Source organism: Saccopteryx bilineata, chromosome 7 (genome assembly GCF_036850765.1).
Source record: "Saccopteryx bilineata isolate mSacBil1 chromosome 7, mSacBil1_pri_phased_curated, whole genome shotgun sequence".
In the NCBI taxonomy this organism is placed as follows: domain Eukaryota; kingdom Metazoa; phylum Chordata; class Mammalia; order Chiroptera; family Emballonuridae; genus Saccopteryx; species Saccopteryx bilineata.
This window is the reverse complement of record NC_089496.1, coordinates 39,057,452-39,201,630: the sequence shown is the minus strand read 5'-3', so window position 1 is coordinate 39,201,630 and position 144,179 is coordinate 39,057,452. Positions and strand designations below refer to the sequence as shown.

General features: G+C 37.7%; 1 protein-coding gene across 4 annotated transcripts; it reads left to right on the top strand.

The window, feature by feature from the left end:
- Positions 1-92,227: 92,227 nt before the first annotated feature.
- TMEM196 (transmembrane protein 196) lies at positions 92,228-140,575 on the top strand. 4 transcript variants are annotated; one of them, XM_066238874.1, is made up of 5 exons: positions 92,228-93,052; positions 128,448-128,504; positions 133,116-133,370; positions 134,531-134,604; positions 137,812-140,575. In XM_066238874.1, the coding sequence occupies exons 1-5, from the start codon at positions 92,906-92,908 to the stop codon at positions 137,816-137,818; spliced, it is 540 nt and encodes a 179-aa protein (XP_066094971.1). In that variant the 5' UTR covers positions 92,228-92,905; the 3' UTR covers positions 137,819-140,575. The 4 variants fall into 4 exon arrangements, with proteins under 4 accessions (XP_066094971.1, XP_066094970.1, XP_066094973.1 ...); XM_066238873.1 differs by having other exon boundaries at positions 92,228-93,070; XM_066238876.1 differs by lacking the exon at positions 134,531-134,604.
- Positions 140,576-144,179: the final 3,604 nt, after the last annotated feature.

Sequence of the window (144,179 nt, the reverse complement as noted above, 5' to 3'; positions counted from 1 at the left end):
GTAGCAAATGGTAGGGTTTTCTTCTTTCTTATGGCTGTGTATTGTATATAAAACACAATTCTTTTTTTAAAAAATGTCTATTGCTTAATCAAGCAGTGGTGCAGTGGATAGAGTGATGGCGTAGGATGCTGAAGACCCAGGTTTGAGACTCAGGGGTCACCACCGTGAGCGTGGGCTCATCCAGCTTGAGCACGGGGTTGCCAGCATGAGCATAGGATTGTAGACATGATCCCATGGTTGCTGGCTTGAGCCCAAAGGTCACTGGCTTGAAGCTCAAGGTTGCTGTCTTGAGCAAGGGGTCACTGGCTCAGCTGGAGCCCCCAGTCAAGGCACATATGAGAAAGCAATCAATTAACAACTAAGGTGTCACAATGAAAAACTGATGATTGATGCTTCTCATCTATCTCCCTTCCTGTCTTTCTGTTCCTATATAAGCTGACCAGGGATCAAACTGGCAACCTCTGTGCTCAAACCAATTAAACATAGTTCTCTATATATGCACAATTCTGTATGTATAACACAATTAACATAATTCTTCTTTATCCATTTATCTGTTCATAGACATTTAATGTTGTTGCTATATCTTGGCTACTGTGAATAATGCTGCAGTGAATGTGGGAATACAGACAGATAGCTTCTTTTTTTTTTTTTTTTTTTTTTGTATTTTTCCAAAGTGAGAAGCCAGGAGGGGAGGCAGACAGACTCCCTTATGAGCCCGACCGGTATCCACGCGGCATGCCCACCAGGGGCCGATGCTCTGCCCATCTGGAGAGTTGCTTTTTTTGCAACTGGAGCCATTCTAGCAAATGAAGCGGAGGCCATGGAGCCATCCTCAGCACCCAGGCCAACTTTGCTCCAATGGAGCCTTGGCTGCAGGAGGGGAAGAGAGAGATTGAGAGGAAGGAGAGGGGGAGGGATGGAGAAGCAGATGGATGCTTCTTCTCCTGTGTGCCCTGACTGGAAATTGAACCCTGGACTTCCACACACTGGGCTAATGTTCTACCGCTGAGCCAACCTGCCAGGGCCAATAGCTTTTCAATATACTTTTTAAAATTTCTTCTGCATGTATACCCAGAGGTGGGATTGCTAGATTTTAATGTAGTTCTATTTTTAATTTTTTGAGTAACAGCAAAGTGTTTTTCCACAGGGGCTGCACCAATTTACATTCCCACTAACTGCGTTTCTTTTCTTCACATCCTTGCCAACCACTTGTTGTATCTTATCTTTTTGATGCTTGTCGTTCTAACAGGTGTGCAATAATATCTCCTTATGGTTTGGATTTGCATTTCTTTGATGAGAGTGGTGTTGGGCACCGTCTCATGTAACCATTTGTCATTTGTATGACTTCTTTGGAGAAAAGTCTATTCAGCAACTCTGTCCATTTTTTAGTTGAATGCTTTGGGTTTTGTCATTGTTTGTGATTGAGTTGTATAAAGTGCTTTATATATTTTGCATATATAATTTGGGAATTATATGATTTGGGAATTTTCTCCTATTCTATATGTTACCTTTTAATTTTGTTGATGATTCTAAGCTTTTTAGTTTGATGTAGTTTCTCTTGTTTATTTTAGCTTTTATGCCTTTGCTTTTGGTGTCAAATCCAAAAATAAAAATAAAAAAAGTCATTGACAAGAGCGATGTCAAGGAGTTTTTCCCTGTATTTCTTCCGAGAGTTCTATGGTGTCAGGTCTTACATTCAAGTCTTTGATCCATGGGAGCTAATTTTTGTATATGGTATAAGATAGGGGTCCAGTTTTATTCTTTTGTACATGTTTGTCCATTTTTCCCAACATCATGTACTAAAAAGGTTATCCTTTCCCCAGTGTATGTTTTTGACTGCTTTGCTATAACCAATTGACTTTTGAGGCTCCAGGTTTTGAACTTGACCCTTTAATATCTCCACATACATTGGTTGTGGGGGGATGACTTAATTTTCAACACGGGCTTTTCCTATCATGTGTATATTTCCTTATTTTTCAGTTATAATTGACACGCAATATTATATTCATTTCCAGTGTGCAATATAGTGATTAGGCATTTATTTGACTTATGAGGTAATCACCCAGATAAACCCAGTACCCAGCTGGCACCATTACAATATTCTTTTTTTTTTTTTTTTTTTTTTTTTTTGTATTTTTCTGAAGCCGGAAATGGGGAGAGACAGTCAGACAGACTCCCGCATGCGCCCGACCGGGATCCACCCGGCACGCCCACCAGGGGCGACGCTCTGCCCACCAGGGGGTGATGCTCTGCCCCTCCGGAGCGTCGCTCTGCCGCGACCAGAGCCACTCTAGCACCTGGGGCAGAGGCCAAGGAGCCATCCCCAGCGCCGGGGCCATCTTTGCTCCAATGGAGCCTTGGCTGTGGGAGGGGAAGAGAGAGACAGAGAGGAAGGAGGGGGGGTCGAGAAGCAAATGGGAGCTTCTCCTATGTGCCCTGGCCGGGAATCGAACCCGGGTCCCCTGCACACCAGGCCGACGCTCTACCGCTGAGCCAACCGGCCAGGGCCCATTACAATATTCTTGATGACAGTCCCCATGTTGTTGTCTATGTTTCAAAGAAGAATTAATAGTTAATATAGCAAATAAATTCCATATCATTTTATTTTTATCAAATGAAATTCTCATTGGCTATCTAAGGATGATTTTCTCACATAAGTCTCTCAGTATTTTTGGCACAAGAGCACATCCAGTGTCTGTTATGTAAATATTGCTCAGGTTTGGCAAGCGCTTCCCTAATTGCCTTTGTCACATATGTTAACTCACTTCCTAACTGGCTGGAGGATTTCAGTGGTAGAAAAACACATTTTAGAGGCAAAACATTACGAATAGGCAGACAGTTTATAGTTCCTAGTTTGTGCTTGGCAAGAACAACAACAAAAAAATTACATGCACATGCAACCCAAACAATTTATTGTGGCACATTTAAATACTGAAACTGTCTTACAAATAGAAGTAGGAAAAGTATAATTTGACTTGTTTCTAGAGACTTACATGTGTTGCTATTTAAATGCCTTTATTCCATAAACTACTTCAAAATAATTTAGAACTGTCTTCACACTTTTTTTTTCCTGGGCTCTACATAATAATATGAACACTAAACAAGAGTTTTATACTATAAACCAGTGGTAGTCAACCTGGTCCCTCCTGCCCACTAGTGGGCGTTCCAGCTTCCATGGGGGGCGGTAGTGGAGCAACCAAAGTATAAATAAAAAGATACATTTAACTATAGTAAGTTGTTTTATAAAGATTTATTCTGCCAAACTTAGCGAAAATCTGACATAAAGTACTTGGTAAGTAATTATTATTATATGCTTTAATTTGCTGTAACTCTGCTTTATAAATTTTATAAAGTAAAGTTACTTCCCTACTTTACAAATCACCATTACTGTGGAACCAGTGAGCAGTTAGAAAATTTTACTACTAACAGAGATACAAAAGTGGGCGGTAGGTATAAAAAGGTTGACCACCCCTGCTATAAATACAAATGAACTTGAACCACCATGTCCGATCATTGTCATTAGCAGACATAAGCTGTTACTGTGTTTTCTGCAGTGCCAAATTCTGCAATTGATATTAATTTCCTTGTGTGGGTTTGAAACCAAAATAATTACTGAAGCTAATTTTGGGAAAACAGAACACTAGAATTCTAGCAAAATGATCAATGTCATGAGCAAAAAGAAAATACACATTCTTGCTTTTCTTAAGGTACCCTTAATAGAGAATTGAATTTGCTAGAACATCTTATAACTAAAATCTTGTTTATCTAGGTAAAGAAATTGAGCTTCCATAGTGTTTCTTTTCTTCTTGAATTCAAAGAGAAAGAAGGGATTGATTTCTGAAATATTCCAGGTCACAAAAGAGTAGTCCTTTATGCTTTTTTCTTTTAAAAATATCACTGAAAAGCTTATCAGCAATAATGAAATTGTTGATAACCAGAATGACAGAGAGAGAGAATGAAGAGGTTATTCAATATTTTCATATAGTGCAAACACACACACACAAACACAAGAAATTATAATATCTGTTTTGTTAAACGGGCCAGCTTCTGAATAGCAATTGTCAGGGAAAATATGTTGGGTGGCATAGTATTTATATAAAAGTTATGAATAATCACATCCAGTAGATCATTAAAGGGAGAGTTAGAAAGCTTTGACTTACTAAGACATTAGCATCCAAGATTATGTATGTACAACATACATTATATGTATTAGAAGATACTGATCATGAGAAATCTGCTCTTTTAACTTACGTAGAACATTCAGTAAGTAGCTATTGGCTGGTAACCAGAAAATACCTCTGTGGTGAGTCTTTAATATTACATCTACAAAAAATGCATGTGAGAATCATATTGCTAATCATATCACTAAAGCCAACTTCCACATATCAATGAGCTTCTATATATTTTTTAATATAACTTACCTGCTGAACTTTAGCTTACATGTGACAAACTGTTGGCCATTTTCCTCTGAGACTTCTGCCAGACTGTCTTCTAAGCTCAGTTCCAAAGGATTACAGTGTGGAATGGCTGTGAGTTTCCATGGTAACCTTTGCAGGTTTCCATCTGAATATGTCAGGCCTGCAGACCCTCAGTCATCTGTCAGCTGATTAAGGAGACCCAGAGCTTCCAAGGAGTTCTATTTCCTTGGGACATAGGTAGTAGATAAAAGTATGCAAACGGCAAGTTCTGGAACAAAAAATATCAAGATAGCCATTATATTTAACTCCCAGGAAAGTGACTTTTCATTTGGTGGTAACTGGTATGGACCATGAGGAACCAGGAACACAGAAGCTATGTCAAGGGATTACCCAGTGTGTGGTCAGCACAGAGTTTGGTATCGGTGGTGTCCAGAGCAGACATATCTCTCCTACGGTCAGTGTAGGTCACCACACCAGTTTTCCTCTAAGGGGCTTGCTGTCAGCTTAGGAAGCCGGATGGGAAGAGCAAAACGCCTAAAACTCATGGAAATACTAGACATCATTTCAAACCTTAGTTGATTATTAGCTGCCTAAGAATATTTTACGTAAAGATTATAGCCTTCTGGAAATCTCTTACATAAAAATATAAGTACTAGTACATATGGCATGTATATATAAGAGCAAATTAGTTTATTGCAGCTTTATTTATAGTTGGAGAAGCTACCCTGAATATCAATCAATAGAGAAATAAGTTTAAAAATATGGAACATTATGGCAGTGTAAGAATAATACCCATCACCATACATAGTTAAAGACCTTTTTCTTATAATGAGAACTTTTAAGATATACTCTCTCAGCAACTTTAAGATATGCAATAGAGAGTATTATTAACGATAAGTCACCATGTTGTACATTACATCCCTGTGACAGCTGGAAGTTTGCACCTTTCGATGAGTGTTAACTAGACTTATTGTGGTGATCATTTTGCAATATATACAAATATCAAATCATTCTTTTGTACACTTGAAGCTAATATAATGTTATATGTCAATTCCTGGTCAATAACATAAAAGCAGTAGTAAATTATACCGGTTTCTGTTGAATTAGGGCACTATCACATATTGCTAAGAAATAAAGGCATCAAGCCCTGGCCGGTTGGCTCAGTGGTAGAGCGTCAGCCTGGCGTGTGGGGGACCCGGGTTCGATTCCCAGCCAGGGCACATAGGAGAAGTGCCTATTTGCTTCTCCACCCCCCCTCCTTCCTCTCTGTCTCTCTCTTCCCCTCCCGCAGCCAAGGCTCCATTGGAGCAAAGATGGCCCGGGCGCTGGGGATGGCTCCTTGGCCTCTGCCCCAGGCGCTAGAGTGGCTCTGGTCATGGCAGAGCGATGCCCCAGAGGGGCAGAGCATCGCCCCCTGGTGGGCAGAGCGTTGCCCCTGGTGGGCGTGCTGGGTGGATCCCGGTCGGGCGCATGTGGGAGTCTGTCTGACTGTCTCTCCCCATTTCCAGCTTCAGAAAAATACAAAAAAAAAAAAAAAAAAAAAAAAAAAAAGGCATCTTCAAACATGCAGAAAGGTGTGAATGATTGCGTAAGGCAATTACTATTTGTTTCCTCAGAGAAGTGGGAGATTAGGAAATGAGAAGTTAGAGTAGTAAAAAATAAGAGCACACTGAAAAATATCCATAGTATGATATTAACTTTAAATGTGGGAATGTATGACATTTACCATTACTTCAACTGTTAAAAGAAAATGTGCATTAGCAAGAATTAAATGTCATATGGACACATAAAAACATTGATTTTAATTAACAATGGACTTTTTGGTTAAATTCTTTTTTTCTTTTCTTTTTTTTTACTTTTTACTTAAATTTCTCTGATGTCAATATAATCTTCAAAGTAAAGAAAATACGCCAATTCCTGGATTCCAGTGCTAGGGTCTAGGAATCTATGCATTTTAAAGCTCCCCAGTTTGAGGAACACTTTCCAATACAGTGGACCTTAATAGTATTAGAATCCAGAAAAGAAATCCAAGTGATTGCAATAGTACTTAAAGATATGGCTTCACTTGAATTGGTATATAGGTACTTTCATGGGATATATATATTTAAAATTAATATTTCTACACTTCCCTCTTTTAATTATTATAAACCCAAAAATGTTAGTTTTAGATTTCTTAGATTTTTCAGCAAACCGTGAATTAAGTTTAGCAGAATATATGGATTCAAAACAAACAACAAGCAAACAAAGCCCTTGGTTCATCAAACCCCTTGATTGCTTTTCTTCAAGTGAAGACTGTCATTGGGAAACTGTGATGGGGAAACCCCACTCTGCTTTCCCTAATTCTTGTGATCTTTAGAGCCTGTCCCCATCCCCCTGAAAAGCTACGGTCTTAATAATCGCTCCATTCTCCTTTCCATAAACCTATTTCCTCCAAAAGATATGGACCTATTACATCAAGAGTAAATGATTGATTAGGTGAGATTTTACTTCTCCCTGAAGTTCAAGAATTTCCAATTCGATGGTCTCTGAAAGGCTAAATTGTTGCCTTCCTCTTGGGTAATTGTGAAATAGTTCAAAGAGCCATACTTTAAGCTTCTACACCTTAATAACTTACAAGGCAAGTGCCTTATCCCTACTTGTAGACAGAGATCTTTTGTTTTGTTTTTTAGCTCAAAGTTGGTTTAGAAGTTACCAACACTTGAAGCAATAAAACTTTATCATTTTGATAAGTGGCAGAAAAAGGAGGAAGCTGAGGATGTACAAGGGACACAAGGTTAGTGATGGAACAACAGCAACAACAATCCCTCCCCAGAAATTCTTTTTCCCCAGTGACTAAAGGAGCAGCAGCAGCAGACCACAGCCTCCGCTGTTTCCTAACATCTCTGCATTGGGGAGAAAGCTACATGACTAGAAAAGAATCATGATATCCTGCAGTTTTTAACAAGGCAAACTTCCCATTGTAGATTGGCACGGGATTGAACCCAAGGGACACCAAGATGGGGAACAAAAGACGTGAAAACTCTGGACTGAGACACATATGAATAGGTCCTTGTTCTACCTGGGTACATTGTTTTTTAAACCAACTCAGACACAAGAAGAATTAAACATTTACCTCAAAGCACTCCTGGATGTCCATTTTTATTGTTGTCGTGTATGTTATAATTATGATGTGATGGCCCTGGCCGGTTGGCTTAGTGGTAGAGCGTCGGTCTGGCATGCAGGAGTCCCAGGTTCGATTCCCGGCCAGGGCACACAGGAGAAGCGCCCATCTGCTTCTCCATCCCTCTCCCTCTCCTTCCTCTCTGTCTCTCTCTTCCCCTCCCGCAGCTGAGGCTCCATTGGAGCAAAAAGATGGCCCGGGCACTGGGGATGGCTCCTTGGCCTCTGCCCCAGGCGCTAGAGTGGCTCTAGTCGTGACAGAGCAATGCCCCGGATGGGCAGAGCATCGCCCCCTGGTGGGCGTGCCAGGTGGATCCTGGTTGGGCGCATGCGGAAGTCTAACTGCCTCCCCGTTTCCAGCTTCAGAAAATTTTTTAAAAAATTATAATTATGATGTGATAAACTGTGCAGTTCTAAATCTATTATGAGGGATAAGAAGGACTAAATGAATCTTATTGTTACAAAAGTCCAAGTTGTTGAAACCTTCAGATACTGCTATCAATGGTTTTGTTTTGTTTTTGTCATTGTTTAACAGTCAAGTATGACCTGTTTTTTACTTATGCCATAAAAAACTCTTGCATCCAAGGTGGGCAACTCAGGTAAACATCCCACCTAGCAAAATGTTCCCTTAAACCATGTAGTTAGAAGTGGTTCGTCATTACAGACATACAGATGAAGGAACCAACTTTCAATTTCAGAATATCAGGGAGCAGTGAGAAAACGAGAAGATATAAAGGTTTCTTGGGGAAATAATTTCTCCTTTGCCACGAAATAATAATCAATTCATATGCCCCAATTTCAATACTCCTAGCTAAATAAATAGAGCGCTGATTTTCCCTTATAAGAAACATAAAGAATACATAATAACAAATGAACAAATCAACTGTAGGCTTACAGAATATACTTCTAGCCAGGGGTCTGGTTGCAATCGACAGAAAGCTAACCTAAGTCAGAGAGATAGGAAAAGTATTGGTTCTAGCAGCCAAACTGCAGGCACTGGAGGAACAGCCAGAGTTGACCTCCAGGTCAATCAGAACCAGGGTCTAGATCAGGGCTGCCCTTATTTCTGCTTTTCTCTGTATGTTGCTTTTACTTCCTTCAACTTTTCCCACATTATGGGAATGGCCACTAACAAATCCAGAGCCATGTATTCTCCACAGAGGACTGAACTCACTCTACATGTTTCCCAAGTTTAAAAACGCCAGAGAAAGGATGTGATAAACCTAAGATCAGACAGGTACCATTCCTGGATCAATCAACTCTGACAGTAGCTGCAGGGTCTGAAAATAGGATAACACACACTTGAACCATATGGTTGGCAGAATTATTTTTCAGAGGAGGGTGGGAAAGCTATCATGTTCATTCCAGGTTATGGGATTCTCTGCATGGCTAAGGTCCCATATATGTGGGGGGGAAAGGTTGTTTTTAAAAGGTAAGCTACAACAACAAATCAACCAAGAATTGAAAACTTGGGAAATTCTGTATGTCTGGATTATAAGTGTCTGTATTTATGTATGTGTGCATGTGTGTGTGCCTTTGCGTGTGTGTGTGTGTGTGTGTGTGTGATGGATGGAATGGAGAGAGGGAGTAGGGGATGGAGAGGAGAGAAGAGGGAAGAGAAGGGGAAGGGAGGGGAGAAGAGAAGAGAAAGAAAAGGAAGGAGAGAGGTAAGGAGAGGAGAGGAGACTGATTCAGTAATGTCCTTGGGAAAAGCTCATATTCATCACATTGTAGTATTATAAATGTTGAGAAATCATATGTGCGAGCTTTACTCATTGAGAGACAAAATAATTAAAGAAAATGCAGTTCAAGCAGATTCCTCTCGTAAATGGAATAAGTTCTATTATGAGGTGATGAAATATCAGAAATGTAGATTGCAGTTCATCTCTTTTAGAATAAGGCACAGTCAAAAAGGAAAATATTTTAACATGAACTGATTCATCTATGGGTGTTTGCCTTTGACTTTTTATCTTTCATGTAGATGTATAAAATGATAGTCCATGGTATAGAGGCATTATAGACTGTAATTTTAATATTGTTTTATAATTATAGAAAACTTAGATTCTGAATCTTGCTATCTCAGTTTTAAAAATAGTACTTTTCAGGTCATACTGCTGCTGCTTCTCTACATCCCGACCCAGCAACAAAAAAATTAACATACAGTTTTTCACCAATTTAATCACTGGCTAATTGGCCTCAGCACCCAGAACATTGTGCTAGGTGCTGTGTACAGTTCCTGCACACTGAAGGCTTATGAACGACCTGCATAAAGAGAACAAACAGGAATTCTCTTTTATTTCCATTGCTGATGTCAAGCCTGGAAATAGCGATTTGAGATCTGTGAGCATACCGATATCAGTGGCAGTAATGGGAGTGGATAAGCTGCCAAGCAGGGAGATTTGCCGAGTGGGAAGAGGGGAGCAAAAAAACCAGAAATCTGGGAATTAACCCATCTAAGGAGTTCTTCACAGAGAGACTAAGAAGGGACAACCAGACAGGTGTGTCAGGAAAATACAGTGAAGAAAGTTTCTTGTAGCCAAGTGTGGTGAATTGTGTGCAATGCTGCAGAGAAGGCTAATGAGGACTAAATTGTGTCCCCTGGCCTTAGCAATTAAGAGGTGTCTTGGAATGGAAGGAAAGTGATAATGGAAGAGAAAAGAGAGACGGGATTGCAGCCCAATTTCAGAGGATGAAACAAAGCCAAGGCAGTGACTGTAAACTGCACTGTCTCCACTGTCTGGGGGAAAGGGAAGGGAGATAGGAAGGCAGACAGTAGAATGGAGTGTAAGCACAAGGCGTGAGCAGCTTACAACATGGCAGGAGGTATGGGAGAAGAGAGAGGAGAATAGCAGTCAGTGCTAAGGACTCTGGGGACTTGGGGGTTGGGGGTGGCGGTTAGGACCTAGGCTTGAAATGAAGAAAGAGATGCCTTCCTAAGAGAAGGAAGAAAAGAAAGTATAGGAATAAGGGCATGCATAAATTTGTGAGTACTGGACAGGAAGTAAAGTGAATTCAGACATAAGCATCTCAAATTTCAGTGAAGAAAAAGTCGGGTCACCTGAGAAGCTAATGGGAGAGGAGAGGAATTGAGTATTGAATTAGAGTTATGTGTGTTTCATATCCATTATGGACAATAAGAAGAGAATCTATTTATCTTCTTTCCTGTATGTCTGTCTATCGATCTATTAATTGCCCTGAGTGCCCAGCTGACATTAGTTGGGAATAAAAGATTAAAAGCATTAGTTGTGATTGAAGTGGTACCCGTACCCCATAGACATGAGGTTTGAAATGGAAATAAGTGAATAATAATGGATAAAGAAAAAGAGAAGAAATGGGAGGCTTTGTTAATGTTGAAAAGCTATTAAGACAGCAAGTTACTATTAGGCATTAAAATATAAAACACTAGAAATAGCTCAAATCATAGAGATATCCAGGGTGAAGTTGTTGGTATTATGAAAGCAGCTAAAGTTCATTTCAGGTAAAAGTAGTTGTAATCCAGAAGGTGAAAAAGCTTCGAGCCTAAGGTCTCAGTTGGGTCAAGCATATGGAGGTTGGGGTTAGCCAGGACAGCCTACAGAAGGATGTGGAGACAGGATGTGAGGCAGATATCCACATCCTCAGGGACTAGGGAGAGAGTGAGCTATTTTTTTTTTCTACAGATACAGAGAGTCAGAGAGAGGGATAGACAAACAGGAATGGAGAGATGAGAAGCATCATTAGTTTTCGTTGTGCATTGCAACATCTTAATTGTTCATTGATTGCCTTCTCATACGTGCCTTGACCTTGGGGCTACAGCAGACCAAGTAACCCCTTGCTCGAGCCAGCGACCTTGGGCTCAAGCTGGTGAGCTTTTGCTCAAACCAGATGAGCCCTTGCTCAAGCTGGCGACCTCGGGGGTCTTCCGCATCCCAGTCCAACGCTCTATCCACTGCGCCACTGCTGGGTCAGGCGAGAGTGAGCTATTGATAGATGGCAATGATGAGGAAGAGCAGAGAGAGACAGCAGTGTTGCTTAGGACAGTAGTCTCTCAAAGTGGGAGGGTTTCTGCATGAGAGAAAACGTATTGAGCTAGAAGTGGCATCAAAAAATAGGGTGGCTGGAAGACTATTGTTGGGGCTTCATTTATTAAACATTGTATTAGGATTCTTTCATAATGTATTGTATTTTGTAGAATTCTAATGTACCATATTCTCCATGTATAAGATGCACCCTTTTTGGAAAAATTTGGAATCTAAAAACTGGGTGCGTCTTATACAGTGGTTGTAGTTTTTTAACTTGCATTTCCCACTTTTTCGTACTTGTTTTGCGCTCATTGTTGAAGACAGTGATTCATCATCAGACACAGATGAGGACAAGCTAATGGATGGGAGCCTTGACAGTGATGGGGACTTGTATGAATTTTATGATGAATAAAACTTGAGTTCAATAACTTCATGTAATACACTTTTTTTTTCAAATTTCAGGCCCCAAAATTAAGGTGTGTCTTATACATGGCAGCATCTTATACATGGGGAAATACAGTAGATGTATGCTCCTTGATGTCAAAACTAGCTTGTTTGTGGCCCTGGCTGATTAGCTCAGTCAGTTAAGAGCATCATCCCGAAATGTCAAGGTTGCAGATTCGATCTCCGGTCAGGGCACACATGGGAAGCAACAAATAAGAGAACAGCTCAGTGGAATGACAAATGAATGCTACTCCTCCCCCTTCCCTTATCTTCCTTCTTCTCTCTGTCTCTCTAAAAATCAATCAATCAAAAAAAATTTTAATCCTGGCCAGATAGCTCTGTTGGTTGGAGCGTCATCCCGGAGTGCAGAAGTTGCTGGTTCCATTCCCTGGTCAGGGCACATACAGGAGCAGCTCGATGATCCTGTCTCTCTTTCCTGCCTCTCTCTTTGAGAAAAAAAAAAAAAAAAAGAAAGAAAACTAGCTTATTTGCTTTTGTATCCCTCATAGCACTTAACAGAGTTCCCTGTGTTGTAATAGTCAATGATCCCTTACAAATTTCACTCAAAAGTACAAATATGCAAATAGTCTTACAATATATGCAAAGTCCATTATTAACAAGTATTAGTTAAAAATAAACCATATGCAGCTGTGAATGCTGATTGTCCCAAATAAGAACTCTTTTCTTCCTTAGGAATAGTCACCTGTGTTTAAAATGGGAACTGGCCACTCGGAATAGAGGCTACTTTTCCCTACCATATATATGGTCATATGATTAAGTTATGCCCAAAAGATATTAAGCTAAGTTTCTTGTGAAAATTCTAGGAAGTCCACTTCAAAGGAATGGGCACAGCCTTCTCTTTCTCTTTGTCCTTCTCCATCCTACTGCTGGAATGTGAACATGATGACTGGAACCCAAGCAGTTGTTATCTGTCATGAGATCAAACATATAAACTGTGGGAGAAGCCAGATGGAAGAAGTAACCCTTTGTGGAACTGCTCCCACAACCCTGCTCTGCCTCTCAGGACTTTCCTTAGATGATAGAATGGATATGTGTCGTTAAGCCACCTTCAATCGATTTGAATTTTATGGTTCTTACAGTCAAATGTCATCCTAATTGACAGCGTGAATAGCTTTGGGTTTATCCAGTTTCAGTGTAATTTAAATTTAATAAATCAATTTTCAGGCTAATCCGTATAACTTTTTATCAAGATTGCTATGTGCAGATGTTTGGGGGGGGGGGTTGCAACAAAAGAAAAACTGCTTTCTGACTTGTTCCATAGTTTTTAGTCATGTGCTTGAGAGAGAAGTTAAAATCTATTAGAAATTACTTTCAGAAAATTTAAAATAATAAACTCAGCTGCAAAGCCCCATTCAAATTTAAGCTCTGGAAAGCTATTTAAAAAGAAGAAAACAATAGAAAAGAGAAAGTTGTTTTTTTTTGTTTGTTTGTTTTTTAAATCCCTGTGAGTATTCTGCCATAGTGATCAAACATATTCCTTTGATGTTGTGTATACTCACCTTAAATATTTACCTTGGTTTTACAAAACCTTCATCTATTTCTATTTAACATTTTATATAGATTTTTATATTCTCAAACACATTACACAAGGAATTTGTTAACTCTTGATATGCCTATGAAGTAGGTAAATATTCTCTTACTTTCGAAAGGTCTGAAGAGATCGGACAACTTTCTTAGAGGAATGGAGTGATCATTAGTCTAACCAGGGCTGGGGCTGTACATCTTGGCCATCTTTTACCACATGACAACTACAACTTAGCACTTAAAATAGCAATCTCATTATTATTTCTCCTAATTTATGGGTCAGGAATCAGACAGAGCACTGCAGGCATAAGTCTCTGGTCCACTTGATGTCTACTGGGGCTCTCACGCCCAAGATGGCTTCCTGGTTCACATGTTTGGTGCCCCCAGCAGATAGCTCAAATCCTTAGTGGCTGACTGATTCAGTTCAACTGGGGTCATATACTTGGAGCCTAAGATCTCGGTGTCAGCTGAGTTAACTAACATGTCTTATCAGTTGGATTTCTTATGTGATGACTTAAGACTCACAAACCACAAAAGCAGAAGCTGCCGGTTCTCATCAAGGTTTAGGCCTGAAAAGGGACAGGGTATTTCTTCTGTCATACCCAGCCCAGGTGCGAGGAATGGGGGCTATTCAAGAGTGTGGATTTGAGGAGGTGTTTCATTGGGGGCCAGCACGAAGTTGCCAGGTGAAACGCAAGACACTCCGTTAACCTGGAATTTCAGATAAACAGTGAATACTGTTGAAACATAAGTATGTTCCAGACAATATGTGGGGCATCCTTATACTGAAACATTATTCCTTGTCAATATGAAAGACAAATTTAACTGGATTCTTTGTTTTTATTGGCTAACTCTCACAATCCTAGAATTTACCAATGTAACAGACTACCGGTGACTCTAGATTAAAGACCTTAGAATCTTTAGGGCCTCATCAGTGGTGTATAGTTAAATGAGATCACTCACAAACCCCATATGATGTCCTAGGTCATGCCCTGTGCATTTATATTCTTAGTTACATGTCTGAGTTCAATAACAGTTATCAGATTAGTCAGATGAATTAATCAATGAAATGGGGCTGAGCTACTGAACAAAAATGGCGTTGCTCATAAAAATATAAAGAAACCGAAAAGATAATTTAATATAGTTTTGATAGCTGAAGTTTCCTGAAAAACTTGTTTATGTCCACGAGTTATTTTTCTGGCAGCTTTGTGTAGGGATGAGGTGTCAGTAAGACACCTCTCTTTGTTGTCGCCTTGCATTTAGTGAGTGATATTGCGTAGAAAGTAGCAGCATCTTAACGGCGTGAGGCTTGTTAGAATCCCTTTGCTACATTTACGTAAAGAATTTAGTGCCTTTGTTGCTAACACTCAGAAAGAACTTCAAATCCTGAGTTTATTTTTAATTATATTTTTAATAAATCCTGACTTAGAAATCCTGCTCTGAGAGGTACCCAGAAAAGCGTAACTAATCTGCCGGTGATTTGATCTATCTAACGCCATCAATCGGCAGCAATCATTAGGAGTCCACCCCCCTCTGCCAGGGGCCTTTTCTGCACGTGATGGCACAGGTGAGATGCCTCAAGATGTATGTGGGAAATCGCATATGATTTTCTGATTATTTGCATAAATTTCATCAGTTACCTGGCATTTTAATTTAAAACACAATTGCTACCCATTTGATTAACACTTATCTAATATTTCTCAGTTGCCCACCAAACTTGACTCTAAGTTAATAACCATGTTTTAAAAAAAATAAAAAAGGGCCCTGGCCGGTTGGCTCAGCGGTAGAGTGTCGGCCTGGCGTGCGGGGGACCCGGGTTCGATTCCCGGCCAGGGCATGCAGGAGAAGCGCCCATTTGCTTCTCCACCCCCCCCTCCTTCCTCTCTGTCTCTCTCTTCCTCTCCCGCAGCCGAGGCTCCATTGGAGCAAAAATGGCCCAGGCGCTGGGGATGGCTCCTTGGCCCCTGCCCCAGGCGCTAGAGTGGCTCTGGTCGCGGCAGAGCAACGCCCCAGAGGGGCAGAGCATCGCCCCCTGGTGGGCAGAGCATCGCCCCTGGTGGGTGTGCCGGGTGGATCCCGGTCGGGCGCATGTGGGAGTCTGTCTGACTGTCTCTCCCCGTTTCCAGCTTCAGAAAAATACAAAAAATAAAATAAAATAAAATAAAAAATAAAAAAGACACAATATTTGTAAAAAGAATAAAGAAAGCAGTAGAGCCAGCCAAAAGTCCTTTCTAGGCTCAAACTATCCTCTTAAATCTTCTGTTCTTTCCACATCTTTTATCCTTCCTGTTATAAGTGGATAGTCGAGGTTTGATGTGTAAGAATACTGAAGATTGGCAACAGGGCGTCTGAGCAGGAATGACCCGCTATTCAGAGTGTGCAGTCGAATCTTTCGAATAAATTTGGAGCCTCCCCATTACTCAGAGGACTTCGGAGTAAAGAACATAATTCTGTATAGTAGTTGATTCCAAAGAAAAAATTTTTACTTCTTCTTAGCTTTTAAAAGACGTGATCTCCCAAAGATAGTAGTTAAAGCAGTTTCAGTGGCAATGATACAAGAGGTTATAGAAGTTTTTATAGCCATGGTTTCTGAGAGATCATTTGATCAGGCGGTTCAATTTTAACAATGAGGATGATGTTGCTCAGAGAAATTCAGGGACTTGTCCAAAGTCATGGAAACACTGAGACCAGAATGCAGAGCTTCTTAAACCGAGTGTTCCTCCAACTAAAGCATGTCCCGTGATCACAGTACCTAATCACTGAAAACAATGGCTTCTAAAAGTCCTTTTGGATTCATGTCCACATACTTTGTTCCTTCAAGGAAAATGTCTGAGGAACGCTTCTGAAATCATTGCATTAACAATTTTCCATTCTTTTTTTTTTTTTTCTTTACAGAGACAGAGAGAGAGAGTTAGAGAGAGGGATAGACAGGGACAGACAGACAGGAACGGAGAGATGAGAAGCATCAATCATTAGTTTTTCGTTGCGCGTTGCAACACCTTAGTTGTTCATTGATTGCTTTCTCATATGTGCCTTGACCGCAAGCCTTCAGCAGACCGAGTAACCCCTTGCTCGAGCCAGTGGCATTGGGTCCAAGCTGGTGAGCTTTGCTCAAACCAGATGAGCCCACGCTCAAGCTGGTGACCTTGGGGTCTCAAACCTGGGTCCTCTGCATCCCAGTTCGACGCTCTATCTACTGCACCACCGCCTGGTCAGGCTGATTTTCTATTCTTAAAGGTACTTGGTCACAGGCTGAGGTTTAAAGCTGGTAACTTTAGTTAACTTTCTAATCAAGGTTGAGTTTAACAATGTGAACATAAAATGATCTGTTTCCATAATATCAATAGTATTTCATGATAAAGACGTGCTAATTTTTATTTAACCAAGTTTACATTGATGATCATTTAGGTTTTTCTAATCTTTTGCTATTAAATATATTGTTTGCTTGATGACGTCAGAGTAATGGCGGAGTAGGAAGCGATACCGATAAATCTCCCCCAAAACTCAACAAGATCTTCAACCAGAAACAGAAAAACCTATACTTGGAGCTTTCAGATTCTTCGCAATACACCCAAAGGTATGATTGAGTGAAAAATTGGCTAAATATATAACCAAACCCCGAAGGAAATAGGGAGTAAGAAATGCTCCACCTTCCTCACTAACCTAAACAGGGCGGCTTTCTCTGGTAACTGTGAATATAGAAACTGAGGCGGGCAAAGGGGGTGAATAGATCCAGGCCGCCGCAGCAAAAACGGCCGAACCAGGCTGTGGCTCAGAGATCCAAGCCGAGGAAAATCTGATCCTGTGGCAACCCGGGCAATACAAGCTAACACTCGCGCCAAACCCAAACAAAGAAAGACAAGCGGAGCGGCCATTTTACCCGGTCTCCTGGTCGGTGCGCAGTTAGTGGAAGAGAGATTTCTTCCTAAGCTGCGGAAGTGGGTGCCCGTGTTGCCCCACGGAGAGGCAGGGTCAGAGGCCTTTCTGTGGGCTGAGGGCAGAGTCTCTGGGCAGCCCCAGCGCCCTGAGAAAGCCACGCACGGGAGGGAGTGAGAACTAGTCCCAACGGTGGAGATTTTCCGTGCTGGAGGCTGTTTCACTCAGAGGGAAGCGCGGCCGGCCTCATATCCTGGTTTGCGCGCGCAGATAAGGAGTGAGCGATTCCTCCGAGTGCCTCGGCAGTGCGCGCCCGTGTTATCGCACAGAGGGGCAGAGTCAGGGGCCTTTGTGTGGGCCAAAGCGGAATCTCGGGCCGCCCCAGCGCCTTGCAAAAGCCGCACACGGGGACGGAGCGAGACTCAATTCCAACGCTGCAACTTTTCCCTGCGGTTGGGGGTTTCACTCAGAGCGTGAGACTGCTGGCCGGATATCCTGGTTGCAGACAGTGAGTGAGAGTTTCCTCCAAGCGCCCCGGAAGTGGGCGCCCGCTTGTGTTACCGGATAGAGTGGCAGAGCCAGAGGTCTTCGAGTGGGCGGAAAGCCCGCCTGATTATGCTAGCAGCTCTGACTGACTGAGCCTTACCCAGAGCCCTGTGCTGAGTGGAAATAGAGTGGGGAGTTGCCAGCAATCTGAGCCTCTTACTATCCAGGCAGAGGCAGCAGCAACCCCATACCTGGACTATCAGGCTACTAATTGAGGAAGGAAAGACTAGGAGAAAGGCTCCAGGAACACGGACTCTCTCACTGTCGGAGCCTATAAATGCTAATGAGCCTCGACTCCCAACGAGAATAAAGCACAATACATGACATTGCCATAGAGACTTATCAACTGCAAACCTCTACCTGAGCGTGCCAAAGGGGCAGAACCCGGGGTACAGAGTCACCGACCAGGAAGAGGGAGAGAAAAGAAAAAGCAAGAAGATAACCTCTCAAAATCAAGAATAATCTGCAGACTTTATAACCTATTTGTTCGTTTGTTTCTCTTATCTTCATTCTTGAGACTTTTTTTTCCTCCTCCAATTTGGCCGATTAACTCTCTACCGGTCTTACTCTCTCCTCTCCTTGAACTACACTACCCATAAGTGTTACATCTCCCATTATCATTTCTCTTCTCTTCCTTTCTCTCTATGAGGGTTGCACTCCAAAACCCTTAACTCTCTCTCTCTCTCTCCTTTCTTTTTTCTTCTTTTAGTGGTTCCCTCTTTTTTTCTCTCTCTCTCTTTCTTTTCTCCCTCTATATTAGTTTCTTCCTTTCTCCTTTACATCTCCTCTCATTCAAACCGCAATAACAAACAAATTATCTTATCTGGGACTCAAACCTATGTTAGTGGCATTTTGGGGGGTTTTTACTTCACCTTTTTAACTCACTAGCAGTGCTCCCATCCCTGGCTCTCCATATTATCTAGTTCTTGTTCCACTAAATACAATAGTAATTTTTTAATTTGTCCCCCCATTTTTCCATTTTCCTCTTATTCCTCTCATCATAACTCTTAGAAAACCAACACCTAAAAGCAAATCATTTTATTCTTGACCCAAATTTTTTCCTTATTTGCTTTTTGTGGGTCCATACGCTCTTTTTTTTTTTTTTTTTTTTTTTTTTCTTTCTCTCTCTCTTTTTTGCCCCTTTATTACTTTTCCCCAATTCAGGCCCTCCATCACAAGCATTGTTTGTTATAACTCACAGTCCACCACAAGATTTTCTCAAGAAAGAGGGGAGAGGAGAGGAGAGGAAAAAAAGAGGGGGGGAATAATTTCCTTTTTTAAAAAATTTTTATTTTATTTTATTTTTCTTTATTTCATTATTAATTTTTTTTTAAAAAAACAACTCTTTTCGATTTGTTATTTTTTTATTTTTTTTAACTTTTTATTCTTTATTAAATCTCATTAATACTATCAACAAAACCACCCTCAGATGCCATTAAGGAAGAGAAAATCGAATATCATGGATACAAAAGAAAGAGAGGTAACACAGCTAGATGAGGAAAAATCTATGGAGAAAAAATTTAATATATTGGAAACCTTGGAGCTAAATGACAGAGAATTCAAGATAGAAATCCTAAAAATCCTCCGAGATATACAAGAAAACACAGAAAGGCAATATAGGGAGATCAGAAAACAACTCCATGAACACAAAGAATATATGTCCAAGGAAATTGAAACTATAAAAACAAATCAAACAGAGATGAAAAACTCAATTCACGAGCTGAAAAACGAAGTAACAAGCTTAGCTAATAGAACAGGTCAGATAGAAGAGAGGATTAGTGAAATAGAAGACAAGCAACTTGAGGCACAACAGAGAGAAGAAGAAAGAGACTCAAAAATTAAAAAAAATGAGATAGCCCTACAAGAATTATCTGACTCCATCAAAAAGAATAACATAAGAATAATAGGTATATCAGAGGGAGAAGGGAGAGAAAATGGAATGGAGAACATACTTAAACAAATAATTGATGAGAACTTCCCAAGCCTGTGGAAAGAACTAAAGCCTCAAGTTCAAGAAGCAAACAGAACTCCAAGTTTTCTTAACCCCAACAAACCTACTCCAAGGCATATCATAATGAAATTGACACAAACCAACAGCAAAGAAAAAATTCTCAAGGCAGCCAGGGAAAAGAAGAATACAACATATAAAGGAAGGCCCATTAGATTATCATCAGATTTCTCAGCAGAAACTCTACAAGCTAGAAGAGAGTGGACCCCAATATTTAAAGTCCTGAAAGAGAGGAACTTTCAGCCACGAATACTATACCCATCAAAGCTATCCTTCAAATACGAAGGAGAAATAAAAACATTCACAGATACAGAAAAGATGAGGGAATTTATCATCAGAAAACCCCCACTCCAGGAATTACTAAAGGGGGTTCTCCAATCAGATACAAAGAACAAAAAAAAAACAGAGCCACAAGTAAAAGCTCCAAGAAGAACACAATAAAACCAAATTTAAACTGTGACAACAACAAAAAGAAAGAGGGGGAGAAGACGGAGATTAACAGTAGCAAAGGACGATGGAGTGCAAAAGTACTCACAAAATAGTTCGCTACAATGAACAGGGTAGGGACCCTTTTCATTACTCAAAGGTAACCACCATTGAAAAAACCACCACAGAAGCACATGAGATAAAAAAGATAGCAACAGAGGAAAGATGTATGGAATACAACCAAATAAAAACAAAAGATAGAAAAACGAAAGAGAAGGATCAAACAAGACACAAAACTAACAGAAAGCAAGATATAAAATGGCAATAGGGAACTCACAAGTATCAATAATTACACTAAATGTAAATGGATTAAACTCACCAATAAAAAGGCACAGAGTAGCAGAATGGATTAAAAAAGAAAATCCAACTGTATGCTGCCTACAGGAAACTCATCTAAGTAACAAGGATAAAAACAAATTCAAAGTGAAAGGCTGGAAAACAATACTCCAAGCAAATAACATCCAAAAAAAAGCAGGTGTAGCAATACTCATATCGGATAATGCTGACTACAAGACAGGAAAAGTACTTAGAGACAAAAATGGCCATTTCATAATGGCTAAGGGGACACTGAATCAAGAAGACATAACAATTCTTAATATATATGCACCAAACCAAGGAGCACCAAAATATATAAGACAGCTACTTATTGATCTTAAAACAAAAACTGACAAAAATACAATCATACTTGGAGACCTCAATACACCGCTGACGGCTCTAGATCGGTCATCCAAACAGAGAATCAACAAAGACATAGTGGCCTTAAACAAAACACTAGAGCACCTGGATATGATAGACATCTACAGGACATTTCATCCCAAAGTGACTGAGTATACATTTTTCTCCAGTGTACATGGATCATTCTCAAGAATTGACCATATGTTGGGCCACAAAAACAATATCAGCAAATTCAGAAAAATTGAAGTTGTACCAAGCATATTTTCTGATCATAAAGCCTTGAAACTAGAATTCAACTGCAAAAAAGAGGAAAAAAATCCCACAAAAATGTGGAAACTAAACAACATACTTTTAAAAAATGAATGGGTCAAAGAAGAAATAAGTGCAGAGATCAAAAGATATATACAGACTAATGAAAATGACAATACGACATATCAGAATCTATGGGATGCAGCAAAAGCAGTGATAAGAGGGAAGTTCATATCGCTTCAGGCATATATGAACAAACAAGAGAGAGCCCAAGTGAACCACTTAACTTCCCACCTTAAGGAACTAGAAAAAGAAGAACAAAGACAACCCAAAACCAGCCGAAGAAAGGAGATAATAAAAATCAAAGCAGAAATAAATGAATTAGAGAACAGAAAAACTATAGAAAAAATTAATAGAACAAGGAGCTGGTTCTTTGAAAAGATCAACAAAATTGACAAACCCTTGGCAAGACTTACCAAGGAAAAAAGAGAAAGAACTCATATAAACAAAATCCAAAATGAAAGAGGAGAAATCACCACGGACACTGTAGATATACAAAGAATTATTGTAGAATACTATGAAAAACTTTATGCCACTAAATTCAACAACCTAGAAGAAATGGATAAATTCCTAGAACAATACAACCTTCCTAGACTGAGTCAAGAAGAAGCAGAAAGCCTAAACAGACCTATCAGTAGAGAAGAAATAGAAAAAACCATTAAAAACCTCCCCAAAAATAAAAGTCCAGGCCCTGACGGCTATACCAGCGAATTTTATCAAACATTCAAAGAAGACTTGGTTCCTATTCTACTCAAAGTCTTCCAAAAAATTGAAGAAGAAGCAATACTTCCAAACACATTTTATGAGGCCAACATAACCCTCATCCCAAAACCAGGCAAGGATGGCACAAAAAAAGAAAACTACAGATCAATATCTCTAATGAATACAGATGCTAAAATACTAAACAAAATACTAGCAAATCGAATACAACAACATATTAAAAAAATAATACATCATGATCAAGTGGGATTCATCCCAGAATCTCAAGGATGGTTCAACATACGTAAAACGGTTAATGTAATACACCATATCAACAAAACAAAGAACAAAAACCACATGATCTTATCAATAGACGCAGAAAAGGCTTTCGATAAAATACAACACAATTTTATGTTTAAGACTCTCAACAAAATGGGTATAGAAGGAAAATATCTCAACATGATAAAGGCCATATATGATAAACCATCAGCTAACATCATATTAAATGGCACTAAACTGAAGGCTTTCCCCCTTAAATCAGGAACAAGACAGGGTTGTCCACTCTCTCCACTCTTATTTAATGTGGTACTAGAGGTTCTAGCCAGAGCAATCAGACAAGACAAAGAAATAAAAGGCATCCATATCGGAAAAGAAGAAGTAAAGGTATCACTTTTTGCAGATGATATGATCCTATACATCGAAAACCCCAAAGAATCCACAAAAAGACTACTAGAAACAATAAGCCAATACAGTAAGGTCGCAGGATACAAAATTAACATACAGAAGTCAATAGCCTTTCTATATGCCAACAATGAAACAACTGAGAAGGAACTCAAAAGAATAATCCCCTTCACGATTGCAACAAAAAAAATAAAATACTTAGGAATAAACATAACAAAGACTGTAAAGGACTTATATAATGAAAACTATAAACCATTGTTAAGAGAAATCGAAAAAGATATAATGAGATGGAAGAATATACCTTGTTCTTGGCTAGGAAGAATAAATATAATCAAGATGGCTATATTACCCAAAGCAATATACAAATTTAATGCAATTCCCATCAAAATTCCAATGACATTTTTTAAAGAAATAGAGCAAAAAATCATCAGATTTATATGGAACTATAAAAAACCCCGAATAGCCAAAGCAATCCTAAAGAAAAAGAATGAAGCTGGGGGCATAACAATACCTGACTTCAAACTCTATTATAGGGCCACGACAATCAAAACAGCATGGTATTGGCAGAAAAATAGACACTCAGACCAATGGAACAGAATAGAAAGTCCAGAAATAAAACCACATATATATAGTCAAATAATTTTTGATAAAGGGGCCAACAACACACAATGGAGAAAAGAAAGCCTCTTCAATAAATGGTGCTGGGAAAACTGGAAAGCCACATGCAAAAGAATGAAACTGGACTACAGTCTCTCCCCCTGTACAAAAATTAACTCAAAATGGATCAAAGATCTAAACATAAGACCTGAAACAATTAAGTACATAGAAGAAGACATAGGTACTCAACTCATGGACCTGGGTTTTAAAGAGCATTTTATGAATTTGACTCCAATGGCAAGAGAAGTGAAGGCAAAAATTAATGAATGGGACTACATCAGACTAAGAAGTTTTTGCTCAGCAAGGGAAACTGATAAAAAAATAAACAGAAAGCCAACTAAATGGGAAATGATATTTTCAAACAACAGCTCAGATAAGGGCCTAATATCCAAAATATACAAAGAACTCATAAAACTCAACAACAAACAAACAAACAATCCAATAAAAAAATGGGAAGAGGATATGAATAGACACTTCTCCCAGGAAGAAATACAAATGGCCAACAGATATATGAAAAGATGCTCATCTTCTTTAGCTATTAGAGAAATGCAAATCAAAACGGCAATGAGATACCACCTCACACCTGTTCGATTAGCTGTTATTAGCAAGTCAGGTAATAGCAAATGTTGGAGAGGCTGTGGAGAAAAAGGAACCCTCATACACTGTTGGTGGGAATGTAAAGTAGTACAACCATTATGGAAGAAAGTATGGTGGTTCCTGAAAAAACTGAAAATAGAACTACCTTATGACCCAGCAATCCCTCTACTGGGTATATATCCCCAAAACTCAGAAACATTGATACGTAAAGACACATGCAGCCCCATGTTTATTGCAGCATTGTTCACAGTGGCCAGGACATGGAAACAACCAAAAAGCCCATCAATAGATGACTGGATAAAGAAGATGTGGCACATATACACTATGGAATACTACTCAGCCATAAGAAATGATGACATCGGAACATTTACAGCAAAATGGTGGGATCTTGATAACATGATACGAAGCGAAATAAGTAAATCAGAAAAAAACAGGAACTGTATTATTCCATACATAGGTGGGACATAATAGTGAAACTAAGAGACATTGATAAGAGTGTGGTGGTTACGGGGGGGAGGGGGGAATGGGAGAGGGATAGGGGGTGGGAGGGGCACAAAGAAAACAAGATAGAAGGTGACAGAGGACAATCTGACTTTGGGTGGTGGGTATGCAACATAATTGAAAGACAAGATAACCTGGACTTGTTATCTTTGAATATATGTATCCTGATTTATTGATGTCACCCCATTAAAAAAATAAAATTATAAAAAAAAAAAATATATATTGTTTAATGCATGGGTAAGTGTATCAATAAATAAATTCAGAGAAAAAGATTTACTCATGAGTTAAGAATTAATTTAACCTACTGAACTTAATTTTTGAAATAGTATAAACAACTAATAACTAAATTATGATTATGATGATTATTAATTGTCAACTTACCAGTTTGAAAAGTGAAATGGGCCCTGGCCAGTTGGCTCAGTGGTAGAGCGTTGGCCTGGCGTGCGGGGGACCCAGGTTCGTTTCGGCCAGGGCACATAGGAGAGGCGCCCATTTGCTTCTCCCCCCTCCCCCCCTCCTTCCTCTCTCTGTCTCTCTCTCCCCCTCCCACAGCCAAGGCTCCATTGGAGCAAAGATGGCCCAGGCGCTGGGGATGGCTCCTTGGCCTCTGCCCCAGGCGCTAGAGTGGCTCTGGTCGCGGCAGAGCGACGCCCCTGAGGGGCAGAGCATCGCCCCCTGGTGGGCAGAGCGTGGCCCCTGGTGGGTGTGCCGGGTGGATCCTGGTCCGGCACATGCGGGAGTCTGACTGTCTCTCCCCATTTCCAGCTTCAGAAAAATACAAAAAAAAGAAAAAAAGAAAAAAAAAGAAAAGTGAAATGATCAATTGTCTTCATTTTTTCCTTCCTGGATAGATGACTAACATTTCAACTCATTTCCCACCTGAGTTGCCAGCTCTATTTGGTTCTACTTGGTTAAGTGGTAAACCAGTTTTACATGGAAGTAGAACTATGAATTTCCATAGCTCATGAAAGATGGGAAAAGGCCATCAGTGACTGTACAAAGACATATTAGTTTCAGAACTAATTTTTGAATAGATACGCATTCAGTTCTCGACTCAAATTAAGTGACTTTGTTGTGACATAGCAGTTAAAATCGATTTATGAGCTTCCTGGAATACCATTTAGAGCAAATACACAGACATTGTCTTATTTAAAACCTGGAACACTGACAAACTCCAGCAGACTGGGTCTCACAGGCATTGAAACTGTGGGAATGTACACAGTAACAGTAGAGCTGCTTTTTTATTTTCTAGATTTTAATGACTTAACCATGAATAAGATGCAACTATATGCTTACTTGATACTGTTGGTTAAAATAAACCTTTAGAATGCGATCCATTCTTTCTTCTTTAATTAAAAATCTAATTTGTCTTGCTTATAGTCATTCTGCCAAGTATTTTACAGACTGAGGACTATGAAAAAAAGGGACAAGTAAGCATATGTTGGCACATTTAAAAGTTTTTTAATTATTTAACCACAAGGTAAAAAAACCCCCTAGATTTCAACATTAGTTACTTCAAAGAATTAATTCATCCATTCACTATACATGCATTTGTTTTTGAAAGAAAGAAAGAGGCCCTGGCCGGTTGGCCCAGTGGTAGAGCGTTGGCCTGGCGTGTGGGAGTCCCGGGTTTGATTCCCGGCCAGGGCACACAGGAGAGGCGCCCCTCTGCTTCTCCACCCCTTCCCCTCTCCTTCCTCTCTGTCTTTCTCTTCCCCTCCCGCAGCGAGGCTCCATTGGAGCAAAGATGGCCCAGGCGCTGGGGATGGCTCCTTGGCCTCTGCCCCAGGCGCTAGAGTGGCTCTGGTCGCCACAGAGCGACACCCCGGAGGGGCAGAGCACCGCCCCCTGGTGGGCAGAGCATCGCCCCTGGTGGGCATGCCGGGTGGATCCCAGTCAGGCGCATGCGGGAGTCTGTCTGACTGTCTCTCCCCGTTTCCAGCTTCAGAAAAAGACCAAAAAAAAGAAAAAAAAAAAAAAAAGAAAGAAACAGCCTGGTATCTTCCTGTGCTTTTTAATTATATGCCTTTGTTTGACTAATGGAAATATTATTCAGTATAATTTTGAACTGCATCCCTTGCCCTAAAGTTTGGGTTTCTTAAGAGCATTTTATAAACAGAAGCCTAAAAAGATGTTTATGTAAAAAATAAAAAATTTCTGAGGCTAACGTGTTTGGAGAACTGCACATCCTATCTTGGACATTTCAGTGTCTGTTAGCTTTGAATTTTCCAGGTGGTGCTTATGCTGCTGGTACAGTAGGACTATACTTAAAGTTTATTATCTATTGACCACCCCCCCCTTACTAGACTCCTAGTAACTCCATGGAAACAGGTACCAATTAAGTGGGTAAAACGAGCACTCCCGGTGCAGTGCGGAGGTCGTGACTCAGGAACAAGGACTGCTGGTCCCCTAGGCCGTACAGTTGCTATCTGTAGACCCAGACCTTATTACTTCTAATATGCTAGAGGAAGGTCTGCTCTTCTCCATTCATAAATCCTCTATGGAGAATAGGCAAAATAGGGCTGGAAGCAAGGTTTCGTTTAGGTCATACGGCCATGACCTCAAGGCTTGAATCCCAGTCTCTTATACACCACAGGAGGGCAAGTCGTTTGTCAGCAATAAATTCTGAGGTAGAAAAATAGGGTCAGAGGCCAAGTTTTCTTTGCTGCATGCTTTCAGCTGTGAGCTGCTAGCACCTGACCATGTCTCAGGGCCGTTGGCTAAAGCCATCCAGTCCTGGTGAATGGTGCATCTCACTGCATCTCAGTCCTGTTTGATGGAGATACTTGGGCATGGGAGTGCCCACCCCACAACCATCAAAGGGATGAGTGTAATCGTATTGTACATAAAATAAAGACTATTAAGTGGGATGAACGCACAGTACAATGTACAGAGGTGTGTTGTAGAATTGGATACCTGAAACCTGTATGGTTATGTTAACCAGTGTCAACCCAATAAATTCAATAAAAAAGAATATTGAGGGGCATATAATCGAAACTTGAGCGTAATTTCCAACCCACAATTTTATCCCTGCACTGTTAAATTAAAATAGCAAAGATATTAGTTAGATGGGGTGGCCCCCTGGGACAGTCACCAATCAGTTGACCCTGCAATCTGAGTCACTTGATAATTCAGATCATAAATGGAAGATATTATTTTTCCAAAGGTAGGTGTCTTGTCTCCACACAGTGGAAGCATTAAATGCATGATTTTATTTACTATAAGCATATAAGATATGATCCAAATAGAAAATAGAATTTTGTATGCAATTTTGTTGGTCAGTCAAACAGGTGCGTTTTACGTAATTAATACATCCTACAGAATATAAATTAACTGAAGTGGTTGAACAAGCATCTCCTGCAAACAGGGCAGGTAGGATAGTTTTCTAGGGCTTTAGGTGTCACTCTTATCTCCCTTTCCTGTTCACTGGCTGACTGTACTTTGGTGTTGTTGACAGTGACGTTAGCATCCATATCTCAGTGCTATGTGCTGGAATAGTAGAGATTGCTCAAGAAGTATGGCGTGGTGTCCAACCCTTGGGCCAGGAGAGAAGAAAGAGCTGATTTGACTGATTTATTCAAGTAGCACTGTCAGAAAGAGAGTTGACTTCTGCATTAAAATTTATATACATAGGTGGGACATAAAAATGAGACTAAGAGTCATGAACAAGAGTGTGGTGGTTACTGGGGGGTGGGGGAGAAGAGAGAGAGGGAGAGGGGAAGGGGAAGGGGGAGGGGGAGGGACACAAAGAAAACCAGATAGAAGGTGACAGTGGACAATCTGACTTTGGATGATGGATATGCAACATAATAGAATGACAAGATAACCTGGAGATGTTTTCTTTGAACATATGTACCCTGATTTATTGATGTCACCCCATTAAAATTAATAAAAATTTATAGTGAAAAAGTTTATAGAACCATTAAAAAAATTCATAAACTTATGCACAAATGTCCATTTTATTGTATGATTATTTAATAAATATGTAATGTTTTACTTTTCTTTCTGATTTTTATTTGCTGTATTTTTTATTGTATTATTACTAGGGCTATAACCCCCAGGACAATAATAAATAGAATTTGTACAGATAAACATTGTTGCCTTTTTTTTTTATCTTAGCAAGGAATAATTCAACCTTTGGGTTTTTGTTAGAGGCAATTTATCAGACTAAGAATGTTATTTATCATTCTTTTAGTTTGTCATGTATTGTGTTACACTTTTCCAAGCATTTTTATGTATTTATTAAAATTATAGAATGATATTTATCATTCTGTTAATTTTATGAATGAAATTTATTGCTTTTCAAATAATATACCAAGCTTACATTCCTGGAATAAACACAGTTTAGGTTTATAATCCCTTTGACCTATTATTGAATTTGATATGCTAATATTTCATCAAGTATAAATATTTTAAGTAATACTGTATTTGTTTATATTAATGAGGGATATCTGTTAACATCTTTAAATGTTCTTTTTGTGTGTAGATTTATTGAAGTAAACTTTACATATGATACATTGCACAGATTTTGAAAGAATTATTAAATGAGTTTTGAGATGTGATTATAACCATGTATCCTCTATTCCAGTAAAGACAGAGAGCATTTCTATAACCCCATAAAGTTTCCTTATGCTCCTGTACAACCAAGTCTTACTTCCCAGAGGCAAACACTGTCATATTTGATTTCTCTTGAGCTAGATGTATTTTCCTGTTTCTTGCTGTTCATATAAATAATATAGCAGCCTTCGGTGTCTGGGTTCTTTTATCCAACACAAGATTTTTGAGATTTATGTTGTTGCATACATCAGTAGTTTATTCAGTTTTATTGCTGAGTAGTATTTTATTGAATGAATATATCACAATGCTTTAAAATCTTTTAGCTTGCTGGACATTTGTATTGTTTCCAGTTGGCACTATTATAAATAAAAATACATATTTTTGTCTAAGTCTTCTATGGACAAATTGTTTCATTTATTTGAGTAAATACCTAGGAATTTTTGCATCATAGGTTAGATATATGTTTAACTTTATAAGGAAATATCAAGTGGAACTAATGGATATGAAGTCCACAGAACAAAGTAAGATTTTAATTGAAAGTAACCTCATCACTTGATATCACTTGATAGGGATGTACTAAAAAGAAAGGATTGAAAAATATAGTCTATGGACTAAATCTTATATTCTACCTATTATTGTAGGGCTTGCAAATTGATATTTATTATAATACAAAATGTAAATTGACTATTAATCTTTTGGCAATAAAAGTTGCTTAACTTGTCTTCTTGCAGCCCCCAAAATAAAGATTTACTATTTGACTCTTAGAAAAAAAGTTGCTGACCCTGGGTGTTGTTGCAGTAGTAAGATAGTTGAGCACTTAAAGAATGTTCTAAGAATGATAATATAGAGCATCCATGATAAACAGTACAACTTTGAAGCAAAGAAAAAAATTATCATAAATCAGACATATTGATCCAGAGATTATGAAATGAAAAAATATTATTTCCAAAGGCCTTATTGAAATACATAATCAATAGAAGCATTCCCAAAGGCAAGGTAGATGGTCTACCACCATCAAGAATGCCAGAATTACACCTGAATCTAACATAATGCTGTATGTCAACTATAATTGAAAAATAAAATTTATATAAAAAAGAATGCCAGAATTATTAACCATAGTGGAAAATGAAACACTATAGAAAATGATTAAAACAGTAAAATGATTGGAAAGAGGAGAGAGAAACAGAAAAACCACACCCAGTTAAAAATACTATATCCATGGCAACACTAGACAAGAAAATAAAGGAAGATTTAGAAAAATGAGGAGGAGGAGAAGAATAAAGAAGAAGCAGCTAAGTTTGTGGTAGCTGTTGTGCAGCAATAAAAAACTAATGCATCTGTCTTTATAAACATATGACTACCTCTTCTATAAAGGAAAAGCATCTGCCATGTGCTTAGATTTAAACAATTCTAAATTTATTATCTATAACTTATAAGCAAGTAGCTTCTGTTATACAATATCCCTGTTCACTAGGAAAATAAGACTGATAAGAGAAAGATGTTACTTGTTTACTAGAAATGTGAAGACACTGCTAAAAATTATGTAACAACTAGAATATTAGGCATGTTGAAAATATCTAGGACCCCAAAGAGCACAAAACCCAGAAAGTCACTGCTTCACCAACAACTAAACCGCAAGTTCACTCTATGTCTCCTGGATATGTCAAATGGGCTATGAATCATCTTACACTAACCATAAGGTAATTGCAATCCATTTCCAGATGGAACAAATGGATCTTTAAACAGGAGCAAGTAGACGAGCTGATAAATGATGGTGACTCAAGCAGAGATATTGACTAAATTCTAAGAATAAAGTAGTGTGTGCTCTTTTTGCTTTGTTAGTTCTCACTGCCATTTAAATTGCCTGATTTAAATTGAATGATTGCTTGATTAACTTTTAAATGAGTATAAGTGTAAATATAGAAGGCAATAAGTGACTGATAGTTTTCTTGGTCATCACTTTTCATTGACATATTGCAACTCATTCTTTGTAGTAATGCAAGCCAAAATCTAAATTAAAACACAGTTTCAAATAATAGGTATTTGGCTCAAGTACAATAAAACATATTTTAAAAAAATTATTTCTAAGTATTTATTCATTTTGATGCTATAATAAATGGAATTTTATTTTCTGATTTTTTAATAATAGTATAAAAATTACAGTTGAATTTTCTATCTTGACCCTGTGTCAAGCAGTATTTCTAAATATGCTTTTTAATTCTTGTAATAGATTTCTTAGGATTTTCTAAATAAACAGTCATGCTATAAGTCAATAAAGACAGCTTTTACTTTTTTCTATCTAATTTTTTATGAATTTGTTTTGTCTGTTTCCTTTTGTTTACTTTTTTATTTTATTGCACCAGTTAGAACCATCAGAATAATATTAAACAAAAGAGGTCAAAATGGGTAATGTTTTTTTGTTCCCATGTTTATCAGAAAGGCAGTTAATATTTCACTGTGAAATATGATGCTAACTATAGTTTTTTTCATAGAAGCTTTTAATAAGAATAAGGAAGTTCCTCCTACTGCTAGTTTGCTCTTAAGTTTATCAAGAATAAGTGATAATATTTGTTACATGCATTCTTATTCATTGAAAGGATTATAGTTTTTCTTCTTCTTAAATATGGTAAATTGTAGTGATCAATATTCCAATGTAAACTCAGAACTTGTGTTGCTGAGATAAAACCCATGGCTTGGCCTGACCTGTGGTGGTGTGGTGGTATGTTAAGAAGCCTGTTGTAAACAGATCAAAGGGGAAAAAGAATATAGCAAAAGAGGAATACAGTTTTAAAGAATAAAATGACAAGAAACAACTACATATCAATAATAACCTTAAATGTAAATGGATTAAATAATCCAATCAAAAGACATACGGTAGCTGCATGGATGAGAAAACAAGACCCTTACATATTCTGTCTACAAGAGACACCTCAAAACAAAAGATGCATATAGACTGAAGGTAAAAGGATGAAAAAAAATATTTCATGCAAGTGGAAATGAAAAAAAAGCTGGGGTAGCAATACTTATATCAGACAAAATGGACTTTAAAAAAAGGCTATAGTAAGAGATAAAGAAGGTCACTACATAATGATAAAGGGAGCAATCCAACAGGATGATATAGCCATTATAAATATCTACACACCTAATATAGGAGCACCTAAATATATAAAGCAGACTTTGATGGATATATACTATAATAGTAGGAGATTTGAATACCCCACTAATATCACTAGATAGATCCTCAAGAAAGAAAATTAACAAAGAAACAGCAGACTTAAAGGAGTAACTAGATCAACTTGATTTAATAGATATCTTCAGAACTTTTCACCCTGAAGCAGCAGAATATAAATTCTTTTCAAGTGCTCATGGTACATTATCTAGGATAGACCACATGTTAGGGCACAAAAGCAGTCTTAACAAATTTAAGAATATTGAAATAATATCAAGCATTTTCTCTGATCACAATGGCATGAAACTAGAAATCAACCACAACAGAAAACTGAAAAATACTCAAACCCTTGGAAACTAAATAGCATGTTATTAAATAACAAATGGGTTAACAATGAGATCAAAGAAGAAATAAAAATATTTCTAGAAACAAATCATAATGAGCATACAACAACTCAAAATTTATGGGACACAGCAAAAACAGTACTGAGAGGGAAGTTCATAGCATTACAGGCATACCTTAAAAAGATAGAAAAAGCTCAAATTAACAACTTAACCCTGCATCTAAAAGAACTAGAAAAAGAACAGCAAGTAATACCCAGAGGTAGTAGTAGGAAGGAAATAATAAAGATCAGAGCAGAAATAAATGACATAGAGGCTAAAGAAACAATATAGAGGATCAATGAAACCAGGAGCTGGTTCTTTGAAAAGGTAAACAAGATCAATGAACCTTTAACCAGATTCACCAAGAAAAAAAGAGAGAGGACTCAAATAAATAAAATTAGAAATGAGAGTGGAAAAATAACAACTGACTCAATAGAAATACAAAGAATTGTAAGAAAATACTATGAAGAACTGTATGCCAAAAACTAGACAACCTACGTGAAATGGACAAATTTCTTGAAACATATAATCTTTTAAAAATCAATCTGGAAGAATCAGAAAACCTAAACAGACAGATTACAATAAATGTGATTGAGACAGTTATCAAAAAACTCCCAACAGCCCTGGCCAGTTGGCTCAGCGGTAGAGCATCGGCCTAGCGTGTGGAAGACCGGGGTTCGATTCCCGGCCAGGGCACACAGGAGAAGCGCCCATTTGCTTCTCTACCCCTCCGCCGCGCTTTCCTCTCTGTCTCTCTCTTCCCCTCCCGCAGCCGAGGCTCCATTGGAGCAAAGATGGCCCAGGCGCTGGGGATGGCTCTGTGGCCTCTGCCCCAGGCGCTAGAGTGGCTCTGGACGCAACATGGCGACACCCAGGATGGGCAGAGCATCGCCCCCTGGTGGGCAGAGCGTCGCCCCTGGTGGGCGTGCCAGGTGGATCCCGGTCGGGCGCATGCGGGAGTCTGTCTGACTGTCTCTCCCTGTTTCCAGCTTCAGAAAAAGGAAAAAAAAAAAACTCCCAACAAACAAAAGTCCTGGGCCAGATGGCATCACAAGTGAATTCTACTAAATATTCAAAGAACTAACTCCTATCCTTCTCAAGCTCTTTCAAAAAATTCAAGAGGAAGGAAGTCTTCCAAGCTTCTTTTATGAGGCAAGCATTATTCTGATTCCAAAACCAGGCAAAGACAATACAAATAAAATTATAGGCCAATATCCTTGATGAATTTAGATGCTAAAATCCTCAACAAAATATTGGCAAACCAGATCCAGCAATATATGAAAAAATTACACACCATGATCAAGTGGGATTTATTCTGGGGAGGCAAGGCTGGTACAATATTTGCAAATCAATCAATGTGATTTATCACATAAACAAAAGGAAGGAGAAAACCACATGATAATTTCAATAGATGCAGAAAAAGCATTTGATAAAATCCAGCACCCACTCATGATCAAAACTCTCAGCAAAGTGGGAATACAGGGAACATACCTCAACATGATAAAGGCCATCTATGACAAACTCACAGCCAACATCATACTCAATGGGCAAAAATTAAAAGCAATCCCCTTAATATAGGAACAAGGCAGGGGTGTCCCCTTTCACCACTCTTATTCAACATAATTCTGGAAGTCCTAGCCACAGCAATCAGATAAGAAGAAGAAATAAAAGGCATCCAAATTGGAAAAGAAGAAGTAAAACTATCATTATTTACAGATCATATGATATTGTATATAGAAAACCCTAAAGCCTCAGTCAAAAAACTACTGGACCTGATAAATGAATTCAGCAAGGTAGCAGGATATAAAAATAATACTCAGAAATCAGAGGCATTTTTATACACCAACAATGAACAGTCAGAAAGAGAAATTAAGGAAACAATCCCCTTCACTACTACAAACAAAAAAATTAAGTACCTATGAGTAAATTTAACCAAGGAGATTAAAGATTTGTACTCGGAAAATTATAAAACATTGATAAAAGAAACCAAGGAAGATACAAACAGGTCAAAGTATATATCGTGTTCATGGTTAGGAAGAATAAACATCATTAAAATGTCTATATTACCCAAAACAATTTATAAATTCAATGCAATACCAATTAAGATACCAATGACATACTTCAGAAATATAGAACGCATTCCAAAAATTTATATGGAACCAAAGAAGAACACAAATAACCTCAGCAATCTTGAAAAGGAAAAATAAAATGGAAAGAATCACACTTCCAGATATCAGGTTATACTACAAGGCCATTGTACTCAAAACAGCTTGGTATTGGCATAAGAACAGGCATATAGATCAATGGAACTGAACAGAGACCCCAGAAATAAACCCACACCTTTATGGACAACTGATATTTGACAAAGGAGGTAAGGGCATACAGTGGAGTAAAGACAGCCTCTTTAACAAATGGTGTTGGGAAAATTGGACAGCTACCTGCAAAAAAATGAAACTAGACCACTAACTTACACCATTCACAAAAATAAACTCAAAATGGATAAAAGACTTAAATGTAAGCCGTGAAACCATAAACATCTCAAGAGAAAACATAGGCAGTAAGCTCTCTGACATCTCTCACAGCAATATATTTGCTGATTTATCTCCATGGGCAAGTGAAATAAAAGACAGGATAGCGACTTCCCTGGCCTCTGTCCTTGGGCCTAATGGAACCTCGTCAGGTGGGAAGTGCTCTGTACTCAATAAAGCCTTTTATTATTTCACACTTCATGGCTCCAGCCCCTTAAAAAAATTTAAAAAAAAATAAAAGACAGGATAAACAAATGGGACTATATCAAACTAAAAAGCTTTTGCACAGCTAAAGACAATAAGAACAGAATAAAAGGACAAACTACACAATGGGTGAACATATTTGACAATACGTCTGATAAGGGGTTAATAACCAAAATTTATAAAGAACTTGTAAAACTCAACACCAGGAAGGTAAACAATTTAATCAAAAAAATGGGCAAAAGAAATGAGTAGACACTTCTCCAAAGAGGACAAACAAATGGCCAATAGGCATATGAAAAAATGCTTAACATCACTAATCATTAGGGAAATGCAAATTAAAACCACGAGATATCACCTCACACCAGTCAGAATGGCGCTCAACAAAACAACACAGAATAAGTGCTGTTGAGGATGTGGAGAAAAGGGAACCCTCCTGCACTGCTGGTGGGAATGCAAACTGGTGCAGCCACTGTGGAAAACAGTATGGAGATTCCTCAAAAAATTAAAAATCAAACTGCCTTTTTCCCAGCTATCCCACTTTTAGGAATATACCTTAAGAACACCATAGCACTGTTCCAAAAGGAGAAATGCACCCCCATGTTTATTGCAGCATTGTTCACAATAGTGGAGATCTGGAAACAGCCCAAGTGTCCATCAGTGGACGAATAGATTAAAAAGCAGTGGTACATATATACAATGGAATGCTATGGGGTCATGAAAAAGAAGGAAATCTTACCTTTTGCGATAACATGGATGGACCTGGAAACTATGATGTTAAGTGAAATAAACCAGGCAGAAAAAGAAAAATATCATATGACCTCATTCATTTGAGGAATCCAAGAAACAGTGAGAACTGAGGAACGAAATGGAGACAGAGGAGAGATCAAAGGGACCGGAGGAAAAGGGGACAGAGGGAAAGAGGATGATAGGATGGGATAAACCTGAAGGGAAGGGGGAGGTTGGCAAGGGAGATGTTGAGGGGAATACGGGGGAGGGGGGATGCATTTGGGGCAACACTAGAATCTATGTAAACAAAATAAATTAAAACCAATAAAAATAAATAAATAAAAGACTGAAATAATAAAAAAACCTGTTGGCTTATAGTGTTAATATTCTCATTATTTGTTTGCTTCTGAAATGTTGTTATACTGCTCTCATTGCCTGTTTTTTTTTACTTTATCCAATATTGTTTTGAAATTTTATTTTAAGTACCATATTAACTTTTTAGTCCAACTTCCTTGTAGTGTTAATGGTTTTATTAAAGATTGAAATATATGTTTTTCACTTAAAATCCCATGGGATTTGATATTGTACTACATAAAATGCTATTTTTCAGCCTTCAGTGGCAAATCCCAGCATTCTGGGCAAGGTTAGGTCATAGGTGGCTGGAGCAGGGCTGGAAGAGACTGAACCCTCCCTTAGAGGAGCGAGGGAGAAGCCTACCTTCCAGTGTCCCTGTTTCCTCACAGCAGAGGCATGTAAGTCTGGCAGGCTTTAGCTCGATGACCTTCCTTTCCACTATTGAAGCAGGACCAAGATGGCATCCTATGAGACCTCTTTGGGGCGTTGGAGCCTTTAAGGGCATATCCTAAAAGCTGGTAGTTCCCCTGATCTCTATTGGGCTTTTTCTGCCTCTTGGTATCTTAAAGGCCATGCTCAGAAGATCTTGCTGAGGGGTTTGAGGATCCCCATCCACCTATATAAATATTTTCCATATATCTGGAGCTATTTGGAAAAAGACAAAACAGTGTTACTAGCTGGATCAAATAAAGAAGGTAGTAGTTTGTAGGAGAAAAAGATTTGGTGTCTCCTGTTCATCAGCATTCAAAAGAAATTTAAATTTTTTTTTAAGTAAAAAGCATGATATGGTAGACCCGTAGGAGTTCCAGGATAAGACTCCCCTAGGGTATTTCTTCTAAGAAGCAGGTAAACTGATCTCATTTGCACAAGGGCCACTTAACTATGTCTTGCTTGAATAGTCAGATGTTTTATTCTTCCCTTGAAGAACTCTGTTGTGGGTGTTGATAGTCCTATTTTCTGCTGCTTTGTTTAATATATAATGTTTCCTTTATTCCTCCTACCTCAATGCCCCACTCATATTTCAGGCTGGGACCTACTCCTAATTTAGAGCTCTTTTTCCCCCTTTCGCCAACTTCTATTATGAATCTACCCTTGCCACCCAGCTTAGTGTATCCCAAGGTTCTCTTTACCAAGCCACAGTCGCAGAGCTCCAGGGAAAAGCAACCTGGTCTCATCTCTCCAGGCAGAGGAGAACAGAAGCTCCATCTCCACACATGCTGCAGATGGCTTTTCCAGTCTACCTGAATCATTACCAGCTAGAAGCAGCGGTCACTGGGACTTGGACGTGAGCTGCAAAGTATAAAATTGTGACAACAATTCCAGTGCCATGCGAACTTTTCCTGGATGTGGACTTTTCCTGGACTCCTGCTCCCTGTGACAGCTCCTAACAGACTGAACTGGGGTTGGGTTGCATTTTTCAGGGATCTGGCATGGTGTTGGGGCCAACTTGGACTTGGTGAACATGTTAAGGACACTACTCTTTTATGGATTCTTGCTGTATTGGCCAAGAGTTTGCTTAAAGGCTTTAATCACTGTAAAAAAAATATAATAGAAGACTGGATAAAGAAGATGTGGCATATTTACACCATGGTATACTATTCAGCCATGGGAAGTGATGACATCGGATCACTTACAACAAAATGGTGGGATCTTGATAACATTATATGGAGTGAAATAAGTAAATCAGAAAAAAAACAAGAACTGCAGGATTCCATACATTGGTGGGACATAAAAACGACACTAAGAGACATGGACAAGAGTGTGGTGGTTAAGGGGGGCAGGGGGAAGGAAGGAGGGAGAGGTGGAGGGGCACAAAGAAAACTAGAGAGAAGGAGACGGAGGACAATCTGACTTTGGGTGATGGGTATGCAACAGAATTGAATGACAAGATAACCTGGACATGTTTTCTTTGATTATATGTACCCTGATTTATTGATGTCACCCCATTAAAATAAAAATTTATATATATATATAAACAAAACAAAACAAAATGCTATTTTTGGCATATAATTAAAATGTCTATTCATTACATACTTCACAATATGCTGTATATAGTTTTTGCTTTAAATAAGATTACTTTTTAAAATTAATGGGGGAAAAGCTTTGCTTTATACTTACCAACGTATTTACTATTTCATGCCCTCTTCATTTCTTTCTATTCATCTATTTTCCTTTCATTTTATTCTTCACCCTGAATAACTTCCTCTAGCATTTCTTCTGGCTCAGCTTTCCTGCTGACAAATTATCTAGCTTTTGTTTATCTAAAATTGTTTTTATTTCATTTTCATTTTTTACAGAATATATTTGCTGGATATGGAATGTTGGGTTGATAATTAGGTTTTTTTCCTTCTTCTTTCTGGTTATTGTTTGTCCTCCATTATTTTTGAAAAAAAAGACAGCATAATTTTTATTCTTGTTTGTAAGATGTCATTTTCTCTGGCTGGTTTGAAATTTTCACTTTATTTGAATTTCAACTCTTTGATAATGATGTTTATGTGTATAGTTTTCTTTGTATGTATTTGCTTGTGATTTGCTGAGTTTCCTCTGTCATTTACTGTTTCTCATATAGTTTAAATGTTATTAATCATTATATCTTTAAATTTTTCTTCTGCCTCATTATCTTTTCCTTTTCTTCGTGACTTTACAGGTGCAAATTTAGATTCCTGGTATTTTCTGACTGGTTGCTAAGGTGCCATTTATTTATTTATTTTTATTATTTAAAGAGAGGGAGAGACAGATAGGAAGAGAGAGATATGAAGCATCAATTTGTTTTTGTGTTACTTTAGCTGTTCTGTTCACTGATTGCTCTCATACATGCCTTGATGGCGGGGGAGGTTGGCTCTAGCTGAGCCAGTGACCTCTTGTTCAAGCCACTGACTGTAGACTTCAAGCCAGCAATCTTTGGGCTCAAGCCAGTGACCTTTGGGCTCAAGTCAGAGACCATGGCATCTTGTCCAATGACCCCACACTCAAGGTGGCTACCCCACCCTCAAGTTGGTGAGCCTGTGCTCAAGCAGGCAACCTCAGGGTTTCCTCAGTGTCCCAGGTTGACACTATCCACTGTAGCACTACCAGTCAGGCAGCTGAGGTGCCATTTATGTATTTATGGTAAATAATTTTTTCTTTATTGTTCACATGAATAATCTCTATTAATCTTTCTCTAAATTTACCTACCCTTTAATTTGTCATCATCGGTCTTCACTTCTTAAGCCTATCCATTAAATGTTAACTTAAGATATTATATATTTTAGTTAGTTTTTTGAATAGGTTTCACTTTTCTCTGAGATTTCCTACATGATCACTCATTATGACCATCCTTGTGGCTTCTATAGCCTTAAACATATAATAATTGCTTTATAATGTTTGCAAATTTAAACAACTAGACCAATGAAGTGTCTATTTCGATATATTGTAATATATGTGAAGATGTTCCTATTTCTTTGCAAGTCTAGTAATATTTTTATTCAATGTTGGACTTTTGTCTTGGTGTTAGAAAGCAAAAAATATTACTGGCTAATTACCTTAAACATGTGGCACTTTATACTCTTTCATTTCTTACCTATGTGTTTTTTCTTGGTTTGTCCTTAGTCTACAGATAATTTTTTAGTCTTGTTTGTAATACTTAGTTTAAACTGAAGATTTTTGTAATTTCAGTGGAAATCTTAAAGTTTATAAAACAAAACTCAGATGTTATATTTTATCTCATTTGCATTTGACAGGAGCTGAGCTATCTGCTCAGCTTTTTTAAATACCCAGCTGTTGTTTTTCTCTAGACTTCTTGTAGTTTTCCTCGTGCTTTTAAAGGTCAGCCAAGGACTCGAGGAAAATTTATATGCTGACTTGGGGACTCTTCTCTCTGTGGTTCCTTCCTTCGCAATATTTCTGCCTTCAACTTACAGCTCATCTCTTAGCCCCAATCTCTCCTCTGACACCTCAATTTGATAAAACAGCAGATTTCTGCTTGAATTATAACTTCCCTGTGCCCTATGAATTGGGAAATGCCTTCGTGGAAAAGTCAAATAAATCTGGATCTGACTCAGTGCCATTTAATTCCTTCAAGGATTGCATCTATCATAATTCCTGCCTGCCTTTGTTCATTTTAGAGTGCCTTCAAATTTATGGATTATTTTGATATAATTATTATTTGCAGAAGAGTTAGCCTTTATCTGTAATATATATAAGCTACTCTGTCTTTGCCCCAATCTAAACTTGCTTTTCTTTGTGACATTTATAGGCATCTCTTCATGGCTTTTAGCATCGAAATGCCCTTTGAATTCAAGTCCAGTTTAATTGTGTCATCCTCATAGTTGAGCTTTTGCCTTAACTTCAGGAGGATTCTCTCTTTATACTTAAGGAAATTCACTAGTATATCTCTTGACCCATATTGCTACACAACAGTTTATTCATTCACGAACATCTGTCACCGACTATGTACCAGCTATTAAAAAGATTGTTAGGAATACAACAATGGAAACCCCCCACACACACACACAAGCCTGACTAGATGGTGGTTCAGTGGAGAGAGCATTGGCCTGATATGCAGAGGACCCAGGTTTGAAACCCTGAGGTTGCCAGCTTGAGCATGGGTTCATCTGGCTTGAGGGCAGGGTCGCTGGCTTGAGCATGGGATCATAGACATGACTCAGTGGTCTCTTAAGCCCAACATTGCTGGCTTGAGCAAGGGATCACTGGCTTTACTGGAGACCCCAATAAAAGCAAATATGGGAAAGCAATCAATGAGCAACTAAGGTCCCACAGCAAAGAATTGATGCTTCTCACCTCTCCCCCTTTCTGTCTGTCTGTCCCTATCTGTTCTTCTCTCTGTCTCTCTCTCTCTTGTTAAAAAACAACAACAAGAAACCAAAATTATATTATAATAGGTGACCTATTTTATAGTAAGAGAGAAAATAAACATATTTCTATTTTATACTTCTATCACTGCCATCACTTGATAAATATATCACAATGAATAATAGTTAACAATAGCATGCTGTTTCCTTCATTATGTTTGTCTAAAAATGTTCTAATTTATTTATTAATAACATTAAAAACATCCATTGTTTACTTCTGTGATGTTGGCTTTGTTTCTGAAAGCTTTTAAGTTTTTTGTGCAATAGAGTTGCCTTTCACAGAAATTTTATTCACATGACATTTAGGAAAATTATTTTATATTTTATATTCTTCAATCTATGCATGAATATTCATCAGTATTTCTTGAGTAGAATTTCCCTGCTTCAGTCTATATTTCTTATTGTGCGATAAAGACCCCCATAAAAACTGTCTTTTTAGGAAAACAAATGAGATGGTTTTATTCCATGCTTACAATGAAGCAAAGTGGAATTTAAGACCAACTAGAAACCACTTTATCCAAAGTTACCATTACTGATGCATGAATTTAAATGGTCACAAAGCAGTACTAAAGAATGTCATAAAGAAATTTTCTATGGCTTTTGAGCAGATTTTGTATTTGAATTGTGTGATTTATTAACACATTTTCCAACAAATCAGCTTTCTTTTTGCTTTTTATTGAAAGTTAGTATTGATATACACATGCAACTTAACAGGATTAAAATTAATGTTAAATGATAATAATTAAGATTATTTTGTAATGAATAGTGTATTGATTGCTGTAGTTTTCACTTTTTTAGACTTAAATTGACCTTTCTCTTCTTCTTCCTCATATCATCTCTGTTCAATATGTCTTTATTTTAAATCAGCTTTCAAAATTGAGAGGTGTGTCCTTGAAATCAGGTAAGGTATGAGAGAATTGTTGAGTAGGCTATGGATTGCTACCCTGCTGGTTGTTCCGCTACCCATCATTCCTTGCATTATTCACACCTCTTGCTTCTTTCTCTTTTATTTCTTTCTCTGGACTAGGAAAAGTCAAAGTCCTGTCAACCTGGCACTAGCTCTGAGGCTGTGTCCGCATCATACAGCTCAGTCAGCTCAGCCCAACAGCTGGCCATTTCAGTCACACCATGAGTTTAGAAGACATCTGTTCTAACTCTATTGATTGTTTATTGACGAAGAAGCCGTCCATGTGGTAACATGGAATAGATACAAACTCAGTCTGATGAAACCTCAATTTGAGCCCCAAGGGCTCCAGTCCAGCATCTTGTTAATTGTTCTATTTCAGTCTTTCTTGTTTACCTCAACCAGTGTTCGAAAACCGAGAGGGAGTCTTTAATCGTACTCTTTTCATTTACTTGTCTCAGTTTTTAAAAAGCAATAGGTGAAGATAAAAATATGACATCTTCTGAACCTTCAAATCATAATATTGTAACACATTTAAAGCAATAGTAGAACCCAGTGTTTATATTATCCATTTTCAAACTTTGATCAGTGGATTTCTAGCATTCTCTTAGCATTGTCTGAAAGACTAATAGATTTGTGTGCAAGGTCAAGGTGGGTGGGGGGAGGAGGTAGGCAGCATGACTCAAAGGATGTTTGATGGACTGCATTTTCTGTCCATCAGATGGGACACAAACCTCATTCCTATACACACATCACCATGTAGATTCATTTCATACCCAAGTTCTGGTTTTATCACTTTTATACAGTGGAGTTCCCTAAGAGATTACTTTTGAGAAAAAATCTCCTTTGTTAAAATATTTTAATGCCAATGATTTAGTTCAAATCTGTCATTTTTGGTCAAGGCACATATGGGAGTTGATGCTTCCAGCTCCTCCCCCCCTTCTCTCTCTCTCTCTCTCTCTCTCTCTCTCTCTCTCTCTCTCTCTCCCTCTCCTCTCTAAAATGAATAAATAAAATAAAAAAATTAAAAAAAAAAAAAAAAAAGACTGCAGTTTAGAAAAAAAAAAAAATCTGTCATTTTTCAGACTGAGATATTTAGAATCATAGAGAATGTGACTTTCTCAGGGTCATGCTGCTATTTAAGTTCATACTACATCTTCTAACATTGAAGAAAAGCTGCTCACTCAGTCTCCAAACCAAATTACAAGAACTTTCTGAAGTACAGATCTCTCTATAAATAGAAAAACCAAAAAAGAAATGAAAGTTGTTTATTTAGGGGCCATGTGCTAACCACACTGTCAGAAATTGCTGCTGTTACCTGCTCAATTTCCATTACATACTCACTTTGTTGGACCTAAATACTAATTCATCTATCCATTATAAAAAGATTTATCATGTATACACTATGTGCCAGATGCTAAGGGCATATATATGAGAGAATAAAATTGACATATTTTCTACCTTTTCTAGCTCTTATATTTTATTGAAAAATGTACTTTAGGGCACAAAAATTGTAGTGTTATAATTTGAACAGTAATGAAAAATAGCTATTGTTTATTGAAAGCTAGGGGCTCTTGCTTTCTCTCCATTTATATATATACACACACACATATCTATACATATATACATACATACGTACATATATACATAAATACATATATATCTTACCATTCTACAATATAGTTATTACCGTTTCCATTTTGCGTGTGAAGACATCGAGGCACATAAAGGGTTAAATAACATATCCAAGATCATACAACTAAAGAGAGGCTATATCTAGGAGCGAAATTCAGGGTTTTCCAGTTCTAAGCTCTTAGGTATGTAAAGTATTTTCTGTCTTTAAGAATTCCTAATAAAAATTCTTTATAAGGGGAACATTTTGGTCTATGACTGACACATTGGGGAAGGCAAGGGGAAGGCATAAATGGCTGCAGTGTTCTATCTGTTAAAAAAAAGAGATCATTCCAATGTTAGAAAAATAAGATTTTATAAACTGTATTTTTAACAGCAAATTATGCATTAGAAAGCAGAGGTCTGATTAATAATTAAATGTCTCTTGCATATGCCGAAATATGTAATATATGCACATCTGTAATGAACCAAGCCCTTAACTTCAACTTTTGGAAATTAAATATTAATGCTCTTTGCTCTACAAGTGCTTGAAATCCTCTGGAGATGTTGATGCCGTACACATTTGTAAGCTGTAGTTAAATCATGGCCCTTTGGACACAGTAACACTTTTAATTCCTTTTGGCATCCATTCTTGGTGTTCACTGTTCTTAACAGAAAAACGGTTATGGTTTAATTAGTTAGACATATATCCTCAGGCATCTAAATCCACCCCTCTATTCATATAGAGGCAAAGACTCTAGCAGGCAACTAGAAAGAAAAAAATACTTTAAGGACTAATGAGGTATTTTAGATGTCTTTTTGTGTGTATATGTGTGTGTGAGACAGACAGAGAGACAGATAAGGACAGACAGACAGACAGAAAGGGGGAGAGATGAGAAGCATCAGTTCTTTGTTGTAGCTCCTAAGTTGTTCATTGATTGTGTTCTCAAATGTTCCTAGACCAGGGGGCTACAGTAGAGTGAGTGACCCCTTGCTCAAGCCAGCAACCTTGGGCTCAAGCGAGCGACCTTTGTGTTTAAGCCAGCAACCATGAGGTCATGTGTATGATCCCACGCTCAAGCTAGTGACCTCATGCTCAAGCTGGTGAGCCCACAATCAAGCCAGCAACCTCGGGGTTTCAAACCTGGGTCTTCTGTATCCCAGTCTAACATACTATCCACTGTGCCATGGCCTGGTCAGGCTAGATGTCTTTTTATTAACCTTGTCTGAGAACAGCTTAATTTATTGTTAAGGTTAACATGCTGCTGACCTTGTCTTTGAATTTTCTTAGTAACTTAGCTTTCATAAGATCTACTAGTTCATGATCCATGTGACCTTTATGTCTTTACTAGGATAATTGATTAAATTTCTAATTTTTATAATTGTATGTTTTGTTCATATGAAACAATGCTTTTATTACCAGTAGTGTATTATTTAAACCAAGATCTCAATTATAATATTTGGTAATAGTGTATTTCATCAAATCTAAGATTTTGGCTATAAGTGAAATTATATACCACTAAAAAAAAAATACACCTCTGCGTCAACTATAATACAGTTGTTTATCTCTTAGATTTTATATTATTCTTAAAGAAAGAAATAATTTGGATGTATTTAGACATGATTTTTAACTATATATTAGTATTATGCTTACATGAAGAGACAAATACAAACAAAATAGTTTTTAAAGCTTTAAAATTTCCTTTCAATCAATACTGAATTCTTCTGAATTAGTTTTTAACTCAGTCATTTATGTTTAGATTTTTCTCTAAATATTTTCTTCTCTGTAATGAAGAGCAATGGCAATGGAAAATTTCTTAAAATAATGAAATTTATTCTAAGCCAAAAATCACTCTACCAATTTTAATGTTAATACTTTGTTTTCCTTACCAATAAGTATCAATAAATTGTTTCTCAACACATTTTAGATATCTTGCTATATTATCCCCTATAAACTACTTGGTTGTTACAAAACAAAATCATGGAATTATAATTCATATATGGTTCATTTTTATACATCGATACCCTCTTGCTCTATCTCTGTGACTTGCTGAATATTCAATAACTTTCTATTTCATTGACAAGTTATTGTGTATACTCTTTCTCTTGACATTTAAAATGTCAGTTAAATTCAATATAAGTGGTGCTGACGGTGACAATAATAATTTTTGAATGGCTTTGACCAAATTCATATATGACAGCATTGTACAATGCCACATACTATATTTAACGGGTAGATTTCAGGTATGCTAAAAAGAGGGGGGGGGAGAAAAAATTATTGTGAGCCACTAAATATTTTATGTTTATACAGTATTGAAAGTGGTATTTGCTGTGTCACTTTAGTAAAGCGTCTATGTATAATTAAATATTTTATCTACTTGAACATATTAGCACTAATAAGAGATATCATTTTATTTGAAGTGCCATTTTGCAGCTAAAAAAAGATAGGAAAAATCATTAATAGTGTGCTTGTGGCATTGGTTAATTGCATTATGTTTCTAATAAAGTTCTAGATTGTGAGCCTTAAATCATGCTTCTCAAACCAAACGTGTGTGTGATGAATTTTTATAAATTCAGATTCTGATTCAGTAAGTCTGAGATAAGGCCTGAGATCCTGCTTTGCCGAGTTCTCAGGCTTTGCCCACTCCACTGGTCTGCAAAACACGCCACGTGTAAGGGCAAAGGCTGGTCCGAGAACATTCACTTTCCCTCGCTGGATCTGAAATCTCTTCTCTCCTCTATATGTTTGACTGTTCTGGTCAAAATTTTCACTTTTGTTGTGGGTTAAATTGCGTTGCCTCAGAAAGATATGTTGCTGCCCTAACTCCTGGTACCTGTGAATGAGACCGTATACAGAAATAGGGTCCTTGCAGATGTGATCGAGGTACGATGAGGACCTTCAGTTGCACCCTAATCAGTATGACTCGTGCCCTTGTACGAAGAGGGACATGTGGACACATAAACTCATTTGAGAGAACAGGAAGAAGTCACAGGGAGAACACCATGTGAGGATGGATGCAGAGACTGGAGTGATGTATCTACAGACTGAGCAATGCCAAGGATTGTTGGTCGTGCCCTGAAGCTGGGAGAGGCATGGGACAGATTCTCTCAGAGCTCTCAGACGGAACCAACCCTGCTGGCACCTTGATTTTGGATTTCTAGCTTTCAGAAACTAGTGAGAAAATAAATGTCTGTGTTTTTTAGCCATCTAATTCTGAAATATTTAGTTTCTACAGCACTAGGAGATGAATACAGTGGTCCCTCTGGATCCATGGGGATTATTTCCGGGATCCCCGCAAAAATCCACCAAAATCCACAAATGTTCAAGTCCCCTAGAAAAGGCATAGCAGAATGTATAGAGTCAGCACTCCACCTCAGTGGATTCGCAACTGTGGGTCAAAAATACTGTTTTCAATCTGCAGGGTTTAATCTGATTCTGAACTTGCAGATTTGGAGGGCCGACTGTCTACCTTCCTATGCTGTAATGTTAGGTTGCTATGGCTTCTAGCATGATACTTCTCTATCAGAGAATAAAAGTAAATGAAAAAATATTTTTCTTTTCTTTGCAAAGAATAAAGGAAGTAAAAATAATTCTTCTCTTCTTCGCACCCACTCCAAAAGTTTTATCACCAGTGATTCATTGATTACCGAGGAGTTAAGAATGTTCAACTTCCATGCAACATCAAACATGGGAAGTCTTTGTTTTTTTTTCTCCTGACATACAGTTTACTTAGTGCATTTTCTATCTGATTACCTCCTTTGCATGGAAGATAGAAAAATGACCTAAAACTGCCCCGGGGCTCCAAACTGCTGATACAGTTATGCTTCTGAGAAACTGGGCTCTCAAACTAATTTTTCACAGATTCCCAAACGATGCAAATACAGAGTATAGTTTTTCCCTTTTTTAGTCATGACTCACCATGGATGTCAGCTCCCTGCGCTCTTCATTTCTATGCTATTGCTGCTCTGCCCTGGAGCTCTCTCCACACGGATACAGCCAGGCTGAGAATGGTGAGATGATTTTCTCTCCGTCAATTGTATGACAGAATAATTGTCCACTTTTTCTTTAGACAAAAGAAGCATTTGGTGGAATTAAATAAGAAACCCAAAGTAATATAACATTTAAATTTTTTTTCCCCTTAACTATCCAAATAACAGGCCTGGAGGAGAAATGATAGCATATTTTCATAACTTAAATGCAGACGAATAATTGTAGCATTGAAACTAGTATTTGTTGTTCTTGTTGTTTTGGTAAAGTGTCTATCGTTGTTAATTACTTTACCTAATTAAACATATTGGCCCTGGTAAGAGACATCATTTTGTTTCACATGTCACTTTGCATCAAGAAAGAAAAGAAATCAAAGGAAAAAAATCCTAAATGGTGTGCCTGCAGGAACAGATCATGCCAAGAGAGAACAGAAAACCAGGTTCAACTTAATTTATGGAGACTGTCCTATTGCTGTGTGTGTGTGTGTGTGTGTGTGTGTGTGTGTGTGTGTGTTCCAGAGACAAAGATAAGATAGAGAGAGGGACAGATAGGTTCAGACAGACAGGAAGGGAGAGAGATGAGAAGCATTAATTCTTAGTTGCAGCTCCTTAATTGTTCATGGACTGCTTTCTCATATGTTCCTTGACTGGGGGGCTAAAGCAGAGTAAGTGACCCCTTGCTCAAGCCAGTAACCTTAGGCTCAAGCCAGCAACCTTGGGCTTAAGCCAGCAACCTTAGGCTTCAAGCCAGTGACCTTTGGGCTCAAGCCAGCAATCATGGGGTCATGTCTATGAACCCACACTTAAGCCAGTGACCCTGGCTAGTGAGCCTGTGCTCAAGCCGGCGACCTCAGGGTTTCAAACCTGGGTCCTCTGTGTCCTAGTCCAATGCTCTATCCACTGAGCCACTGCCTGGTCAGGCCCTATTGCTCTTTGATGAATATATTTAACTCAAAGCATTTTCTTCTAGATTTTTTTGTCAAATGAACAGTGGCATAAGATATAGCATGAGATATTGGCCCTGAATTGGCTTAGTTTGTGCTGTGGATTCTGTGTCGTGTCCTTTCAAGATGGAGACTCTCAGCCCAGGGGATGGGAAACTGTCAATGAGGGATCTCAGCTGTGTCCCTTTGATGGGATCCATGGCCACACCCTCTCTGGTAAGGGTTAGAGAGCCTGTATCCAATGACTGACACAGGGGTGTCAAGGCCTAAATTCTCGGCCTTCAGGTGAGATGAATCTGAAGAACCACCCCAGCTCCACAGTTCCCATGGGATTGGCTAAGGCCTGTGTTGTGATTGCATCACAATTCAATGTCTCCCGTGTTCTCTCACTGACTGCTGTTGATCCTAGGGATGCTTCCCCCCAGATCTCAGAATCTCAATCTGTTTCTCAGGTAACCAGGTTTACCACAGCTTGTAAACTCAAGAAACTTAAAACACAGTGAAGGACACTGAAAGGTGATAGTGAATACTGGTTCTGAGAGTGAAGACGGATAGCGAAGGATACTGATACTAAATCTAGTGTCTATGTTAGATAAAATAATGATCCCCCAAAGATATTCAAGTTTTCATCCATGGCACTTATGAAAATGTTACCCTACATGTCAAAGATGACTTCAGAGATGTGATTAAGGTTGGAAATTATACTGGATTATCCAGATGGGCCCAATGTAATCACAGGGGGCTTTAAAAGTGGAGAAAGGAGACAAAGGAAATTAGAGAAAGGTATGTGACAGTGGAAACAAGATCAGAATGATATGGCATGAGGTCTTATCCCACTGCTGCTGACTTTGAAGATTAAGAAAGGGGTCCACAGCCAAGGAATGCAGGCAGCCTCTAGAAACTGTCAGAGAAACAAATTCTCCCCTAGCGATTTCAGAAAGCAATGCAGCTCTGTTGACACTGGCCGTAGGACTCCCAACCTAAAGAACTCTAAACAGCATTGGTATTGTTTGAAGGCACCGAGTTGGGGTCTTTGTTGCAGCAGCAATAGAAAAGTAAAGAGAGTGAATTTCCTGTGCATAATCAATTGTGTGAACTATACAGTAAAATCAGTGTCATCATTTATTATTTTTTTTTTACAATTAACAGTGCAAGACATGGTCTGATCGAGGTACTGAACTTGGTCTAAGCCAATTCTACGTGGCCTGCCCCATTTTGCTGATCACATTCCATTCTCAACCTTTCATGCTTATAGTTGATCTACAGCTAGCTGGACCATAACTGGATGAGCCTTGACACATAACCACAAGGTCATAACACCATGATGTCAGGAGGCAATGTCAGGTGGCTTCACAGGCTAGTTCTTGTAGTTCTTTGGGGCTAGGTCCAAATCTCAGCACCATAACTTGCTAACCATTAAGTCAACCACCCAAATTCTCTGAGCCTCCTTTCTGCATCTATCAAGTTGGGGCTAACACATAACTTTCAGAGTTATAAGTATTAAATTACATCACATTCTCACACAGTGTCTGGCAGAGAACAGGCACTTAATGAACATTAGTTATTCTTATTATCAAACATAATTCAATGGTTCATTCTTCTGACACATATTTTGTGAACTCTTACTGTACACTAAGATTCGCTTTTCCAAGATACTTAATCCTCACATAGAGATAGAAATGAAATTGATTTTCAGGATTAGAGAATCCCAGGTCACAGATACACTACCTGTTACTGTATCCAGAATTAAACGTGCATTTAATGTTTAATAAATGAACTAATTCATTAATAAGTGGCTTTGCTCATTATAACTGAGTATGGATTGGCTTCATGTTCTCTATTAGAGGCTATATGAAAATACCTTACACAAGCAAAAACACATAAACTACACTCAAGGAATCTGAAGAACACAACATTTTCCCCAGAAATGTCTTTGAAAAAAAATGTAAGTTAGTAGACTTCATCAAAAATGGAAGGGAAAACTTCAGAGCATTTGAGGTTATGACCGAATATGTATTTTTACCCTTAGGTTATTTGACTAGAACAGCATATGCACACTCAGTATTTTATTAAAAAGCACATTCCTGCTCAGAGACATAACAGATACATTTACAGTGAAAGAATTTTATTTATTTTCTTATTGCAAATTCTGCCAGAACCACATGGAAAAAGACCAAAGGATTTATTACCTTTATAAATCCATTCACCTAGCTTTGAAAGACTTTTCTCTAAATACCAATTAAAATGATTTTATTACTTTCAGTTCCTGTTGAAATATTTAGAGGTAAAGTCATCAAAGAAATAATTCTCAGAATGTAAGACAAATAAGAGTGTAACTATAGAGGCTCAATAAATCAAATGCAAAGAAATATATTTGATTAATAAAAATATAGAAACTATTTTGTGAAATATAAAGGGTCATTATAGGGATGAATAAGTGTAGTGTTTAAGTATAAATAAACCATTATACATTTATTTATTGATTTTACAAAGAGAGAGTCCAGTGAAATTAAATACACAAGAAGAAAGAAAGAGTAGAAAATGCTGGACATAATGGACTTATATTATGATGGTTAAAGTCTCTATTCTCACTGGGGAATAATGCCATCAATGGATCTGGACACAGCTCAAATAATTCTTTATATATTTCAGCAGAATCCAAAACCAATCCCACAATCTTATACCATTAAAGCCAATGTAAAATTATTTACAAAATTACTAATAGAGCTGAAGGAGCCTTCCAAATAGGTTTGTAGAAACCTCTCATTTTATAGAAAAGGAAATTAAAGTCTGAGGAGATGTATCACAATCCAATTTATGAGTCATTTAAAATCAGATTTAATTTTTGAATCTTGTTTTTGACCCCTCGTGTGTGATTCAGTTTTATCGCCACCTCACTTAACAGGTTTAGTTTAAAATAATTTTTGACCATTTTTCAAGATCAAGTCCATATTCAAGGGAGATTTGCTTTAAAGTTTTTCCAGGAATGTGCCCCAAGGCTTTGAAAATAATTCTAAATAAGAGTAACGGAATGTCTCCAAGACAAGTTAGTATTGTCTAGAGCACCACTGTCCAACAAAAATATTTTCTAATAGCTATGTTGAAAAAGCAAAAGGAATGAATAAATTTTAGTAATATATTTTATTTAACTCTACATATCAAACATAATTATTTCAACATGTAATAAATGTTAAAAATGGTTAATTATGTATTTCATATTTCTAATACTCAGTCTTCAAAATCAGTGTGAATTTTACATTTACAAGCACATCTCAGTTTGAACTAGACATAGTATTCCATGTGCTCAATAGCCAATTGTGGCATGTGACTACCATATTGGACAATATGAATCTAGAGTGACAATCATTCATATTCTGCATTAAAATTAAACTTCTTGAGTTTAATTGTAAGCACGAATAATTGTTGAATAAATATTCAATTGGCGCCTGACCAGGTGGTGGCACAGTGGGTAGAGAATCGGACTGGGATGTGGAGGACCCAGGTTTGAAACCCCGAGGTCACCAGCTTAAGTGTGGCTCATCTGGTCTGAGCAAGTCTCGCCAGCTTGAGCCCAAGGTTGCTGGCTTGAGCAAGGGGTCACTCGGTTTGCTGCAGCCTCCTGGTCAAGGCACATATGCGAAAGCAATCAATGAACAACTAAAGTGCCACAACAAAAAATTGATGCTTCTCATCTCTCTCCTGTCTGTCCCTCTCACTGTTTCTCTCTGTCTCTATCACCAGAAAAAAAGAAAGACAAAAAATTCAATTGGCAATTTGAGATACTCTGGATATTAGAAACTACTTTATTCTCATGGTCTGGATTTCATACTACATGGATCCCTCATGTCTTTTCTACCATTACCCCCATTTTTTAAAATTTATATCTTTCCCATTTATTCTGTGTTTTGGAAGAGTTCCTCTGACTGCCCTTCTATTTCATTGGCTTGATTTTCTTTGGTATCTTATAAGTTTTTCAAGTTTTCCACTGCACATTTAAATTTGATATATTTTTTTAAGTGAGAGGAGAGGAGACAGAGAGACAGACTCGCCCTGATCAGGATCCACCTGGCAAGCCATGGGATGTTCTGCCCATCTTGGACAGTTGCTCAGCAACCAAATTAATTTTAGCACCTGAGGTGGAAACTTCAGCAACACTAGGGGCCAAGTTGCTTGAACCAATCGAGCCATTGCTCTGGAAGGGAAAGAGAGAGAGAGAGAGAGAAGGAAGTGGGGGAGGTGGAGAAGGAGATGGTTGCTTCTTCCATGTGTCCTGAGCAGGAATAAAACCCAGGACATCCGTACCCCAGGCTGATGCTTTACACTGAGTCAACCAGCTAGGGCCTAATTTTTTTTTCAATTGCACTATTTAATTTCAGATTATTCTCTTTGGAAGATTTATTTTACCTTTGAGTCTCCTTGATATTATAGGTTGTATATTATTAATTTCCTCCCTTCTTTGGGTTTATGTTGTTGGATTACTCAAAATAAGTCCCCCCCCCTTTTTTTGGCACTATGCATTTTTGCATAAATATTTCATGGTAATTTATATCCCAGTGTTGTGGCAAAAGAATACATGTGTTGGGTTAGCTAAATTTTAGTTTACACCTGAGGCACAAGTGTTTGAGGCAACTCAGCATGTGTCCTCACCAGAAAAGGGATTCAAATAACATGATCTAAATGAATACCAGAGGAGACATCAACATAAAGGTGTCTGGAAATAAATTTGGGGAATTTTCGTGACATTCAAGATATGTGGCTCACCAGGATGACAATGTGTTTCTGGCATGAACAATCTGTAAGTATCAAGTTCAGCCTGGATGCTGAACACCTTTGGAGTGATGATATCTAGAAGTCTCCATAGCCCAGAGTCTGTGTAACAAAGAGGACTGTGTGTAGTCCAACTCAACTGCAAAGTAGGCTGATTCTGCTGTCAGATGTATTTGTACTCAACTTTTAGTGAATTCTTTTAGGCAACATCCTTGTCAGTGTGCCTGAGGACAGAAACTGCATTCATACTCAACTTTGTAAGAACATGTATGACTGAGATTGTATCTTTCTATTAATAAATGCGGTTCATGTGGCAGATGTGATCTAACCTTACTTTCATTTTCACAAACAACCTGATAACCTAATGCCAAAGAGTATATACTCACCTCCGGTCTCTCGTGGCTACCAATTGTTGAACAGCCAAATGGATCAGGTCAGTTTTAGATTATAGGTTGTCTTTTTTTTCCTCATTCCTTTCTTACTCTCACAAAGAAAATTCTGCAATTCTGTCACTGTCATGTAAATACCTTTTAGATGTTATCTGGATTTCTGATAAAAAAATAAATCTTAAGAAAGTTTATTCTTTCTCTAGTTTATTTTTTATTTTTGAATTTATTGATTTTAGAGAGGAAAGGAGAAAGAGAAAAATCAACTTGTTCCAATTATTCATGCATTGACTGATTGATTCTTGTACAAGTCTTGACCAGGGATCGAACCCATAAACGTGGTATATTGGTTTGATACTTTAACCAACTGAGTGATCAGCCAGGACCTGTTGTATTTGCTGGCTTGTATTGCTTGTGAGGTATAAAGAGGGAGTACCTATTTTACACAGCTGAGAAGTCCGTTCCCAGAATGAGGGCAATCCCCGCAGTCTTAGGAGGGGTCAAGAGTGTCTGTCTCCGTGACATCCTGCAAGAATTGCTCACAGTTCCTGTCTCTGTTTCCTTCTGTCTGTCTCAGTCATCTCCCATGTATCCATGGCCGCTTGGAGTTCTAAAATATTATGGACCAGGGAGAGACAAGTAGGTTTGAAGACTTCTAAGAGTTTTTACTGATCACATGGTAATTTCCATTCTATGAGGAAAAGCCAATAAAAGATTTTTAAAGCATTGATATTGCAAAAGACTCCCCAGTGTCATTTCAGTGTTGCCTCTTCCCGTCACACTACAATCCAACAAATTTCACTTAAAAAGAGAATTAAAGCCATATAACTTCATTGCTATCTTCTTCTTTGTAATTTCTATTATTGGCCTATAAGTAGAGCATTATTTTTGAGATGACCCAGGATTATATCAATGCTACAGATCCCAGGGGAGGGATTCCTGCAGAGAGCTCTAAATAAAATGCCTATAGCTTCACTCCTGCCATCCTCTTAAGGTCTGAGGTAACAAAGACATTCTATAAAGTTTACTATGTTTATTAGTGTCTGATAAAGGAAAGTCATTATACAAATGTAAGGCCATTCACAGTAGATAGTTATTTTAAAAACTTAACAGCAGTTTAGATCAGTGCTTTCTGAAGAAAAAAGATTTATTCCTTGTATTTTCATTTACATATTTACTATTCATTCCAATAATATATTAATACTACTGTCCTTGTAAGTCATATCTTATCTTCACAATTTCAGGCCTCCAAAGTTTCAATTAATGGTCTTCTAAATTTTAAAATACTATATTTATTCTTCTGTTTTATAAATCAGTCACTGAGGATTGAGGAAGGGAGAAGTTGCCATGTTAAATGGAATTAAAATGCCAACTTGAAAAACATGCTAGAGACCACTCAAAATTCTTGACTTTTTTTCACCAACTCCTACTTTATTTTTTTTTATTTTTTATTTTTTTATTATAATTTTATTTTTTTAATGGGGTGACATCAATAAATCAGGATACATATATTCAAAGATAACAAGTCCAGGTTATCTTGTCGTTCAATTATGTTGCATACCCACCACCCAAAGTCAGATTGTCCTCTGTCACCTTCTATCTTGTTTTCTTTGTGCCCCTCCCCACCCCCTATCCCTCTCCCATTCCCCCATCCCCCCCGTAAACACCACACTCTTGTCAAAGTCTCTTAGTTTCAGTATTATGTCCCACCTACGTATGGAATAATACAGTTCCTGGTTTTTTCTGATTTACTTATTTCGCTTCGTATCATGTTATCAAGATCCCACCATTTTGCTGTAAATGTTCCGATGTCATCATTTCTTATGGCTGAGTAGTATTCCATAGTGTATATGTGCCACATCTTCTTTATCCAGTCATCTATTGATGGGCTTTTTGGTTGTTTCCATGTCCTGGCCACTGTGAACAATGCTGCAATAAACATGGGGCTGCATGTGTCTTTACGTATCAATGTTTCTGAGTTTTGGGGATATATACCCAGTAGAGGGATTGCTGGGTCATAAGGTAGTTCTATTTGCAGTTTTTTGAGGAACCACCATACTTTCTTCCATAATGGTTGTACTACTTTACATTCCCACCAACAGTGGATGAGGGTTCCTTTTTCTCCACAGCCTCTCCAACATTTGCTATTACCTGACTTGCTAATAACAGCTAATCGAACAGGTGTGAGGTGGTATCTCATTGCCGTTTTGATTTGCATTTCTCTAATAGCTAAAGAAGATGAGCATCTTTTCATATATCTGTTGGCCATTTGTATTTCTTCCTGGGAGAAGTGTCTATTCAAATCCTCTTCCCATTTTTTTATTGGATTGTTTGTTTGTTTGTTGTTGAGTTTTATGAGTTCTTTGTATATTTTGGATATTAGGCCCTTATCTGAGCTGTTGTTTGAAAATATCATTTCCCATTTAGTTGGCTTTCTGTTTATTTTGTTATCAGTTTCTCTTGCTGAGCAAAAACTTCTTAGTCTGATGTAGTCCCATTCATTAATTTTTGCCTTCACTTCTCTTGCCATTGGAGTCAAATTCATAAAATGCTCTTTAAAACCCAGGTCCATGAGTTGAGTACCTATGTCTTCTTCTATGTACTTAATTGTTTCAGGTCTTATGTTTAGATCTTTGATCCATTTTGAGTTAATTTTTGTACAGGGAGAGAGACTGTAGTCCAGTTTCATTCTTTTGCATGTGGCTTTCCAGTTTTCCCAGCACCATTTATTGAAGAGGCTTTCTTTTCTCCATTGTGTGTTGTTGGCCCCTTTATCAAAAATTATTTGACTATATATATGTGGTTTTATTTCTGGACTTTCTATTCTGTTCCATTGGTCTGAGTGTCTATTTTTCTGCCAATACCATGCTGTTTTGATTGTCGTGGCCCTATAATAGAGTTTGAAGTCAGGTATTGTTATGCCCCCAGCTTCATTCTTTTTCTTTAGGATTGCTTTGGCTATTCGGGGTTTTTTATAGTTCCATATAAATCTGATGATTTTTTGCTCTATTTCTTTAAAAAACGTCATTGGAAGTTTGATGGGAATTGCATTAAATTTGTATATTGCTTTGGGTAATATAGCCATCTTGATTATATTTATTCTTCCTAGCCAAGAACAAGGTATATTCTTCCATCTCATTATATCTTTTTCGATTTCCCTTAACAATGGTTTATAGTTTTCATTATATAAGTCCTTTACATTCTTTGTTATGTTTATTCCTAAGTATTTTATTTTATTTTTTTTGTTGCAATCGTGAAGGGGATTATTCTTTTGAGTTCCTTCTCAGTTGTTTCATTGTTGGCATATAGAAAGGCTATTGACTTCTGTATGTTAATTTTGTATCCTGCGACCTTACTGTATTGGCTTATTGTTTCTAGTAGTCTTTTTGTGGATTCTTTGGGGTTTTCGATGTATAGGATCATATCATCTGCAAAAAGTGATACCTTTACTTCTTCTTTTCCGATATGGATGCCTTTTATTTCTTTGTCTTGTCTGATTGCTGTGGCGAGAACCTCTAGTACCACATTAAATAAGAGTGGAGAGAGTGGACAACCCTGTCTTGTTCCTGATTTAAGGGGGAAAGCCTTCAGTTTAGTGCCATTTAATATGATGTTAGCTGATGGTTTATCATATATGGCCTTTATCATGTTGAGATATTTTCCTTCTATACCCATTTTGTTGAGAGTCTTAAACATAAAATTGTGTTGTATTTTATCGAAAGCCTTTTCTGCATCTATGGATAAGATCATGTGGTTTTTGTTCTTTGTTTTGTTGATATGGTGTATTACGTTAACCGTTTTATGTATGTTGAACCATCCTTGAGATTCTGGGATGAATCCCACTTGATCATGATGTATTATTTTTTTAATATGTTGTTGTATTCGATTTGCTAGTATTTTGTTTAGTATTTTAGCATCTGTATTCATTAGAGATATTGGTCTGTAGTTTTCTTTTTTTGTGCTATCCTTGCCTGGTTTTGGTATGAGGGTTATGTTGGCCTCATAAAATGTGTTTGGAAGTATTGCTTCTTCTTCTATTTTTTGGAAGACTTTGAGTAGAATAGGAACCAAGTCTTCTTTGAATGTTTGATAAAATTCGCTGGTATAGCCGTCAGGGCCTGGACTTTTATTTTTGGGGAGGTTTTTAATGGTTTTTTCTATTTCTTCTCTACTGATAGGTCTGTTTAGGCTTTCTGCTTCTTCTTGACTCAGTCTGGGAAGGTTGTATTTTTCTAGGAATTTATCCATTTCTTCTAGGTTGTTGAATTTAGTGGCATAAAGTTTTTCATAGTATTCTACAATAATTCTTTGTATATCAACCGTGTCCGTGGTGATTTCTCCTCTTTCATTTTGGATTTTGTTTATATGAGTTCTTTCTCTTTTTTCCTTGGTAAGTCTTGCCAAGGGTTTGTCAATTTTGTTGATCTTTTCAAAGAACCAGCTCCTTGTTCTATTAATTTTTTCTATAGTTTTTCTGTTCTCTAATTCATTTATTTCTGCTCTGATTTTTATTATTTCCTTTCTTCGGCTGGTTTTGGGTTGTCTTTGTTCTTCTTTTTCTAGTTCCTTAAGGTGGGAAGTTAAGTGGTTCACTTGGGCTCTCTCTTGTTTGTTCATATATGCCTGAAGTGATATGAACTTCCCTCTTATCACTGCTTTTGCTGCATCCCATAGATTCTGATATGTCGTATTGTCATTTTCATTAGTCTGTATATATCTTTTGATCTCTGCACTTATTTCTTCTTTGACCCATTCATTTTTTAAAAGTATGTTGTTTAGTTTCCACATTTTTGTGGGATTTTTTTCCTCTTTTTTGCAGTTGAATTCTAGTTTCAAGGCTTTATGATCAGAAAATATGCTTGGTACAACTTCAATTTTTCTGAATTTGCTGATGTTGTTTTTGTGGCCCAACATATGGTCAATTCTTGAGAATGATCCATGTACACTGGAGAAAAATGTATACTCAGTCACTTTGGGATGAAATGTCCTGTAGATGTCTATCATATCCAGGTGCTCTAGTGTTTTGTTTAAGGCCACTATGTCTTTGTTGATTCTCTGTTTGGATGACCGATCTAGAGCCATCAGCGGTGTATTGAGGTCTCCAAGTATGATTGTATTTTTGTCAGTTTTTGTTTTAAGATCAATAAGTAGCTGTCTTATATATTTTGGTGCTCCTTGGTTTGGTGCATATATATTAAGAATTGTTATGTCTTCTTGATTCAGTGTCCCCTTAGCCATTATGAAATGGCCATTTTTGTCTCTGAGTACTTTTCCTGTCTTGTAGTCAGCATTATCCGATATGAGTATTGCTACACCTGCTTTTTTTTGGATGTTATTTGCTTGGAGTATTGTTTTCCAGCCTTTCACTTTGAATTTGTTTTTATCCTTGTTACTTAGATGAGTTTCCTGTAGGCAGCATACAGTTGGATTTTCTTTTTTAATCCATTCTGCTACTCTGTGCCTTTTTATTGGTGAGTTTAATCCGTTTACATTTAGTGTAATTATTGATACTTGTGAGTTCCCTATTGCCATTTTATATCTTGCTTTCTGTTAGTTTCGTGTCTTGTTTGATCCTTCTCTTTCGTTTTTCTATCTTTTGTTTTTATTTGGTTGTATTCCATACATCTTTCCTCTGTTGCTATCTTTTTTATCTCATGTGCTTCTGTGGTGGTTTTTTCAATGGTGGTTACCTTTGACCAACTCCTACTTTAAATATTTGTTGTATAAAGTCTTTACTCCCTTCTTCCTCTGCCCTGAGGGACAAGCTAGAAATGTTTTCATGTGACAAAAGTTCAGATTCACTCTCTCTGTTAACTTTGGGGAAATGTCTGCACAGTCTCACAAGAGGTACAGCACACAGTGTTCTTTCCCGGCATTGTTCTTCTATTAAGGCATGTATTTAGTAATACATAAACTGATGGAGGGCACAATCACTAACAGACTCAACTCAGAAAAGAAACTGACTTCATCTTCTCATGTCTACCATTTCATACGTGAAAGGCTCGAAATGTGTCCTCTCAATGCATGAAAACTAGTTTGACACCTAATCTTTTTTTTTTTTTTTAAAAAGATTTTATTTATTCATTATAGAGAGGAGAGAGAGAAGGGGGGAGGAGCAGGAAGCATCAACTCCCATATGTGCCTTGACCAGGCAAGCCCAGGGTTTTGAACCGGCAACCTCAGCATTTCCAGGTTGACGCTTTATCCACTACGCCACCACAGGTCAGGCGACACCTAATCTTTTATTTACTCAATACAGAGGTTCCTGCTTTGGATCTTTAGATTCTAATAGGATCAAATTATTTCTCCTTTTGATGATCTTGTAATGAGGATGCTGGTTAATTGGAGGAGTCATTGATTGCAAAAAACTCTGAAAATATGCAAAAAATATCCTGAAAATACTTGATATTATAAATAAAAATAAAAAAAAAACATGATGCTATTTTTTTTTTGCTCAAATATTTTAAAGCATCTTTTTTAAGGCCCCATGAAGGATGAAATGTTTGAAAGTCATTTGGAGGATGGCAGCAACAGAAGCAAAAGCTTGTAGTTCAGGTAGAATGAACATGGATGTCAAAAAGGCCTCTGTCAGGAGGAAAATTCTGAAGCCTGATGGTTCTCACTTCCAATTATAGCAGTAGATACACTAGAAAAAACGCTGCAATGACATCCAAGTGCTATACTCAGCTGACAGTTTTTCTTGTGTTGCTTTCTGTTTCAGTAAATTAGTGCTTCCAGGAGCCATCTATTGTGGAAAGGTCTTGTGGTTTTGGATATGGATTTTTCCCTCATCTAAAGTATGTTATTATATGTAATCAGCTAATTTCTTCTGAGTCTTTTTCATATGACAATTCAGTACTCTGAACATTCAAAATCAAGTGTCTAGCTTTTACATTTTTAATAATGTCAGAGCAAGATTGAAATATGGAAACTTCCTGAAGGTTGATGAATCTTAATAGAGTTAAAAAGAATGTGGAAATAGGTCAACAAATTTGTTAATATTTCTAACCTAGTAAACCAAAGGTATAGTCGTTAAGATCACATTCAGCAGAAGATGAGCAGATGTTTTTCCTTAAATCTAAGTATGTAATGTCTCTGGAACTGTAGGGATATAAAAGGTATACAATTATTTTGTTTGCAGATATATGTGCCAATGTACTAAACTCAGTGACCAACAAACTTCATTGAAATGTTTTTTAGCTTTAATTTTAGATCAAAGTGGCAAGTATAAATAAAAAGAAACAAATCCACACAAAATTATTTAATAAAACAAATATATGCTTTTATAAGTGGAATAAAAGTTTACCTATATCTTTTGTGAATCTTCTTTATCTACATATGTAAAGTGTGACACCATGAGAGTGACTATAAAACTATAGCACAGTGACACTCTAAAGTCCTTAGTTAAAAAATATTGATTATTTTTTAACATTCTATTTTTCTTATGATGACAAGAAAGCAATAAAATGTCTGATAATTTTAATCACCAGGTTTGAAACCAAAGGTAGCATATACTTAATCAACAAAACTAAAGCAAGCACTGTACTTAACTGATGTTGAAAATGGTGCTGACCTTTGAGACATTATCAGTAAGACTTTTTATTTTTAATTGCATAAAGGTCATGATGTATTTGAGAATGTGAAATTTTTTTTAACCAAAATCATGTGAAAGATAAACCCATGGGCTTATAGTTGATGAGTAACAATAATACACTTCATTCTTAACCTTTTCTGTTATCCAGCTTGATCGTCTATTTGAGGAAAATCTCTTTAAAAGCTGTATAATAAGGAAGAAAATATCCCTTCCCAAAAGGTACATTTCTAAAGATTTAGAAATGTGGTCTTGAGGATTAGAAATAATTTACTTGAGGAAATTATATAGGGATTTAGCCACACTACTGTTTCAAATTGTATCTGGGATTTTATAGAGAAATTCTATTTAATTCCTTAAATACTGTATTGTCAAAGCTTAGAGTATGAAGTTATGTAAGAGATTATACTATTAAAAAGATTGGTGAGACCCTTTTACTAGTATGAAGAGATTACACTGATGTTTTAAAAAGATAGTCAAATTGTTAAATCTTACTAAAGTCAATAGTAAACAGAGTAAGTAAAGGACTATGTTTATCTTTTATAACTGGAAGAACATTTTGTTTTATATTCTCAAGTTATGGAATTTAGACACACACACACACACACACGACACTCACACTCAAATACATACATAATTTTATTAATTTATTCACAGGACCTAGTTAAATGAAGTCTGAAAATTAGCATGACTCTAGTGTCAATAACTCAGCACTTTTTAATTTTAATCCTAACAGAGACAGGATAATTTCCTGAGACATAAAATAATTTTGTTAAAATTCCTTACCATTCCAAAATTTGTTAAACCAATAAAACAGAAATTGGACTTCAGTAATCCAGCTTGCAGATAAATCCAACTCTTTTCAAAAGACTAAGTGATTTTGCTGTAGGAAACATCCTAAACACTTGTTATACCAGTCTTGTTTATGGAAAGTAAGCAAAGTGCAAGAAGTGTACTTGAAAATTAGGACATTAGAAAGAGAACAAAACTGCATCAAGTCTATTGCAGCAGCTTATCACACAGAGTAACATGTTATGCACGACAGCATTTGTATTGTCAATTTTTCAAATAACACAAAGCTTAATATTCCATAAGGAAAATAGTCAGCCAAGTTTGTTTGTATCTTCTTGTGTGTTATTGTCTCCATTGGAAAACCAGCTCTATAATTATAGGCTTTATCTTAACATTAATATACAACATATATCCATCTATCTCCAATATACAACTTTGAGAAGAAGAGTGCTTTGACTCTTTGAAATAGGAAGATATCAAAAAATTACAGGAATTCCTACTTCAAAGATGTAACTGCTTTGTCATTACATGCCATAGATTTGTAAAAGTTTCTGACAAGAGTATGGATGTCAGGGGCATAGGCTCCTTATTCTTATTTCTGTGCTGATTAATGGAAAGGCACAAATCGAGCATAGTTATCGAATAACATAGGTCCTTTTTTGACATTCCTTTTCCCCAGCCCAGCAACTAGAGCTTGGTAGTGGGTGCTTTTAAATATTTATTTAAATAAAAGTAGGTAGAAAGAGTATCTATTTCTTACTAATCTAGAGGAATAAGACTACTTAATATAAAAGAGCCACAGGCATCCTCTTTCACATAAGATCATGGTGATGATACTTTCCTAAGATAGAAGCTATTACTGACCTTATTCTGGTTTGTATTTCAAAATATTCTGTATGTTCCTTATGACACTTCAAATCCAATAAAACCACCCTTCAGAGGAGACATAGATATATGCTTGAATGTGGTTATTATAGCTGACTTCATTATCACAATTTATGCCTGTCTTCAGCTACAATACTATTGATGAGAACGGAAATGCTTCCCTTAGCTTTAGTATTTTCATACCATCAGATGACTCTCAAGTCAGCACAGCTAACTACATTTTCTTTTAAACTTAAGAATTGGATTGTATTGAACATTTGTACACCTGACCAATGTGATTATATATCCAAAAGTAAACACGTTAGCTTCTCCTCCCCCATGGCTATCTATATAATATTCTATCTGATATCTACACACCTAATATTCTTTCAGGATACTTTTTCTTGTTGTTTACAAGATCCTTGTAAAGAAAGTAATTGTTCATCTAATTTCTCTTTCTCTTTCTTGTGCAGCAACTTAACTCTAACTGTATTCAGAGAGGAAAAATGTTCAGATAAAATATAATACTTACCAACTACTGTTGCCACTAGGTGTGCCCATGTTACTAGGCTCTGGCCAGAGACCTATGTGGCGGTTGTTAGGTGGGAATTCTGTGGGCCTTTCAGAGGAGAGAGAAAAGGCTGTGCTGTGCTCATCCGACCCTCTCACTTCCTGCTTCCTGTCTGATGTGGACAGGATACTTGAGCTCCAGTAACCCTTGTAGGTAACTAATAGTTAATTAATCACCTTGTCCTGTCAGATCACTTTCTTAAATTGATTTCAAATTATTTGCTTTTCCTCCACCCCCACTGTCATCGCTTTAGCTCAGACATGCCCCCTGGGTCACCACACTGCTGCAGGGGGCTGTAACTCATCTGCCTCCATGTCCTTCCCTAAGGTACGCCATCACTCTGCTGCCGGAGTGTTCCCTCGAAAACGGTTGTCTGAACCTATCCTCTCTTCTCCCTCTCAAGTTCACATACCTTCAGTGACTAATTTTCAACCGGGTAATATTTTATTTTAGTTTGCCAGAAGGTAAGACCCTTGAGTATTGGTCTTATCTCTGCATTTACGCTTTAGGGATATCAAACCACTAAATATGCTACCCCTTCTATGCCTGATCAAGGCACTTATACTCTGGAATGCCTAGTCTCAGACTGTTGGCTATAAAACTCTTATTCATCACTCAAAAATGTGTTTAAGTTTCTCTTTGGAGGTTTCAAAACTCTCGGACGTGCTCAACCCAGTTTCATTCAGCTATAAAATTCATTGCATGCAACTCTGATGTTATACATCCCAAGTGTCATTATTTATTTATTTACACACCTGTTTCTTTTGCAAGACTGTGGGTATAGCCTGAGGGCAGAGAAATAGGCTTGAATGTAGTTATTATAGCTGACTTCATTATCGCACGCCTTCTCGTTCCTTTGGTTTCTGTTTCCGAATCTGCAGCATAAGTCATATAGGTCACTCTGGAAGCATCAGAGCAATTGGGATTGTGATGTGGCTCTTCTTTGGGGATAATGTTGGTTAACAAACCCCCAAGAGATGATGGCATCATGACTCATCCTAACTGAAGCCAAAGTCTTTCAGGATTTATTATCTACATTAAAGGACCGTTGGAATTATCTGGTACTGAGCTGCTGCTGTGGTTGAGCTGGTCAGAGAGGGCCAGGGGCTTAAAAAGCAAGAAGAGAAACAGTTGGTGCTGTAATGATGTAAAGACCATTGTGGGGCTGTGAATGCTAGCAGCGCTGACTCACCTTTGCAAGAAAACAGAACAATTTGATTCTGAATGAATATTTTACTGAAATTCTCCTTCTGTCAAGTATCATTTCAGAGAATTTATCATTCAGTTTTGTATTCATAGACTTATTTCTTCTCTGTATCATTTGGTTGTGGTTCTCTTATCATTCAGACCCAGGCAATAGATCATCTTTATATTTTTTAAAATTTAGCAAATTTAGTAACTTCATATTTAATATGCTTAAATGTCTTAGATGCTCAAGAAAGACTTAAAACACACTTTAATACTGTTTTATAAGAGTTCTAGTTTCCTTCTCAGCCATATTTTTTTATTATTATTTTAAGTGGAATAAGGTAGGTTAAGTACATTTGGTAAAATCTCTGGCATTCAGTTCAGAATTTAGTGGTTAGTATATAACCATTTTCTGCCAACTTTACTTCTTAGAATTGGGTATTTGATTTCCCTCATACTAATCTGCGATAATTATTCCCAGGTTAGCTCAATTTGGAGAATTAGCTGATTACTTCCACCATACTATGGGTGTCCTCTATGTATGCTGAATCAGAAAACCCAAAATTTCAATTCAGAAGCTTACTTAACAAACAACCTTACTGACTGATCTACTTATTACACTTTTTTTTTCATTTGTTTGTTCTTTTTTGAGTTTCCTGTTTTTGAGAGAAAGAAAGAAGGGGGAGGGAAGGAGGTAAGAAGCATCAACTCCTAATTGCAGCACTTTAGTTGTTCATTGATTGCTTCTCAGACATGCCTTGATGGGGACGGGGGGTCCAGCCAAGCCAGTGACCTCTTGCTCAAGCCAGCAACCTTGGGCTTCAATCCAGTGACCTTTGGGCTCAAGCCAGTGACCATGGGATCATGTTGGTCAGTTCCCTTCAAGCTTTTAAATTTCGATGATCAGAAAGAAGGCTAAGTGCAAAGTGTTTTTGTTCTGTAATTATCCTTCCCATCCTCTAGAACCCATGAGATGGTGATTTCCATACCCTCATGGCCCCATCTGAGAAAGCAAGTGCATCAGTCCTAAGGTGTTAGGGACTCTGCAAGACAGCCAGAAACCAGGTGGCTCTTAGCCCCACTTCCTGGCTTTCCCTGTGAAATGCGAACCAGCTCCATGGCACCTGCCATTGCCGTTCTTTAGAAACGGGTTTTCTGCCTCAGAGCCAAGCCTCACGGACGGCGTGAATCCTTTCTGAGTCATTGGTGGCTTATGTTTTTTCTGGGTGGGGCACTGGGTGGAGGGGAAGCCTTCTGTTTTGTAACAACTTTAAAAAAGTTTAGATGCTGTCTATCATAATACATAATTATTCAGCTCAACAAAACAAACAAAAAATAACATGAGAAATTATTGCCTTAACTGGAAACCGTTGCTGCTGCTGAAAAAAAAAATCAGTATTATAAAGTGTCTAGAAAAAATTGAAAATCAGTCAACACAGTCAGAATGCCAAAGACTAAATCGACAGCCTAAAGTCCTCATAAATATGCCTCCCAATGCAGCTGAATTAGCCAGTGACTGATGACATACATATGATTTTATGGTCAGCACACTCACGATGGAAGAGTTTCTTTTCTTTTCTTTTTTAAATAATTTTATTTTTTAATGGGGCGACATCAATAAATCAGGATACATATATTCAAAGATAACAAGTCCAGGTTATTTTGTTGTTCAATTATGTTGCATACCCATCAACCAAAGTCAGATTGTCCTCTGTCACCTTCTATCTAGTTTTCTTTGTGCCCCTCCCCCTCCCCCTTTCCCTCTCCCTTTTCCCCTCCGCCCGTAACCACCACACTCTTATCAATGTCTCTTAGTTTCACTTTTATGTCCCACCTACATATGGAATAATGCAGTTCCTGTTTTTTTCTGATTTACTTACTTCGCTCGTATCATGTTATCAAGATCCCACCATTTTGCTGTAAATGATCCGATGTCATCATTTCTTATGGCTGAGTAGTATTCCATAGTGTATATGTGCCACATCTTCTTTATCCAGTCATCTATTGACGGGCTTTTTGGTTGTTTCCATGTCCTGGCCACTGTGAACAATGCTGCAATGAACATGGGACTGCATGTGTCTTTACGTAACAATGTTTCTGAGGTTTGGGGATATATACCCAGTAGAGGGATTGCTGGGTCATAAGGTAGTTCTATTTTCAGTTTTTTGAGGAACCACCATACTTGGAAGAGTTTTCTTGAAGTGTCCAAGTCCAAGCATCCAAATCTAAAGGCAGGAAGTTGGAGTCTTCAGCAAACTTTCTCAGATCTGGCTGCTCTCCTATTAAGATTTCAATTTATCTTTCCTGTTCTGTGAATACCATTCACCAAGTCTTCTTAAATTAGATATTAGCCAAGTTTTATTAGCACAGCAGAACTATTGTGCTGAACAGAAAGAAGCAATTCAAATATGTGGGCTTCAGAAAACTACTTTTCAGACTTGCTAAGCAGGTCTCTAACTCCTTGGAGGGAAGCGACTATCTCTACACCTGGAAGCCATTAAATTTCATATCATTATTTATGCCCAGATGGAACCAGCTGAACTAGACACTCAAGATTTAGTGTTCACCTGGGACAACAGTGCTGAAAAGGTAAATTGTGGAAATTTTATTCTTGGAGGTTATGCTGCTATCTTCACATAAGAAAAAATAAACACTACCTGTGGTCACTGCTTAACTGACAATACCTTTAAGCCAGTAGGAAGAGGTAGGTTCTACCATGCTCTTTAATAAATGAAGTCTTCAATAAAATGAAAAGAAAATTAAATAAGATAAACAGCACTTACACAAACTGGACAGGAACAAGGGCCTTGATGAGCATTTTACTAGCAACACTTGGCAGGAGAAAAGAATGTATATAAATATTCACCTTCCAGTTTCTTTCCCACATTCTCTGTAGGATGATGTTCCCAACCTGGAAAAAATAACTTACTTGTTTGAATGGAAACATAAAAATGCTCAACAAAACATTCCCTATTCCCTTCACAAGGGATGCATCAAAATCTCCTGGAGAAACGTGATGTTTTCATATTATATCTTTATTATATGCGGCTTAAGTGTCTGTTTGTCACCGATAGCTTATTGGTTGCTTGTGTAACTGTACTAGCCAATGGGGTGAAGTTGCCACGGCATTCAAATAGTCCCACCTTCTGGCATGCCACCTCACAAATTGAGGTTAAAGATTGGAGCAATTATTATGCTGTTAAGAATCTTAACACCAGAAAAGATCTTTGCAATGGTACAAGACTAGAGGTTCTCCAATTGAAAAATGTCATAATAGCTAAGTCTTTGACTGGCTCCTCTAAAGGTGAAATATATGTCATTCCAAGAATTGATTTGGCTCCATCTCAAACAGGGTTGCCATTTCAATTGAGACGTAGACAATTTCCTATAAAACTTGCCTTTGTTATGACCATCAATAAGTCTCAGGGCCAAACACTTAAGCGTGTTGGCATTTTTTTACCTGAGCCTGCATTTGGACACGGTCAACTTTATGTTGCCTGTTCAAGAGTTCGTGAAAGAACAGACATAAAATTAAAAATAATTGATGGTCCTCTGCAAGGCGAGCTTAAAAATGATGGAAAGATCTACACAAGAAATGTTGTGTACAAAGAGATCTTTGACATGTGAATTAACATTTTATTATTTAAATCACCTTTATTTATTGAGCTAGCGGTGGCTCTTAAGAAATGTACTGCCAGTGGTTTCCTTCATTGCACTCTACTTTAAGCAATTAAGCAAGTAGAAGGGGGAAACCCCATGGGGCAGTAAGCAAAGGGGCATCCTCGCCGCCTGCCCTGGGTAATTCAGTTTGAATTAGCAGACACCTTTGCACAAATCATTTTAATTACAATTTATAATATCTAGAACAGCGGTCATTTCATATGACTGCAGGGCTTTCTAGTATACTATCAATAATATGCTGACAGTGTTTTACAAGGTTTTAAATAATGTATTGCAAGGTAGGATGATTTTTTTGTTTGTTGTTATTGTTTTGTATATTTCCAAAGTTAGAAGTGGGGAGGCAGTCAGACAGACTCCCGTGTGTGCCCGATTGGGATCTACCTGGCATGCCTCCCAGGGGGTGATGCTCAGCCCATCCAGGGCATTGCTCTGCTGTGGCCCAGCCATTCTAACACCTGAGGCGGAGGCCATGGAGCCATCCTCAGTGCCTGGGGCCAACTTTGCTCCAATGGATCCTTGGCTGTGGGATAAGAAGAGAGAGATAGAGAGGAAGGCAAGGAGGAAGGGTAGAGAAGGAGATGGGCGCTTCTCCTATGTGCCCTGGCCAGGAATCAAACCCAGGACTTCTACATGCTGGGCCAACACTCTACCACTGAGCCAAATGGCCGGGGCTAGTAGGATGATTTTTAAATGGCACTGATTCTTTTTTTTTTTTTAAGCAACAAATCACATTGTACATATTTTTAAGGGCCTTTAAAGTTTTTAAAGAACTATGACCTAAGTGTTACCACTATAATGTTGCAGAAAACATCTGGAAATTATCACCTGCAAATATATATATATATAATGTAACTGACAAGAAAGACAAGAAAATTCATCTCTTCCCATTAGTGACATGCTTATACCTATGATCCATATTTGTAATAACTATGCACGGCCACCAAATTAAGCCCCACAGCATTTTCTATGTTTACCAAATCATCTGGTAATTCAGTGGTTTATTGAGAACCTGTAACACCTACAAAAATGCGAACTCCTGGGCCCTAACCTGAGAAATTTCTATTCTTCTAGATTTTTTTAGTTGCTTCTGAGGTAGTTTGTAGGGAATCATACTCTATAATAAACATTCCATTGGTGGATGGAAATCAGCTTCCATTAAGGAAAGCTGGATGGTCATGCCAAAGGTTCTGAACACTTATCACCCAAATTTCAAAAACAGTTTAGGGTAGTGACACCAGCATTTCAGTAAGTGCATGATCTTCCTTCTTTTGGCAACCTAACATTAACCTTCAAAGGCAAAATTTGCTACAGTCTATGAATTGTCACAGATTCATCTTTCTAAGAAATCCACAGTGATATCACTTATGTCATAGTGTAGGGTATGCTATTTCTGGCTAGCCTGCTGGTTGGCTCTTTCCTCTCTCTGCCAGAAAAAATCTGGACCTGACTTGTCATCCCTGGTGGACTGCTGCTATCTTCTGTGATTTTTCCTCTCCCCACACCCCTCCAGCCTTCTTCCTCAGATTTCCCCCCCACACCCTGGTTTGGAGTTTCCAAACTGGTGTTAGAGTTAGACTACTATGAGCAATGGCCACTATCGATTGACTACCAAGCAGGGAAACAGCTAAAACAATAATCTCTAAGTACACACTGTCTCCTGAGTATAGCCCTTTGCCTGGAGGTAGAAAAAGAGGAAGTAGATATAATGGTTGTGTCAGTTAAGTATTTGCACTAGATATAGAAAAAGTTTTGACATTGGGGATTATAAAACACTGAGTGTGTAATGGATTTTTTTCCAGAAGTCTCTAGGATGGTTAACATAAAATTCTGCTGGAAGTAAGAGAGATAAATTGGAGTGTGTGAAAGTTATGTTTTCTTCTGCTTACTTCTCCTTACCAGATGGGAGTGATTCCCTGCAAATGGACTTCTCTTGCTTATTGACAACAGTCTAAATATCTTTGGGTTCCTTTGTTGATACTAAAGGATCAGGGAAAGGGAGGTGGTGAATTATGATTTTCTAACCCCCAATTTTTTGAGACATCCCCATTGATCTTCAGGAATAAAAACAATGTAGGGCCCATTCTAAAATATAAACTGTTGAATTTAAATTGGAAAAAAAAGTTTATACTTTTTAATGTACATTTCTTAGATATTTATTTATCATTTAAATTATAGTATCAATGAATTCATTAAAGTAAAAATCCAAAATTGGTTTTTAATTCTTCACTCTAAAAATATTAAGTCAATGACCTCTTAAAATATTTGTGCATTTTGCCTGCATAGGAAAAAGGATGTCAGTATGTGTTTATTTATTGTGTGTGACAGACGGAGGGACAGTTAGGGACAGACAGACAGGAAGGGAGAGAGATGAGAAGCATCAGTTCTTTGTTGTGTCACTTTAGTTGTTCATTGATTGCTTTCTCATACGTGCCTTGACCAGGGGGCTACAATAGACCGAGTGACCCCTTGCTCTAGAAGGATGTCAGTTTATTTTTACGTGTGTTTTAGAATATCAACTTTAGCATATTAAAAAAGGTTACATATTTTATTCCACTCCTTATAAATAGTATCTGAAGCTTGTACATTTCTGCAGTTTTACAGCTAACAGCACAAATTGGTTCTAGCATCTTTTCTGCTAATTAACACATTCCTAATAACAATTTTGATAATGATATTTATAGTGTTTATAGAACCACCTCCAGAGCACTGACTCCTAATTAGGGTAATTTGGATGCTAAAAACTACTCCCTCGGTTGAGATTAAGGTGAAGGATTTAAGCAAAAAAACCAAAAAAAACAAACAAACCAAAACCTCATAGACAGGGACAACAGTATGGTGACCACCAGAGGGAAAGGGGAGTGGAGAGAGAGGGAAGAGAGTAAAGGGGAAATAAACGATGATGGAAGGAGACTTGAATTGCAGTGGTAAACACCCAATACATCATACAGATTATGTATTATAGAAGTCTACACCTAATACCTATATAATTTTATTAACTAATGTCATCCCATTAAGTTAGAGGACCTTAAATAGCATGGAAAGCATGGAAAGTGCATTTCTTTTTCTTTTTTTCTTTTTTCTTTTTTTTTTTTTTTTTGTATTTTTCTGAAGCTGGAAACGGGGAGAGACAGTCAGACAGACTCCCGCATGTGCCCGACCGGGATCCACCGGGCACGCCCACCAGGGGCGATGCTCTGTCCACCAGGGGGCGATGCTCTGCCCCTCCGGGGCTTTGCTCTGCCGCGACCAGAGCCACTCTAGCGCCTGGGGCAGAGGCCAAGGAGCCATCCCCAGGGCCCGGGCCATCTTTGCTCCAATGGAGCCTTGGCTGCGGGAGGGGAAGAGAGAGACAGAGAGGAAGGAGGGGGAGGGTGGAGAAGCAAATTGGCGCTTCTCCTATGTGCCCTGGCCGGGAATAGAACCCGGGTCCCCTGCATGCCAGGCCGACGCTCTACCGCTGAGCTAACTGGCCAGGGCGGAAAGTGCATTTCTTTTCATTCAAGAATGTTGACTAAAATTTTGAATTATATAATGATTTTTATTGAGAGCTACCTTTGAGAGTATGTAAGAATGCAAAAGTTCAGGTCAGGATAAGGGCCAGTTCTCAGGGAAAGAGGTAGCAGTGCTCTTCAGAGGGGCTCTTCAAGCCCGCACAGCAAAAGGCCTGGGGCAGTTGCACAACCCTCTCATTCTAATTTCCCGTTTCTCTTAGTTTGCTAAAATAGGAATGTATCACCTTCAATTATTTGACATTTCTTCCCCCTAAAGAGGAATTTGCTTAGATACTCCTGCCAAAACTTCTCCTTCAAAAAACTAATTTCAACTACTAATATTATAATAAAAGTATGATTAATTGAGTGTTGGGAACATCCAAGGCACTGTGTCGAGCCTATTAAAATATTTCATTTAATTTTATAACAAGTCTCCAAGCATAGTATTATTGTTCTGATTTTAAACATAATGAAACTGAGGATCTGAGACAAAATAACTCTTTCATCCTCTTATAACTAGCATGTTAATATTTGACCAAAGATACTTTAACTTCAAAATAAACAGAGTCTATACACTATGACAACAATTAAAAATGCCGTAAATTATACCTCTGCTTTTTCTGGTATGAAAAACCTGTAAATTTTTTTTATCTGGATTATATTTTCCAATCAATTCTGTCATTTGAATTTTTATAATAGAGATTTTAGAAAAATATTTCTCTTTTTCTATTTTTTCTCTGGATATCTTTAGCTATAGCATGGTTTTTTTTATTTTTTTATTTTTTACATTCATCAAGATTAATTGCTCTAGACCAGGGGTAGTCAACCTTTTTATATCTACTGCCCACTTTTGTATCTCTGTTAGTAGTAAAATTTTCTAACTGCCCATCGGTTCCACAGTAATGGTGATTTATAAAGTAGGGAAGTAACTTTACTTTATAAAATTTATAAAGCAGAGTTACAGCAAGTTAAAGCATATAATAATAATTACTTACCAAGTACTTTATGTTGGATTTTCGCTAAGCTTGGCAGAATAAATCTTTATAAAACAACTTACTATAGTTAAATCTTTTTATTTATACTTTGGTTGCTCGGCTACCGCCCACCATGAAAGCTGGAACGCCCACTATTGGGCGGTAGGGACCAGGTTGATACCACTGCTCTAGACTCAGTACCTTACATGGCTTTCATGGTTCCTAGAAGAAATGTTCAAAATAGTCAGTCAGCCATAAACAAATAGAATAGCAGCTTTGACACAGATCACCTGAAATATATCTCTTGTCAGTATCCCACTGAAATTGATAAACCATATTGACATTGCAAGAAATTCCTGATTGACTAGATCGCTCATCTTTTATGGTCTGAATTATCATCACAAATTCTGACTCTTGAAGGATTCATTCAAATAGTGGAGGGGCTTTGGAGAGATCGATACTTCATGCTCCCCGCTTAGCATTACACATCTTCAACTAACTCCTGACCTCTTGGAGTCCATTTCCTCCTGTGGCAACAGGGGTCACAGCACCCACTCTCCAGGCACTTCCAAGGACGGGAGAGCTGCTGATGCAGAGCAGGCACGGTCTGGCAGGCTACATTTCACTCCTCATGCCCCCACATTGGATCTCTTCTTTCTGTTTTTCCAGCCTCTACTTCTCCAATGGCCTGGTCTAAAGAAATCATTCAAAGGGGAGGGGGGAACCTCTGTTCCAAAATAAACAGATTAGCAATATTTTTATTTATAATTTTTTATTAACCTTCTTCTAAATCCTGTTTTGTGCTCTTCTTTCCCAAACTTTGCATTTGTGGCTGATTTTTATCATGCTTCAGCATCTGAAACCTCAAGTAAAAGTCCCTCCATAGTGTCTTTGACAATCATTCCAGACCCTTTGTCTGCCCATATTAAATGTGTAGTGGTATTTCACTGAAAGGCTTCTTCTTGTAATAACCATTCCTTAAGGATTCATTTCCAAAGTTCTTAGCCGTGTTCTTTCCTTATCTCATACTCTTTTTACACCAATGACCTCAAGCAATGGCCCCCAATTCTACAGTATATCTGTAACATGTGGCCTTCTTCTGAGATCTACACCTTTGTTTCTTTTTACTGTTTCTCTCCTGAATGTCTCAATAGCATTATTTACCCTCCTATTCCACATTTCCCATACTGCATATCGTCTTCCCCCACCAGATCCTGGCCTTACTGCCGTCTAGTTACCAAAAACAGAAACCTGAAAACCTTATGAGATTCCTCTCTCTCTCACTACCTCTACTCCCAGGTAAAACCTGATTTTCTTCTTCTTTGTTAAATCGCTATTTGCACATTCATTCATTCAGTTAGTTATTCAATGTGAATACATTGTCTAGCTATTATGTTCCAGATACATTGAGGAAAATAAGAGAAAAAGACAAGGTGGTCCCTGTCCTCATGGATAAAAATAGAGGAATCAAGGTAGATGACTGAACTTGGGTGTTTTTTGTTTTGTTTTGTTTTTTTACTGTAAATAATGTTTTTGAGGCCAAGGCTGGACAAATATATAAAAAGTGTGCAGCACTCCAGTCTACTTTGTTTAGAGTTCATTGTGTGTATGCCTATCTTTTTTCCCTCCAGATTGTAAGTTAAAGAACCACGTGTCATTCGTCTCAGCAGAGTGTCTGCCACCTACTCCGTTATTAATAAGTGTTGATTGAGTTAAAAGAGTGAGATGGAGCGAATGCTGAGGTGGAAAATGACTGGCTGTGACAAATAATCTCCTTGAGGAACATAAACACAAACTTTCCACTTCAGGTGTTCAAAATTAAATTGAAAGTTATTAATAATCTAGTCTGCATTCTTAAGCATCCATGAATAGAGTAAGTCAAAGATTTAATGACTCATGTTTCTTGAGGAAGAGTCAAGGACAGTGAGCTGAAATAGAGTGAAATACTTCCTCTCAATAGCCAAACACTTCTCTAATTGGGTTATTTTTTAATGGGCCCTGTCCCTTTTAATGTGTCTTGGATTTATTCTTAAAAGGCAGCATAGTCATCATGGAGCTGAGAGCAAGACCACGGCCTCTGTAGACCACACGGCAGTAGCCTCCTGGAAACACAGCCTTGCAGACAACAGGAAGAAGCCACTTTGCTAACGGTCACAACAGCGTCGAGTTGGTACTTGACCAAGCATAAGGCTCAAGCCCAACTCCAGGGAAGAATATTGAATGAGATAAAAGAATCAGTTCTCTGTTCTTTGTACCTGACAGGATATATTATCTTTCTAAATACTGTATAAAATACCAGTATGGACAAAGATTTGAAATAATGCCAAGGGAAGAAATAATGTGCATGTTTCATCTCAGATTACTCCTGATTTGTAAACTGTTCTGTAACCCACTTACTGCTTTCTGGGCTGTTATAAAAATAGCATGTTCAGTGTGTTCTTCCTGCTAAGGCTATCGGAGGAGCTCAATGAGAGTGAAGGGAACAGAATGAGTGATGAAATGTTTACCATGCAAATTTCAGCTCAACAAATAACGTGACATTTCTTCTCTTGACTGATTCACATTTTATGAAAGCTATTTTTAAATGCTCTATAGACTGTTCCTCACTCAAGGGAGTCTTGTATTGATATTTCCAAAATGAACTTGTTCATTCATTTGATAGAGTATTTCTGACTCATCCATATCTGCTCTCTTGATCTATAGTAACATTATTTTGAATAGATATCAGATGACTCTTTTTTTTCTTTTCCTACTGCAGTTAGGAACTTTGTTTATGATTGCTTACAAAGGACAAAATAGTACTAATTCATGCTTCCTTCAAAGGAAGAACAGCTTAGCAAGACTCATTTTACAAAAACATGCATGGTGAAGTAAGTCAGACAGAGAAAGGCAAATACATTCTAGATGCGATCTCATTTACATGTGGAATATAAAAATAAAAACAAAAACAAAAACAAAACACACAAATGCATAGATCCAGAGAAGGGGTTGGTGATTGACAAAGGCAGAGGCTGGAGAGGGGGGCAGGGAAAGGTAAAGGTTGTGAAAAGGTAAAAATATCCAATTATAAGATAAATAAATAGTGGGGATATAATGTACATCATGGTGACTATAGTTAACAATACTGTATTGTATATTTGAAGGCTGCTAAGAGAGTGGATCTTAAAATTACCATCACAAGAAAAACAATTTGTAACTATACTTGGTAATGAATGCTAACCACATTTATTGTGGTAATCATTTTGCAGTATATACATATATCATTGTGTTGCTTACCATAAACTAATACAATGTTATATGTCAATCTCAATTAAAAACCCTCCGACCTCATCCATTCTACTAGAATAATAATGATATGTAATAAATGTAAATGTGAATATTTACTATCAAACCAAATTCTAAACCAAATTCTTAAAAATTCAAGAGCCCAAAATTTGTATAGTCTTTTGAAGTTGAATAAATTAGAGCATCATTATATAAATTGGCTCTATTTCCTTCACCTGGGTTCCAGGATTTTCAGATTAGTTAATACTCATTTCTCAAGCTTTCATTTTTACTGAGAAATTGCTAAAGGCACATTGTCAGAAAAGGCAGGGTTATGAGTCAGAAATTAATCATGAGCAAGTAGAAATCTAAGACCATATTTTACAAGTATAATGGAAGCAATTAAGAATGTAAATCTGCCAAACCAGTTGTTTGTTGTCATATATATAGATTAACCACTGTAGTAACTCTTTTCCCCTCTTTTCAAATATATACTTACTTGTTCGTGATATGGACACAACCCAAATCTTTTTTCTATAAAAAAACAAAAAAAAACATGCGTGTTTGAATTGTGACTAGACGTAAAACTTCCCCACTGTGGTAGGCTCTGGCCTGACCAACATCAATAATCCCTTACCCCATTGGTGGAAACTTCCATCTTCCACTGCAGAACCAGTCTTCTCCCACTCTGAGTCACATGGTCACGATGAGTCTGACGATACTAGTCAATCAGAGTAACTGTGATTGATCCATAATTGGTACAGAAAAAAACCTGGATTCAGGTCCCACCCTAAACTTTCACTACTCGGAGTAGGCATCTCTTTCTTCTGATGTTGTTAAACTCCTTAAAAATAAGTGAATTTTCCAAGGCCATTGTTTGGAGAGAACCAATCTGAGAAAAGAGCCAATGCAGAAAACCAGCACTCAAACATGAGAAAAGCAATATTTTCTTGAAGTCATTGCTGAGTTCTGAGATATATCTGTAACCACAGTGGCAGAAAACTGTACAACTGTGAAATCACAGAGATAAATATTCCATGAGTATAGACTGACAGATTCAACTGATTTGAAAATTCAACCGATTCAAAATCTTATGTTCACACAAAAGGTTTTGTACAAATGTTTATAACAGTGTTGTTTGTGGTTGCCAAAAAATAGATGCAACTCCAGTAGGTGAATGAATAAACCGACTGTTACATTCGTACAATGAAATATTATTCATTGATGAAAGAAATGAGCTGTCAAACCATGAAACGACATGAGTGAATTTTAAATGCGTATTGCTAAATGAAAAACAAAACCAGCCTGACCAGGCGGTGGCGCAGTGGATAGAGCATCGGACTGGGATGCAGAGGACCCACGTTTGAGACCCTGAGCTTGCCAGCTTGAGCGCAGGCTCATCTGGCTTGAGCAAAAAAAAAAGCTCACCAGCTTGGACCCAATGTCGCTGGCTCGAGCAAGGGGTTACTCAGTCTGCTGAAGGCCCACAGTCGAGGCACATATGAGAGAGCAATCAATGAACAACTAAGGTGTTGCAATGCAAAACTGATGATTGATGCTTCTCATCTCTCTCCGTTCCTATCTGTCTGTCCCTATCTATCCCTCTCTCTGACTCTCTCTCTCTGTCCCTGAAAAAAAAAAACAGTCTGAAAGGCTGTATATAATTAAAGTTATATGCCATTCTAGAAAAGGCAGAACTATAGAGTCAGTAAATAGATGGGAAGTAGCTAAAGGTTTGGGAGAAGAGTTGAATAGATGAAACATGGGATTTTGGGGGGAACAGTAAAGCTGTTCTGTCTGAAACTCTGCTGATAGATACACAACATTTTGAATTTGTCAAAACACATAAAACATAACAACGAAGAGAGCTAACAGTGTTTGTGAACATTATAAAAATCATTTAGGAGGCTGGGGATCCCAGGGAAGAATGCACATTGTGACAGGAGTATCTGACTCGACTACAGATGGAGGAACCAGCCTCCCTGAATGGAGGGCAGGGAAAGATGCTCAGCGAAGTAACATGGAAAATAAGCGAACTCTGTAATAACAGCAAAAGGAAGAGCAAATAAGCACTTTAGTTGATAAAGTTTATTCCCACAAGGATACTGGTTAACAATTCTGATACTGCTATATGTCTATACTAGAATCAAACAATTAAGTAAATGGATAGGGAGAATCATTTTTTTTTATTTTACTGTAGTAGGAATTTAGAGATAAGGATGGTGAGAAAGCTAAAATGATCCATATGGAAATGGTGTAGAGTTAAATATCAGTATAAATTCATGCTTAGATTAATATCAATACTGAAGGTTGCATATAAAATTACTTATAGATGTATACATACATAGCTTGGTATAAACATTTCTAATTTATTTGCTCTGTCAGCTGAAAGAGCCTACAAGTGATGGCACCTCAGTAGCAACTAGCACACCAGAACGTCTAATGCCTTACTCCAAAACAAAGAACCAGGGATCCTTTGATAAATGGCTGATTCGAGGACTAGAACTGGAACCACTGAAAGAGCTCTTAAGAGCCAAAGAGACAATAATTTGAGCAAAAAGAAAATAGTATTGTATTATAACCCTAAGTATAAAATAAATATTTGTAAGTTTATATTGATAAAAATAAATGATTGAATAAATAAATGAATGAATAAACAGGGAAAAGGGTCAAATCTCTAATGCAGAATAACTTCACAGAATTTATGTAGATACTCCACCCACAAAAGAAGTATATGCTACAACCTTAAGAAGTATGGCTCTGTTATAGTTGCTATATATATGTATTATATGTATATATACACATATAGTACTTATATATGACATATATTGTGCTGATATATAATATAATATGTATTTATAATATGGCACTTTTGTATAATATAACATATTTATATGTAACATATACGTTAATTCTATATTATATATTATATATTTATATGTAATATAAATATATAGTTATCAGTACAGTGCCTGTCAATCCAAAAATGATAGTGGTGATAGTAAGATTCATTACTGAACACATTATCAGTAATAGTAATTATTGATATTTAATAATAATAATAAAAAGATAGGTACTGATAGAACCCTTTGGAAATCATTTGGGCAGTATCTCCCCCAAAATATTTGTACAACCTATGCCTCAGCAGTCCCAGTATCAGAAGGCTGGTGTGTCCATATGTGTATTTCTGAAATGTATACACATTTCGCCATATGGCATGTACTAGAATGTTCATAATAGTACTGTTTGTAATATCCCCATATTAGCGATACCCAAATGCCTATCAACAGTACAGTGGGAAAATAAATTGTGTGTATATTTACAATTTGTGGAGTAGTATGCAGCAATTAGAATAATGTGATAGCCCTGGCTGGTTTGCTTGGTGGATGAGGTGTCAGCCCGGCGTGCAGACTTCCTGGGTTCAATCCCTGGTCAGGACACATGTGAGAAGCAACCATCTGCTTCTTTTTTCCTCCCTCACCCCTCCTTCCCCTTCTCCTCCTCTTACAGCCAGTGACTCAATCATTCCAAGAGTCAGCCCAGGCACTGAGGATAGCTCAGTTGATTCGAGCATCTCCCCAGATGGAGGTTGCTGGGTGGATTCTGGTCAAGGTGCGTGCGGGAGTCTGTCTTTCTAGCTCCCCTCCTCTCAGTTAAAAAAATTTAAAGGAAATAATAATGAGAAAGAATTACGTGCAATAATACAAAGGAACTTTACAAACAAAAATGGTAACTTAAAGAGGACAAGTACGGTAGAGAGTATAAATATGATTCTACTGACATAATGTACGAAAGTAGGCGCAAGTGTGTGTTGTTAGGAGTCAGGACTTGGGGTGCCCGGGAGTCTGGTGGGGTGTAAGCTACTGTGAGTGGGCATGGGCAGTTCCTGAGGCTCCTGGTCTGGGTGCTGCTTATGAGTGTTCAATTTGTGAAACCTCCATCTATTTGTTCGCTTATGTGGACTTCCCTGTTTGTATATTTATATTTCAATTTACAAAACATAGAGGAACACTATAATGTCATGAAAGCTGTCAATAACTAGCTGTAGGAGCCTGAGCTGTTTAAGTTCTGAAACTGAGTTTACCCACTTACTATATATGACAGAATTATTGTGAGGATAAACTAAACTCAAAGTATATACAAGCATCACACGCGCGCGCGCACACACACACACACACACACACCAAAATCCTTCAGCCAGTATTAGCCATGCTTGTCTATGTACTGGTTTCTTGCTTGCTGAATTGTCAGTATCACCAATGTGAAGAAATGAGTAATACATTATTTATTTTCAATTCCTTTCCTCCTCCTCCTCCTCCTCCACCTCCTTCTTTTTATTTATTGATATTTATTACCAAAGAATGATTATTTCAAGCTCAGTCATCAAGGAAGATCCTGTATGAATAAGCTTGTGTCACATGGCGTGACTGCCAAGTGGATATGAAATGAAATAAGATAAAATAAAATTTGCTTTTTCACAGTGTCAGAGAATGCCGTGCTATTTTGGGCAGTGGCATGGGGAGAGGATTATTATCATTTAACACATGACTGTGTTAAGATTACACCTGGAAAAAACTTTCTTTGTTTTTTTAATTTGTGGCAGGCAGCTCAGGAGCCTCCAGCAGCTGACCGTGTGCGGAGCGGTGGGAAACCGAGCAAGCGCACAGAGAACCTGCCGAGTACCAGGGCGGTAAGAGAAAATAATGGCGCGCTACGAATGCATCTCGTCTTGCGTTGTCGGTGAGCAGGAACATAATAGCTCATAAATGTGGGCAAGAAATTGATTCTAAAACAGGAGAAGGGTAAATGGTTCTAGTCAAGTGGAAGAAGGTAAATCTGCATAGAATCTCATTTTGTAAAAGAACAATTCAGGTTAAACACCAGAAAAAAAAAAAAGTCTTCTGAGGATAACAATGATTCAACTATGGAACAGTCATCATAAAGAGGTGATATGAGCCCTATTTCTCAAGACCGTGTGAACAAAAGCAGGCTAAGCACCCAGAGGGGTAGTTACAGGGAGCAACACTTTGCTGACAAGATTTTGGTTTGGGTTAGCATCCAAAATACTAAAATTGGTCTCATTTAAAAATATACTAAGAGATACCTAATTTCAGATATATATATTGCCTTTAGCTTGTCCTGTTACTGATTGTCTCTGAGTGGGTGGATAAGAAAAAAAGATCTATTTTATGGAATATGTTAACATGTCTCTGTAGTGTCATTAAAACTAAGGATATTTTAAAAGTTTTGACCAAAAATGGTAGTTTTTTATGTTCTTGTTTCAGCTCATAAAACAGTGCCTTGTAGGCAAGCAGTAAATATTTTTTGGTTAAATGATGAAAAGATTGAACGTAGAAGAAACTATACTATACGTACTCTGAGTTTCGCAAACTCACAACTATAAACTTCCTTTTGCCCCACCCTGTATTTGGAAATCAATCATTTTATCTTTTCTTCTTCCTTACAGCTCTTTGAAGGTCAAAGAGTGATATATAATTAAATTCCCTATGTAAAAATTAAATTACAATAAGACTATCTGGCCCTGGCCAGTTGGCTCAGGGGTAGATAGTGCATGGGCCTGGTGTGTAGAAGTCCCAGGTTCGATTCCCAGTCAGGACACAGAGAAGAAGCGAACATTTGCTTCTCCACCCCTCCCCTTCTGTCTCTCTCTCTCTCTCTCTTTCTCTCCCTTCCTTTCTCACAGCCATGACTCAATTGGCTCGAGTGAGTTTGGGCACTAAGGATGGCTCTGTGACCTCCTCCTCAGGTGCTAAAAAATGGCTCTGTTGCTGAACAATGAAGCAACAACCCCAGTGGGCAGAGCATTGCCCCCCAGTGGGCTTGCTGGGTAGACCCTGGTCAGGGCGCATGCACCAGTCTGTCTCTACCTCCCCTCTTCTCACTAATAAAAAGAAAAAAAAAAAGAATTTCTGATTATACCAAGTTCTACTTACCAACTCTTTTGTAAATATCATTGACCAGATAGAATAAAGATCATCATACTTGATGAAATGAAAAAGTTACTATTTTACTGGAATACCACTTTCCCCTACAGGGTAAACCGGTTTTGCCAGCTTCTTCTCAGTCTCCTTCTGCATGTGAATATTATGCATATAATAAAAAATATGATGCTAAGAATCTAAAACCAATCTTGTGGGACAGTTGATTCTTATGAAAGCAGCCTTTGTTTACCCTTTTGCTATCTTCTCTTATAAATTGTCTATTCCATAAAAATGGTATAAATAATCTCCTAAAAACATATATATGAAACATCATTTTGTTTTTTAATTCAAATACTTTGACTTAAATCACAATGGAGGGTTGGAGAGACATGCTTCTCTACCCAAAAATTGTTCAAGAGATTTTACACAATACAAAAAGTTGGAAAAATTATTTTATCCTTGATCCATCATGGTCCATCCTAAGAAGGTTGTTGTCCAAATAAGTACTTTTCAACCAAGGATTTCGTAAGAGTTAAAGCCTAAAGCCTGAAGGCATTAATTGTTGACAATAAACTAAGTTTTCTCCTGTGCTACATGTAAACCATCCCAGGGTGAACTGAAAAAATATTCACTTCATGTTAGGTTAAATTTTCTTGTAGACCCTTGGTTGGGAAAAGATGGTTTTAATCCATGTGGTCCAGTTTAATTCTATTCCTTGACTATTTACCACATCCATTAATCCCCTCTCAGCCACTGGGACTTCCTGACATCTCCAGGACCTTATGCCAGTAATCAAATAAGACAGGTCCATAAGATGTCTTTCTACCAGCCAGGGGCCAGATTTCATCACTCACAAAGAAATTAGCTCCTCCGCTGTCCCCTAATCCTAGGGGACAGTCTTCCCACACACCCTCCAAGAACCCTCTAATTCTTTCCATTTACCAAAACAAAGCCTCCTGCTCTCTACTGGAACAGAGGAAGAGAGAGACAGAGAGGAAGGAGAGGGGGAGGGGTGGAGAAGCAGATGGGCGCTTCTCCTGTGTGCCCTGGCCGGGAATCGAACCCGGGACTTCTACACGCCAGGCCGACACTCTACCACTGAGCCAACCGGCCAGGGCCGACACATAATTCTTGATCAAAACTTTGTTTATGATGAGCTTTACAAAGTCTTGACAAGAAACTATATTTAGATCAGTAGTTCATAATAACTTTATATTATTACTATAAATGATCATAAATGATAACACCTGAAAAGTAAAAACTCTAATGGGTATTTCTTTTCTGTAATTCACAAATGTTCTTATAAAATTTCTTATAGTAGTAATGTGAATACTTTTCAAATTTGAGGAGCATTCTTAATAACTATCTCACATTTCCTAATAGCCATCTGTAATCTCAAAACTGCTTGCAACTGGCTTTCAGGGCACTAAAAGGGCACAAGACCCACAGAAAAGAATTTTTCAATAAACGTTGAAGGCACTACGACATAAAGCTGCACCCTCCGGAAGCTTCCACCGGGCCATTGTTTCCCTTCCTTTGGCTCTATCAGCTTGTGCTGCTTCAGTGACCCTTAGGCACCCGGAGCAACCAATGTTCCTTCCACTTAACCCGTGGAGTATATTTCTACTTGGCTACTGTCGAAGATAACCAAAAGATAGAGCGCCCCCTTGGCAATGCTCAGTATCCCGTATGACAGCAGCAAGCACAGGAGGCGCTGGCTTGGCAACTGCAGGTTGCAGATCCGTCCAGCAGTGAGAAGCATCAGCAGTGGTCATGGGGAAGGTGATGAGGGTGAGGAGGAAGGGCTCCATCCCTGCCAACACCCCACACCGCCAGCCACTCTGAAGACTCAGAAGACAAATATTTCCTGACACCCGTGAGCCTCACTTACCATGCTGCAAAGTGGTGAGACAGCAGGTGCCAACCTTGGCCTTAGGCTGCTTCGCAGGATCACTCCTTTTAATTGTCTCCTCTTCTTCCATTCCTTGGCCTGGTTTCAGCTTCTCCATCCAGCATTATAAAATGAGATTATAGTTGAATGTTCTACATTTTTTTAAAAATCCCGATCTCTCTCTTGCATGATGTTGTCAAATTGTACTTCTCGCTACCTCCAACATTACCCCTCTAGTCCAAGCCTCCATTGATAATTAATTATAATAGATTGCTATTGCTTCTATTCCCAAACCATCCTTCAGCGATTTGTATCGGGAGTCAGCAGATTGGGAAATTGATTTTTTCTATAATCAGTATAATTGATTATGAATTATATCATGTCACTTCCCTTCTCGAAAACCTCTAATCTATCCACTGAGAATTAAATAAAATGTATTGCCATGGTTAAGCAGCCTTAAATACTCGAGTCCCTGGCTATCTCTTCACACTCATTTCTAACTACTTTCCCCTGACCCGCTAGGCTCCTGCCACTCTGGAGACACGCAGTGCCCCTTCCTCTGTGCCTGCTGGGGCTTTCTCTCTGTTTCTGCCTCGGGTTCCCACTCCCTTCTCTCCAGTCTCCCTGGTTACATGTCACCTGCTGGACTCTGTAAATTACCTGTTTATCACTTCATTCCCACACCTTGATTTAACTTACACCACTCTCTGAAGTTTTATCATAGAATTATTTGTTGGCTTGTTTATTTATGAATTCCTCAGAGAATATAAACTGTTTTAAGGGAGATATTCTTTCTTATTAATAGGGTATCCCCAGTGGCTAGAATAGTGTCTTGTATACAGTAAACACCCCCTAAATATTAGCTATTATTTATTTTTAATATTATCTCATGAATCAGTCTTATCCTGTCCTCTGGCTCAGAAAATGTTTCAGGGTCAGAGACCCGGAATCTGGAAGAAAAATGAATTTAATCAAACTTTTTTTTTATATATATATATGTATTATATAATGTCTTCTTCCTAACCCACACCCTGAAAATAAGTTGCCATTGACTCTGTGGAGTTCCAAAGTAAGAACCATAACTTAGTTAACAAAGAGATGTAAATGATACTTTTACTCCTCAAAATTTTACTAACTGAAGATGCAATATGTGAAGTAAAATACTAATTTTATTGTGTCTCAGTGGCCTGCAAAAGTTAGCAGAACTTCTGTTGTTTTTTACTGATTCCCAGCAATTGGCATCGTGCTGAGAGAATATGACGTTGGCTGATTGGAAAGGGTTTTCTTAGAAATCACAGGGACTTGATGCTCATTTAACCCCGGTAGCATAAGACCTACCAGAGTTATAACCTATCACTGGAAGAATAAATCCTTCTATTATTGGTTTTCCTATAGTTTCTTCTTTCCTAAAGGGCAAGGGAATCCATTTTCTTAAAGCTTAAAATGTTTGATTCTAAAAATCTTCTTAAAACTTGTGATTTATACCCTTGGCTTCTTAAACTGGGAGTATTCAACATAATTAACTATAGTTTCCAAACATTATCATTATTAACTTAAATTTTTTTAAATAAAATTTAGTGTAATGATGTTCTCTGGTGATATTAAGAGTCATAAGCATTTTCCCATGAACACTAATTATCCTGCTAAAGCAAATACTTGCCAGTCCAATATGAGAATTAATGACCAATGGCACGTTTTTATTTACTATTGAGTCTGAACATTTTTAAAAACATGTTAACTACCCATTTGTAATATTTTATTTGGGTATAAAAATGACCTTTTAAGTCATATCTTTTTCTTTTTGGTTTGAAATAGCTATTTATGTGTGAATAATGAAACCTTGTCATAAAGGTCTACATTTTTCCAGGGTATTTTTTGCCTCTTTCATTTTGTTTTTAAATGCATTAGTGAAGGAAATAAAAAGACAAATCACTATGCTGATTTGATTTTTGTAATTAAATATAAGTAGTTGAATAAGTTGAAGTGGTTAAAGCCTTGGGAAAATAACTTCTTATCTTAGTTTTTATCAATTCTTTTAATTTTTTTTTTTAAGCAAGAGAGACAGAGACACAGAGAGGGACAGATGGGGAAAGACAGGCAGGAAGGGAGAGAGATGAGAAGCATCACTTCTTCATTGTAGTACCTTTGTTGTTCATTGATTGCTTTCTCATATGTGCCACCGGGGGGGAGGGGGCTCCAGCAGAGCAAGTGACCATTTGCTCAAGCCAGTGACCTTGGGCTCAGGCCATCAACCTTGGGCTTCAAGCCAGCAACCTTTGGGCTCAAGTCAGTGACCATGGGGTCATGTCTATGATCCCATGCTCAAGCTGGTGAGCCCACGCTCAAGCTGGCAACCTCAGGGTTTTGAACCCGGGCCCTCTGCGTCTCAGTCCAATGCTGCACCACTGCCTGGTCAGGCTAATTTTTTTATGTATTTGTTGGACAGATATGTATTAAGTATTTGATAAGTGAGTTTATTATGAGTTCATGTCAACCCAAAATAGGGAAAACAGCATTGACATAGTGAAATATACACTTGAATCCCTAAACTATGTAAAATGAGCCCCTGGCCAGATACTTTAGGTTAAAACAGCTGTACTGGGCCCTGGCCGGTGGCTCAGTGGATAGAGCATCAGTCCAGCATGTGAACATCCTGGGTTTGATCCCTGTCAGAGCAACCATCTGCTTCTCTCCCCCCTTCTTTCCCTTGTCCCCTCCCACAGCCAGTGGCTTGACTGGTCAAATGTGGCTCCAGGTGCTGAGGATAGCTCAGTTGGAGTGCATCAGCCTCAGGCACTAAAAATAGCTCTGTACTTGAGCATGTGCTCCAGATGGGGTTGCTGGCTGGATCCCAGTCGTAGTGCATGCAGAACTCTGCCTCACTATCTCCCCACCTCTCACCTAAAAAAAAAAAAAAATTTAAATAAAAAAAATAAAACAACTGAATTGGACACGAATCCCTTGAAGCCAAAATTCTGATTATAACTACAAATTCCACATTTAAGAGAAAATAAAAAGATGAAAGCCATGAGGCCTTATGCCTGCCAGGAACGACTCAGCTATCTTGAGGGAAATGTGGAAAGCTGGAAGGTGGGGCATGTGCACAGTGAAAACCCTAGAGTGGCAGGAATCTGAAACACAGAGACAGAAAAGCAAGGGTCACAAATGAGCAGAGGCTTGTTAAAAATGCCAAAGACAATAAAAGTGACATTTTTTGGAAATGTTCAGAACAAGAAGAATGAGGCCAGAAGAGGCCTACTGCTTGGAGGCACAAGACACAATTCTGAAAGGAACAGCTAACACAGCGGATGACAGGAAGGGGATTCAGAAAGATCTCAACGGGAAAGAGTGAAGGGCCAGAGTTAGCAAGATGCAATTAAACAGTGGTAAAGGAATCAACCTGCCCAAAGGTCTAGAAAAATCATCTGGGCAAGTCTAAGATTGGGGAACCAGAAAAACTACTCCGAGGTTTTCATTGTTTGAAAACTCAGAATGAATCAGAGGTTCAGAGTGTGGCCCCAAATGGTCACAATCATTATAAGATACGTTTACAATAATATATATATATATGTATATATATATATATATAATTACAGAGGTTATTATCCTCCAGTACTTGGTCCTGATCAGGACACAGCAGTTGTACTTTACATGGGTGTGTTTCTACTTTAGAGAAACAGGGACAAGTTAAGACTCCCTGATGTCAATGATCTGGACCATCTGATCTGATCTCTTAACGGAGATCGAAAATTTCTCCTGTAAATGTTGGACTCTATACAAGCCATGAAAATTATAAAATAATTGAATGACTACGATAATAAAAAGTCTTCTTTATTTGTTCTCTGTTGTTCCAGAAGATAGAACTGAGTACAGTGGGTAAAATTTACAAAAATATAAATGTTGATTTAATGCAGTGTGCTTCTGGATACTGGAAGAGTGAAAGAAGGTCAGCAATGTTGTACTTTAAATTACAATAGAGGATGAAATCTAACAAGAGGGATTCTTATGACCCTATTATTCTATCATTCTATGCTAATCTACTTTTCATATTTGTTCATGTAAATTAATAGCTTGCTCTCATTGATTTCTTTGTCTCTGAAATAATTCTGTAAATGTTTAATCAGTTAATTAATACATAACAAAATAATTATAAAGTAACTTAGCCACTTGTTTTTAAAAGTATTCAAGAGCATCAGAAATCAGAAATGGGTGTGAAACCTCGTTCTGGCTGCAAGAAATTGGGCAGCACACTGCATTTCACTGACCCTCAGTAGCCAGTCAGCTGATTCTTTTTTAAAGTAGAAAACAAATCTCAGCAGGTAGTATTATCTCTGGTTTATAGATTAGAATACTTGGTTAGCAGTGTTTCTTATTTCTTCTATGCCTTTGCTGATTTTTTTCTCTCTACTTGGTCTGTGTTTAAAAGTCATTAATAATCTAAATATGTTTATCCATAAATGGAAAATTATAGTAAATACAGTACTAAGTACTATACTTTCTCTAGTTTTCATAAGCACTGATGTTACTATTAGATAATAACTTCTAAACTATATAATTACTATAGATAAAAAAGACAAAAGCTAAATTCAGATTTAGTTATCTCTGCTTCTTGATCTTTAAATAAGAAAAAAAATCCTCAAAATGTTTTTTTTCTTTTTTTGGTTGACTCACTTTATCAAAGCCTGGCTAAGTCTCTGTGAACAACTGTTGTTAACTACACCGACAATAATATTAAACTATTAAATAGACTTGTAGCACTGAAAAACAGCTAAATTGTTTGTAACATTTTTGTGATTTTTCTTTTCCTTCATCTACAATGCTACATTGGTCATCCAGTCCAGTGCCTAGGGTCACCCTAAGAAATTACTAGCATATAACAGCTTGAACACTAATTCATATCTCAAAATTAATCAGTTTAAAGTTTTGACCCTTTCAGTTTTTAACCCTATATTGCTGATTGCATTATTTCTTCAACTTACATTATTAGACTAAGACTGGTGGTATTTGTTTACCAGTTCCTAGACTGTCCTTTATTCACATATTAAAATTATAAATCTAATTTGGGGAAATGGGTACAAAAGAATCTCAGAACTCTTAAATACTTATTGGGAGAATTTAGGTCCTTAAAGCTGTCTGGAGGGATTTTATTCTGATTAGCTGCTATGTTTAATAAGAATTACTTTGAGGTTATCCACACAATTATATTTACTGTGGCAAACTTGAGATTTTCTTGAGCTATTGCTCTTGTTGAAGATGTAGTAAGCAATGTATCAATGGATATCATGAATAGCTCTTTTGGTATGGCATGGTGTAAGAAAAATTAACCTCTCTAATTGTAGAGTCACTGGTATTTGGATGGCAAAGTACTTGTTTAATTTTTCTCTTGAGTTACTATTTTATCCTATAATTCTTTCTCTAACAAATAGTTTTGAAAGGTATAGGATGCCAGTTTGAACCTATATTTTGATATGATTACCTGTAAGTGTTAGCTGCTCTTCTTGCATTTACTTTGGAGGGGGGATCTCTACATCATTTAAATGGTGATGTAATATACACTTTGTCTCCCAGAATAGGCAAGTTAATATTCTTTTGAGAGTTTTAACAACATTGATCCTCATGTTTTTAGCATAAAACAGTAATTTCTTCTGTGGTAATAATTTTTTTGTTTTACTCTTACAAATATTTCTGTTTTAATAACTCAGTTGTCATTGATGCATGAAAATGAAATTTTTCATGTACATTTGATTTTCAAAAGTTTTAGATTTTATACCAATAATAAAGAATCAATTAAGATTGGTTATATTGAGGCATGTGTTTAGGCTTTGGGGTATTTAAGTTAACATTTTTTATCTATCACATTCAGAGATAAATTTAGCCATAATACATGATTTACCCATTTCTTTCTCTCTATGAAATTCATCTATTGTTAACATTACCTCTATGTTCTCTACAAAGTTCATTTTCCTTCTTATAATTCATATTCCTTTGTATATGGCCACATTCTGTTTTAACAATAACTATAGCTTGCTATTCTCTTCCTAATAGGGAAGAACTTTATTTTTTAAAAGAACAACAATGACTAAAGACAAACCAAAATTAAGTAGTGAGATGCTTCATGACTTCTACATATAAATTAGATCACTTAGATGACTTCTACAATATTTAAATAAAATAAACTATGCTTCATTAAATCCAAAAATTATTTGAAGGGTTCTAACCACCTTTTTTCTTTTTCTTTCTTTTTTTTTTTTTTTTTTTACAGGGACAGAAAGAGAGTCAGAAAGAGGAATAGATAGGGACAGACAGACAGGAATGGAGAGAGATGAAAAGCATCAATCATCAGTTTTTCGTTGCAACACCTTAATTGTTCATTGATTGCTTTCTCATACGTGCCTTGACCATGGGCCTTCAGCAGACCGAGTAATCCCTTGCTCGAGCCAGCGACCTTGGGTTCCAGCTGGTGAGTTTTTTTTGTTTGTTTGTTTGGGGTTTTTTTTGTTGTTGTTGTTTTTGCTCAAGCTGGCAACCTCGGGGTCTCGAACCTGGGTCCTCCACATCCCAGTCTGATGCTCTATCCACTGTGCCACCATCTGATCAGGCTCTAACCAACTTCTTGGTAGACTGATTGAGTTTTAAAGAAGTAGAAAATTAATCCACTAATTATTCAGCATAAACATTTTAGTTTTTCTCTAAATATCACAGTAACCGAACATTCTTCATGGTCTAATTACTTACAATTCTCCCTTCCTTGCTTTTTTTGCTTCTAAGGGAAGAATACTCAAAAAAATTTTAAATGTAGAATATAAATATATCATAAGGAAAGTAAGCTATAGTATAAAATTGAACTTAACTATGAAACAAGTCCTAATCAAATTTTAAAAAATGGAAACTGCCACTTCAGCTTTAGTGTGCTCATCGTTGGGGCTTTAAAATAAAAGCTTCTAACCAGAAAGGTGCCCACACTGCACTAGTCAGCATGTATTCAGAGGTCAAGATACCCTGGTCTTGTTAATGTCTCCTAATTCAATCCTCCTTTCTTCTATGTTCCTTCAATCCATTTTCAACTTGAGAAAGAGGATTCATGCCCCAAACACCTTCTCACTCCCCCCTTCCTGGGTCTCCTTAATGGAATACCTTGTTATTTTTCATGGGGTAAAATCAGAGACATGAAAACAGGGTCCCAACACAGTGATCTGCAGACTTCTAGTGTCCTGGGTGTAACAGATACAACACAATAATGCCCAAGTCAAGGTTGGCACCTGCCTAATGATTTTGAAGGGCAGACTGTCATAAACAGTTGTACAATGAGCCAGAATTTTTGTTTTTAATAGTGTCCTTTGCAATGTAGTGCTTGAATTGGAGTTAGAACACAAGGTCCCAGTTCCACTCGGTCTGGCAACGTCCCAGGACGTGTAGCCGTGCTTCTGGGGGACTGCAGGGGTCTGTTGGCCACATCTGCAATTAAGTGTGTCCCCAGCCAATTGTATGTCCCTCGCCCCGAGACAAGGAAGATGACAGGGGAGTGGACGCTCCTTATAAGCAGTCTTGAGTCTACCTCTTCCAGACAGAGGAGTGCCTTGGTGAGGATCCTTCAGAGTCCCCAGTGAATTTAGGAGTCTGGCGTTTTTCCAACCCCTGCGCTCTCTGGCCCCCTTTTCCCCACTGTACCCCCTCCCCACCGGGCACACACCCAGAAGTAAGTTTTACACAGAATGGGCCCCGTGTTGAAGTAGGCATCGCTTTCCCTCCCACCTGGGTAGAAACCCAAGAGGGAGCGAGTGGGGGAGATGCGGAGGTGGCGATGGCTCGCGTTGCTGAGGTTAGGTCCCCAGGTGAGTGAGGCCAATTAAGGGCCAACCAAGAGTACTGGTTCTACCCCCACAAATAGACCAAGCTTTTCTGTCTTCCACCAACCTCTTAAATCCCAATGAGGTCACTGTGATGAGAGAGAATCAGATCAAGGGGGGGGGGGGGGGGAAGAGGATGACGACGAGGAGGGAGAAGGCACCCAGACGGGAAAGGGCCATCAGACAAGGTCGCTTTTTCTGGCGACACCGCCACTGCGAGGAGCGTGGTGCTGAATATCACCCGCCCGCTCAGCCTGGGGACCGAGGGACTCACAGGAGCACTTGGCGTCCACGGAAACAAAGGCGAGGAGACGAGCGGGAGAGGGAGACGGAGGATCGGAGCAGTCTGGCTCTGCGTCTCCAGAAGCCGCGCTCATCTCCTTGGCACCGAGAGGAAGGGGAGCCCGGCGCTCGGATAGGCTCGGGCGCGCGCGGGGCGCCCTGCGGAGACGCAGGACGCGGCAGAACTCTGGACAGCGCCTCGCGGGCGGGACTCAGCTCCGGGGCTGCTCCCGCTCCCCGGCTCCTGTTTGGGAAGCCCTGCGACCGGTTTCCTCTCCTCTCCCGGACTCCGGCCGACCGACCGCCGATCCGTCTCCGGTCCCTGCCCGAACGTGCCAGGGGGTGGCGGAGCGGCCCTTCTGCCTCTGGCCCGCTCAGGGAAGAGGGTCTCCTGTTCTGCAAATCCAGCCCTTGCGGAGAAGGCTGCACTGGTGAAGAAGAGAAAGTTTCAGGGTCTGGTAGAGGGAGGAGGAGGGGGTCAGGAGGAGAGCGGAAGAAAGAAGGTGGATGGTCGGTTTCCTACTCTGATCTGGAAGGAATGATGACCGAGGAAGGATGTGCACCAGCGGCCAGATCATTGGGAGCCTGTTGGTGCTCTCCGTGCTGGAGATAGGGCTGGGGGTGTCCAGCGTGGCCGTGGGGGCGGTCAGCTTCAGCCTAGCCCTCCGACAGCACAAGCCGCAGCTCGGAGACTCGTCCCCGGTATGGAGCGGGGTGTGTGTACGTTGAGCCCTTTCACTCTCTTTACCTCTTTAAGGTGCTGGTCAGTATGCGTGCGTTGGTCACCCCTCCCTGGGGAGGAGAACCCTAAATCTCCTCTGGCTAGGTTCACGTTACGGGCTATGCCCCTTTATGTTGTCTTTTTATTTAGCCCAGTAATTGTTTCTTTCTTATTTATTTCCTCACCTTGGCTTAAGACCAAATGAAATGCCTTTGTTTAAAGTTGGGGAGGGGGCATTTTTTCACTACTGACTGCCCAGTAGTGCTGATTAGGGGTCACAGCTGTCAAGGGCAGACTCAGCCTCTTGTTTCTTGGACAAGGGAAATCAGAATGAAAGTGTTACATCATTTTCTTGTACCAAGAACAGGCGAGGATAGAGTTATGCATTTATTTCTAATGACACTAAAGGTAACACCAGTATGACAAAAAGAAATGTGGTTTGAGTGTGAAAGTATCATCTTATCCCAGAAAACAGAGCTCTTCGTTTTTCCTTGCTAGCTTTCTGTACCTCACGTCTAAGAACTCTTTTGTAAGTTCCGGGCAATTAGTTGAACAACAAATGGTATGGTATTTAACAACATTCTAATTGGAGAATAACTCAGCTCAGGGAGTGCCTAATGCTCAGAGAAAAGGTCGTAATTTCCTCTGGGTCAGATGGCTGCCCCAAGGAACTTCTTATTTATTGTACTTACTTAAGGTGAATCTCCAGGAAAGCCTTGGAGACCCATCGCTTCCACCAAGAATCAATAAGATAACTCAGCCCTCTTCCTAGTATGGACCCAACTGTGAAAATCAATTTTTGTTCTTTAAGCTATATTGCTGCTATACACCCTTTTGGGTGTAGCTCAACCTTACTTTAGATAATTGAATAGGATGTTATTCTATCACTCATAATCAATAAGTATAATAAAAAATTATGTCTAGTTACTTCTGCTTTATGTTACTGAGGAAAAAAGTTATCATTTATGACTTCAATAAAAATTATTCCAAAGTAACTCATCTTTAGAGGGAAATTCTAGCATTGTTAAAACTAGTACAATTCTGCTTTAGAAATTTTTTATTATTTTATTTTTCCAAAGTGAAGTGAATGCTTTTAAATTGCAGGAGTTAAAAGAAAAAAGAGAAATGGTCTTCAATCTTAATATTGAATTCTTCCAAGAATTTATAAATTTAATAATAAGTTATTACCAACTTCTGAATAATTATCTTTTTCTTTATTATGTAATTTTATTAATGCATATTTTAAATTTAAATATGAAAGTCTAAAAAGGCAAATCTTAAATCTGATTTTACATCTTATATGTAGTAATGATTATTTTTAGAGTTGTGGTTATTATTTAACAGAAGTAGTCAGACTCTAAAACTTCTGTCAGACACTTGTCAAAATGAAATGTAATGTCCACATTTAAAGCAAAGGAAGGCAAATGTGATCTTTTGATGGCTTATAAGAGAAGCTTCAAACATTTATCAAGTCACTTTCCCTCTGAAATTTGAGAGATTAAGTTAATAAACTTAGGTTGTCTCTAAATAGTATTAAAGTATCCCATTTATCACTAAGAATTAAAAAAAGAAGTTACATTTGCTTGACATCATGCAAGAAAAATAATTAAGTATTTTTATCTCTTTTCCTAGATCATTTAATATTATCTAGATGAGTTGTCATATGTATATGTACTGCAATTGAAATTTTTGAATCAGCTCAGTGAAAAACAAATAAAACAATAATATAGTCATTATCTTGAAGAATTATTTTCATTTTTAATTGGTTCTTGCCCAAACAATTGACCACTTTTATAAACTCAAGTTAAAAAACAAGTTTGTGAGGAAATCAATATCAAGTTGTAGTCATTATTTATCAAATTATAGGCTTGCTAAATTGATTTTTTAAATTATTTTCCAAAAGTAATTTGTGGTACAGTCTGAATTATCTCTTAATTCTGTCAATGATGAATTCATATAACCAACTTTATAGAGGGATTACCATGTGCAGGCATTTTACTATTTTACACAAGGACTACTAAGATGAATCAGAATGCCTAGAAGAGGACATATGATAGGTACATTACTAACTTTATCAGTCACAAGTTACAATTTGGCCTCAGAGAGATACAGGGGCAGATAAAGGGATGAGTGGTTGATGTGGCCAATGAAACATCCATGGGATAACTGATATGTTTCTCTTGATCTTGCAAGTTTATTGGGACTTGGAATTAATGTATCATAGAGCTAAGTAATGTATCACAGTGTGAAATCTGGAGTCTACCTGGGTTACAAATCCTAGATCGGCCATTAACTACCTGGATGACTAGCCAAAGTTTCCTCATTCATTGTGAAATAGTGTTGTTAGACGGCACCAATGAAATAAGGTTCTTAGTAAAAAGCATAGCATGTGGTAAACACGAAAGAAACACGAGCAGCTAATACTGGGTGCACAGACTGGGAGAGAGGGTGTGCGAAAGGAAAACTTTTGAGGCAGCACAGATGAAGGCAAAAACCTGGGACAGAATGGGTTTTGTTCCAGGAAGAATAGGCTCCTCTCTTTTTCTGGGGCTTGGGTATGTGAGAGAGAGAGATAAGGTTGGGAAGAGAGGTGGGGCCAGATCATGGGAGGTTCCATGCCAGTTCAAGACAATGGATTAATTTCATTATATTTATCATCATCATCATCATCATCATCATTAATTCTTACTTCCCAAAAAGACTCCAGGGAGATGCAGAGGAAAACTGGACAGAAAATTATGAATCTCTCTGGTATTTTATGAATGAAAAATCTGTATTATTTATGAATACATGATGGTATTTTATAATGATCTGTCAGGGTAATCATAGTCTGTGATCAGAGTGTGTTTTGATTAGTGCCATGAAGTTTCTTTCAACATATTAATATTATTATTATAAGATTTCTGAATTAAATTTTAGAAATCAATAGAAATAAAAACTGTACTATCAAAAACACTTTTTATACATAGAATCCAACATCATAAGCTTTTTATCTAGGTCAAATGCACTAAGAATTCAGATAGTTATTTTGATTATATGAATCTAAAACATAAAAATAATTTAAAAGATGGCTTAAAAATAAAATAGTACTAAGATAAAGGGCTTAAAATCCATGAGATGGATGCTTATACAGATTATTTCCAGTCACTAATTCATAATCAGGCAAAGGGTACTTCTGCAATCAGTTTAAAAGATATGGGCATTTAGAAGGGAAAGAAATCATTTAAATATAATTTCATAGAGACAGAGAGCTATAAATGCTGCTATAGTATTTTGCTTCTTCTCGGTTCTTTGTTATAGCTGATGGGCCTCCTCGTTAAAAGCAAGAAAAAAGATATAACTGTTAGGTAACAATGAATGAACCATTCAGTCAACTGCTTTGGAAAAGACATAGTCATGTGAAATATAATTGATGTGTAAGATTTATTAACAGGAAGTTAAAGGCTATGTTTCCAGGTGATAATCCCTCTTCTCAGTCTCCAGTGCATTATCTATAATGAAAATAGACTATATTTACTAGCACACAGATTAATGGATCCAAGAGAATCTTATTTTGTTGTATGCTGATGCCCAGAACAACATCTGATTCTGAGCTGCAGTTAATATATCCCATGCTAAATTCCATCTACATATATCTAATAATCATGCTACATATTAAATATACTAAAAGAACTTTCTAAGTCTTGTTTGCCTAACATATAAACATAGTCTTTACAGTATTCAAGTTTTTTTCTTATCTAAAGCATATAAAATTTGAGTAATTTTTAAAATATATTTTTTATTAATTTTTTAAATTTATTGTGTTAACAGGGATTCAAGAGTCCCAACAACATGCCCCCCATTACACCCTATTTGCCCCCTTCCCCCTGAAGTTTGAGTAATTTTTATTGCTTATATTTCAGGAGCATACTTGATTTGTATATCATACCTTTATCTACTTATTAAACCCAATATTTTAGGTGAGTGAAATGTATAACATAATTGAGGCACTTACCTGTGGTGGGGATTCCTGATTCACATGGCAACAACTTAGCCAATTTTAAGACTATGATGAAATTCACCTACTGTACATTCTGATCCATATCATAGCAATTCAAAGGATGTGCTGTGTATAAATGCTATCTGCTCCAAAGTCTTATTTTTAATATTTAAATCTGTCCAATCACTTAAGGAAAATAAAAAGCAAACAAATAAATCCCTCAAACAGTTACTGCAAATGAATCAAATTTGAAGCAAGTGTGTCTCTGACCAGATAATGCATCCTTATTGGTCAGAGTCAAATATATAACGTAGGGATTCATATCCTTTAGCATGAAATAAGAACACTGCCTCAGCCTAAGTAAACAATGCCAAATGTATAGCCATACCTCATTTTAAAATTAATTTTAATTATGCAAGTAATTTGTAAATAAATTCTCATTTCAAAGGGTTCAAAGTGATGTTCTTCTTCCTATCATGTCATCTAAATTAGTCCCACTTATAAATTTAACGTGTAATCTCATAGAGATTCGCCATACATAAATAGTTGTAGTCATCATTCAGACCAATTTTGATCAAGTTTCTGGATATAATAAAGCCTATTTATGGACTCCTGTAGAGCCCAGATGAAGAATCTCTTTCTTATCTGATACACACTTGCTATTCTCAAGTGCGACCTGTGATTGACTGGGATTAAGTTAGGGCAGTAAGATGATTGACAATTAGATAAGTTTGCAAAGCTAAACTGCTAGTAAATAGAGTTATTGTTCAAGGAAACTATAGTCATCTTCAGTCATCTATTTGTTGACAATTTCTTTTTTTTAACTTTATTCATTTTAGAGAGGGGAGAGAGAGAGAGAAGAAGATGGGGGGAGGAGCAAAAAGCATCAACTCCCATATGTGCCTCGACCAGGCAAACCCAGGGTTTCAAACCAGCGACCTCAGTGTTTCAGGTTGATGCTTTATCCACTGTGCCACCATAAATCAGGCTGTTGACAATTTCTTGATACAAACAATCTGAATAAAGTCAAAGCCTTTTATTTGGATGTTTTTGCCTAAAACGTTCAAGCTGGCTTTCTGCATTGACTTAATTATTAGTCAGATCATCCAGTATGTGCTTTGAATATGGCCAAGCAATTTAACCTTTTTTGGATACTTAGCTCTCAGATAATATTTAATTTTATTGCTAGATAGGCACATAGCCTAGCCATCCCAACTGAAATACTTGCTTTTCATATTCAATAAAAAACTAGAATAGATATAATGGATATGAATATATCCACCAAAGGAGAAAAAAAACTCAACGATTTTATGTTCAAATAATGTTGGGTCATTCAGTAGTGGAGTGAAGTTGCTATTTACCTGATTTAGGGGCCAGTTCACAATGCCATGAGCCTCTATCAATGGCAGCTTATTTCCATAACTGGCTGGCCTTCAAAAACTGCCAGACTTATTGGATGAACATTCATTTGTGGTATTGACAATTTTGGGGAAGAGCATAACTTCTGTCCCTTGGAGTCTCCTGGAGTCTCTGGCTGTCTTCAACTCTGTGAGGACAGGTCCTAAGTCATAGACTCAAAATTGGCATGTGCCCATGAGTTTATTTTATTTCTTTTCTCTTCACCAAATTCATTTTCCATATTTTAAACTTTGTTATGTTTTCCCCATAACTCAAGTTGTAAGCATTGTATTTGAATGTTGTCTGAATATATTACAATGCCTGTTAATATTACTTAAATGATATGAAGAAATCTTAAACATAAAAATATAAACAAAATCATGCAAATTGGGATAATCTAATTTATAAAATTACCTTAAGTCAGGGGTAGTCAACTTTTTGACTGAATAAAGTTATACCTACCACCCACTTTTGTATCTCTGTTAGTAGTAAAATTTTCTAACTGCCCACCAGTTCCACAGTAATGGTGATTTATAAAGTAGGGAAGTAACTTTACTTTATAAAATGTATAAAGCAGAGTTACAGCAAGTTAAAGCATATAATAATTGCTTACCAAGAACTTTATGTCAGATTTTTGCTAAGTCTGGCAGAATAAATCTTTATAAAACAACTTTCTATAGTTAAATCTATCTTTTTATTTATACTTTGGTTGCTCCACTACCACTCACCATGAAAGCTGGAATGCCCACTAGTGGGCAACAGGGACCAGGTTGACTACCACTGCCTTAAGTTATATAAAACTAGTTATTGAATTATAATTATGAAATAGATCATACAAAGGCCCTGTGTAATGTATATAAAAAGTTTAAGTTCTTTCAGAGGAGGTGAACACAATACATTGTAGAGAGGTGTTTTGTAAAATTGGGCACCTGAAACCTAAATAATCATATTAACCAGTGTCACCCTAATAAAATTCAATTTAAAAAAGTTACCTTAGTAAGTAGAATGTTATTGACATCATTATCTATAGTTGGATGTTCAATATTGGTTGCATTTTCCTTTACTTCTGTACAAAGTACAAATCATCTTAAATTTTTTATATAAGTTTAAATTTTAAAATTTATGTATTTTATTGTATTTGGCTAACATAACAAAAATTTGGGTTCAGGGGATAAATTCTTCAGATTTTCATACTGCTGTCTATGATAAATCTATTTTATTTTGTTATAAGGACTAGTGATTATAGGCCCTGGCAGGTTGGCTCAGTGGTAGAGCGTGGCCTTGCTTGTGGATGTCCTGGGTTTGATTCCTGGCCAGGGCACACAGAAGTGCCATTCTGCTTATTCCCCCCTTCCCCCTCGCTTTTATCTATCTATCTATCTATCTATCTATCTATCACTATCTATCCCTTCTCCTCCCCTCCTGCAGCCATGGCTCAATTGGAGAGAGTTGCCCCCGGTGCTGAGGATGGCTCCATGGCCTCTGACTCAGGTGCTAAAAAAAAACATGGCTCTAGTTGCAACCGAGCCCCAGATGGGCAGAGCATTGCCCCCTAGTGGACTTGCCAAGTGGATCACAGTCACAGTGCATACAGGAGTCTGTCTCTGTCTCCCCTCCTCTCTATAAATTTAAAAATAATGATAATGATAAAAATAATGATAATGATTATATCTAAGATGTATTTGGACAATTGACACTTAAGTATATGCAAATTCAAAAATGATACATATTTGAAGTCCCATTTACCCAAATTCACAAGTTCAGTGATAATTTTCTTTGCCACTGTTGTAGCAGGCATAGCTGTAACAGAAAACAAATAAACAAACAGAAAAAACCCCAACTATTTAATTAACATACTCAAAATATTCAACAGATTATTTTTTAAAAAGAAAAACTATCATAAAGCAGAATTGGAACTAAACTCAATGAATAATGAATTAAAGACAAGAAAGATTTTATTACATGAACATTGAGGATGATATAGGAAGGGAAGGCAGTCTGAGCATTAAGGTTGATTCTTTTTGTACCATGAAAGATCTGGGTCTTGAACCAGTGGGAATAACTAAGATTTTTGGACTTGGATTCATTTAGAAGGGCTTGGCATGCCAATCAGCTACATGTTATGTTTGATGCTTTCTTCTGAAATTCATTCTTGTATATAATTTGTTTCATTCAGTTACTTGATAGCTTCCAAAAAAGTTTCTCTTAGTACCTGTTGTGCGTCCCATTTACCACAATGGGGGATTTATTTTCTCCTCTGCCTTGAGTGCTTTCAGTTGAATTTCTTTGTTTGCTATGGTTGCCTCTTAAGCCTACATTATCTGCCAAGCCACCAGGATGGACTGGTGCGAATGGAAGACTGCTTATCACATCAACATGTCTGTTGTACATATTATCCTCTTGGTACTTTATTTTTCTGTGAAGGTGATTGCATTTGTGAGATGTTGTGGCTCTATGGATAAAAATGTACATTTACCCTCTTCCATTTGAACTTTTGAAAATTTCAAAATTTCCTGGAGTGGAAGAAACTTGGGATATGGATCTTGCTTTATTTCAGTGTTCTCTTTGGGGGTAGAAAATAAGAAATTGGTTCTAGCTTAAAGGGGGAAAAAAAGGACACTGCATAATTAGCAGGAGTTTCCATGGACAAGGAAAAGAGAGAAATATAAATAGAAAAGTGACTTCTTTTAAAGATACACACTAGGTTAAAAATGCAGGAGAATTGGGACAAAGGAGAGCGGAGGCCATGGAGGAGATGGATAAATGTAACAAGGGCAGAAGGCGGCCAAAGAACTGAGTTGTGAAATAGTGCGCTCAGAGTCTGGGACCACATGGCATACAGCTTACGGAGATGGGGCGAAATCAGTGGTGAGGTCAATTACAAAGGCATTTGATGGGCCTGAGTTACATGGTCTGCACTGAATTGGAATGAGTCTAAAGAAGGGAATGACATGACAGTGTAGTGTCGAGGAAGGGCCATGGACAACTGAGAGAGGTCTCTGTTCCAGTCTCACAAGCCACTTGCTCCTTCTCCTCAGTTCTCTTTCCTATAAGATTTAGTCAACAAATATGGATTCCTCAGCTAAAATCTGGGCTCTGAGTTAGGCTCTGAGGATTTAGCTGTAAGTAAAATAATCATGATCCCTGATCTTCTGAAGCTTAATTTAAAGAAGCATATAGACAATGAACAAATAATGCACTAATTAACAGTTACAGGTTGTGACATTAAACAGGAGAAGTATAAGCTTATGACGAATATAATTGTTATTAATAAGAGACTCAGAAAGGCATGTCTAAGAGAGCAGTATTTTCTGAAGGATAATGAGGCATTCCATGCACGAAGAGGATTAGGAGCCTTGCCCCAACCAGAGGGAATAGCACAAGGAAACACCCTGACAGGAAAAGCCTGATGTGCTTGAAAGCCTGAAAGAAGACCAGGGTGACGAATATGACAAGTGAGCAGGAAACTATAGAAGGCACTGACTGAGGAAGAGAAGCAAATGGGAAACAATCAATTAAGACACATGCTTACAGTGCTAATTACAATTAGGGGAACTTAGGGCTACAGTTTAGAAAACATTTCAGGAACAAGTTAAGAAGTCACAAGTCTAGTTAATAGGCTACTAGGAGGTAGGATACAATGGTTACATGGATAAGAGTGAAAGAATAAAAGAAAAATAGAGAAAGCACAGATATTTCAGATACAGAGTTGACAAGACTCTGTTTGATTAGATACCATTGTAAAGGAGTAACAATAAATATCAAATTTGGGGATCCAGCAACTGATAGGATTCCATTTACTCTTCTGAGAATTATACGATTAGAAAAGGAAAAACTGTGTGTGTATATGGGGAGAGGCATAACTGAACAAGGGGGATTGATTTGTGATCTGCTAAATTAGAGGTGCCTGTGGGATCCCCAGATGGAGAGATGCTGTGGACTATTGGATGGGTCCGGAGTTCAGAAGCCAGAACTGTGCTGGAAATAGGGACCTGGGAACAGTCGATAAATACATGAAACACATGTAAAGTTGTTTAAAACCATGTGACTGATTGAACCACCCAAGACAAAACCTTTAGTTGCTGTAATATTTAGAAGTTGGGTAATGATGAGGAGGTTAAAAAAAAGAGACAAAGAATTTGTGACCAGAGAAATGCATTGGAAACCGAGAGATAATGGTGTTTAAGAAGCCGAAAGGAACAATCTGACTTTGGGTGGTGGGTATGCAACATAATTGAACGACAAGATAACCTGGACTTGTTATCTTTGAATATATGTATCCTGATTTATTGATGTCACCCCATTAAAAAAATAAAATTATAAAAAAATAAAAAAAAAATAAAAAAAAAAAAAGAAGCCGAAAGGAGAAGGCTTCCGTGTAAGATGAGGACTGAAAGTTGACAGTCATGGCTTACCTGAGCAGGAGTAGGTAAAGTGAAATGATGGGCGAATAAACAAGCCTGAAGTCTGCTAAAGGAAGAGGAAGTAAGAATATGCAAATCATTCAGTGTAGATGCCTTGTTTGTAGTGAAGGGAATATGGATCTGTGTATACAGATAGAACAACTTATGTAAAAAGATTTGGAATCTAGGGAGGTTTTTATTTTTAAGGGAAGTTTTGGAACACTTTTACATGCTGACATGAATAATGGAGTAGAAACGGAGAATATAGACAGAGAGGAAGTCTTGGAGTAGATGAAGAGTGATTGAATTTAGAGCTGAAGTGGAGGTTTCATGTTGATAAGCTTTATCTTTGTCTGTTGTAGAAAATAAAAGGATGAGCAAGACAAATATGAGTAAAGTTGCAGAGTTTTTCACACTTATGAGTGGGTGGAGAGAGGAGTCTATGATTGGTGTTTTTTGTTTGTTTGTTTGTTTAATCTGAGATCTGTTGATAGCTAAGGGTAAAGAAGAGATAGAAGTTTGGTTTGAGGAGAATTTCATTAAAACGCTTGCTCTTCCTGTTGGTTGAGAATTGTAATTCGCACAATAAAAACTGGATACAGACCTGAAAATAATTTATTCCAAACAGATAAGCAAACTGGAGGCCAGAGGATTAGCATGGCAGATATAGAACGAGGACAAGAGTCCACTTCCCAGTCTGATACTATCTCCACAGATGCCTCAGGATGTTGACTATCCTTAAAATAAGTGCTCAACCAAAAGGAAAATGCAGTTATCTGGATATGGATACTGCCTCAAACTGAATAAGAATGATCTCGAATTACTGGCGCTGCTAACCTATCCTGGAGATATAATAAGCATTTGAGCAGATTTTAGTGGTTCCCTTCCAGTTTGGAGTTGCAAGGAAACAGCTCTCTACAGAAATAGTGCTGTGTTCTTCATGGCGCTGTGCCAAAGCAGCTAAGAAAATGAAGCTAATTTGAAAAGTTTGCTAATATTTACAAACCCACAAGAGCTAGTGATCAATTTTTGTAAGTGCATTTCCTTCAAGAAGACTTTAAAGATAGATTCCAAAGCTCACGTATCAAGCTGTACACATTCAATGAGCCTGGACAGGGAATGCCAAAGTCTGTAGCTCTGAGTAGTTTCTGTGTGGGTGCTTTCTTTTTCATTCAAACATATAGGAGTCAGGCTCTGGCAGGTTGGCTCAGTGGTAGAGCATTGACCTGGCGTGCAGGAGTCCCAGGTTCGATTCCCAGCCAGGGCACACAGGAGAAGCACCCATCTGCTTCTCCAACCCTTCCCCTCTTCTTCCTCTCTTTCTCTCTCTTCCCCTCCTGCAGCCAAGGCTCCATTGGAGCAAAGTTTGCCCAGGCAGTGAGGATGGCTCCTTGGCCTCTGCCTCAGGCACTAGAATGGCTCTGATTGCAGCAGAGCGACGCCCCAGATGGGCAGAGCATCGCTCCCTGGTGGGCATGCCGGGTGGATCCCGGTCGGGCGCATGCGGGAGTCTGTCTAACTGCCTCCCTGTTTCCAACTTCAGGAAAAAAAAAGAAAAAAGAAAAAAGAAAAGAAAAGAAAAAAAATATAGGAGTCAAAAATAACAGTCAAATTTAATATACAATTTGCCTAAATCAGCTAAGAACAAATATGTTTATATATATTATGCCTTCATCTAACACTTGAAAAAATTGTCAACATATTTTATATAAAGATAGATGCCTTTAAAAGGTTCACATGAACAACCCAGAAAAACAAACAAGGAAAAACTCAGAGCCACAGACAAATAATAATGAGCTGGTCAGGAAAATCTTTGCATGCTTTGCTTACCTAAGATATGAACAAGGGATGAGGAAAGCCTTTGGCTTTTTGGCTGGTAGAGACCCAGAGGTAGCTGAGTGTAGAGCCTTTCCCAAACAGGGTGACTAAGTTACCTGCTCCTGTGGCACAAGCCGTTCAACCTTTATTTTTTAAATGATGAAATCAGTTCTTGTGTGATTTTTTTTTCTTTCCATTTTTCCAAAGCTGGAAACAGGGTGGCAGTCAGACAGACTCCCGCATGCACCCGACCGGGATCCACCTGGCATGCCCACCAGGGGGCGATGCTCTGCTCCTCTGGGGCGTCGCTCTGTTGCATCCAGAGCCATTCCAGCACCTGAGGCAGAGGCCACAGAGCCATCCTCAGTGCCCAGGCCATCTTTGCTCCAATGGAGCCTCACTGCGGGAGGGGAAGAGAGAGACATAGAGGAAGGAGAGGGGGAGGGTTGGAGAAGCAGATGGGCGCCTCTCCTGTGTGCCCTGGCCAGGAATCGAACCTGGGACTCCTGCACACCAGGCCGACGCTCTACCGCTGAGCCAACCGGCCAGGGCCTCTTGTGTGATTTTTTAAAATGGGAGGTCGAGTGTCATTTGGCAAGTACCAAAAGTGTTTGGGAGAGGAGAGGCTCTTTCCTACTTCTACAGACCTGAACTGCATTCATTCATTTATCCATTTATCAACAAATATTCATCTGAATCTCTTCTATGTATGAGGTCCTGTGTTAGTGCTAGAGTTTTAAAGATTAACAAAACAAACAAGCAAACACACAAACCAAACCTGAGTCAAAACCTTTTGCAATGACAGGGAGATAATGAATAATTAGCATAAAAAATGTTATGATCTTGCATATTAGGCACTTGAATTCTTCTAAGTGCTTTACACCTGTTATTTTATCTAATATTTACAGCGACTCTATGAGAAATGTACTCTTATGCATCTGATTAAAGAGAACACTGTAGTCACATAGTTGAAAACCTTTCTCAGAGTAACACATCTGGGAAACGATGGAGCCATGATTCAAACTTAGCCAATTTGACTGTAGATCACTCTCTCTTAATCACTAACTTAACACTACCTCCCACGAAACATAAAATAAATACAAATAATGTAGACAGTAATGCGTGCTGGCCCCAGGAATGCACAAAGGAAGATGGAGGGGGAGACAGATGACTTCCTGGAGAATGTGTGGTTGGGACCAAGCGTGGGAAGATGAAGTAGAAAGGGACTGATGGGAGGTGAGGAGAGAAGGGCATTCCAGGTTGGCGGAGGCCTGATCCAGGGTGAAGCCATTGAGAATGGTAAGAACATTGTTTTCCCAGCACAGGGTGTGCAAGAAGGAGAGAGCCTGAACAGGCAGTCTTGACCTACCTGGGAGGAACCTGAGCACTCTACTACGGAGTCTGAATTACATACTTTTTTAGAAACAAGGTCCTAAAAATGCTGTAAAGGCTTTGAGGATGGGAGTAACATGAGTTCGTGTATTTTAGAAATAGATACTTGTTCAACAGCGTGGAGAATGAGAGCCAGGGGGCTTATGTGCATCTTTCATGTTACAATTTAGACTCAGAATGAAGTGTCAGTCCAGTGGGAATGGAAAGAAAAAGGGCAGATTTTTATGAACCATCCATCTGAGCCCTGAGGACAGGCCAGAGAGTTTGCACAGCCATTGGGAAAAATGAACAAAGGAGTGAGGTGCTGGAAATCATGCTTAGAATAAAGTTAGAATGGCATTGGGGAAACTGAGGGCAGGGAGACTCTATGATTACCCAGGTGAGGGCTGGCAAGGGCCGGAATTAACTATGATGGTCACTGTGGATGGAGAATTAATGGCACCAAGTAACTGATTTGATGAGAATGATATGGAAAGGGAGGAAAATCAAAAGTGCCTCTGAGTTTGGAGAGAAGAATAGTAAGAGTAATAAAAAGGAGGAAAGTGGTGAGCAGAAGCAGATTTTAGAGTTATTCCGTGAGTGTTTGGAACTGACAACCTCCCCGTGGATCTGATCATTGACTACTGAACTTCCGGCTGTGAGCTCAATCAATTGCAGAATGACTGTAGGCTGAGCTAAAAATAGACGAAACTTTCGTGATGACCAACATCCTGTGTTATTCTCCGGTCTTTTGGAACATGGACCCATTTTAGTCATGACCTTTGCTTTGAAATATCACATTCAGAGGCAAGTAATATTGATAACATTTAAAGGACTTCCCTCGTATCAAATAGAAGTTAATATGTTTGATTAGTACTTTCTAGAATGTAGTCCACTGATCATTGTAGTTCAACATATAAGGGCCAGAAGTTGGACAGAATAATAAGGCCCACGTCCCTGGGTATATCTTGATTTGATTTGATGTCAGACAACCCACCTCCATGAAGGAGGAAACATGAGCAAATATACACACAGATGGGCAGAAAGCAAGATTCTGTAAATAAGAAAAAAATGTATAAACTATTTTTTTAATTTGTCAGGAATTCAGACACTAGGCTGTACCCACCAGATGTTCAAAAATATTATCCAATTTTTATAATTATTAATAACCCATTTATATGGCCCGTTGGTTATTAAAAATTATGCCAAGCTCATCATGAGCATTATCTCAATCCTTCTAATGACACTATAAGATAAGTATTGGGATACTTGTAGTAGAATATTTATTTGACAAATGGGGAAATTGAGATTCAGAGAGTTTAAGTAGCCGCCTGAATTCCCACTGATATGTTGCATAGCCAAATTTACAACCCATGCATTCCTGACTCTAAAGTCTGCATGCTTAACAGTTATACTATCCTACAGTTATACTATCATCCATCCATTGTTTAAAAGCCCTGGCGATAAAGAACAGTGCTGGTTCTACAATCCAGACCTTCGTGGACAGCACCCATAGATTCATCTTTATTCAGAGGAAGAAGTGACTTGAAGCGTAAATATGGCTTCTCTAATGCTTCAGGGTAGCCAGCAGCTCAACCTGAAAAGCCATTGCTCATCCCCTTCTTCCCCTGGTCATCTCGTCTGCTGGCTGCTGAACAGCCACCAAACTATCAGGGGAGAGGGTCTGTGTTCGCTTCCAATATTTATGTTTCCTCTTCGTGTGATTTAGCAGGAGAAAAATGCCAACCAGCTTCTTCTAGTTCTGGACTAAAACCCCAAATAACTGTGATGTTCTTTTCCTCTAACCAGGTGCTCTTATTTTCTCCTCGGAAATCAGAGTAAAACTTCAGATTGTGTTGCATGTTTAAACATTCCCCTCAACTGTTCCAAGTATTACAGTTACTCCTCTCGGACACCTTTGGAAACCAAGCATTATTCAAGGAAATGAGCATTGGAAAATTGTAACCTTTAAACCAAATATTTTAAATGACAGAATACATGATATTTCTTCCATTCTGAGATTCTGAGGCTGCATTTTGGGTATCAATTGCACAAGCCTCCCTTTTATTCTGAGGGAATAATGCCAATATTAGTGAGTTCTGTAAAGTGTAGAACAATCTGTAAAGGAAGGGAATTGGATAATGAATGGTATTTGTTTGTAGACTTCTAAAAATTGTAGATCCCATATATTTTAATCTCTGTTGTCCTCTTGTGGAGTGGAAAATGGCTTGGAATATTCAATACCAGAAGGCCACTGCTTAAAATTACCTATCTCTCAACAGCAAATATCCACTAGTTTAGCACATGTGTTAATTCTTTTGAGATGCAAATATGGGTAAGGAGGATGAATGTTACAGCAGACATAGTGATGATTAAGGACCTCAAAGATCTTAAAATTTGCCTGAAAGAAAATCTTCTCTTGACTGAAAAAAAGATCTGCCAATGTATTGATTTGCTTTTCAGGCAATTGCATTGCTGACACTTTTTTTCTTTTTCTTTTTAAAAAAGTTTTATTTATTGATTTTAGAAAGAGAGGAATGTGGGGTGGGAGAGAGTCGGAAACATCAGTCTGTTCCTGGATGTGCCCTGACCAGGGATCGAACCAGCAACCTTTGCATATTGGGATGAGCTATTTGGCCAGGGTACTGACACTTTTTCTTAAAAGAGACTGAAAGAGAAAGATAAAAAAGAATTCAGGACTGATGATGAAAATGGCTGAGACACCAGAGCATGTTAGTCCAAGAGAAATCACAGGGTTAAAGGCATGTTTGCATTAAAGTATGGATGATAGGTAGATACCACAGGAATAAAGGCATCGGGGTTAATGAAAGGAGGAACTTTCTGATAATCAGAGTTACTTACAGATGAAAAAGGCTGCCTTTCTTAATGGATAAGATTGATCCTAAACTGTAGACTCGTGTCAAGCCAGAAATGCAAATAATATAGTGATATTGGTCATATTATGATTGCACAATCCACTAACAACCTAGTTTACTAAGGAGAATTGTTTGTGAATGTTGTTTATTTAGAAGCAGGAACAGGGAGTAGGAGAAAGGAAGGAAGATAAATGGAAGAGAGGAATCTGGAGGAGCTGTTAATGAATACAAGGTTAACTCCCAAAAATCCTTGACCTTCTCTTTCATTGAAAACAGAATCTTCCAGGACATTAAGCAATGCCCTGGATTACTACCAAGGTTCTGATGTACACATAAACAAGGAAATGATGTTTTCCCCATATGGATACTAATTTGTGTGTGTGTAAAACCCACCCAAGTTATACATTGGAATTTAAATGGATGCCCTTTGGGGATTCTGTAACTTAATTCAAAAATATATTCACATGGTGGGAACTTAAAGCCAGAGAGAGAAATATTTTGATTAGTTCTTTCCATATTACATTTTATGTTCTCTGTTTTTAAGAGGGGTTGCTTCTGCTAGCTTATTTTCTATCTTGTTCATATTCATTAATTCCTCTAAAGGCTAAAGCCATAACCAGTGGCTTATATAATGTGTATAAAAAATAGTATATGAAATATTCTATTACATAAGTTTACTCTAGAGAACTGGGAAAATAAAAACAAAAAACAAAAACAACATAGAAATCACCAATGTTCCCACCACTCAGAGATAATCGCAGTTATATCATGACGAATTACCTTAGCTTTGTAAGTACAAAAATAGTAATTTTTGCAACATAAAAACAATGTTTCACATATTTTGTATTCTGTTGTTTTGTTAAACTTAAAATAGTGTTATAAGCATTTTATCATGGCCTAATGTCTTCTAAGAGAACATGATTTTAAGGATTAAATTTTAGTTATTTAGTCCAATCTTCTTTCAGTTTGTTCCATATAGTTACTTAAAACTAATATTATCAATACCTCTTGAAAATATTTGCCTTTGCTGAGTTTAGTAGACCAGTCTAACTTCTCACCTTACTTCAAACCTAAACAAAATGTATTCTTTATCAAGATAAACTCATTTCCTCTTGTCACTATGTTGGAGAGTTGAGCATCTTTAGAATTTTGATATTTCCTTTCAAGCTTGAAAATTTGAAGTCTTCTATAACTGCTTCTTTCCTTAGACATGGTAATACCATTATCAGGGAGTCACCATGAGACAGTGGAGAGTCCACACCCTGTAGAGTCAAACAGTTCTGAATTTAAATCTTGAGTCTGTCTTTTATTAACCCCATCCATGTATATATTGGACAAGATCACTTACCTTTCTCTAAACCTCAGTTTCTTCTTCTGCAAAATAGACTTGTTTTATCAATTGAGACAACATGCGTGAAGTCCCTTGATTACTGTAAACCAGTGGTAGTCAACCTGGTCCCTACCGCCCAAATAGTGGGCATTCCAGCTTTCACAGTAGGCGGTAGTGGAGCAACCAAAGTATAAATAAAAATATATTTAACTATAGTAAGTTATTTTATAAAGATTTATTCTGCCAAACTTAGCAAAAATCTGATATAATGTACTTGGTAAGTAGTTATTATTACATGCTTTAACTTGCTGTAACTCTGCTTTATACATTTTATAAAGTAAAGTTACTTCCCTACTTTATAAATCACCATTACTGTGGAACCGGTGGGCGGTTAGAAAATTTTACTACTAACAGAGATACAAAAGTGGGCGGTAGGTATAAAAAGGTTGACTACCCCTGCTGTAAACCAATACTAACCAAGTTAATACTCAATGATTGTATCTTCCCATCTGTTTATGGCTTGATAAGTCCTCCTATCTATTTTTATCAAGCTGTCTGTCGTCACCATGTTTTGGTCTGTCACACAATGAACACCTCAAAAGTGATAAGGTTGAATAACAGAAAGTTCTCTATTGTAATTATGTCTGTCTGGTCTTTATTCTACTTAGGAGAGGCAGGAGGGCATCATCATCAATGCAAGGGAGAAAAATTCATAGAAGTAAATGTAACACTTTAAAAGATTGATTAATTGAAGGAAGAAATCTTTTGAAAGAGCACTTCTAACTGGAAGTAAAGACCAGTATTTTAGTGGTAAATTGAAAAACAATCCTTTAAATTAATTGGTAGCTACTGCCACCAAGTGGTAGGAAAATACTGCTTTACAGACTGGCATCCATAGCCTTCAGGGGAATAAGCTCCCTTATCACAACGTAGTCATTACATGGTGGACCCACATATTCCATTCCTTCCCATTACGTCATAACCACCCAACCTCTGGTCTTCATTAAAGGGAGTGCTGTCTTTGATTTCTGTTACCATGCTGCCAAAGTATCCTCCTGTGGAAAGCAAAACCTTAAGGCTATTTTGATCTTTGCCTCAGAAGCTTCATTTAATACAGAAAGAAAAAATAAATAAACCTAACTGCAATGAATGCTGAGAGAATCGGTGGGAGGGATAATGATGGGAATATCCTAATTTAGTTTGGTCTTTAGAGTTAGAAAGGCCAATGTTTAAATACCAGATCTGCCACTTACCAGCTGCATAATGTAAAAAGATTGGTCTGAGGATCAGTTTTCCCAGTTGACTATGAGAAGTAAATTAGAGGATGTATGTAAAATGTTTAGCCCAGGGCCCAGTCTCTAGCAAATGCTCAATACATGTTAGCCCATTGTCGTTTTTTTTATGACTATGCCTATTATACTATGTTTCCATTCCCTAAATTGTCATTATAATAATTATTGATAGGATCCAACCCAACCTTAAAGAGTTACAAACTAAGACGGTGAAGTCACCGCAACAACAAATTAGCCAACCATTAGAGGGATGTTCTGTGATTTCTCTAGTTCCTAGGAGAGAATTAACAGGGGGAAGCAGAAATGAAGACCCGCCCTAAATTCTCAATGTGATCTCACGGTGGTTTCTTCCTGCAGAGGATCTGGGCAAGGCAACCAAGTCCCCTTTCAGCTCCCCTTACTCACAAGAATATGAGTGAGTTAGTTCTTTAGAAAGTTGCCTACAACAGAAAGTCCATATATAGATGCCAGTGATCATTTTATACACTAGGAACCATGAAATGTCATCTATTATTAACTTTAAATAAAAAGAAAGGTAAAAATAGCAAAGCTGTGTCTGCAATTACAGTGATCTGTTACCTAGCTTTCTATGTTTAGTAGCCTCAATTAGGCAGTATGTTCACACATTTATACATTTTCTTGACTAATTTATGGTCACAATAATAAATAGCCCAGGATACTGAGGAGCCTAAAATATCTTCAGTTTCATCAGAGACAGATTGCGTGATGCCACATGTCAGTCAATGAACTCCAGTTCTTCAAAAATTGATCACTGAGCCATGGGGTAAGTTACCCTCAACCAGAATGTCAGTATATTTCACAGGATCTTATTTTAATCCCTTGTCAGAATTATAGCCTGTCCTCTGCACCTGAAGACATGGTCATTCAGTCACTCCCCAAACACTTGCAAAAGGACCACATTCACGGTATGAGGAAGCCCAAGCTCCTTTGTGGACAGGTCTAGTTATTAGAAAAGCATTCCTAGTAATGGGAGAAAATCTCCCTCCATGTAATAACTCTCATGCATTATTCTTAGTTCTAGAATTCAATCCAAATACAATAATCAGCATTTTAGACTCTCCCATACCCCAGGTAGGCCTAAGGACCAAACTCCTGCTACTATTAGCTTCGTCCTCTGAGCTCGTGCGTCCCGTAGCACAGACTGTACCTGTTCTGTATTGCTTAGCTTTCAGCAATCCTGTCGTCTTGTGGACAGGTACGCTTATGGTTACTTAGCACTTTTAAATAAGTAAAAATAAAGATCCTTGAGATATGCAATTTGTTAAAGGACCCGGATAGAAATCAGAATGAGAAGCAAAAAGGTCACTATTTTTATTAAATCAACTCACAGAATGCTCCAAAGGGTGGTTTCAATTGGAAGCAGATGACCATGGCAAAGGCCTCTGGGCCTTGTCTCCTAAGGTATGACATCCTCTAGGACCATCAGCAGTGGGTCCTTCGGACGGGATGTGGCATGGAACACAGCCTGCCTAGCAGATGATGGGCACCAGCAAGGGGGCATTTGCTGTGCATCTTCCAAGTTCATTTTGCTCTCATACTCCTTTGTTTTCTTATCAAGTTTATATTACAATATTTGCTTATTTTTGTTGAGTTCAGGGGATAAATAGAAAAGGATTTAGTTAATGTGAGGTCTTATCCACGGTGGAGCTAGAGCTGCAGCCAGGAACCCAAGGCTAAATATGACAGTGAGGAAAAAGAGAAAAGAATTTCAAGGGGAAGGTTAAAACTGCGGCGTTAGGCGTATTTGTGTATCTGTTTTTCCCTTCAGAAAGGTTTCTCTCAAAGCTTTGCATTGGGAATATTTTATGACTTCTCTATTAAAAGAATATTTTTTTGGCAAGATGTTTCTAATATACTTAGAGCTGTTGTTCATGAAACACTGTATGGTGCATAACAAGCAATAATTTGGGAACCCTGACCTTCAGTTCTCACTGAACTTATACCGCTGACATGCTGTGTGATTTTTTTTGGCATCGTAATTCCCATAGCCACAAATGGAAAATATTAAAGAGGTCCCCCCACCCCACCACCACCATCACAGCCTTCCCAGAAATACTTAGATGGAGAACCCAAATAATTAATGTTACAATTTGTGGGGGGGGGGGAACTGTGAAAATTTGAGAATTGATCTTGACAGAATACTTACAAAGTGTTTCCATTTGGGATCCTTTAATAGTAACCAAAAAAAAAATGGACTGGATAATGAAGGTAAGGTCCATTTGCTGAGGCATCTTGTTAACTTTCTTCTAGGAAGGAAATAATCTTTGTGCTGAAGTATATTGATGGAGAGTGCAGCATTTAATATTTTCTTCAAAGACCACATTTGAAGTATATTTTATACTCCAAAATTCTTTTTTTTTTGTGCCACATTATTATTATTTTCTGCATTCTTTGTGGGGTTTTCAATTAAAGCACACCTTAACTCCAGGAAATAGACAATTTGTCAGACTTACTCTTTTTGCTTCTTTAAGAGCCAGAACCTATTGTCTGGTTCTTTTGAGAATATAAGTTATTTTTAATTCACTATAGTATCATCTACACTGCAAAGTCATGTGAGTGTCTATACAACCACACCGGGATAAGAGAATTGCTGAGTAATGTAGAAATGAATTGGTAGAAGCTTGGAAGAAGCGTTTAAATTGTTTTATGATGGTCCTTTTTATCCAGCGAACGCTGGAAGCCATCCCATTAATAACAGCAGTCAACGAGGCTAGGAAACCACCATTCAGAGCTGTTCTGAAGCAGTTCAGAAACTCAGCATCTCCTCTGGATCCTTTATTAGCCTGAGTTTATATGATAGTCTTCTGCAGCATTATTACACTTCAATTACAATGATTCCTTGCAAAATTCAGTTCTCCAAAACTTCACTGTCCAGATTTATTTCCCAGAATCTGCTTGTTTAACAGCCTGATTCCTGTTCTTGTAAGATATTTTTACATTGTTAAGGCAATGAGAAATTTATGTAATTAGTTTCAATTTTACACATTTTCCAATGACCTTTTTTTGAAAATTGACTTAACTAATCGCTATTTATCTTGTCAAAGTTTTAGGCTCTCTGGCAATCTAACTGAGCCAAGCACAGGAAAGATGCAATGCATGTTTGTCCTTGTGTAAAACTAGTTTGAACTCAACTACATAGCTCTGTGGGGAGAAGGGGTATTTTTCCCTTATGAAATTTCAGGTAAGTTATAAATAAAGCTCTGCAACTAAGTGGTTACCCATGGAGTTTGGAAACATTCCATTCTTGTTGACTCTTTCCAACCTCTTGGTTTCACAGTCCATTTATGTTTACTGACAGGCTCTGGCATAAATATATGAAAAAGCGTGCAGGAGTCCTGGGTTCAATTCCAGCCAGGTCACACAGAAGAGGCGCCCATCTGCTTTTCCACCCCTCCCCCTCTCCTTCCTCTCTGTCTCTCTCTTCCCCTCCCGCAGCCAAGGCTCCATTGGAGCAAAGATGGCCCGGGCACTGAGGATGGCTCTGTGACCTCTGCCTCAGGCGCTAGAATGCCCCCTGGTGGGTATGCCAGGTGGAATTCGGTTGGGCGCATGCGGGAGTCTGTCTGACTGCCTTCCCGTTTCCAACTTCAGAAAAATACAAATATATATATATATGTATATGAAAAAGAAAACTACTTTCTACCTGATCCAAAATATTCATTATAAGAACTACTGCAAACAGAGAAAGCCTGGCTAAATAATATAAAGTATAATGCTGAATTACAGAGTGAAAGTAAAAGCTTTCTCTGTGTTTATTGTACAAGACTTTAATCAACTTGTCTAGGCTCTTATAAGATATAGAGAGGCAGAGAGAGAAAAAGGTGAACAGAAAAATTGGAGCAAGAAAACTTCCTTCCTGTTAATGCCCTTTAAAGAAGCAACTCTATCTTTCCTTGGAGACTCAGTGTGGAATACTGATAGCCCAATCTTTGCTTAAATCTTGGTATCCATAGTACCAAAAATGATTCACCATCATAGGAAATACAGAAAAAAAATTAAGTTTAAAGAAACTTAAAAGTCCAAATATACTAATGGTTCTTTGATGGGGAAAATGAACCTGTCAAAGATAAACCACTTACAACTGGCCATACAAAAGCATAAAATGTCTACAGTAGAATCCAGAAAAATCATCATCAACTTCCTCTCTTCCTGTGGTTGATGGAGATGTGTATGAACAACGCACTCTTACATCTGCTAGTGTTCTTCTGTTAACTGGCTTAAACTGGCAATGGAGAAATAAGTGTTCTCTGTGAGAGTTTAAACCCTTCAGGAAAGAGAGAAGCTTGGTTCATCATATAAGCCCAGTGTTCAGGGTCTGATATTAGATGTCCATTGCCTTCCCTTCAAGGCTACCATTCCCATAGTAGTGTGTCCCACCCTCGGCAAATTTATGGCAGGGCCAGCTCAGTAAGCCAAACTAGTAAATTAAATCAGTCTTGTGATTCTACAGCTAAGATTCTCAAACTATAGGTAATACAATTACTTTGGAATTTATCCAAGATGCAGATTCTTGGATCCTTTACCCCATCAAAGTCTGAGTCAACGAGAATCCCTAACTCTGTACTTCTAACAAGTATCCCCAAGTCATTTGGATAAAAATGGTTTATGGATGCCATTCTCTGAAAAGTTCTTGTCAGTGCTTTGTAACTCAGGCCATCTGAGCTAAAGTGAGTCCAATTGTTAAGACACCCAAAAATGAATTCTCAAAGACTATCCTTGAAGAAGAAAAGGGGATGTTGATGAGCAACTTTTAAGCACTGCCTGAAGCCGAGAGTGTTGAGAGAAATTTTGTTAATTGAAACTGGGTATGTGCATATTTAGATGGGATTATTACATAAAACATATGTCCTCAGGCGAGGAAAGATTGCTTTGCTTTATTTTGACATCATACAAAGAATTTCAAGTACATAGAGTCAGGAATATTATAATTATGACATAAGTCCTAAGATTTGATGGAGTTATTTTTAAGGACGCTACTCTACCTTCCAGAGTATGAAGGAACATATAATGATAGTAAACACCTTCCAAGACAGGCTATGGCCATGATGGCGAACCTTTTTATAAAAACCACCCACTTTTGCAGTGCTGGTCGACCTGGTCCCTCCCGCGCCCACTAGTGGGCAGTCCAGCTTTCATGGTGGGCCGATCGCTGCGGCCGTTTGGTTGCTCTGCTACTACCCACCATGAAAGCTGGAACGCCCACTAGTGGGCAGGAGGGAACCAGGTTGACCAGCACTGCAAAAGTAGGCGGTTTTTATAAAAAGGATCACCATCATGGGGCTTTGGCTTATAATCAGAAAATGAATCCTATAGAATCTCTTTCTGACAGGTTTGGTCTTCCAAGTATAGTACCTGATAGGAAAAAACAAAAACAAAAATACCACAAAGTAACAAAGCAATTTTAAAGATGTTATTCTGGTATTTTAATATCCTGAAGCATTTTGTGGTATCTTTTTATGTTTGTTTGTTTTTTCATTACTTGATCTTGACTGAACAAAAAATATCTGGATTTCAGCCAGGATCAAATTTCTGAATAGAATTGGAACAATGTGTACATCAAGGTTAAAGGGGGATTAGATGGGAAGATTGAACTATCAGGAAGAACATTTTACTGCCAAACAGACCAGCTGACAGTAGGTAATAGCATTCTGGGGAGAGCGCTGAGACTCTGCCCAACTTCTGGTTCCCCAAAGTAGAAAGGCTATTGTGTATCTATTCTGAAGCCAAGCCTGGTGTTCTAAGAGAAAATGAACCAACAGCTGGGAAGTATATACATTGGTTACTTTCCCAAGTCATACTCTGTCTTAAATAATTAAGAACCCAAGCTCACATAATATTATAAAGCAATTATACCTCAATAAAATTTTTTAATTAAAAAAGTTTAAAAGATCACAACTCTTTCTAGTTTGGGGAGTGATGTCTCACCTTTAAAAAGAATGTGGCAATTATTACTTGGTGCCAAGGTGACATCTTTTTCAGTGATTTTTGTGTAGAAAGGTCTAATGCTGACATATAAAGAGCATCAGAGCTTTGAGAAGGAAATTGTGAAACCCACAAGGCTATGATTGTGATACTCAAAAGGTCAATACCATGCAAATTACTTTAAAATGCTGCCATTGAGAAGTGAATTGTCTTAATCTGACCAACCATGAATATTTCAGAAAAACACAAAAGAAATTCTTTGGATTTTGTTCAGTAAAAAGACTAATTGCACCCAGTTATGTGTCTTGAAATTGGCTAAATTTGATAATTTGATTAATTTCTGACCCTCCCCATGCATACTGTAAATTCATTCATTCATTCACTTTGAAATTTCGTTATGTCATCTAGAAACTTTATTTCAACAGTACAACTTTATCTGAGGAGCTATGGCAAAGTTGAATATAAAAATAGATCTCTCACCATAACAGTACCAATAATGACAAATGAAATAACACATTCAATTCCATTTTTGTATAATATGAAGTTCAAAACTATTTCTTTGCTCCATAATTTCTTCATTGACTTGTTCATGGTGGGGCAAAATTTCCTTTTATAATCCACTTTTTTTCTAGAGGGTTGAGAGACTCAAAATGCTTTGAACAATAAAAGCTTTATTTCAGCTACTATTGTGGATGTGTAGAACTACAAAATCTTTTCTAACTAAAGATGGCATATACTGTTCATTGAAGAAGAAGCTACAGCTCCTTTAATATGTAATGGTTTATGATTTGTTATATTTAACTGAGAAAAAAGTATAAGCAGCATCAATCTCCCTTCTCCATAATCGCTCTATTTTCAGAAGGACTGAACTCAATTCTTGTAAACTACTCTGTGGCACTTTTGGATTTGTGCCTGAAAGCTCTGATTATAGCAGGTTCCAAATTTAATTCAATTAAATACACACACACACACACACACACTCCAGCCTATCTAAAGGCAGACAAAAGTGCTGCCTTACATGTTAATTGAAGGAACACCAAGCTCCTTGACTTCAGAATATGACCTGCCATCCTTCTTTCCAAATATTTATTTGGAAACCATATAGATTAGGGAATGTTTTATTAGTTGTTTGTTTGTTTTTTATTACCCATGAGGAGCAGGGAACTTGAGTTATTCACCAACCTATACATTTTCAGAATGTGTACAGGAAGATAGCAGCCCACATTTTGGAGTCAAAGAGTTCTGCTAGTGTTTCTTCAATCTCAACATCAAGGCCAACATCTTTCTTGCCTGTGCACAAGGCTGTGAGTCATTCACTTATAAGGACAAATCTTTATGGACACTTTTTTTCCTAATACCTCAAAAATAGTTTTGCCTTAAACAAACAGAACACTACTCATGGAACTTTTGAGTAGTAATGCCTAAACATGGCTCAACATAAATGAGCAAAAGTATTCAATGAAAATTTAGCCCCCTCCTTCCAACTTCCAGCATTTCTCCAACGCAGGTAATCACAGCTATTTCTTTCTTATATGTTTTCCCAGAATTACTTATACATGTAAGAGCAAATATGTATATAAATTAATATATTTTCTTTGCATTTTTACACAAAAAGTCGTTTGTTACATGCACAATTCAACAGCTTACTTTTTTTATTTAACTCTGTAGGTTAAAGAACTTTCCACCACATTGTATAGAAAACTTTTTCACATTAAAATTTTGTTGCTGTTGTTGATTGATTTTAGCGAGAGAGGAAGTGGGAGAGAGAGAAATAGAGGAACACCAATCTGTTCTTGTATGTGCCCTGACGGGACTGAACCGGCAAACTTTGGGATGAGGCTCCAACCAATGGAGCCATCTGGCCAGGGCAACTTTCTCACATTTTTAATAGATGCAGAGAAGTCTATTAAATTTAATCAATTGTTTATTGACTGCTATTAACAATGCTAAAATAAATAATTTGACACATAGATCATTTTGCAGACATGCAGCTATATCTTTCGGATAAATTCTCAAATCCAAGATTGCTAAGACAAAGGTGATATTTAGTTTTACTAGTTATTGCTAAATTCCTCTCAGTAGAGGTATCAATTTATGTGTCTACAAGCAATGTATGACAATCAAGTTCCCCATATCTTTGACAAGATTATCAAACTTTAGGATTAGTACCAATCTGATAGGTTAAAAAATGTATTTGAGTTCGTTTAAAATTATATTTTTCTCATTACAGATGAAGTTAAGCAGATTTATAAACAGATATAAGTATATTTCTAAATGTTAAGCTAAAACTTAGTTCATACTGATATCTACAGCTCTAGTCCATTACCATATAGGTCATTCAAGCTTGACTCCCTTGCTTATCTATAAACTCTCACTACCACAGTAAGAAACCAGCTTCCACCATCCACTAGCCATTTAATGTACTTGTTCAATTTCAGTATACCTGTGTAGTAGTATCAGAATTATTAGCCAGTCACCCTGTGGTTAACAACTTTATCAAACAGAGTGTTTATGTATGTGCTCTTTTGCCTTTAGTTTTACAGACTCTATTCACCTCCTCAGTGAAACCACTTCATACATTTGTTAAACAGTTAGATTGTTTCATCACATTCTGCCTTCGATCCTGATATTCCCCAGACACCTTAAATAATTTTAAAATTTGCATACATTAGGATTTATTATTTGTGCTGTAAAGTTTTATGGGTTTTGACAAAAGTATTATATTCCACAAATGCAGTATGATGTAGAGTAGTTTCACTGCCTTAAAAATATCCCCTATTCATCTATTCACTTTCTTCTGCCTTTCCCCAAATGCTGGAAACTGCCGATCTTTTTCACTGTCTCTATTGTTCACTTTTTTTCAGAATGTCATATAATTGGAGGCATACAGTACACAGCCTTTAAAGACTGGTGTTTATTTCATTTAGCAATATATGACTATTTCATATATGCAATATATGTAAATTTCATCTACGTCTTTGAGTATCTTGGGAACTCATTTCTTTTTATCACTGAATAGTATTTTATTTTGTGAACATACTACAGTTTATCCGTTCACCTATTGAAAGATATCTTGGTTGCTTTCAGTATTGATCAATGATAGATAACACTAGTATAAGATATCAAATTAGTTGAGTATTCAATACCTAAAAGTACAATTGTTGGATCATATGGGAAGTCTATGTCTGTCTTTGTAAGAAACTGCCACACTGCCTTTCAAAGCAACTGTACCATTTTCCATTCCTACAAGCAAGGGTTGAAAATTCATATCGCTTAGACCACTAGTGATTGATACCACTGGGTATTTTTGGGAGGGATGGGGGGATTCTAGCCATTTAATAGATGTGTAGTGCTACTTCATTGTTGTTTAAACTCATAATTTTAAATAACAAATGGTGTTGAATATCTTCTTATACTTTTATTTGCCATCTGTAGACCCTCTTTAGTCTATTCAGATCTTTTGCCCATATTTTATATAATTCAACTATATTTTATTATTGTCGATCTTGTTTTATTTCAACCTATTTCAATATTATTTACAATGAGGATTATTTATATTAATGATTTTTCATACCTATTTTTTCCATTCCCAGTATAAAATTAGATTCTTCTAGATAATAGTGTGTTGTGCCCAATTGTAGGACTAGTTAACGAAAATTTAAAGAAAATTTTGAAAAAAAGTAGAGGCTTGGGGAAAAAAATCTGTTAGCCATGATGAAAGAAAGGCACTGGGTAAAATAAAAGATAATGAACTAATGTTCTCTCTCTCTAAGATCCATTAGAGACCAAACAGTTCTGACACTTTGACCTTTGGTATAAACAAGGACTTTATGTTTCTCCCCTGAAGAGTACTTTATTTAGCTTAACGTTTGTTCCTGTCTCCCTGAGAGTAATTAAGAGGAACATCAGGGCTTCCGTGGTGAGCTATAAATGGGCAAGTCTGCTGATAAAACGCTGGCAAACACCGTGCGTGCAATTCTGGACGTTAGGAACACGGTGAAGATTTTTAATTACTGGAGAGAGTTAAAAAACACTGGTGCCTGAGTTCCAACCAAGAGATGCTGGTTTTTAAATGGTCAGGATATCAGGAATTTTATGAGCTAATACACAGGCCAAGAATCATTGTCATTGGACAGGCTTTCTAACTTGATAAACTCTCCCCGTTTTACACAGATATTGTGGAATCGCTAGAGACATGGGTTCCTCAAATGGAAGGAAGGCATGACAGAGAGAATGAATGGCCTTGTGAGTCCAGCCAGGGTTTCACATAAGAAAATATCAGCACAGTATCAGCAGACATAGGCTTGCTCTGCACACTAGCGTTTTGTATGCTAAGCAGTAGAAGAACTCTTTAAGGGAGTCCAGCTGTCATTCTTTAACCAGTGAGTGAAGTAGATAAAAGTATTCAAGAACTAGTGGTAGCAAAGCAAGTCGCCCAAACTTTTAATCCAGACCCACGGAAAATGCACTATTGAAACAGAGATCGATCTCTTCCATATCAATCTGTCAACATTTGATGTTTGTGTGTGTGTGTGTGTGTTTTCCTGGTAATTTTTCTACACATTTGAAAGAAACTAATTTTGATGAAATTGTACAGATCTTTAAAGGTTATCAAAATATTAAGTTCGATTTGTGATTCAACTTATTATCTTAAGAAGAAAAAGTACGCACCTCTTTACTAATGAGTGTATCTCTGTAATAGCAAATCTCAGTGAAAATTATTTCATCTGAGGTTGGTAAATGTTATGTGGGAAAAACAGTCCCATAAGCTGTCTTAAAACAAGCTTGGCCCACTGTCTGTCATCATCCATCTGCCCAGCACTTGATTGTTCTCCTGACCAGCTGAGAGAATGGCCGCTTTTACCTGCTTCCATTATAACCATGGTTCCAAAATTTTCCATTACACAGTTTAAACTAAAAAATTCTACAATAGCCTATTTTACTCTTAGTTCTTTTTCAAAATAAAGTTTTTTGGGCAAAATACATATTAATAAAGAAATCATAGCCCTGGCCAGGTAGCTTAGTTTGTTAGAGCAGCACCCTGATTCACTAAGGTTGTGGGTTTGATCCCCAGTCAGGGCACATACAGGAATCAATCAATAAGTGCATAAATAAGTGGAACGACAAGTTGATGTTTCTTTCTCTCCCCCACCCCTCTCTCTCTAATCAATACAAATTTAAAAAACAGAATTCATTAACTAACTTGTAGGTCCCTGCTGAGAGAGAAAAAGAGAGAGAAAACCAGTGAGAAAGGGAAAAACAAAGAGGAAGAGAGAGAAGGAGAAAACTGGGAGCCTGACCCTTTCTCTGTTGCTTCCTCTTAAGAAAATTGAATGCATTCACATTTAGTCTGATTGCTTATGTTATTGAAATGATACCAATTTACTTTTTTTTTTTTTTTTTTGTATTTTTCAGAAATTGGAAATGGGGAGGCAGTCAGACAGACTCCCGCATGCGCCTGACCGGGATCCACCCGGCATACCCACCAGGGGGCGATGCTCTGCCCATCTGGGGCACCGCTCTGTTGCAACCAGAGCCATTCTAGAGCCTGAGGCAGAGGCCACAGAGCCATCCTCAGCACCCAGGCCAACTTTGCTCCAATGGAGCCTTGGCTGCGGGAGGGGAAGAGAGAGACAGAGAGGAAGGAGAGGGGGAGGGGTGGAGAAGCAGATGGGTGCTTCTCCTGTGTGCCCTGGCCGGGAATCGAACCTGGGACTCCTGCACGCCAGGCCAACGCTCTACCACTGGGCCAACTGGCCAGGGCCCCAATTTACTTTATAACTTCATTTATATACTTTCAGTTTTTAACTTTCTTGACATTGTTGGTTCTATCTTTATTGTAATTGTTATGTTTTTATTTTCATTTTTTTGGTCTTCTATATTTTATTGCCCAAATTTAAAGTTCTTCTTTTCTATTAACATCTAGAAAGAGTTGAGTTCTCTTTCATTCCACTAGTGATACAGAATCTTAGAACAGTTTACTTACACCTTCTTTACCCCAATCTCCGATCTCTCACGCCAGAATCACCTGGGGTATTCATTCTAAGCAGATAGTAACTTTTCCAATCACTATCTTTCAATTTAAAACATTTATTGTGTTATTTTGTGCTTTTGTTCTACCTTCCTTTCTTATCTCATGTCTCCCCCATTGTCTTTCTGAAGAACAGCATCTAGTAGTAATAATTCCTTTAGAGAAAAAATGTTTCAGAGCCTATATTAGTTTCTCACTGCTGCTGGAACAAATTGTCACAACCTTTGTGGCTCAAAACAACAGCAATTTATTCTCCCAAGTTCTGGAGGCCACAAGTTTAGAATAAGTCTTCAGGGCCGCAGCCTTCTGGAGGATCCGGGGGAAGCCCATTGCCTTGTCCTCCCCTTTTTACAAAGGCCTCCAATACCTGTTGCCTCGTGGCTTTCTTCTCCATCTTCAAAGCGATCAGTCAAGTTTTTTCTCATTATCTCTTTGGTGTCTTCGTGTAGCTTTCTGTTTCCTTTGACCTTCTTGTCTTCCTCTTAAAGGACGCTTGTGATTACATGTAAGGACAGCCTGGATAATTCACATTAATTTATGCATCTGGAGATTATTAATTTAATTGCATCTATAAAGCTTTTTATTGCCACATAAGGTAACACTCGTGGATTCTGGGGACTGATATATGTATATCTTTGGAGAGCCGTAACTCAACCTACCACAGTGCTTTTGCCCAAATAAGCATGTTCTTTCTTATAATCTCTTGTGTAAGATTTGGGCGGCTGATGTGTAGTTCAAAGTCCAAAATTCTTTCTTTTCAGAACCTCAGAGTATTTTATCTTAGTATCTTCTGTAAGCTGTTAGTGTGAAATGTGAAGTTATTCTAATAAGGATTTGAATTTACTGTTATAATGACTATCTTTGGTACACGGTAGTTTATCGAATCCAATGATGGTGACCTTAACGTTATTCAGTGTCAGTGCTCACCTCCCTGTAGGGAGCTGTCCTCCCACTCTCTTGCCTCTCCTTTAGTGTAGACTGCTGTGGCTCATTACTCCCATTTATAAGGCTCATGGTACGGGGCAGGTGGCAGTGGAGATGACAGTTCTTTGTTGCTTTAGTACAGTCTCGGTTTAAGAAGGCCCTGTGATCAGGCCTTAGGTGGCAGGACTTTCTCAGTATTCTCTACCCTGTTCCCTGAGAGAGCCAAACTTGGTCTTGTCTCTGTGGTTGGTTTTGTGTGCACGGTGCCCCCGCCCCGTGGTTGATGACTCTCCTTTAGAATAGGCAGAGGATGTTAGTCCCAACATGAATTTTGCCTCTTCTCCTATATAAAGAATTTTCCTTCTACTTTCTCTCCATTTTTAGGAGCAATCTATATTTGCAAAGGCTTTGGGAATTTCAAGTTTTGCTACTCCTCTGCCAAGGGCTTAAAGCATTTGATTTTTAAGAACGAAGGCCTATGGAAGGAGCAGGGCTTTGCCTTGGTACCCCACACTCACCCTGAACACATGTGCGCACACGCGCACGCGCGCGCACACACACACACGACAACTAGCATCTCCTCCCTCCCATCTCTGCAACGGGGGACAGTTTCTGTATCCAGGCTTTTGGGGGGAACATTGTATTTCTCTTTGAATTGCAGTTATTCCTTTGCCTTGGAATCTTAACTCTCCAATGCACTCTAGAAAAGCTGCCAGTCTGTGCTCTATCTTGTTTTTCTTATTGTTATCATGGAATGAACATCTTTGGACTCTCTACATCCTAAGCAAAAACAGAAGGCTCCATGGACCTTTTGTTTACAGGATCCACTCAAAATATTGGATGCCATCTCCATTTCATCCTACAACGAGTTCACAACCTTAGTTATCTATAGCGTCTAATCCAAATTGCAATCAGATGAATTCCACTTGGAGAACTAATTAGTTTTATTACTTAGTTACACTTAATGTCCTAGCTTTAAATTGTTTAATTTACATAATTTCATTGAGAAAGACAAATAACTCTCCCTGGATTTAAACAGCCATCTTCTCAGCAATAAAATTATATTTTCTCTTGGAAAAGTGTATATCTAATTCAAGATATATATGTGTGTATAGATGTGTCAATTTTACTTCTTTTAACTAAATTATTTTTTACCTGTTTTATAATTTCTATAATGTGGAAAGTGTTTGGCACCCTGGTTGAAGCTATGTTGAGCCACCAAAAAAAAGTATCTTGAAATATTATTACAAATTCCCTATATAATAAGGTATACTTAATTTTAGACTACAATACAATTGACTAATCTCATAATTATTTTTAATATAACAAGAATTAACAATGGCAAAGGCGAGCAATTGTAAGTTGTCAGGTGTCCATTGAACACCTGGAGTTGGATTTCCTAGTATAATACACGACACTAATACTGAAAAACCCTTTGTAAAAGCATTTCTATTAGATTATTAGAATTAATTAACTTCAAGACTTAATAAAACCTTATATTACTTTGTGATTTGTGACCTTGATGTATGACCTTGATCAAGCATCTAACCCTGTCTGGACCTCTGCTTCCCCATGTGTACACTGTGAAGGCTAAATTAAGTCATCTTTTCTGACCCTCTCCAGTGCTATGAATTGCAAGCCAATGAAATAAAATATCATTTGCTGCTTTTTTTGTACTTGTTTTAACTTTTCAATAAACTGTGATGGCTAAACTTCAGCCAAGATTCCTTAAAGCCTCCTTAGAAATTCCATGATTTTATATACTTCTGAATACATGGGACTGTTTTCTCTCTGATTACAAGTTTCCTCTAAGGAATGTGGATTTTGAGTGTCCTAATGAAAGTAACTATTGGGAAGTACTTACACTCCAGGCCAGATTGAGCGTGAAAAAATATTGTTTGATGCCCCTCCTACTCTGCCTTCCCCCTGCTGGGCCCTGAGCTGCCTTTTCTTAGGGGTCAATAGAAAGAAGCTATTTTATTTCCACCTCAATGTTCCAACCACGTGGTTGAGTGGAGAACTCAGCGTACCCTCCTGAGGTCCCCTTGGGCTTTGCTGTGAATAAATAATATTCGTAGATTTCAAAAGTGATCCAAAGAACTGCTTTCAAATTATTTCAAGAATGAGTTCCAGGTGAATGGATTTTCTGGGTGAATAATGGGTTAGTCAGGGAAGCAAGGGGAAGGGCAGGCTGAGGCTTGGATCTGAAGCTTGGAAGCACGGAAAGCACAAAATTGGTCCAAACTGGAGCGGCTTTGGCCCAGCCCAGAAAGATGTGAGACGGGGTCAGTCAGAAAGAGTCCCTGTGAGGGCAAGACCATCTAGAGCAGGGGCAGTCAACCTTTTTATAACTACCGCCCTCTTTTGTATCTCTGTTAGTAGTAAAATTTTCTAACCGCCCACCGGTTCCACAGTCATGGTGATTTATAAAGTAGGGAAGTAACTTTACTTTATAAAGTTTATAAAGCAGAGTTACAGCAAGTTAAAGCATATAATAATAATTACTTACCAAGTCCATTATGTCGGGTTTTCGCTAAGTTTGGCAGAATAAACCTTTATAAAACAACTTACTATAGTTAAATCTATATTTTTATTTATACTTTGGTTGCTCCACTACCACCCACCATGGAATGCCCACTAATGGGCAGTAGGGACCAGGTTAACTACCACTGATGAGGACACAGAGTGGGGTGAAAAGTGTTCACTCAGAAATAGCTTTCAAGGCTTCTGAAAATTGTGCAAGTACACAAGCCTTCTCAAGTTCTGCACTCTATCTTCTCACGGCTGTGTGGTACAAAATGATTCTGTTAAATCTGTGCATATATGTTAACCCTTTGTCTGTCATATGTTTTCAGAACATAATCCCAATTTTTTTGCCTTTGTGAGTTACAATATTTTTGACTATCAAAATTACAATTTTCTGTATTAATATTTATAAGTATTTTCCTTTTGTTTGATGGCTATGTCTAGAAGATCCTTACCATGCCTCTAAATTCTATAAATATTTAGCTTTAAGCATCTCTTTCTACATTTGTATTTTATGCATATAAATATTCAAACCGTTTCATAGACATTTTGATATATAATGGTAGTGTAGGTTAACAAATTGTTTTAATTTTGTTTGTTGAATAAATCATCCTGATGTTTCCTCCATTAACTTGAAAGATCATCTAATATTATATACCAAATTCTTATATATCCTTGTGTTCCCTGATCTGTCTGGTTGCATTGTTGCTTGCTTTATAAGCATTTCATTCCCTTACTCAGAAAATTTCCTTGCAAAGGGAAACTTTTCTTACCCATTATTTTTTATTAATTTTTTTTTGTATTTTTCTGAAGTGAGAAGCCTTGGCTGTGGGAGGGGAAGAGAGAGACAGAGAGGAAGGAGAGGGGGAAGAGTGGAGAAGCAGATGGGTGCTTCTCCTGTGTGCCCTGGCCGGGAATCGAACCTGGGACTTCCACATGCTGGGCTGACACTCTACTGCTGAGCCAACCGGCTAGGGCCATTACCCAGTTTTCTTTTTTTAACCAAATTTTGTTGTTGTTCCTCTATAGGAAAAGCTCTCCCTATTTGCTGCCTTATCTTTTCATTTGTGCTAGATTCCCTGCCTAGAGTATAGCCCATTGGGTTCTAACTGCTTAGTATGAATGATTATATTACACCACTGTTCTCCCTGAAGAAGTAGGAAAGGACAAGAAGATAGTGAATGGAAACCAAAGGAGCAAAACTAAATTCACTTACTTCATAATTTTCCTAGGTGGTCAAACTGACTCAAGTTTTGCTTAGATGCTATAATTACCTGTTATCAACCTTGCAAAGTAAACTTCATTAGCGTTTGCACTTTTATTCCTTCTGTTCTGGAATGGAGTATTTTCCTTTCCAGCTTTGGATGGGAGTATGAACCTTCCCAGCTTCCCTGGAGCAAATGTCATGCATGAACTACAAGCTAAAAACTAGGCAGTCTCTTATCTTTGGATGTGAAATAATCGTTGTTCGTTTTTTTTTTTCAGTTTCTTCTTTGCGGCATATGTGGAATATTTTGCGCCAAAAAAAAATCTGGACTCATCGTAAGTTTCTGCCTTGTTTGTGTTGTGCATTGAAGTGTTTGAAATATTAGAACTCAAAAATGCAAATACTGACTAGCCAACTTTCATATGTTGAATGTTATTCTTTGAGGATAAACAGAAGACTGACTAATAAATCCTGGCTTTTTTATTTTCAAAAAAACCCATCAAGACTATTAGAGATTATGACCAAAGAGAGAGAGAGAGGGAGAAAGAGAGAGAGAAACAAAGGAAGGAGGGAAGAAAGAAACAAAGGAGGGAAGGAAGGATGAAAAGAAGGAAGGAAAAGGAAGGAAGGAAGGAAGGAAGGAAGGGAGGGAGGGAGGGAGGGAGGGAGGGAGGGAGGGAAAGAGAGAAAGAAAATTCTTTAAATACATGAATATGCAACCCTTAATGACTTCTGTGAATGATAGTCTCCACTTTTCCAATTTATAGACTCCCAACATTCACATTAATCCTTCAATAAGCTGAAAAAGACATAACTTGAGTTCATGGGAAATTTAACTATTTAAATATGGAAGCAGACCTAAAGATTGCTGGCTGTGTTTGACTGTGAAGTTAATTTAACAAAGCAGTGAAACAGCTGTGTTGTTATAGTTACAGTTAATTCCCAAAGATTTTTTATTTAATTTGACTTTATTACTGTGAATGCAGACGTAAGTGTTTTCAGATGTTTTCTGGTACTATCATGGGTTCGCGGATGTGGAACAAGCTCCCGGTTAACTCTGATGTTGGCTGGAGGACAACTTCTGCACGCGCAAGTGTGGATTCCCCACCGCCTCCCATGTCATTTTATGAGAGTTTGGAAAGAAGGAAAAAGCATGGTTTATTTTATGGAGTACAATAGGAAATATCACAGACCTTTAAAGACTGGCAAAATGAATACTGCACGTGGACCCTAGTAAGAGATCTTTGAGCCTAACAAGAGTTTCCAAGGGAAGACCAAGAATGGGGAGTAGTGCAGGTATTTTGTGTAACTCTTTTTCTAATCACACCTTTCTCTGTGTGAATATCTATTGTGACAAAACAAATGAAGGCCCCATTGCTTTAGACATATGAGATGTGATGTTTAAAAATTGCACAGAGGAAGCCCTGGCCAGTTCGCCCAGTGGTAGAACATCAGCCCACCTCAGGCCTAAAAAAATGGCTCCAGATGCACCCGAGCAACGTCCCAGATGGGCAGAGCATCACCCCCTTGTGGGCTTGCTGGTGGATCCTGGATGAGGCACATGTGGGAGTCTGTCTCTGCCTCTCCTCTCACAGAATAAAAACCAGAAAACAAAAAGCTTGCACAGAGGGAAATCTTTGCATAAATATTTGTTTTTCTTAGAGGCTTATAATTTGCGTCTATGATTCTCCCATCACTCTTTAGACATGGTCTTCATTCTTTCTACACCTTTTTTTTTACCAAGACTCTTTATGGCTATGTAGTAGCAATTTTTTTTGGAACTTGAATGAAAAGAAAGAGTTGGGGAGGAAGGAAGGGAAAGTGTTTAATCTGTTAGGGTTTCTCTAAGAACCTGCCAATAGATTGGGTGGCTTATAAACAACAGACATTTATTTCTCATGATTCTGGAGGCTGGAAGTTCAAGGTCAGGGTGCCAGCAGCGTTGGGTTCTGGTAAGGCCATCTTCCAGGTCACAGGATCTCCTGGCTGTTTCCTCTCATTGCAAAAGAGGGAAGAGAGCTCTCCAGATTCTTTGATAGGGACACTGATCCCATTCATGAAGGCTCCACGCTCATGACCTAATTATTTCCCAAAGGACTACCTCCCAATGCCATCATATTGGGGATTAGGCTTCAATATATAAATTTTGGAAGGACAAAAATATTTATTCCACAGAAGAAAGGAAGGGAAAGGAAGAGAAGGGAAGTGATTTTTTTTAAAGGCATAGTGTCTCTTTTCTATCTTTATATAAATACTTCTCTTATAAGTTAGAAAAAATATCTTAACATCTAAACTTTTTAGAAAGTATCACCTCCATCATCCTCCTGTACTACCTCAAGTTTTCATAAATTATATTAACCTATCAAGGATTGTCTTTCTTTCAAAAGTCATATAAAAATTTCTCCACTCCAAATATCTCTGAAGTTTAGATACTCCAGCCTGGTGTGATTTGAAAATAGTAGATGATTATAAACTTAGGAATAGATTTTACATTTTAATTCCTATGTGAGAATGTCTGCCCATGTTAATGAAGTGTCATGCCTTTGAAGAATGACTGAGAAAAACCTCAGAAGAAATATATACTTTCCTCTAATAGTCACTTAAATTTGTCATTTTTCTTAATTATAGTAATCACTTAAAAGCTAAAATATATCTTTCCATATTTTCTGAGAATGTCTAAACATTGAAATACATATTTCAAGAAACTACATTCCACCTGACTATACTTTAAAATGGAATATAACTGGTGAAGTCTACTTAAAATTGGAAGCTACGGGTTCCCATTTGAAATGATTCAATTATTTGGTAATTGATACTCAGTTTTATATTTAATTACTGTAAAGAAGATATTACTCATCTATCCTGGATCTTCAGCCTTGATAATAAATACTGTGAGATAGACCATATGGAATGCTGAATTAAGCAGGAGAATAAAAGGAACTACTTGTAGTTCTTTCTGCCCATTATGCCATTTTATTGTGCTGTTTCAAACATCCATGGCCTTACCCTTGGCTCAGATGACATATTTTCAAGGAAGTCTTTTCTGAAACCACGGGTTGGGCTGAATTCCCCTGCTCCCTCTTCTGAGGACAGCCCATTCAGCCCTCTTTCTTAGTAATGTGACATGCCATGTTGGAATGTCGGGCCTTCTCCAAGACTGCACTGTACTCAAGGGGAATGACTATGAGCTATTCTTTTCTGTAACACCAACTAAGACCTCACTCAGAACCCAACAAATGCTAGGTGTTCAATCAGGGCTTGCTAAATTCAACTCTCAACAGCAAAAAATCACCTGATAATGTAGAATTCAATGCTAAAGTAAGTTATATAGCTGTTCACCCTGAGGAATTATGCCGAAGGAGGAGACCAGTAAAGTCCAGGAAAAATTTCTGAGAAAGTTAGGACCAGGTTTGGGCTTTACACCCAAGAATCTAAGGAAATAGCAAAATTATTTTTAGGGAGTAAAAAATATTGTTAAGCCAAGAATATATAAGCTATATTAATGGACAAGAGAGGTAACAAGAACAGAAATTCTATTCCAGAGAATGATTGAAATAAGATTAGATAATCAAATTACTATAGTATCATACTATAAAGCAAGGGTCTGGAACCTATGGCTCGCGAGCCAGATGTGGCTTTTTTGATGGTTGCATCTGGCTCACAGACAAATCTTTAATAAAAAAAAAAAACTTTAAAAATATAAAACATTATCATGTATTACAATCCATTTCCTACGGCTCATGTTCATGGTTGTGGGTGGCTGGAGCCAATCACAGCTGTCCTCTTGGACAACACCAAATTTTTATTGGATAATGAATAATGTACAAGGGTCATTGTACGGCTGTCACAGAATTACATTTTAAAATATGTGGTGTTCATGGCTCTCTCAGCCAAAAAGGTTCCCGACCTCTGCTATAAAGTATCATAAAATCCCTAGATACTCATACAAATTAAAATTATTAGAGCTATTAAATTATTCAGTAAAATTTATTAAATAGTCACAGAACATGTACTACACAGAAAGCATTATACTTGTTTTTGTGAGAAATTCTGTGATATTTATGTAGAATAAAACACTTTAGCTCTATTACTAGAGACACAGATCAAGCCAACAGTTGGATCAAAAGTAAAGCCAGGTACTGAGTTTCTCCAAAGCAAGTGATCCGATGGTATTTTTGGAATAATTATTGGAATATTTATTGTGTATGCTTCACTATGGTGTCACATAGTAACAAAAGATTTGCAAGATAAAGGGTCAGTTCCTAGGGAGTCCCTAAACCTTCTGTTGTGGAAGTAGATACACACACAATGAAGTTTTGGTAAATTAAATAGTCAACTAAACTTCCTAAAATCATAAAGCGAGAGAAGTAGAAAGATTTGAGAGTCTTGTGGAACTAATGGCAATTCAGTGAGGGGATATTTAGATATTTGAGGGGGGGGGAATTAACATAGTGAAACTAGGTTTGGAGTAAAAACATATGGGTTCAGTCCCTGAATTTGATTGTTACCCGCTCACCATTTATTTCTCAAAATGTGTATCCCTGCCTCACTCAGATGATTGCTGAATGGGTTAATTGCGATATCTGTTCATGTTCCTAGCATAGTAGCACACAATAGATATTAAATAAGTATTACTTAAATCTGAATCTGCCTAGAAGACGAGTTTTGCTTACTTCAAGGTTTTCATGATATGCGTCCCTGTCCTTTCTAGAGAGTCAGCTATGAGCTCCTGAATCACTGTGGCCTATAACCTCGCCATTGAGTCGGATTCCACAGAACCCTGGTGAAAGCATAGTCCCCATCTCCAGGGAGCCCCACAGGCACCCCCTCTTTATTGTCGCTCAACCACCTTTGACGGGCAGCAGAACACGCACCGTGTTGAGTCAGCTTTGCCCTCTCCACTGCTCCATTTCTTTCTTTCCTTTTTTTTTCCTCTTTCTTATCAGATGATCCTCTTTTCCGCCTGCTGCATCTGTGGACTCATCGGGGGCATCCTAAATTTTCAGTTCCTCCGGGCAGTGACAAAAAAGACCTCTTCCCTCTATCCCCTGCATCTGGCCTCCATGTCCCTGGCGTGCATCGGCATCGGCGGCTGCACGCTCTCTTCCTGGCTCACTTGCCGACTAGCCAGCTACGAACAGAGGAGAATGTTCTCCGAGAGGGAGCATTCGCTGCATCACTCTCATGAGATGGCTGAGAAAGTGAGTCTTGTCCTCTGTCCTCTCGCTGCCCTTATGTGAGGAAGACCGCAGTCAAGTCTAGGTGACTCCACTGGGAGCTTCAGATGAGGATGTGAGAAATTAGAGTTCATGGAATTTTGGTCCTATAAGGACTAAGGATAGGAATTTATTATTTTTTTCTTTGCAATTGTGGGTACACCTATTTTCAACGCAATTTTGTAGCCTCTCTATACAAAAACACAGTTCCTAAAACAGGATTTCGTAAAATATGAAATGCCTGATAAATATGGATATTTACGTATTGTGCAGAGGAAAAAGACTAAATACACTCTCAACTCAACAACGCCAATTTTAGAAATCAAATGAATTCGGCTTTCTAGCCTACCCCTTGTGCTTGTAAAATGGATGCATTTGATTATGTAAATTAGATTTTCAAGCACAAAAGGGCCTTTTAATAAGGCAACAAAAAGCCTTGCCTATCAGTGCAGAAACTACAATTCAAATAAAACTTCATTTAATTCTCATCTACACTTCATGCATATTTGGGTAGCTTTGCCTGTATTTTAAACAATGTTCCTTGCAAAATTGTTTCATGAAACCCATTCAAACAGGAAGTTACATTTACCAGAGAAAAGGACAAATGATATATTGAGCTGTCTGTTTTTACTATATTTGCACTTATTTTAAAATTTAGTTCCTGCTACTGGATCTATTAAGAAAAAGATAAAACATCTGTGACATAAACTCATCAAAATAATGGCTACATCATATTTTACTTGATATGATGGAACTAAAACTATACAACCACAGAAGAAAGAATATAGCAAGTTACTGTTGCATATTTCTATAAATGGTATTTTGAAGAAAAAAATATTTATTCTGTAGTTTTATGTGTTCCGATTTTGTATATAACCTATGCATTCAAACATGGGAGTAAATGCTCTTAAATTGTTCCAAGAAAGCAATTCTGAACAGATTTATGTGTGTCCTTCAAAAAAGAGTTAATAGTGCAAATAGTAAGGCTGTTAATGTAAAGAAATGTGTATTGTTCACAACAGATTATCATTATATATTTAGATAGTGGCTGTTTTATGCTCTATTTTTTTATACTAGTGTGTGATTTCCTTTTCTGTGTATGTGTTTGTGCAATATTTATTGTATAATTGTTATATTTATATTAGAGATTGAGGGCTATTGAAATAACCGACTTGCCCAGCTGCCCGGTGGTGCCCCCGACACCAGAGTTACCTACAAGGTACGCTGATTTCTAGGGAGTTGCCATGTTGTGATGTCACTGCAGGAAGTACCTCCTCTTGTAGGAAGCCATGGTGTCAGCAGATCAGTCTGGACTGATGCTGGGTGTGGTTCCTCAAAGTATCGCTTTTTTAAAGAGCTATTTTGAGAACCGGACATAAACCTACATGGTGGAGTTTCACAGCTTGAAAGCTGGTTGAGTATTTAGAATATTCAGCCTGCCTATAAGCATCCAAACACATTTCTGCTTGGATGACTCATGACTCCTTTATTCTCTGCTGCATCATGATTCTGACTCAGTATCATCATTCTCAGACCAGAGTTTTGTTTTTATTTATAGATGTATCTGATTAAGACAAACGGTATCTCCCTCATGTCACAATTGCATGAGCAGATAAGTCTGACACTAATACAGTGAAAATTCTGTATGAAAACTTTCTTCTTGTAAAGTATCTGATGTGATATATTTCAAATTTATCTCCCATATTTTGGATTGCTGAAAATAGTCAACATTCTTGGTTTGATGAAACAACAGAATCGGAAATACAGAAAGTCACATAGATACTATGGCCCAATTGCAGAAAGTAAATCCATTTGCAAATATTTTCATTTGGTCAGGCCCAGATTTAGAATATAATCTCGTTACATTGGACATGCCTACTTGCAAATGAAGTCAAGATACTCATCCGTTTAGAAACTGACTTTCACTGTTATTTTCTATCAGTGATTTTACTGTACCTCTATTAGGGTGAATTTAGTTAAGGAAAAAAAAACATTTTTCTGTAAGATTTTTAAAAACTGAAGTTTTTAATCCTGCAGTTAAAGATTATACATTAGATTAGTTTTTTTAAATGGTTTTTAAATTACATTTTTAAGGCAAAGTCCTTTTAGAAGAAGGAAAAAAAACCTAAGAGACTTCTTATAAATTTATTAGGATATTGTATTTTTGTTTTCATAGGAGAAACAGGAAAAGATGTATTTGTGAATTTGTGAAGGATCATTTTGTTTTGGAGGGATTATTTCTACTTATCTTGCCACCAACACTGAGCTCTTAAATGAAGCCACAAATCAGTTTTCTTATCTATTAATGTAGCCCCAGCCCAATGATCTCAGTGTATTTTTAGACCTGCTCCCACCTCACATATCCTGAGCAGAGCCAGCCCCTCAGCTGAAGCATCATGGGACCACAAAGGGTGCCTGCTGGCTCTACAGTGTCTTCTCCACTTCCAGTCAGAGCCATTATCCTAAAGGGGTTTGAGTTTTCAGGCTTTTTTTTTTCCTGGTAATTTCATAGCACCTTACTCAGGGGAGATATACCAAATACCCAGGGACAAGATAACCAGCCCCTATTGTCTAGAAGGGGCCAGGATGCTTTGCATAGGAAGACAGGTCTTCCTATGAAAGGAACATCTTTAAAGCCTGTTGTCCCCTTTCCCAGAATTTTCTTGGAAGAATCTCTACACCATCTTCTATAGGACAGAAATGTTTTCACCCTGGCTGGGTAGCTCAGTAGGTTAGAGCATCATCCTGATATGCCCAGGTTGTGGGTTCAACCTCTGGTCAGGGCATATACAACAATCAACCATCAATAAATGGAACAACAAATTGATGTTTCTCTCTCTCTCTCTCTCTCAAATCAATCAGTAAAAATATATAAATGATATTTTTAAAAAGACAGCAAAGTTTTCAAAAGTAAAGTTCAAACACCAGGCCAATTTCTACCTTCAAGTTCTTCATTGTACCTTCTAAGCAACTTTCAAAAACCACCCAATACAGGAAAAGCGAGTGTTTTCACTCTATGTTCCCTTCCTTCCTGAATTTTCAAAAAGAAATGACTAAAAACCAAGGTATAGATAACTTTCATTTTCAAATAAATATTTGGAAGAAGTCCTAAAATTGATAAAAAGCAAACATTTTACTTTGAAATTATTAATTCATCCAAACAGAGCGTAGATATAAATGGATAGGCATGAGAGATAATTGAGAAAGTAATTTCTATTTGAATTATTCTTTACCGCTCTGTTGCAAATAGGCTTGTTCAAGTGAGAAAAGAGGTTTTCATCTATTTTTAGAAAGTTTTGCCTAAATATTATTCATAATATGGTGCACTAACCATGAGGCACGTGAATGGGCCTCACACCTCCTTACTACCTTTCATTATGTAGAAAAGAATTTAATGTTTAATAAAACACTAATTCAGAACTTTCAAATTTTCCTTAAATTGACAAATTTTTTTATCATTGCAAATGGAACTCTTTATGTTAGATCAGTGGTCCCCAACCTTTTTTGGGCCACGGACCGGTTTAATGTCAGAAAATATTTTCATGGACCGGCCTTTAGGGTAGGATGGATAAATGCATCACGTGACTGAGACAAGTGTCAAGAGTGAGTCTTAGACGGATGTAACAGAGGGAATCTGGTCATTTTTTAAAAATAAAACATCGTTCAGACTTAAATATAAATAAAACAAAAATAATGTAAGTTATTTATTCTTTCTCTGCGGACCGGTTACCAAATGGCCCACGGACCGGTACTGGTCCGCAGCCCGGGGGTTGGGGACCACTGTGTTAGATCATCCTTTGTATTTAAATTTTCATTGCATTCCCATGTCTTTTTCCTTATTAGCTTAGTAAGTATTCCCTTAAAAAAACATGTTAAGAGCCATACATTATTGTTTTTTACTGTATTAGTGACAGTGTCATGAAAAATAATCTTTCCACTGTGATTTATCAGTGGGTCATAGTCACAAATAAGCTATGATTCCCTTGTGGGCCTTTTTCAGTGCTTAGCAAAAAAGCCACACACATTTCTATAGAATTAAGGTAACCCTATAGTTAACTTTGTTGTCACGCTCAGCAGGGAGCCTATGCATTGAGAAACTTGGGCATATAACCACCTACTTTTTTTCTAGGTGAGGTCTTTCCAAAACAGAGTTGAGGAAAGAAAGGGGAAATTTGGGACTAGGGAGAGATTGAGCTGATTTGGGGGTCAGAGACTTTGTTCTCATAGAATGTCACTTCAGCATTTTCAAGTGCCCTAAGATGCCGTGAAATTTCATTTTCTCTAATGCAACACCAGTATCAGTCACTGCCCTTCCCCAACACTCAACAAGTTTTTCAATGGCTTGAAATTTCTGTTTTGCAAATCTATTAACCGAATCAATGTCTTACTCTGAAAGAAATTTTAATTCATGTTATTTTCCTAACAGGAAATGACAGACAACATGAGCAACGGAGGACCACAGCTGATATTTAATGGAAGAGTATGATCAATGTTTTAAAGAACTGAACATTTGTTTTTTAGGATTTTCATGAGGCAAAGAAATACCAAAGGACTAGGAAATAAAACAAAAACAGTTCTTGCATTTACTGTTCTTTCTCCTGAGCATCCACTAACATTATTCTTTTTTAATTTTGCCTCACTTAATGTCTTCAGCTTTTTGAACTGGGTGAAAAGCTTTCCAGAAATGTTCTAGTACAGTCATTTCAACACTTTCCAGATGGTTCTAAAAAAGAAAGACTTTGTTTCAGGAAAACAAAAAAGAGGAATAGATAAAACAGAAAAAGGCATAGTCTATACAAACGCTATTTGACTGGCTTTATCATGCTGCACTTCATAAAAGTATCCAAAAGTGCAAATACCAAGAAGTAATAACTTATTGATGTCTTTGTTTTGAAAGACGATGGCTTCAAGAACGCCACAATTCAAAACCTCAGCAATGCCTTGTTGTACAAACATTGTAATTATTTTCAACTTGTGCAGGAACTATATTTCATAATTTCTTTGTAAATGACAAAAAACTTGAAGCATAAAAAAAGATTTTTTTAGAGAGAGTATACTAATCTGTATGATATTTTTGCATTTTTGCACAAGAGCGAAAAGTTGTAAATGAATATCATTTCAAACAAACATGCACTGTCATACTGTGCAGATCAGTCTGCATGTTCATCAGTGAGTCTAAGAATAAAACAAAGTATGCATGTGTATGTGCACATGTGTATATATATATGTACTGTAAATATTAAAAATATATACAGCATACATTTATAGCATTCATGAATGTAAATAGGTAGTAGAAAAATTGCGATGCTGTGGGGGTATTATCAAGATTCCATTCCCACAGAGATGGAAAAACGATTGTTCAAGACCTTTCAATGCCCACAAAATCACATATTTTAATTTCTACTAAATGTGTTCATTTTTCTTCTTTTTATTATGTCTACTGTATGTAAATATTATGGCTGAGATTTATAGAGTTGAGTGATCTGAACAGTGTAGGATAAAGATGAATTACTTATCTTGCTATTTTACTATTATTATAGTATTTATGTAATAACAATAATTAATGTTGATCTATAGGCTTAACTTTAAATCACATACTTCCATTTTGATAAATATAGACATAATGACTTATGATTTTTCATGATATTTATATTTTAAATGTTTTAAAGCCCAATTGTATAAAAGGACAGATGAAATATGCCCGAATGATGAAGTTGCAATTAGCTTTGCCATAATTTAATTTAGTATTTTGTTAGCTTTACAATTCACATGGAATAATACAGACAAATAGCTTTTAAGAATGCATATATCCAAAGAACCTGAAAGAGTACTCTGTAGAAGGAAATAAAAATACAGGCTTACATTTACATAGCAAAATTTATTTATTCCATGATGGAATGGTGAAATAACAAACTACAACAATATGTATAGGCAAAAAAAATCTTTGAAAATAGTTATGAGAACATAACCTCTGGCAGCAGATAAAGAATTCTGAGATTTTAAAATATATAACTTTCACTATATTGCATACTTTTATTTTTCCCCAAATCTAATAAATTTTCAACTCATTTTTTTATGAGTTACTTACTGAACCATAAGCAAATGAATGCTTTTAATATCCAGTATGAGAACATGCTATAAGTTAGAAGTAAAATATGAGTTTTAATTGTGCTAAGAAAATAATAATTCTAGTTAATGAAAATCTGAAGGTCTTTTAGTTTCAGAGCAACATGATCATCATCTACCATCTTTAAATCAGCTCATAAGAATTTCTGGCTGTATCCAGTCAAAAGAAATAACCGATCTATGTTTGTGTGGTGTCGTTTTTGAAGTTTCCCAACTCATTTGGATAACTTTGTTACCCAGTAGATGCAGAAGTTGCCATAATAATAACCTCAGATAGTGAATCAACATCAGTAGTGTTCACTGGATGACACAAGCAGGCATGGTCATTGTTTCTGAAGATCTCAACTAATATAATGCAGATATCTTGTGTGTATGTGATTCTACTGAATTTATTGAAGGATGTAGTTTTGTACTGAAAGAATAACCCATGACGACTTCTAGTTGGCATTTCTTTGTAGACATGTTTGCACAATACAGAGTTATAATACATTGGCAAGATGTTTTAATGCCTTTGAAATACTTTATGAAATCACACATAAAGGACAAAAGTAGGCATATCACTGCTTTGATGTCAAGTTAAGAAGAAATTCAATCTCCACAATTTTCCAGTCTACAGTGTATTTAACCAACTATAGCTATATCTTTAAATGTAAATTATTTTAACCTAATATTTTCAGGGCTCAGTTATTTAGAATGATATGTTTGCGGGGGGGTGTAGTAATTCTTTTTGAGATAGCTAAGGGAAATTAGGAAGACATTGTTACAGTACTTGAAAATTTAATTTTCACAATACCTTGAACTATGGCCTAGAATATTTGTAACTGACTACATTACAGTGTATGAGCCTACCCTGGGGACAAAGTAACATGATACTAAAATATGTGAAACGAGTGCGATGGTGTGCTGTAGACTAGCTATAAAAGGTGCCATTAGTATAAGCATAATAAAGGTGGACTCCTCTTGGAATTTTTTAAACATATATATGTGTGTATGTGTACACACCTACACACAAATATATACAGTTATTTAAAAGTGGAACATGGTATGATGACTCTATTGATATGTCTATGTAATAAAATGGTGTGTTTTCAAACTGCACATAGTGTGGGCTTTCTTTTCATTGTAATACAAAACGTAGTTTCTTCAAATAGTAAGGGGAATACACGTTCTTTTCTGAGATTGGCATGGAACAGGAGACAAAGATGGTCCCAGCTAGAGTATATGAAATAAGTAAAGGTATCATTTGAGGTAGGACAGATTCGAGTGCACTCAAATACAGAGAGGGAAGTTGAAGAGACAGGACACAATGAGCATAATTAGAAATTGAGGTCCTTGGGGAGGCAGAAGGAAATAAGATCAGATCACAAAAGACAGAATTAACTATAGAGAGGGCTGAGATCACAAGGAGATCTCACAAGTGAAACCATAATGCAGATGGTCCCTGACAGTCAATGTTTGGACTGCGGAATTTTCAGCTTTCTGATGGCTCGAAAACTATACACACTCAGTAGAAACTGTACTTTGAATCTGCTCTTCTCCTGGGCTATGACATGCAGTACGACACTGTTGTGATGCTGGGCAGCAACGTGAGCCTCACCTCTACGTCAACACACCATCATGAGGGTAAACAACCGATACTCCACAGGGTACCATGTTGCCAGCATTTTTCAGATCTTGTGCTTTGTGTTTTCTCATCCTGTCATGTCTACAAAATGCCCACATAAGTCTCCTATTTCTGGTGAAAAGAACAGGAAGGCAATTACAGTTGCTCCTTGACTTACGTCCTGATAATGTAACTACTCTCCTTGATTTATGGTGGGATTATACCCTGTTGATGTAAGTATCCTAAGTATGTTTAAGGTAGGCTAGGCTAAGAGCTCTGATATTCAGTAGGCTAGGTGTATTACATGCACTGTTGACATATTTTCAACTTACAATGGGTTTATCATGATATAACTCCATCATAAGTCAAAGAACATCTCTATTTAGAAAACTGCAAATCTATTTGCATTGGTCAAATTAGTTGCTACTGGAATTTGAGGTGGACAGTAATTCATTGTGCCGACCATCCTATGCATTCCAGGCCATTAAGAACCTCTGGCCCCACCCACTAATGCCAGGAGAACACCCTCATTGGAACAACCAAAAATGTCCTAAAGTTTTTTCCCCATTATCTCTTTGGTAGAGAATTATTGCCCCAGAATTTAGAACCTAAATTCTGGGGCAATAATTTGAGGAAAACCTCTGACCATGATCCAGAGCAGCCAATGTTAACGCTACTCACACACAGACTCGAACTCTTCATGCCATAAACTCACAGTGCTAAGGGCTGCCTGTATTATCTGAGGCAAGAGCCAATATCATGTCTCATGTGATTATTTAAATGTAAATGTAAATGAAAACATAAGCAAATATTCAGTTTCTCAGTTGAACTGGCCACATTCCTAGGGCTGAATAGCCAGAGATGGACAACAGTTATATTTGCATCCTCTCAGAAAGTTCAGAGCACAGAGGGGAACTGCCTCTTATCCCTGAGTGCCTATACAGGCCTGCCACAGTCCACCACTGTCATTGTAATAGGATGTCTGAAAAGACATTTCATGAAATTTGAAGTTGATGGATCAGTTCAACCCATGGACTGAGCAAAACTAGCAAAAAAATTTGCAAGTGTAGGCCAAACCCTCAGTGAAGTTGAGAAGTTGCTTTAGAGATTTCATGGTTTGGTTTTGTTTTTTAAACTGTTCATAGAAGAATTTCATTAACTCACTAAATATTTTCTGTTTAACAGGTAGAATGAAATGTGTAACTTCAAATTTTGAAGAAGTTCATTCAACCTATTACCACGCATCATGAAAAATTCTACATTTCTTGTGCTTGGTAAGATGACAACAACAATATGCTGCTCTCTGCTTTTTCCATTGATTTAGCTCAAAAGTAGCATGCTTAGAAACCCTATGTCTATAACTACTTCAAAATTCTGCAAAGGTTATTTAGCAAACACGTTTCAGAAACGTAGAGCATTGTATGGCCAGTAGCCACGGCCATCACAGCCATCTACATGCAGGTGCAGGTTCCCAAGATGATAAAGAAACAGCAGAGCCAAAAAATGGTGGGTCATTCCTTTATTCTAGCCTCGCAACGGCTGGCGAGTAAACACAAACATACAGAGGGATCCAAAACCCACTCACACATTCTCTGGTTCCACAACTGGGAGAATCTTTTCTGCTTCTTCCTAACATAAACCCCACCACCACCACCAGTGTCAGCAGAGCTTGCAAGAGCCCTCACCTCTGTTCTCCATCTGCACAGCTACTCCCTTCTACTCTCTGCACAAACTCTGCAAAAACATGGCCTCCTTCTTCCTCTTCCTTCTTCTCTTCTTAAAACTTTTTGGCGTGAAACCCCTTCTCCAGCACACAGTAGCGTTACAATGGCCCTTTCCAAGCAGAAAGGTAATTAGCAGTTTCACAGATCACATATCCGGGTAGCCATTTTTAACAATAAAAGTGAGCAACTTAGAAAATACAGATTTTACAAACTTTTTTGCCCAACAAATATCTTAAGTACCATTTGGTTAGAACAGTTTCTAAATAAAGCTTCAGAATTTTGAGTAACTTCAATCTTTTCTGCCTTAAAAATTATTTTTCTGGAAACGTAATATTTCTTACTTGAAACATATGATATCCAAGAAATTCAATTATTCCAAATCCATAAATCACATATTGTCAGTTAGAGCAGAGCAAACCAATTCAGAAATTGCTCAGAAATGTAGATGCTTCATAAAATTATTCAGAAGGATTTTTTTTTTTTACTTTTATTGCCAGGAATAGTATTTACAGAATACAATTCTTCTACCTGGAATGTATTTTCCAAGAAATATATTGTGAAAACTCAGAGTCTAAATCTAAAAATAAAAAGTTATTTTATTATTTTAACAGTTAAATATTATATCAACTAAGTATAGGCAGATGGCTTTTTAATTGCAAATCTTTAAGAACCAGAATATATATTTATTTTCTTCACATCAACTAAGAACTATTGATTTCAGTTTTTTCTTATTTAACACCCAATGACTCTGCTTCTCTGCCACATGGTATATTGCAAGCCCTATCCCCCAAATTTAAACTGTATTGTGTGGCCCTGGCTGGTTGGCTCAGTGGTAGAGCGTCGGTCTGGCGTGCAGGAGTCCTGGGTTCTATTTCCGGCCAGGGCACACAGGAGAAGCGCCCATCTGCTTCTCCACCCCTCCCCCTTTCCTTCCTCTCTGTCTCTCTCTTCCCCTCCAGCAGCCAAGGCTCCATTGGAGCAGGGTTGGCCCGGGCGCTGAGGATGGCTCCATGGACTCTGCCTCAGGCGCTAGAATGGCTCTGATTGCGGCAGAGTGATGCCCCAGATGGGCAGAGCATCGCCCCCTGGTGGTCATGCCGGGTGAATCCCGGTTGGGTGCATGCGGGAGTCTGTCTGACTGCCTCCCCGTTTCCAACTTCGGAAAAATGCAAAAAAAAAAAAAAATGTATTGTGTTACTAAAAATTGCCAGAGAGACTCTAGATCTTGGCTCAAGCTTCACAGAGCAACCTAAGATCTTGTCAACTGTACAACACATCTTTCTTTTACCACAAGAAATCGGACTCATGACTGTTCCTTGTTATCAATGAGTCAGAGATTGG

Coding starts and splice junctions, on each gene's coding strand:
- TMEM196 (XM_066238873.1), top strand. CDS start 92,906: ATGTGCACCAGCGGCCAGATCATTGGGAGCCTGTTGGTGCTCTCCGTG. Junction 93,071..128,447: donor CGGTATGGAGCGGGGTGTGT/GTACGTTGAGCC, acceptor TTTTTTTTTCAG/TTTCTTCTTTGCGGCATATG. Junction 128,505..133,115: donor AAAAAAAATCTGGACTCATC/GTAAGTTTCTGC, acceptor CTTTCTTATCAG/ATGATCCTCTTTTCCGCCTG.